This window comes from Mustela lutreola, chromosome X (assembly GCF_030435805.1).
Source record: "Mustela lutreola isolate mMusLut2 chromosome X, mMusLut2.pri, whole genome shotgun sequence".
Taxonomy (NCBI): Eukaryota; Metazoa; Chordata; class Mammalia; order Carnivora; family Mustelidae; genus Mustela; species Mustela lutreola.
Window position 1 is genome coordinate 3,027,631 of NC_081308.1, and position 144,179 is coordinate 3,171,809.

General features: G+C 41.3%; 3 long non-coding RNA genes across 6 annotated transcripts; all 3 read right to left on the minus strand.

The window, feature by feature from the left end:
* Positions 1 to 2,203: 2,203 nt before the first annotated feature.
* On the minus strand, positions 2,204 to 92,809 carry LOC131821417 (uncharacterized). Of its 4 annotated transcripts, XR_009349898.1 has the most exons (5): positions 92,708 to 92,803; positions 90,678 to 90,876; positions 27,278 to 29,979; positions 8,597 to 8,678; positions 2,204 to 3,865 (listed from the first exon to the last, which is right to left on the minus strand). It is a non-coding gene; the product is annotated as an uncharacterized LOC131821417 (long non-coding RNA). The 4 variants fall into 4 exon arrangements; XR_009349899.1 differs by lacking the exon at positions 2,204 to 3,865 and having other exon boundaries at positions 6,822 to 8,678; positions 90,678 to 90,800; positions 92,708 to 92,809; XR_009349897.1 differs by lacking the exon at positions 2,204 to 3,865 and having other exon boundaries at positions 6,822 to 8,678.
* Positions 92,810 to 93,698: 889 nt separating this feature from the next.
* Positions 93,699 to 114,620, minus strand: LOC131821794 (uncharacterized). The gene is made up of 3 exons (XR_009349981.1): positions 114,548 to 114,620; positions 94,775 to 95,727; positions 93,699 to 94,660 (listed from the first exon to the last, which is right to left on the minus strand). It is a non-coding gene; the product is annotated as an uncharacterized LOC131821794 (long non-coding RNA).
* LOC131821795 (uncharacterized) lies at positions 99,105 to 114,517 on the minus strand. Its single transcript, XR_009349982.1, has 3 exons — positions 114,322 to 114,517; positions 101,009 to 101,143; positions 99,105 to 99,776 (listed from the first exon to the last, which is right to left on the minus strand). It is a non-coding gene; the product is annotated as an uncharacterized LOC131821795 (long non-coding RNA).
* Positions 114,621 to 144,179: the final 29,559 nt, after the last annotated feature.

The following is a 144,179-nucleotide window of genomic DNA, read 5'->3' on the forward strand; positions in this document are numbered from 1 at the left end:
TCCACGAGTTAATGGTTTTCTAACAGTTAGTTTGGGCGTTGCGGCTCCTTTCACACGTTTACCCCACCGGCCTACCACCTGCCTTGGGCAACTACCAATCTGTTCTCTGTTTCCTTGAGCTCGTTTGTTTTTGTTTGGTTTTGTTTTAAATTCCATATATAAGCAAGATCATATGGTATTTGTTTTTCTGTGTCTAACTTACTTGAGTTCGCCTAAAATCTTCGTGTTCTATCCGTATTTGTCCAAAATGGCAAGATTTCATTCTTACAGCTGAACAGTAAAGTGTATACATATACCACATGGTCATTACCCATTTAACCACCAATGGACTGTAGGGTTATTTCTGTATCTTTGCTATCATAAATAATGCTACAATGTACATGGTGGGCACATATCTTTTCAAATTAGCGTTTCTCCTTAATACAAAGAAGTGTGAATTGCTGGAACATAGGGTAGTTCTATTTTTACCTTTATGAGGATCCTCTGCACTATTTTCCATGGTGGCTGCAACCATGTACACTTCCAGCAAGACGGTTCTACATCCTCACCAATGCTTGGTATTTCTTCCCTTTTTGATACTACATATAATGTGGGATCACTGATTTCGGTTTGCATTTCTCTGGCGGGGAGTGATGTCGAGCATTTTCATGTGTCTTGTGGGCAATGATATGTCTTCTATGTCCATTTTTTTATTTCTATCTTTTATTATTTTAATAAACATATAATGTACTTTTAGCTGCAACAGTACAGGTTTGTGAATCACCAGGTTTACACACTTCACAGCACTCACCATAGCACATGCCCTCCCCAATGTCCATAATCCCACCACCCTCTCCCTAACCCCCTCCTCCCGGCAACCCTCAGTTTGTTTTGTGAGATTAAGAGTCTCTTATGGTTTGTCTCCCTCCCAATCTCATCTCGTTTCATTTATTCTCTTCCTACCCCTGAAACCCCCCATGTTGCTTCTCCACTTCCTCATATCAGGGAGATCCCATGATAATAGTCTTTCTCCGATTGACTTATTTTGCTCAGCATAATACCCTCTAGTTTCATCCACATTATCGCAAATGGCAAGATTTCATTTTTTTGATGGCTGCATAGTATTCCATTGTGTATATATACCACATCTTCTTGATCCATTCATCTGTGGATGGACATCTAGGTTCTTTCCATAGTGTGGCTATATTTTTTAACTGGACTGATTTTTGCTACTGACTTGTAATGGTTCCTTACGTATTTCAGATATTAACCCCTTGTCTGTACACAATTTGCAAATATTTTCTCACCTTCAGTAAGTTGCCTTTATTTTTTTTATTTTATAATTTTTTTAAAGATTTTATTTATTTATTTGAAAGAGAGACCGTGAGAGAGAGCATGAGCGAGGAGAAGGTCAGAGAGAGAAGCAGACTCCCCGTGGACCTGGGAGCCCAATGCGGGACTCGATCCCGGGACTCTGGGATCATGACCTGAGCCGAATGCAGTCGTCCAACCAACTGAGCCACCCAGGCGTCCCTTTCATTTTTTTTTTTTTTTGATGGTTTTCTTTGCTGTCCAAAAGCGTTTTAGTTCCATGTAGTCCCATGTATTTTTGTCTTTTGGACCCTTTGCTTTTCAGTCATATCTAAAATAATCATAACTAAGACTGATGTCAATGAGTCTACCACCAATATTTTCTTCTAGGAGTTTTATGGCTTCAAACATTATATTTAAGTCTTTAATCTGTTTTAATTTTTGTGTATGGCATAAGATAGTAATAGTCTGGTTTCATTCTTCTGCCTCAGTTCTCCTGGTACCATTGACTGAAGAAATTGCCCTTTCCCAAGTATATTCTTGCTTTTCTTATAAATCGATTGACCATGTGTGTAAAGCTTCATTTCTGGGCTCTCTATTCCATGCTATTGATCTACCTGTCTGTTTTTTATGCAAATATCCTACAGGTGTGATTACTATGGATTTTAAGTATAGTTTCTAATCAGGGAGTATGATACCTCTAATTTTAGTCTTTATTCCTCAAGACTGCTTTGGCTATTTGAGATCTTTTGTTATTCCACACAAATTTTTTTTTAAATTTTTATTAAATTGATTTATTTCTTTTCAGAAAAACAGTATTCATTATTTTTTCACCACACCCAGGGCTCCATGCAATCCGTGCCCTCTATAATACCCACCACCTGGTACCCCAACCTCCTGCCCCCCTGCCACTTCAAACCCCTTAGATTGTTTTTCAGAGTCCACAGTCTCTCATGGTTCACCTCCCCTTCCAATTTCCTCCAACTCCCGTCTCATCTCCATCTCCCCATGTCCTCCATAATATTTGTTATGCTCCACAAATAAGTGAAACCATATGATGATTGACTGTCTCTGCTTGACTGATTTCACTCAGCATAATCTCTTCCAGTCCTATCCATGTTGATACAAAAGTTGGGTATTCATCCTTTCTGATGGAGGCATCATACTCCATAGTGTATATGGACCACATCTTTCTTATCCATTCGTCCATTGAAGGGCATCTTGGTTCTTTCCACAGTTTGGCGACTGCGGCGATTGCTGCTATAAACACTGGGGTACAGATGGTTCTTCTTTTCACGACATCTGGATCTTTGGGGTAAATCCCCAGGAGTGCAATTGCAGGGTCATAGGGAAGCTCTATTTTTAATTTCTTGAGGAATCTCCACACTGTTCTCCAAAGAGGCTGCACCAACTTGCATTCCCACCAACAGTGTAAGAGGGTTCCCCTTTCTCCACACCTTCTCCAACACATACTATTGGCTCTATATCTGTTAAAAAAAAAAAAAAGTCATTGGAATTCGATTGGGATTGCATTAAGCCTATAGATTGCCGGCGGTAGTATGGACACTTAATATTAATGAGCACCGAGTATCTTTCCATTTGCTTGTGTCATCTCCAATGTCTTTCATTGATATCTGACAGTTTTCAGTGTATAGGTCTCTTGCCACCTTGGTTAAATTTATTACTCAGTATTTCGTTTTTGCTGCAGTTGTGAACAGTGTTCTTAATTCCTTTTTCTGATGGTTCACTGTTAGTGTATAGAGACGAAACAGATTGTTTATACTCTTAACTCTCGTGCATTCTTTGATAGTTTTAATATTTTGGTTGAGTCTTTGGGGTTTTCTCTATCTAATGTCATGGCATGTGCAAACAGTAATGATTTTCTTTTTTCCTTTACAATATAGATGACTATTTCTTTTTCTTGCCTAATTGCAATAATATCCTAATTGGATAAGGATTCATGATACAATGATTAGAAGTGGTGAGAGCAGATTCCTTTTCTTGCTTCTGATCTTAAAAGAAACACTCTATTTTTCACATTGAGTATGATATTAGCTACTGGGTTTTCATAGATGGCCTTTATGATGTTGAGACATAACCCCTCTAGACCAATTTGACTGAGATTTTTTTTAAAATCATAAATGGATATTGAATCTTGTCAAATGCTTTTTCTGCCTCTACTGGATAATCCTATGATTTTATTGATTTTGTTAATGTGATGTATCATGTTGACTGACTTGCAGATTTTGGAATAAATCCCACTTGGTTATGATGTAGGATTCTTCTCAAGTATCCATAAATTCAGTTTTGTAATATTTTGTTGAACATTTCTGCGTCCATCTATGTCACAGATCTTGGCCTGTAGTTTTGTTTGTGGAGATGGTTATGGTTATTGGGTCAGTGAGGGAGTAGCTGATCCTTTTAAATGTAGAGAGGAGGACATGGAGGAGACCGTGATCTCACTCCACCCAGGCAGCAAGGGTAGAGCGGGATACGGATGTCTGTATTCCAGCTTCCCCACCATTCTGCACCACACTGCCACTTCAATGGACAGTAAATCCAGGAACAGCTTTTCCTAGATGGAAAAATGAAGAGTGTCATCACAGAGTTTGGTTTTAGCAAATAAAGGTGAGAAAACAGACATGGCCAAATTCACTCTTTTGCCTAGACCCAACCTATTTCCCATTCAGGGGGTCACTCCAAAAATGTCCCCATCAGTGATCATGTTTTCTCTATACCTTAGACACTGCTTTCTTATCTTTGGTTTCCATAATTACATTCCATATTTACGTCTCTCTTTTCTCCACAGTAAGTTGACATCTGTAATCTCCAACATAATACTATAAAACCCACTAGTAAGGGTCTTGCCCATGTTGGTTCACTGTTTTTTTCCCCACTTTATATTTTTTGGTAAGCGATCATAATTGACATAATTCTTACATATATATTTGACATAATGAAAAGAGTACTGGTTTTGTTTTTTGTTTTTGTTTTTTGTCTTGTTGTTTTTTGGATAAATGTTGATGCTATTTCTAGGTTAGGCAAAAAGCATCCTCCATGAAATAGAAAATCTATTTAAAAATCAGTGCTCATTGCTTATATTTTCCTTACATCTTTTTCATTATGAAAAGGTCCCTGACCATCCTTTCCCTGAGATAACATTTCATACTTATTTTGTATTATCTCCTTAAAATCAGTCCCTGAGTTTGGTATATGAATTGGCAGTACTGTGCTGAGACAAACCTGTCAAGAAATGGACAGATGTCTCTCATGTTATTTCCATCTCTGGGCTATACAAAAATACAATATAATGGGGTGCCTAAGTGGCTCAGTAGGTTAAGCCTCTGCCTTCGGCTCAGGTCATGATCTCAGGGTCCTGGGATCGAGCCCTGCATCAGGCTCTCTGGCTCAGTGGGGAGCCTGCTTCCCTGCCTCTCTCTCTGCCCGACTCTCTGCCTACTTGTGAGCTCTCTGTGTCAAATAAAGTCTTAAAAAAAAAGTAGAAAGTCTTAAAAAATAGTCATATATATATAATATAAATATAATATATATACATATATATATAAAATAAATCTTCAGTAGTAGGCCCAACGTTTGTATCATAATATCCTTTACTAGAAGCAATTTTGATGTAATGTGAAAAATGACCACTGTTTCATAATTGTACAGATTTTTTACTCATGCATTTTTTTTCCTGAGAATATGAGGATATAGCAACAGGGAATTTGAATACTTAAATCACCTGAATGTCTCAAGGGAATCCATTTTTCTCCACTACATACACATATGCACTGGTACCAATGGTCTTTGCCAAGAATGTCCATAGCCATTTCTCCCATCTCACAAACCCATCTTAGAAAGTGGCCCTAAGATGCCTCCCAGAGAGAAGAGATCCCTATGACCGCCTCTCTTGAATCCGGACAAAGTTGTGAAAAGAGAAGTGAGAGTCTCTATCCATGCTGGGGCTGGATGTGAGAAGGTTATGCAATGCCCCCTGGCTTTCGTGGGTGGTTTGCTCTTGGAACCCAGCCAGCAGGCAGTGAGGAAGTACAAGGAGCTACATGGATGCCATTTATACCCATTCCATCCAAAAGCCCAGAGAGGTCCCAGAGGACTGCTGGCCTTCATCCACAGGCAGAGGAGTGAGCAAACATTGAGCTCATTCTAGCCCTGGCCATCGAGTGACCCCCCAACCCTGTGTAAATCCCCACTGGAGCCCCCAACCATTGTGAATGAAGACAAGCCACACCCAGTGAACCCTTTCAGAATTCCTGACCCACAGAATCCATTAACATAACACAAGGATTGCTGTTTTCCAAGATTACATTAAAAGGGACTTGCGACACAGCAGTGGATAGACACCCAGAGTACACACACAGAGATCAAGGCTAAATTCAACTAAAGCCAAGGTTCAATAAGGTATCTAATGTATTAGTAATTATTTGCAAAACTATTTTAATAACATTGTCAAAAATACTTTTCTTGGTTTAGGGAGAGAGAGGGAAAGACAGCATGTATGTGCAGGGAGAGGGGCAGAGAGGAAGAGAGAGAAACGGGAAGAGAATCTGCAACACAGAGCCTAGCTCAGACCTCAGTCTCAGGACCCTGAGATCATGACCTGAGCCAAAACCAAGAGCTGGAAGCTTTACTAGCTGAGCTACAGAGGCGCCGGTTAATGCATGTGTTTTTATAGACACCATGTGAATCAACATTCCTAGACACCATTTATGTTTACGGTGTCAACTGAGCCAATTCACAGTTTGTAAAAAGAGGAGATTTTTTAAAACGATGTAAGTGATTAGAATTTATGTCATTCAAATTGTGTAGGTGGTACTCCAAGTGGCGTTCCTCACAGTTATAAAGCTTTTCCTCCTGTGGTGTGAATGCAACGTATAATACTGAGCAACTGACTTTGGAACAAGCCTGGCTTCTTCAGAAATGACATATTCCAGCAAGGAACTTTTCAAGCATAAAAGACATTTTTTACGGACAACCAGGAGAGAAATGAGAGAGTATGTACTATGTCAGAGCAGCATTCAACTACGCTAAATGAGACTTTTCAGTGACTGGTTCCCTCATTTTTGCAAATCTTTACTATTTCTTTCAATCCAGCTGAGTGTGTACTGGAATATCTACGTTTAATTAGAAAACGAACAATGTAAATCATTGTCAATTTGCTTTTGGTTCCAATACCCAGTTTGGGGGAAAACAAAACAAAACAAAACAAAAAAAGTAAATTGAGGTAGATGACAGGAACATTTGCTCCTTGGTCTTAAACAAAGAAGCCTAATTTTCCACAAATGAGGAAAATCAGAAAGATCAGTAAACCCATGTACATTCTGATCCACTGAAATGAAAACTTAAAACAATGAAATGGAACTTCACAGCCACTGGCTTGGCAAACATTTCAACATCTACTGTATTGCATTGTTGAAACCGGAACTACTCCACTATGTTTTGAGAAGCAATTTTGCATTTTCAAAGATTTTTTATTTATTTTATTTGACAGACAGAGATTACAAGTAGGCAGAGAGGTAGGCAGAGAGAGAGGAGGAAGCAGGCTCCCTGCTGAGCAGAGAGCCCGATTCGGGACTCGATCCCAGGACCCTGAGATCATGACCTGAGCTGAAGGCAGCGGCTTAACCCACTGAGCCACCCAGGCGCCCCAATTTTGCATTTTCAAAAGTAGAAAACCTCTTGTCACAGTACTCAGCAACACTCTTAAGCATAAAAGCAGGAGGTTCAGTCCTGTGTTTTTTGGGCAAACTGAGTTAGATCTCAAGTCTTCTGCTGGCTAGCCATGGAAACCAAAAACTCCACTCTTGGGCCTTAGACTAAAATTGATAAATCGGGGAGACTGTACTTTTGTTGGACATCTGAGTGTTGTTCTTACAAAAAGCATGGAGCTAAGTGCCTGAAAGAAATGCTTTCATAAAGGGGCACCGGGGTGGCTCAGGTCATGGTCCTAGGGTCCTGGAATCTAGCTGGAACTGGTTTCCATTATGAGCAGGGAGTGTTTCTCTGTCTCCCTTGGTCCCTCTCCCCTGCTCTTGCACAAGCTTTCTCATATAAATAAAGCCATAATAATTGCTTTCATATGGACACAAAAAGGAACTGACAATGTGTTCTTTTCCATAACATTAAAAACCCGGAAAAGGACTTTGATCCGTAGGCATACTCCACTGTTTGAAAGAAGTGGCTGGATCGACGCATAACAAAAACAAGAACGTAGCAATTTGCAAAAACACACAGACGTTAACATACTTCCAATGTGAATGTTAAACCTATTCACTACATACCGTCTAGTGATAATAGAAAACTGTGCATTAGAGGTTCCATGAGGATTTTCTCTACTTATTTACATATTTTATTAAAACGGCTCATTCCTGTGGATCTTTATCACAAACGTAAAATAATGGAAACACACTTGTGCCATTACAAATTATTATTCTTTTTTGCTATAGTTGACACTCTGGGTTACATTCAGGTATACGACATAGTGATTCAATTTGTCTGTGTGTTGTGCTAATGCTCATTCCAGTTGTAGCTACCATCTGTGACCATATGACTATATGACCCTATTATAATACTCTTAACTGTGCCTCCCATCCCATGATCTATTCTATAACTGAAGGCCCATGCCCCCTACTCTCCTTCCCCATTTTACCCATCTCCTCCCTCTCTCCCTTCTAGCAACCACCAGTTCTATTTATGGGACTATTACTGGTGGTTTTTTTTTTGTTTTTTGTTTTTTTATTTGTATTTAGGATTCCATGTGTAAGTGAAATCATATTACGTTTGTCTTTGTCTCTCTGATTTATTTCACTTGGCATAAATACCCTGTAGATCCTGGCTGGGTAATAGCCCATTCTGTCTGTATACACACACACACACACACACACACACACACACACACACGCAACATATCTATCCAGTCACCATCCTTAGACACCTGGGCTGCTTCCGAATCCTAGCTGCTGTCAACACTGCTGCTGTAAACACAGGGGTGCATATATCTCTTCACACATTAGGGTTCTTATTTTCTTTGGGTAAACACCCAGGAGCGGAATTGCTGGATCCACTGGGAATTCTCTGAACTTTCTGAGGAACCTCCATGCTGTTTTCCAGAGTGGCTGCACCAGCTCCCCATTCTCACCAACAGTGCACGAGGGTTCCCCTTTCTCTGCATCCTCGCCAACACCTGTTGTTTTCTGTGTCGCTGATTTTAGCCATTCTGACAGGTGGGAGGTGATAACACGCTGTGGTTTTGCTTTGCATTTCCCTGATGATGAGGGATGCTGAGTACCTTTTCATGTGTCTGTTGGCCATCTAGGTGTCTTCTTTGGAGAAATGTCTATTTCTTAAAAATCACTGGAAAAACATCACCTCTGTAGATAGACAGAGTTGGACAGCATTGAGCAAACTTCAATTTCATCAATAATAATCTGACTATATAATATATATACAATAATCTGAAATGTATGAATATACAATAATATAAAAAGCATGTTTGATCTTTTAAAAATTATGAGTATACATAACTTAAAAAAAAAAAAAAAACAGTGACCGTGCATATCTTTTAAACATTTTCCAAATTAAAATCTATTCTCTAGCCTATCGACCTATTTCCATTGTATCCTGTTTGGTTTCCACAACATTCAATTGCAAAAGGAAGTATTTTCACTTAAACAAGCACCTTAAAGAAAGAAGGTGTCTTTGGGACAAATGTAGAAGTTATATATCAATTAGTCACTTCAAAAGTAACCTATTACATTTCCTTTTAAAACTGCAAATCCATAAAACGTGTCTTATGCTGCTGGTGGTTTAGAAATTACCAAGACAAGACTGCCTCGATGTCGACACCCTATTCAGAATGCCACACCCATCCTCTGGAATTCTAAACTAGACATGAGTTTTGTGGCTTGAAAATTTTAAATACAGAGATGACATATAAACATGAAAACAGTATTAAGACTGTGCCACAACTCATTATGCCGAACACAATTATGTACAAATACAAAGATATAATTTACAAATGGTTGCATGCATACTTAACGTATATACTCACATATGTGTGCTGTTAAGTTTTAAATGTACATTTGAAAATCATAGGTCCGTTAGAACTTATTTTTGTATTTTTATTGAGCTTAATAATGTCACAATATTTGCATGGAAAAAAATCATGGGGGGGAATTGGAAAAAGGAAATCTGCCCAAGACAGCCACATCTAGCCAACACAAGTGTATTAAGAGTTTATTGATGGGCTCTCTTGGCAATGTCAATGTCTCTTTTTAAGATTTTACTTATTTATTTGACCAACAGCCAGGGACAGAGTAAGAGAAAGCACAAGCAAGGGGAAGATCAGAGGGAGAAGGAGAAGGAAGCTTTCTGCTGAGCAAGGAACCCAGTGTGGGACTTGATCCCAGGACCCTGAAATTATGCCCTGAGCTGAAGGCAGACAATTAACCAACAGAGCCACCCAGGCACCCCAATTTCAATGTCTTATAGAAACATTCCAGCAAGTGTTGGAATGTTTTTTTCTGCTACATGCTTCCCAATTGTTGGAATGGGCCACCCTTAAATCTCCTTGCAGAGGACACAGCTTGTCTTTTAGTAAGTTGCCCCAATGAGCCTTTCTTGGAAAAAGAGATGTATTGCTTAGAAAAATTCATGCCATAACAGGAAAGAGCTCACAGAGAGATTTTTGGTTCAACTGGAAATTTCCTTGTAGAACCAGAAACCTTTAGGGAAAAAAAAAAAATAATTGTCAGGTATTGTCAGAAGAAATGTTCTGTAATCCTGTGGGGAAGTCAGAATGTAATTCTTCCATTGACATGTCCATCAGGGCTGAACTCCTAAAGACAAGGAAAAAAAAAAAATCTGATGCCCCATATGGATGGAGTTCTACACATCCATGTGTTTTATGCTTGCCTGTAGCAAGAGGAAAACTCTGAACTTGGCACGGAGATTTATGGTCCAGAATCGTCTCCCTGCATCAAGTATTCATGGAACACTGCACTATCTCTGTTGAACAAAAGCAACAAGACGAGGAAATGCCCCGATTCTGTAGTTGGAGGGCATGAAACATTCATGCCACTGGCAAGAACACTGGGTGGCTTTCTCAGGTCTATTTTAAGGATCGCAATTGTTGGAGAGAGTAACTCATAGCTATTGGAAACAGAAGTGCTACCTCACTAGAGCCTTGGTGGTTTCCCTGGCCCCTGACCCATGGGCAGCCTGAAGACAGACAGAGGGGTCCACATTGCAGCTACCAGAGTCCGTCTCCATCTAACTGCCCACTCCTGAAAATACGGGTGTGAATGACGTCTACAGTTACTATCAAACCTTCTGCAAATGCTCTGTGTCTGCTGAGCAAGGAGCCCCATGTGGGACTCGATGCCAGGACCCCAGGATCATGACCTGAGCCGAAGGCAGACGCTTCCCCGACTGAGCGACCCGGGCGTCCCTCGATCACAGATTCTTTATCTTAGCCTATCCAGGAACTTACTGAGACCACATCCTGCCCGTCATCTGTTGTTACAAATAAAGTTTTATTGAAACACAACCACACTCATTCATTTTTGTATTCTGTGGGGCTGTTTTTTGTGGCACAACAACTCCTGGCCAAAGATCTTTGTAACTCACAGGGCTGAAAATATTTAATATTTGACACTTTCCAAGAAAGGGGGGGGGGTGCCTTTCCTTCTGCATCATCATTTTTGAGTAAGTAGATGTTGGCCACAAGAGGTCACACAAGTATGGAGAAATTATTATCTTGAATGGTCATTTGGATTTCTTTTGATCAAATCTGGCTCCAACAGAAAACATGGTCAGTCTGGACTGCTAGGGAACCCCTTCGTTATAACACACTTACCCTGTTTTTATTTTGATCCTCACCCAAATCCACACATGTAGGGTCCAGACAACTACTGTGCTCATTCTTAGGGCACCACAAGTCATAGATGCTAATGCAAGACGTAGCAAGGAACTTGCCAGAAATGCATGTAGCATAGAGCTCCTCTGATCATGGGCACAGTTCATTCCCCCTTAGGACTACTGTTACAAAAAAACTGGTTCAAAATTTGAATTTTCCAGTGTTTTTAAGACAAACACAGCAGAACATTCAAGTGTGAGGACCTTTCCAAGAAAGACACCTGTATACCCCATGACAAGAGGCCTAATGTAAGAAATGGAACAATGGAACAATGGAACAATGGAACAATGACAACAATTTCTTCTTCTTTTGTTTTGTTGTTTCCTCATTCCAGTTATAGTTATATTATTTTATATATATATTACAGTTATATTATTTTCATTCCAGTTATAGTTATATAGTTATATTATTAACTCATTCCAGCTATAGTTATATTATTTTCAGGTGTATAAGTATCCCCTTATCCGCTGTTAACCATCATTTCTCTATATTTAAGATTCTGGTTTTCTCTCTTCTTTGTTTATTTGTTTCTTAAATGCACATATAAGTGAAATCATAAGGTATTTGTCTTTCTCTGACTTATTTCACGTAGCATTAATGCCCTGCGGGACTATCCCTGTTGTTGCAAAGAGCAAGATTTCATTTTTCATGGCTGAGTAATTTTCCACGGCAAATTTTTTTTTTTTTTAAGTATCGATGGGATTCGGTTTGCTAATATTCTGCTGAAATTTTTGCATTCATGTTCGAAAAGATATGTTGCATTAATGTTCCTAAAAGATAGTTATCATTTTCTATAGTCTTTATCTGGTTTTAGTATCGGGATAATGCTGGCTTCAGAAAATAAATTTGGAAGCTTTCCTTTCTTTTCTAGTGTTTGGAATAGTTTGAGAAGAATAGGCATTAACTCTTTACATCTTTGGTAGAATTTAACTGTGAAGTTATCTAGTCCTGGACTTCTGTTCATTAAAACTTTTAAATTATTGATTATATCTTATTGCTAATAATGGTCTATATAAATTTTCTGTTTTTCCTGATTTGATTTTGGATGCTTATGTTTCTAGGAATCTATTATTTTCTTCTAGGTTGTCCCATTTGTTGTCTGATGAATTTTTCATAATCTCTTATAATTCCCTGTTTCTATGGTTTTGGTTGTTATGTTTCCTCTCCCATTTCTGATTTTGAGTCCTCTTTCTTTTTCTCCTTTTTTTGATGAGTCTGGCTAACGTTTTATCGATTTTGGATTTGTTCTCTTTTTCTGGCAGATTATGTTTTTCATTTGAGATTTTTCTTCTTGAAGTAGACCTGAATTGCTATAGTCTTCCCTTTAAGAACAACTTTTGCTGTATCACCAAGATTTTGGAGTGTTTTATTTCCATTTTCATTTGTCTCCATATAGTTCCCGATTTCCTCTTTGACTTGTTGGTTGACCCATTTACTGTTTGTTATTTAACCTCCAAGTATTTATGTGGTCTCCAGATTTTTTTCCTTAGAATTTCTACTTTCATATTGTTGTGATTAGAAAAAAAGATGCATGAAATGATTTCAGTCCTTTTTGAATTTTCTGAGAATTGTATCGTGGCCCGACATGATCTGTTCTGTAGAATAGTCCATGTGCACTGGAAAGGGGTATGTAGTCACTGCTTGGGGATGGAGTTTTCTAAATATATGTTACGTCCATCTGGTCTAGAATGCCATTCAACCAACTGTTTCCTTGTTCATTTTCTGTCTAGATGATCTATCCACTGATTACGTGGGGGTATTATAGTATTATTGTATTCTTTATGTCTGTTTCTTTAGGTCCATTTTCTCTGATAGAGATGTTGCTACCCTAGCTTTCTTTTCGCTCCTGTTTGCAAAACTGTTTCTCCATATCTTCGCTTTCAATCTGCAGGTGTCGTCACGTCTGAAATGAGCGTCTTGTCGGCAACACATAGAGAGGTCTTGCTTTTTTATCTGTTCTGTCACCTGTGTTTTGATTGAAGGATTTGGTCCATTTACATTGAAAGTAATTATTGATAGTTGTGTATGGACTAGTTTTCAAAAGTTGGGGTTGTTTCTGCAGTGCGTCTCTAGTCTCTGGTGGTTTTATGGCTTTCTTTAGTGCCGTGCTTAAATTCCTTTGTCTTTATTTTTTGTGTATCTATTATAGGGTTTTGATTTGTGGTTTTATTACATTGATATATAATAAACTATGCAGGTAACAGTCTATACTAAGTTGAGGCATCTATTCATCAACTAAATTGAATCTATTCTAAAAGGATACATTTTTACTATCCCCCACATGCTTTGTGTATCTATCATACTTTATAGCATTTGACTTTTGCAAATACCCTGGCTATGAATTATTTTTATAGATAAAAATTTTGTGCTTTAACCACTACGCTGGTGATAAAACTACTTTTGTTTGTACTTATCGCTGTGCAGTTTTTACGTTTCCTAATTTTCTTACAGCTGATTATGGCGTTTTCTTTCCACTCAAAGAATTCCCTTGAATGTTTTTTGTAAGGCTGATTCACTGAGAGTGAACTGCTTTTTAACTTCTGATTGTCCAGGAAGCTATTTTCCTCTTGTATTCTGAATGATAGCCTTGCTGGGTAATGTTCTTAGTTGCAGGGTTGTTTTCTGTTTTGTTTTGTTTTTATTTTTGTTTTTGTTTTCTTTTCAGCATTTTGAATATATCATGCCCTGTCTGGCCTGCAATGTTTCTGCTAAAGAATCAGCTGAAAGCCTTATGGGGTTTCCCTTGTATATAACTGATTTTTTTTTTCTTGCTGCTTTTAAAAGTTTCTTTATCATTATGTTTTGCCATTTTAATTACTATGTATCTTGATGTGGACAAATTGGGTTGATTTTGTTGGAGGCTGTCTGTGCCTCCTGTGTCTGGATGTCTATTTTCTTTCCCAGAACTGGGAACGTTACTTGAAGAACTATGTCTTCAAATAAACTTTCTTCCTCCTTTTCTGTCTTCTTCTGGGATCATGCCCAAGTTATTACACCTGATGGTGTCACTGAGTTCCTTTACTTATTCTCTGTTTTTATTTTTTCCTTTTGTTATTTAAAGTGGTGTTTTCCAGTCGTCTTCTAAGTAGCTGTGTCATTATTCTGCTTCCTTTAATCTACTGGTTCCCTCTTATGTGCTTTTAATTTCATTACTGAGTTTTTCATCTGTGATCAGTTCTTTGCAGTTTTCTCTTTGTTGAAGGTTTCACTGAGATTGTCCATTCTTTTCTCAAGTCCAATAACTACTTTATGACCCTTACTTTGAATTCTTTTTCACGCACGTTGCTTTTGCTGATCTCTGTTTCATTCAGCTCTTTTGCTGTGGTTTTGCTCTTTTCTTTCATGTGGACATGGTTCTCTGCCCATTTTGTCTCTGCACTTCTTTCTATGTGTTAGGAATGTCAGCTCCATTTCCTCTTCTTGAAAATAGTGGCCTTAAGGAGAAGAGGCTCTGTGGTGCCCTGCAGTACAATGTCCCCTGTTTGCCAGAACCAGGTAGTCTAGGAGCTTCTCCTATGTAGGTTGTGTGCACCCTCCTGCTGTGCCTGAGATGCATTTCCATCAGTCCACTTGGCTGCAATGGCCCTCTTTGTCTTTTGGGGGCAGGGTTTGGTCCCTGTGCTGTGGCTGAGGCCACCCTGGACTTGAGTTGGTCAGACCACCTGCCCGCCCTCTGTCCTTCTGCCAGAACTACAGGGCATTCTCCCTGCATTGTCTGGAGAGGTTTTCATTGGTGTGTGGTACCTTCAGTCAGATTCCATATGTGTCTTCAGTCCTTCTGCTGGGGTTGTAGTGACCTGGAACTACAGGAACTATCTCCTTGTGCTGCCCTCTGTGGGGTTTCTATTGTGTGTAGAGCCAGCAGTCCCATCAAGTATCTGCAATCAGCCTACTGCTGGGGTGAAACTGGTGTGTGTGCTTAACTTCCCTTCTACCCAGAGCAGGAGTCACTTTTCAGTGGGGCAAGCCCCTGTCAGAGCTGCTTGTAGAAAGAAATAAGTCAGGCCCAACTTTGGAGAGACTCCAGCCTAGTTAGGTAGGGTCTCCTGGGGCAGATCTGCAGGAGAATACAGGGGTGAGTTCATGGTGGTAGCAAAATAGGCACCGGTCCCTGGTTACTACTGTGGCTGTTTGCAGGATGAGACCTGATGGGAGCCAATTTGGAAGGCCTTCTGCTGAATGGAGCACCTTGGATGGATTGGATTCCCAGAACAGTAAGGGTGCGGTGCTCAGTGTTAGCAAGCTGGGTGGACAGTGGGCTGGTTTATACAGGTGTCTGTGTGTTTGCCTGAGGGTCTGGGCATGGGAGAATAGCACCTACCAGCTCTTTTGTTCCTAGAGAAGTCTCTTAAAGGTTCCCTGCCCCTCAAGCATACATTCTGAGATGAGCAAATCAATCTCCTTCCGTTATACACAGGCAATTTTCAGACTCTTTCTGCGTTGTATCTCTGGTGGGGTTGTTTGTTCCGCTGTCTCTTTAAGGGCAGGGACTCTCCTTTTGCCCTCCTGGTTCTCCCCGAAGCAAGCCCGCTGATTTTTTTTTAAGTACCCAGAGTTAAGCCCCGCTAATTGTAACAGCATGAATTTAAGTCCCACTGGCTCTCAAAGCCAGATGTCTGGAGACTCCTATTCCCAGTGCTGGTCGTCTAGGACTAGGGTGCTTAGTGTGTGGTCTACCTCTCTCCCTTCTCTGTGCTTTTGGTATCCCTCCTATTTGTGGTTTCTCTTACTAGAAATCTGGTTTTGACAGACTACCTGCCCCCTCCTACGATTTTCAGTGTGACCTCGTCTCTACAATTAACTGTGGAGAACCTGCTCTACCAGAGTTTGGGGTGTTTTCTAATTATTCTCACTGATGTGGCTATCATCTGTGTATATCTGTGCGATGAGGTCAAATGAGGATCTTCCTCTTCCTCTTTCTAGGCTTCCCCACTGAATTATTTCAGCCAAATTATTTTCCATAATGAGGGGATACCACTGTCCTGAATTGAGAGCTAGGTTTTCCAGTCTTCCAGTGTTAAGAAACGTTGTGTTACGTGTCTTTTGATTTTGAAACGTATATGAAAGAACCAGATTTTATATGTCCTCTTCTGGGTTTTCTAACATTGCATTTTCAGAGATTCACCCAGGATGATTTATACACATGGAGTTTTATTCTTCTTCTTTGCTGTCTCTTTTGTTAGTATGACCCACTGTACAACCATTCTACTTCAGCACATTTTTTTCTGCATGGAAGTGCTGTTGAACACACATGGTTATGTGAGTTTTAGGTGTCCATCATATTGAGTCAAGTGTATATATTCTGTGCTCAACCACAAGTGTAGCTACCATCTAAAGTTGCACCCTTCATCTCCATAACTTACTCACTCCCTAACTGGAAGCCTGTGCCTCCCAGTCCTCTTCCCCCATTTTACCCAATTCCCATTCCCCTCCACTCTGGCAACCACCAGTTCTTTGAATTCATGCATTTGTTTTTCTCTTTTGTTCATTTATTTGTAAAGTCCCACAAATAAGTGAAATCATCTGCATGTCTTCTTTGGGAAAATGTCTGACTTATTTCACGTAGCATAATACCTTCCAGGTCCATCCGTGTCATCACAAACGGCAAGATCTCATCATCTTTGTGGCTGAGCGATACTACATCAACACACACACACCACCCGCCATCTTGTTTCTGTATGGTGGCTATTATAAATCAAGCTGCAGTAAACATAGGTGTGCCTATATCTTTTCAAATAAGTGTTTTTGTTTTCTTTGAGGAAAATACCCAGTGGTGGAATTACTGGACCATATAGTATTTCTATTTTTTTTTTTTTACAGTGGCCACCACATTTTACATTCCCACCAACAGTACAATATTGTTGTTGTGTGTGTGTGTGCTTTTTTTTTTTTCCCATATTCCCGCCAAATTTCTTTACAAAGCAATCATTCTGACGTTTGAGGTGGTATCTCATGGTGGTTTTGATTTGTATTTTCCTGATGACTATAATGTTGAGAATCTTTTCAAGGGTCTGTTGGCCAGCCATCTGGAGGTCATCTTTGGAAAAAAATTCCTATTCAAGCCTTGTGCCCATTTTTAATTAGGTTACTTGTTTTATTTTTGTGGCATTAAGAGTTTATTAATATATTTTAGATATTAAGCCCTTACCAAAAACATCATTTGAAAAGTATCTTCTCCCATTACCTAGGTTGCTTTTTCATTTTGCTGATGGTCTCCTTTTACTGTGCAGAAGTTTTTATTTTGGTGGAGTCCCCATAGTTTATTATCGCTTTTGTTTTCCTTGCCTGAGGAAACTTATCTAGAATAATGTTTCTAATGCTGATGTCAAAAAGATTACTGCCTTTGTTTTGTTCTACAATTTGTATGGTTTCAGGTCTCACATTTGGGCCTTTAACCCATTTTGAGTTTATTTTGTATATGGTGTAAGAGAGTGGTCTGGGTTCATTCTTCTGCATGTTGCTGTCCAGTTATCCCAACACCATTTGTTGAAGAGACTGTCTTTTCCCCATCATATACTCTTGCCTCCTTTGTTATAGATTAATTGACCATAAAGGTATGGGTTTATTTCTGGGCTTGCTATTCTGTTACATTGATCTCTGTGTCTGTTTTTGGACAGTCCCGTACTGTTTTGAGGACTGCACCATTGACATACGTCTTGAAGTCTGGGACAGTGATATCTCTAGCTTCGTTCCTCTTTCTCAAGATTTCTTTGGCTCATATTTTCAGAATTTGTTCATTTATTTGTAAAGTCCCAGAAATGAATGAATTTGTCCTAATTCTCTAACAAATTCTACTGGTATTTGGATAGAGATCACACTGAATCTGTACATTGCTTTGTGCAATATTTTAACAATATTCTTCCAATCCATGAGCACAATATACCTTTCCCTTGGTGTCATCTTCAATTTCTTTCATCTGTGTTTCATAATTTTCAGAGTACAGGACTTTTACCTCTTTGGGTGACTTTATCCCTAGGTATGTTATTTTTCATGGTGCAGTTGTAAATGGGGCTGTTTTCTTATTTTCTCTTTCTCTACTTCATCATTAATATATAGAAATGTAACTGATTCCTATATATCAATATTATTTCCTGCAACTTTACTGAATTCATTTCTTCTTGTTTTTTGTTTTTTGGTTTTTTTTTTTTTTTTTTTTTTTTTTTTTTTTTTTTTTTTGGTGGAGTCCTTATGATTTGTTTTGTTTTGTTTTTTCCCTATAGTGTCATGTCCTCTGCAAACAGTGACAGTCTTACTGCTTCCTTACAGGAAGAGATCCCTGAAATGTAAATGTTGCTTTTTGTTTTGTTTTGTTTTGTTTTTATATTTTTGATGTTCATTGAAGTTCCTTACTAAGCTCCTCCACTCTTCTCTCCATTTGGGTGAACACAGCATGATCCTGACTTTAAACTCTAAACTCTCTACCACATTGCTAATCTGTTTCATTTCGTCCATCTTCTGAGGTTTTGTCTTGTCCTTTCATTCGGACCATATTCCTCTGTCTCCTCATTTTGCTTGCTTTGGTTTCTGTAAATTAGTTCGAAAAGCTACTTCTCATAAGCTTGAAGAAATGCTCTTGTGTATGTTCATCCTGTTAGACCCAGAGTGTCTGGTGACTTTTGCCGGCTGGAGCTGGCATGCACCAAGGGTCCTGTGGAGCTCTGTGCTAGAGCGACCTTGGTGGGGACATATGGAGCTAGCATAGCTGCAGGGCAATCCTAAGGCTGTCCATGCAGAGGCTGTCCTGGCAGGAAAACTCAAGCTTAAGTCGGTAGGAGTTCAGGATCCTGGGGCTCCCCACACAGAGGGCATCCTGGCAGGACGACTAAAATTGAAGTGGGCATAGGCTGGAGCAGTCCTAGGGCTCTCCACAAGAGGATTTCCTGATAGGACAGCTAAAGCCAAAGGGAATACAAGACAGGGTGCCCCTGGTCTCTCTGTGCAGAGGGCTTCTGAGCAGGTCAGCTAAAGAGGGTGCAAGCTGGGAATGCAAGGGGCCCTGTGCAGGAGATGCCCTGGTAGGGCAGATGAGGCTAAGGCAGGTGTGGGGACAGGGGGTGCATCTTGGAATACTCCACACAGGAGGTGCCCTGGTAGGGCCACTGGAGCCAAAGTTGTGCAGGTGTGGAGTGTTCTATGGTACTCTATAACCATGTCACCTTGGTGAGACAGCTGAAGCTGTAGTGAGCGCTGACTTGGGGAGTCTGGTGTGCACTGTCCTGTGGTCCACCCGGTGGGATTGCAGGAGCTACCGCAGAGCAGGGGCCTGAGCTCACCGAGGTGGCAGGCTCCATATGGTTGTCGGGAACCTATTCTTGTCTAGATGGGGGTGGGGAACCTAATCTGTGCTGTTTGCCAACCTCTCCAACATGGAAAGAGTCCCAGCAGTTGTCCCACTGTTGATAAAAGACTCAGGCCTAGAACCTTGCCAAACGGGTTGTTTGTCTGCAGCATGGCTTTTTTTCTGGGCCCCAGATGAATCTGCTCATGGTCCCACCATCCTGTCCCTCCACACTCCAGTTCACAGTTCACAACACTGGAGTGGGGGTTCCCTTCCTTACCGTGTGTCTGTCTCCCTTGCCATTCTTTGTGATCTTTTATCTGCAGAAGTTGTTCAGACAGCTCTCAGGTCTTTAGGGGAAACTTCTCAATAAATAGGTATAGACTTGATGTGTCCATGAGGAGGTGAGGTCAGGGTCTTCCTACATCACCACCGTGCACCAGAACTCTCTGTTCCACTTTAGTTAGATGCATGTGTGTTCCAGGATTCTGCTCTTAGAAAAGCTGCTATGAAGTCCCCTGTACCTGCCTCACGGTCTCCATACACTTGACCTAGCTGTGCCATATGCATTCAAGCAGAACTGTTGGTTCCTGAGTAATTCTTACCCTGGATTTTCTGCAGTAATGCCAACCTGTATTGTCAAAGCGTGATGATAGTTCATAATCGAACCAGATGTGGACAGAGTTTACAGGGACTCAGAGCCTGATCTTCACTCACTATTTTAAGTACATGGTTTTGGCCAATTTTATGGGTAAGACAAGATATCTCTTTAAATTGTTAATTAAATTTCTATTTTATATTTTATGCTTGAACTGAAAAACCCTTCATGTTTGACTTCTAAATAATTATCTCTGAACTACCCCATTTATAATTTTGCCCATTTATATACTATGCTGTATGCAAATATGTGTGCATTATGTTTTTATAGTCGCTGGTTAAAGAGATGGAAAATTCTCCTAATTAGTTGCTTCATTTAACTGTCTTTAGAACTGAAAGGACAGAACTTTTAGTTGAAAGTTTTGTGTTTTTTTTAAGTTTTGTCTTAGTTTTTGATGCATTTCATTACCCTGTCTCAAATGTCCCAAAGTTTTGCTATTTGGCCTTAAGTTCTGAAGGTTCCAAGTGTAATGTGCACACAGTCTGTTTAAGCATAAATGTGAATTTTATTGAGCCAGTGGCCTTTTTGGGAGAGAGCTGGCATCCTTATGTATAGTCCTATAGATACAATGACAAGGAAATAGCTTTGATGTTGCCACTATACGTGACATGCTTGTCCACATGTTCTAAAGGATTATTACCATTTCACAGAAGGAAACGGATGTTTATAAATTGATATTGTATCTGCGGGTTTGACCAGCTATCTGTAGACTCCTGTCGGTTTCCTGTGTAGGATCACATCACTCATATGTCAACTTTCCCTCTATTCAATTCGTAAAACGTATCTTTCCTTTTCTTTTTTTTTTTTTTTTTAATTATTTATTTATTTGACAGAGATCACAAGTAGGCAGAGAGGTAGGCAGAGAGGAAGGGAAGCCGGCTCCCTGCTGAGCAGAGAGCCCGATGTGGGGCTCGATCCCAGGACCCTGAGGATCAGGACCTGAGCCGAAGGCAGAGGCTTTAACACACTGAGCCACCCAGGCACCCCCGTATCTTTCCTTTTCTAACCAGCAGAATATAGAGCAGAGGCAATGAGAGAAGGAATCGGGATATTTTCCTTTCCGAAGTATCATAGGTATATTATTTACTGTAGGTTTTCCCATTATTCTTTTTCCTTATTAAGAAAGCCCCTTGGTTTCCTGGGAGGATCTGTTCATGAACATTTTAGGATTTTACTGATTTTTGGGTTTTTTTGGCCATTTGCTGATAAAAGCATCCATTCAGATGACCATTTATTAATGTGGGAGAATTAGATAAAATATAAAATATTCTAGCATTTGAGGATATTATGCTTTCCTACAGTGAATCCCGATGGATCATGATGCGTATCTTACGCTGACGACCTTTGTGTATGTTAATTGTACGTCTATGCTCATAAGTGAGACTGGTCTGGCATAAACTATTTGGCCACACTCTTTTCTGAGAGATCCTGAACTTCACCGTCTCTCAACCCAGCACTGCAGCACACAGCTGGGGCAGATATTACATATTTCTCAGCTGGTGTCAGAATAAATCATTTCTAAGGTTTCTCCTTAGGTTTCTGCGACTCCCAATACATTTTTTAAAATCGGTGTACTCGGCTTTACTATTGTCATCATGACTGATTTTGTACATGTTGCAAACATAATCTATTTTGAGACCAAATCTTTAACAGTGTGGGTTGGTTCATTTTAATTATACTTCAAAGAACCCTTTACAATACTTAAGGAATTGCTATGTAGGGAGACCGTTGACTAGTGTTCAGCTAACCTTGTAAGATCTTCTATGAAAAAAAATGAAGTTATTGGTACTTTGGTTTACCTTTATTTCAGTGATGACCTCTTGAAGATGTAACAGGTGTTGTTCGAATCATTACAGTCAGACCCAGGGATGGGTCAATCCATGAAGGTGAAAATTCATTCATCTTTTCGTGATTAGGGCAGTTTTAGGCACAGAATATGGAATATAGACTCCATAAAATCTTCTTGAACTGAATTCAACAGAAAACTTTTTTGTGTGTGATTTGATTTGTGTGTGATTTGAATTCTGGGCATTTTCCAATTATGGAGGCCACATGATTGTGGGTTATGACTTATACCCCAGATAGTTAATACTCTTACTTCCATTAGCCAGGAGAATATGCAAAGGTTAATAAACACCTCTGTGCAACAGCTTTATAATGGAGACAGAAGGGATATTTCAGTCTCAAAATACTCCTCTCTTTTGCTCTCTCCATACGCCCATTTTTTTGTCCCGTGGCAGGGTATAGCTCTTCTCATTCAGAAGGTTCGGCGACCAATGTAATTCTTATAACTCACCGCTCGCACAGAGTAAACCATGTCATTTAATTGAAGAAACGACTAATACTGATGAGAAATGCACTGAGATGTAGAGAAGAAAACATTAAAATCTAGCTCTAAATTATAGAATGAACGACGACACATTTTTCATCATCCATGCCAACGTGACAAAAATGTTGCATACTCAACTTAAAGGTCACGTGACATAACTCAGAAGCTGTGTCAAGCTTCCACTGATGTACGAAGGCCGTATACATACACAGATGTCCCAGTGATGTTTACGTGTATCTGTAAGTTGATTTGCCTCATGTAATTTGATGATTCTGGTTCACTTTCTAGTCACGACAGCAATTCGTTTCTTTATGTCAAATGGTTAAGTGGTTTGAGACGTGCTTTTGTTTTCAACTGCTAAGCTACTTTCCATGTTAAAACAAACCTAAAACAGTAACCTTATGAAACAGCCCAATATGGGATCCCTGCGTGGCTCAGTTGGCTAAGCGTCTGCCTTGGGTTCAGGTCAGGATCCTGGAATTCCAGGAATGAGCCACACATCGGGCTTCCTGCTCATTGGGGACCCTACTTATTACCCTTCCTCTACCTCTTTGCCTGCTCGTGGTCTCACAATTTCTCAAATGTACAAATAAAAAAAAAATCTAAAAAAAATAAAATACCTCAATACAAACCACGTGGTATCCCTCTCCAGTCATTAATGTCACCGCTAAGGTTTTTACACTTCAACATGACGGGGTCTCTGCTTCCTCAATCATTAAGTGGATGAAATTACCAGAGTCGTTTTTGACATTACAAAAAGCGTAAATGCTCTTTGTAAAGAGATAGGCATTATGGATTTCACTTTGGATAAATCAAGCAGTTTACTACTTAAGCCACATGAAGTTGAGAAGATGAATAAAGATTGAGACAAGTGCTTCCAATAGCAGTGAATCTGTGCAATTCTTAGAAGTTTAGAACAGACCGCAGTCAATCCTGGAGCAAACCAGGTTCCCTTATCCAAGGATGTTTATGATAGAGTACTGTAAGTGTATTGTCTCAACATCTATCCCTATCTTTCTTTTCTTTTCTTTTTTCTTTTTCTTTTTTTTTTTTTTTTAAGATTTTATTTATTTGAGAGAGAGTGGAGGAGGGAGCAGCAGATTCCCTGCTGACCAGGCATCCCAGTACGGGTTTTGATCCGGGGATGCCAGAGCTGAAGGCAGATACTTAACCGACTGAGCTGCCCACGTCCTCTTAGGCTGTAGCTTGTATTCTGTGACTTACTCATTCCATAACTGGAAGCCTGTATTACTCACCTCCTGCCCCCCAAATGCCTTCCCTCTGGCAATCATCAGGCCTCTGTATTTACCGGTCTAGCTCTGCCTTTTGCTTCTACAATTGTATTGGTTTTTGGTTTCCATGAAATTCTAGGGTATCTTTCTCATTTCCCTTAGCATTGTACTATCTAGACACATGGAGGTTAGAGCAAAAAGCAAGATCTCTCTCTCTCTTTTTTTAATGCTTGAGTAATGTTCCATAATGAGTGTGCATGTATCCGTCTTCTTTATCCATTCATCTATGGATGAACACTTGGATTGTTTCCATAGTTTGGTGATTGTAAATATTTGTAATCAACACAGAGGTGACTGTATCTTCTGAAATTGGTGCTTTTGTCTTTGTTGCAAAAGTACCCAATAGTGGAATCACATAGGTCATATGATATTTTCATTTTTAAACAGATTTTTTTTTTTTTAAGATTTATTTACTTGACAGACAGAAATCACAAGGAGGCAGAGAAGCAGGCAGAGAGAGAGGAGGAAGCAGGCTCCCTGATGAGCTGAGAGTCTGATGCAGGGCTCGATCCCAGGACCCTGAGATCATGACCTGAGCCAAAGGCAGAGGATTTAACCCACTGAGCCACCCAGGCATCCCGATATTTTCATTTTTAATTATTTGAGGGAACGCTATACTGTTTTCCAGAATGGCTGCACCAGCTGGCATTCCCACCAACACTGTAAGAGGGTTCCCCTTTCTCCACATCCTCACCAACATCTCTTGTTTCTTGTATTGGTGATTTTAGCCATTCTGGTGGCTGTGATATAATCTCTCTTTGTGGTTTTCATTTGCATTTCCCTGATGATAAGACATGTTTAGCATCTTTTCAGATAGGCCATTTGTATATTTTATTTGGAGAAATAGCTGTTCAAGTCTTCTGCTCATTTATAATTGGATCTTCTTTAGTATTGTATGAACATATGTATTTTGAATATTCACCACTTATCAGGTATATCATTCATAAATATCTTCTCCCATTCAGTAGCTTGACTTTTTGGTTTGTTGGTGGTTTCTTTAGTTGTGCAAAAGCTTTTTATTTTGGTTTAGTCCCAAGAGTTTATTTTTCCTTTGTTTGCCTTGTCTAAGAGACACATCTAGAAAACGTAGCTACAGCCAATTTCAGACACCTCACTGCCTGTGCTCTTTTAGGATGTTTATGATTTTAGGTCCCACATTGAGGTCCTTAATCCATTTTGAGTTTGTGTATGGTATAAGAAAGTGGCCCAGTTTTATTCTTTTGCATATTGTGGGCCAGTTTTCCCAGCAGCATTTGCTGACGAAACTTTTCTCCAATGCATATTCTTGCCTCCTTTGTCACAGATCGCTGGATCGTATAACCATGGGTTTATATCTGGTTTATATTCATTGGTTTATAGGTCAATTTCTCTTCCAGTACCATATTGTTTTGATTATTATGGCCTTCTAGTGTATCCTGAAATCTAGTAGCGGCACACACACAGCTTTGTTTTTTCTCAAAATCACTTTGGTTATTTGGGGTCTTTTGTGATTTCATACAAATTTTATAATTACTCGACTTCTGTGAAAAATGCTGTTGGTTTTGATAGGGAAGGCACTGAATCTAGATTGCTTTGGGTAGTACGGACATTTTAGTCTTTGCAATCCATGAACATGGAACGTTTTCCACATGTGTCATCTTCAATTTCGTTCATCGATGTCTTATACTTTTCAAGTATAAGGTCTTTTCATCTCCTTGATTTATTTCTAAGCATTTTATTCTTGAACAATTATAAATTTCACTTTGCTTAAATCATAAATTTCTCTGTACTTCATTGTTACTATATAGAAACACAATCAATTTTTATATATTTATTGTAATAGCTTTTTGGTGGAGTATCTAGAATTCTCTGTGAATAGTATGTTATCTGTGAATAGTGACGTATCACTTCTTTACTGATTTGGAATTCCTTGACTGCCTGCTGTGCTAGGACTGCCAGTACTATATTAAATAAAAGTGGTAAAAGTGGACATCCTTGTCTTGTTCTTGATCTTAAAGGAAAAAAACCTCTGATTTCCACCACTGAGTACACGATATTACCTTTGGATCTGTCACATGGCCTTTATGATGTTGAGTATGTTCCCTCTAAGCCATTTGGTTTTTCTCATGAACAAATGCTGAATTTTGTCAAATGCTTCTTGGATCTATTGAGAAAATAATACGACTTTTATCCTTCATTTTGGTTATTGAATCATCTTGCAACCCCAGAATACATCCCACTTGATTGTGGTGAATGCTTCTGTTAATGTATTGAATGTGGCTTGCTAGCATTTTGTTGAAGATTTTTGCATCTATGTTCATCGGGGATATTGGCCTGGGGTTTTTTGTTCTGTTTTGTGGCATTTGCTCGTTTGTTTGTTTTCTTTCATCGCAGTGTCCTTGTCTAGTTTTGCTATCAGGGTACCCTTGTAGACGTAGAATGTGTCTGAGAATTTTCCTTCTCCTTCTTTAGACTTCACGTGTGAACCCATGAGGTCCTGGATTTTTGTTTGGGAGTTTTCTGATTACTGATATATTGATATATGTTCAAATTTTCTATATTTTCCAGATTGTTTCAGAAGACTATGTTTCTAGGAATGTATCCATTTCTTCTAGTCACTTCAACATACACAGGTAAATTTTCTAGACCCCCCACAAAAAACCCTATATACCGAGTGTTCACACAGAAATAAGAATACACAACACTCTTGCACTATTAAACATCAGTTAGATTTCATCACAAGCTGTTTCATCTGATTCTCAATCTATTTTTTTTTAAGACAGTAAATGTTCAATAGCTAGAATTATATAAAAAGCTAGACACTCCTGGAAGGTGACAGAAAACACTTAGCTCTACCAACTGTATTATCGCCACAGTTTACATCTCAAAGATATACATGGACAATAAATGAGTCTAAAAGTTTACAGAATATAGGGAAATAGAAGTGTTTCAAAAGGAGTGAGGAACAACTCTTAAAATGTTAGATTAAGTGTGTGAAGACAGATCACATGGGACTTTGGGGAGGTAAATATGAGATTAAGAGATGTAAATAAAAACCAAAATAGAAATGATGAATCAGAGAAGGAACAGAAAATAATAATAAAATACATGATCTACAACTGGGTATTCTCTAGAAAACAAATTTCCACAGTTCATTACAAGGTAAATGAAGATCCTCCTGAACCTAGGCAACAATGCTGTTCCCTGCATGGCAATCAGTTTTGAGAGGAAGGCTCTGGATTTTTCCATCATGGGAGAGAAACCCAAGTTTCTGGAACACCCGTTTCGTCTGTACAATAGGTGGGGCTGGCTTTCTGCCTTCTCACTGAGGGCAGAAAGAGGTTATGCTTGCAAATAAAAGACTCGCAGAAGATTTAAGATTACCCTAAAGCAAAATTATTAGGAAAATGCCAAGCAATGTTTTGGATGTAAGTGCAAATTTCAATGATGTGCTGTTGAGAAAAGAAATCCCCAAACAGCTCTTGAGTGAAGAGATGATCCAAGAGACTGTGCTTACGTAGGCTCTGCCAGGATCGTCCTATTGCATCCCTGTCCCTCTTCCAGTTGGTGGTGCCGGTCTCTGGGTTCCGTTCCTGGACACAGAGTAAGATGCACCCTGTCTTCACAAGGCAGTCACCTGCAAAGTACCCAGGGACGCTTTGGTCCATGACTTTGTCGTTACCAGGCTCAAAAGGCTTGAAGACACCAATGACACAGGCACAGACCTCTTTGAATAAATGGATGGGGGGAACTCAATGGTAAAACATTATAGAAAGGAATGAAGTGGACCCTCAAAGTATTTCAGATCCATCCATCTTTGACTCAATTTTGTTGAACCAAGACCAGTAACAATGTGTATATATCCCTGCATGTACAGAGGCGTATAGAGCTTATCTGTATTTACATAGCATACTTTTTCTATGTACACACATGCATCTGAGATGTAGGACACCCAGCGAGTTAGCATTTTCAGGTGACAGGGAAGGGGCAGAACTTCAAGGCCTTTTTCCTACAAGGACCCTCCACAACTTCCTACTACACCTCTTTAAACAAAACTTTGTAACACGGCTGTAAGTCAGGGAAGACTGAGTGTTTGCAGTAGTTTCTTTCAGAAAGGACGTGAAAATGGCTGAAAACTACATTTTGGACAGCCCTTCTACAGTGCCTGCCAAACATACTAGTTCAGCTTATATAATTTTATTTGCATGGTTTCATCCAATACAGTCTCAAGCATTATTATTGGTTGCAATTTTTTTTTTTTTTTTGTACAGAAATGCAGCCCTATGGTTTACTGGAAGTTTCAGAACATAAATTCCACAGAGGAAGAATAAAGTATTGCCTTTTTCAGCCCAAGTCTAGGCTACACATTACAGGACAATTTTCAGTAATTTTACTCATTTTCTGAAAGAAGCCTGAGACAGACTACCACATGCCTTGGTTATCCATCCGTTATTTTATGGTATAAAGATTATTTTCCTTTAAAGACAAAATTATTGTAATTCTGAGACATGATAGAAAAACTCAGATAAAACCTATTTTCACGAGCAAGGAAAATCAAAACATATAGCCTAAATAATTCATTTTTCTAAAGTAGTTTGATATTTTAGATCAATAAAATTACACCAACATTTTGATACATGAAAGCTGAAAATACACTGTGAATTTAATGCATTGTTTCAAAAACCCCATACTTAGAGAATTGTGTTTTGGCCATTTTTCCCCACATACTAAGCGATTGCTTTCGCGTACATCCCGGCCGTGTCAACGACTGCCTGTGTATATTTTCCACAACCATCTTCAGACCTCAACTGCCAAGATTTAAGTGCATTGAGAATCACAGGAACAATGATTCCTACTCCCCTGTATTTGAAGGAGATTTTCTACCCTCCCTAATTTATTGGTGGAGAATTATACAAATGACAGAATTATGGAAGAAAATAAAAGAGCTCCATGGACACATTGTACTAGGGGATCACATTAATTTATCTTTGGTGATGATGCTGGTCAACAAGAATTGATGAAGTTTCACATCTTGTTTGGAAAAGAGGGGGCCAGAAACGGGTGACCACAACTGTCCTTGCAAACATTTCGGTCCTATTTGTCCCACCTATGCATGTGGTTTGGCGACTTAGCAGACCCTCCTTGAGCAACTGTGGTCTTGACATTTAGATGACTTTGTCCTTAGGATTCCCGCAAAGTGCCGATGGAAAGAGGAAATGAGAATGGAGAAGTGGTCTTCAAGTCAAGTTGTCTTGCTCCTGTTATTTTAATGGGATTTAAGAGCAACAAAGCGCTATGTGTGTTTACCCTACCCAACAAAACTTTAAAATCCGCATCCCTCAAATGACTGACCTCAAAATGCTGTAAAACTTCTAGCCAGCTCTAGAAAGGAACACTGGTGCCTTTTACCTGAATTTCCTTGTTATCCCAGAAAGTGATTAACATCCTTCATGGGACTTAATACTCAGATTCCCTCTTTTCTACGTGGCAGAAACTATTGTCTCAAATGATTATCTGAAATGTTTTCCCCAGTCATCGATGGAAACAAAATGCTTGTTAAACTTGGGTATGAAGTCTTTGTCCTTCCCAAAGCCATGACTCTGGTCCATCATCATTCCAAGCTAGCATACCTCCCCTCTTTAACTGCCCAGCCCTAAGAATGGGCTGTTATTAATAGGAAGCCTCCTTTGATCTATGTGTAGGATCCACCACCATTGCTTCCCATACCTCCCCATGCCCAGTTTACTCCTCTGTGTAAAAGAAAAATTCCTTCCTACCCAACCTCTGAGATGCATATAGACGTCAGGGGGAGAAAGGCTGTTGCAGTAGGTAGAACATGAACCCTATCTCAACGGTCCTCTTCCGTTTCAATCATCTCCCATGAAATAGTTCATGTCCTTCTCCACTATGGCTCCCCCATACCAACTCTTGGCTTGTCTCTTTCATTCCTCTACCATCCTGAGGACACACAACTTGTAAGAAGACCAGTAGCATCACAATATACTAGTTAGAGCTCTGTGCCACTGTTTCAGCTACGTTATAATTCTCCGCTGATAACCGACCCATCTTCTTTGGTTTAAGATGGACTTAGAGTGACCTGGTTGGCCCTTCTGCCTGAACCAGGAAAGCAAGAAAGCAACAGAATACATCAAAGCCTGCATTTCAAGACCTACCCAGACAATCCGAAGACACAGACAACCTCTCAGCATTGGGTATAACCTGCAAGAAGAGAACATTGTTAAAAAGAAAACCTCATGATCAGAAAACAGTAAACATGAAGTTTTTCAAGCTCAAAAGAAACGGAAGAAGTTACTTAAAGATAAGAAGGAAGAGAAGCAAAGGGAGATTCACAGTTAACTTATGAGAGGACACGCAAAAAAGTAAACAATGCTTGAAACTCTCAGGAAAGAAAACTAATTTTTCCCAGGTACAGATCCATTGTTTTCCAAGAAAAAATAAAGCTGAACCAACAGTAACCATTTTTATATACAAATAAAATTGTTACCTTATATATGAATTATATTGATATGTTTACTGTTAAGATTATATATTTGGGCATAAATGGAATATATATTTTATAATTTATAAATATGTCTTTATATGTATTTATATATATTATAATGTATGTATAATTTATAAATATGTATTTACAAATACCTGTAAAGCTTCAATACAAGATAAACTATAAACCCAAGTGTATATACATTACATGTATTACCATATAATGTAAGTATATATACATACATCTTTGGGGCAGTTGGGGGGCTCAGTCAGTTCAGAATCTGAGTTGAGTCATGATCTCAGGGTTCTAGGGACCGAGACCCATGTTAGGCTCTCTGCTCAGTGCAGCGTTTGCTTCTCCATCTGACCCCCCCACCCCGCTTCCACATTCTCTCTCTCAAATAAACCTCTTAGAGATGGGAGAGCATCATGGCCACCATCTCTCCAAAAATCATCTAAGCAAAACAGAGAGAAAATAGCAGGAAAAGTAACTTGTGAAAAATACTGTAACCAACCAACAGAAAAAGCCCAGATAATTTGCAACTGATGAAAATGTGCTTTAAAGAGGCAGTGAGCTTTGAATTCACGGACATAACAAAATTTAAACAAAGTGCACATAATGCACCTTTACATAATTTGGGGGTGTAAGTGGAGAAAGTGGGAGAGGTTTTAAAGTTACTAATTTCTATTTTTTTTTTAAACTGATGTAGAACAGGGTCTGGTGTCAAAAAAAAATACCAACTCATTCAGCATAAAGTCATGTCTGGAAATGTTATTGATATGACAGCGCATTATAATCGCATCTCAAAGACAGGTCCTCAGAGTTTGAGTAGCTGGTCTTCTGACTTGGAAAGGGTAGTTTTCAGTCACCTTCCCTAGTTTTCCTTTCTGAAACATTTTTTGAAACATATTTCAAACATACTTAACCTTCTATTTTTGAAACATATTTAACCACGTGACCCAAACCCTTAAAAAAAAATAAAGAAAAAATTGCATATACTCTCACCACCGCTCACCCACCAGGAGCGTCTCAAATAAAGCTGGAAAATTAGGAAAAGATGGTCATATTTAGAGTAACCCAAGACCACATCAAAATTTGATACCTTCTCAACCAACCAACTTATAGACGCAAAACATCTTAAGCCCCACCAGCGCCGATAATTAAAGGGCAAAGCCTTTGTGAAAATAGAAACAAAATTACAACAAAGTGGCAAGTGCAGGCAAATTTGAATCCAAGAGAAATACCATTGAGTGGAAACTGTCAAGTACAAAACCCTCAGAGCAACAGAAACGCCAAAGGGTAGAGATCCAACTTCCCTGGGCATCCGTGAACGTTCCCTCATTTCTTTAATGGGCTGATGGGACCCTGAGTCGTAGAACACACAGTGTCTCTCCTCCTGGGACACAGCAGTTTCCTGAGCCCTTTATTTCTGCTGGTAGGTTTTACCAGTGGGGCTCCTGTCTTGCTTTCAGGTTGGTACTCCCCATCAGGACTCCTGACACCAAAGGCAGACCTTGCACAAGTATGCTTGGTGAACAGCACATGGCATTAATGAGAGTTTGGAGGTCGGGCTGTAAGAGCTGGGAGCCGACTCCAGAAAGAGGTTTCCGAGACATGAACATTAAGGTGTGAAGTAAATACAAGATTCCTGTGGATTCTGAACTGGAGGAGGGAACAAAGATCCTTTTCTCTGTGCCTGACACCAATACCCAGAATCAGGAGGAACCAGGGGTCCTGGGACAATCAAGACTCTGGGAGTTGCAAAGACGGATGTTGCTACGAATTTGGGAAATAACTCAGATGCATACAATGCATCAAAATGACTACTGATGGGAGTTTACTTGGGAACACAGCACTGCATTTTCCTTCTTCCCAGATTGTCCGATTACACCTTTTTACAATTATCGTGTGTATACCAGCATTGAAATAAAGATGTTAGTGCTTTGAATAGGTGCATCGTCTATATCATTGTGTGCCTATCAGCCTACGATGTGCACAGAAGCCACAGTAAAATTGTTGGGAACGTAATACACACTGTGAAGCTGTTCAGGAATTAGCAGGTTGTAACCTTCTCTCTCAGAATTTTTTTTTTTTCTTTTTAAAATCAAAGTAACAGTACTTGGAAGTAGTGACTTCTGAGCATGATAAATGCTGTTTTCAGGAGAGGCCAAAAACATGAGGGAATCCAAAGACAACGGTTCAGCAGGTATGGCCCTCATGGAGGTACAAAGGCTACATTCTATATATTCTTCAGTGTGAATTCTCGGGAGAAAGGGCACAAACTCTTCATTTTTATTACCTATCATCATGGCATCTGTGGCCTGAGACAGAAACACTGATTAAGATGAGTTTGATAATCAGAAAAAGACCATTATCATATGATCTCTCTGATATGAGGCATTGGAGAGGCCGGGCAGGGGGATCGTGGGGGAAAGGGAGGGGAAAAATGAAACAAAATGGAATCGAGAAGGAGACAAACCATAAGAGATTCTTAATCTCGGGAAACAGACTGAGGGTTGCTGGGGGTTGGGGATAGGGATAGGGTGGCTTGGGGGGTGGACACTGGGAAGGGTATGTGCTATCATGAGGGCTGTGACGTGCGTAAACCTGATGATTTACAGACCTGTACCCCTGGGGCAACTAATACATTATATGTTAATATTAAAAAAAAAAAAAAAACAACTTTGAAAACAAGTTCCAGGAAGAGATCTATAGCATAGCAACAATAGTGAATACTGTACATTTGTAAGTTGCTAAATCTTAACAGTTCCCATCCCAAGAGGGAAAAAAAAAATTAACTCTGCATGATAATGGATGTTAACCAAGCTTAATCTGCCCACTTTGCAAGATGTGCCAGTGCTGAACTGTGTTGAGCACCTGCAAACTAATGCTATGTGTCTACTAGGCTTCCACAGAAATAAATAAATGAAACATGACTCTGGCTATGCATCAGTACGGTCTTGCTAAACAGAGAACTGGAAGGGCTCAGGGAGACGGGGGTACCTTCTCAGGGAGAGGTGTCCCAACACCTTCTCACCTGCTCAGGGAGAGGCTGAGCACACAAGTCATTAAGCACAGGAGTGTATGTGATGCTCACAACTGTAGACATGAACCCATGATCTCTTTTCTACACAAGAGCAGGGAGTCCTGACAATCTTTTGGAAACCTTCTCCGATGAGGTCTGATAAAATGGCAGGACTGAACCTGTGTGTAAAGCAGAATGATTTTCATTCCTGACCCCCACCCCAAATGTCCACACCCTAATCACTGGAAACTGGGAATACCTAACGTTAGGTGACAGAATGAATTGGGAAGAGGTGATTACATTCAGGGTCTTGGGATGAGAAGACTATCTTGGATCATCCAGAGGGACCTAGTGTAATCCCAGGAATCCTTCATTGTAGAAGAGTGAGACCAAAGAGTCAAGCCATGCATATGAGTTTGTGGAAAACACCTGAGCAGCCATGGTTGCCTTCACAAAGGGGTTCATGTGCCAAGGGACACTTTGCATTGACTCCAATGACAGTGTGTCAGATTTCTGACCACCAGACATTTAACAAAGTGAGTCTGGGTGGTTTGAGGGCCTTGTGTTTGTGGTACAGGCATACCTTGGGAGATTGTGTGGGTCATTTCCAGACCACCATGATAAGGCAAATATTACAGTAAGGCCAGTGCCTGGGGGGCTCAGTGGGTTAAGCATCTACCTTCAGCTCAGATCATGATCTCAGGGTCCTGGGATCGAGTCCCACCATCAGTCTCCCTGCCTAGCAGGGTGTCTGCTTCTCCCTCTGCCACTTCCCCTACTCATCATCACTCACTGTCCCTCTCTCTGTCAAATAAATAAAATATTTTTTAAAATACTGCAATAAGGCCAAATTTCCCAATGCATATAAAATCTTTGTTTATGCTATATGTAGTATATTAAGTGTGTGATAGCTCTGTCTAAAAAAAATACCATTACCTGAGTTTTCAGTGAATGCTCATAACAGATCACCAAAACAAAACTATGAGAAAGTCTAAAGAACTGTGAGAATTACCAAAAGGTGACCCAAAGACAGGAAATAAACACATCCTGTTGGGAAAAAATGGCACCAAACCTTGACATGGGGTTGTTACAAAAGTTTGTAGCAAAAAATAAAATAAAAAGGAAGAAAAGAAAAGAAAAGAAAAGAAAAGAAAAGAAAAAAGAAGGAAAAGAAACAAAGTATATGTATCTGTGAAGTACCATAAGGCAAAGCACAATAAGATAAAGTATGCCTGTTTTGTTACAGCAGCCATCAGAAACTAATACAACTAAAGACATCCACATCCCATGCAATTAGACAGACAGGCTGGTGCCTCCAACAGAGTTTGGTCAAAAAGAGGCCAGAGTGTGGAATCTAACCCTGTGTCTGTGCGTAGGCAGACAACGCCTGGCCTTTCTGTGTAGCAGAAAGAAGAGCCTCCTGACAGCACAGACAGCAGAGCAATCCCCATGTCAACTATAACCTGGAGTCCACAGAAGTCTGTAATGTCCAGAGGAAGGCTCCTTCCACACTGGGAGTGATGATGAAGGATTCTGAAATCCTTCAGGGCTGAGGGAGAGCAGGAACACATCAGTTGCTGAGAGCTAAGTTACGTGCAAGGAGAGTTTGCCACTCCACCCTTGTAAATCCAGGGGATTTCACCATGAACTAAGTGACAAGATAACCATGAAGCCACTGACCTGATGAAAGAAGTGGCAGATATCCATACCACACGGTGCTGTTCAGTGACAAATGACGGAGTCATCAAGTCATGTGAAGACATGAAGACCATGAAACCATAGACCTGACCAGAAGAAACAGTGGACATCTGTATCATGGGGTACTGTTCAGTGATAAATGAGGGAGTCATCAAGCCCCAAGAAGACATGGAGACCATGAAACCACTGTCCTGAACAAAAGACACAGAAGTCATCCATTCCATGGAGTACTGTTCAGTGATTAATGAGGGGTCATCAAGCCCTAAGAAGACATGGAGACCATGAAGCCATTGACCTCAACCAAAAGAAATGGTGGACCTCCATACCACTGGGTACTGTTTAGTGAAAAATGAGGGAGTCATCAAGTCACGTGAAGACAGAGGGATCAAGAAGCTATTGACCTGACTAGAAGAAATGGTGGACATCCATACCATGGGGTGCTGTTCAGTGATTAAGCGAGGGAGTCATCAAGTCATGTGAAGACATGGAGACCATGAAGCCATTGACCTGACCAGAAGAAACAGCGGACATCTGTACCATGGGGTATTGTTCAGTGATAAATGAGGCCCATCAAGCTCCAAAAAGACATGGAGACCATGAAGCCATTGACCTTGACCAAAAGAAATGGCGGACATCCATACTACAGGGTGCTGTTCAGGGATAAGCGAGGGAGTCATCAAGTCATGTGAAGACATGAAGACCATGAAACCATTGACCTGACCAGAAGAAATGGCTGATATCTGTACCATGGGGTACTGTTCAATGATAAATGAGGGAGTCCTCAAGTCATGTGAAGACATGGAGACCAAGAATCCACTGACATGACCAAAAGACATGGTGAACATCTGTACCACGGGGCACTGTTCAATGATAAATGAGGGAGTCACCAAGCCTCAAGAAGACACAGAGGAACCTTCACTGCACATTTCTCAGTGGAAGAATGCCGTCTGAAAACACTATGTCCTGTATGACTCCACCTATAGGACATTCCGGAATGAGAACTGCAGATAGCTAACTAGGCTTAAGGGGAGGGGAGCTCTGAATAGGTAGCCCACAGGGGACACATGTAGAGTTGTGTACACATTCTGTGTGACCCCGTAATGGTAGATCAGGACCCTGGGTGTTCACGGAAAATCACAGCACGTCCTAGCACAAGGACCGGATGGAAGACATGCAAATTCAAACCACACTAGGGATGAGGGAATCCTGTGGTGAAACACACAGAGTGACAGGAAAACGTGAGAATAAGCACGTGCTGATGGGTGAGACCTCCTCCGTGAGGGGAGTGTGTGTGGGGGCCGGTACTGACCTTACACTACACATGGTAATGCATCTGTGAGACTAGACACCAAGGAGTGGTGCCTAAGCTCCATGGTCCACTGGACAACATGCTTCCCATAGGTTGTAGGCAGATACGCACAGGATGCATCGGTTATGTACACACATAGCTGACGGTTGGTCAAGGGCCAGTTTTGGTCACTGCTGGAGTGGAAGAAGTGGGAGAAGCCAGGTGGGATGCTGGAAAGATCCCAGCAGTAATGGCTTCCAGCTGGAGACAGCAGCGGGAGCTCCCACATCAGGACATACAGAAATATGGACACACGGATGCACACACATGAGTTGGGACACACACTGACTTGCTCCCTCAGCTGAGGGGACTCTAGAGAAATAACACTCTGCCCAGAGCTTGGTTTCCATGCCACCCTGTCCAATAAAAGGACAACCAAGGCTCCTGGGAGAAATGGCAGGTTTTAGGACCGGGACAGCAAGTGTATAGGAATAGTCTGTACTGGCAGGGAGGGTCAGCCCTGCAGGACCAGTGCACACACGTGTGTGCACACACAATGACGGTGCGTACCAGCACTCGGGAAAGCAATGTGGACATCCTCGGTGCAGGCAGGCACATGTCCTTACCCCGAAATTACATGTCATAAATGTAATGGCTAGACCCATTTCCATGTTCATGCTAGGAAGACACTTGGGGACGGTCATCCTCGCACTGCTTTTAGGAAAAAATACTGCAAAAGAAATCCATGTTTTTATGAAGGATGGGGCAGACAGTTGCTACAAGTGTCGTGAAATGTTTTACAACAGATGAGAACGTTGAACCAGGTCCAAGTGTACCCTGTCACTGAGCGAAAAAGTGAAACGGAAGATGACGGTCAATAGAATTCTACCGTTATAGGGGAATGTGTGCTCACTCAGTAGATACAAATGCATAGGGGCACCTGGGAGCTCCGACGTTAAGCATCTGCCTTTGGCTCAGGTCATGATCCTGGGGTCCTAGGATCGAGTCCTAGGGGTCTCTCTGCCCAGCGGGGACTCTGCCTCTCTGTCTCTCTTAGCTCCTTCTCTCACTCATGCTCTGTCTCAAATAAAGGAAATCCTTAAAAATAATAATAAATCATAATGCACACATATATAGAGGTTCAGCTGGTTGAGCATCCGACTCTTGGTTTCAACTCAGGTCAGGATCTCAGGGTCCTAGGACTGAGCCGTGCACAGAACCTGCCTGAGAGTCTCTCCCTTCCCCTCTACCTCGGTCCCGTGCTCACTCGCTCTCTCAATACGTAAATCTAAAGAAAACGCACACATAACTATGTAGCAACTGCTAGTAAATGGTTACCTCTGGGAAGTGGGGGAAACAGTTTGTTGGTTTCTACTTTGTTTCTTAAATGCTTTGGAAAATGTATAACAATGTGTCTCATCACCAAGCTATTCCTCGGGGGTCGGGGGGCATTTTTAGATTTTAAAATTTTACGTGGTTAAGATATCTTCCAGATTAAATGTTTTGGTGAACAGAAAGGGAACTGGACCCAGGGTCGGGAGTGGCGATACGTACAGTGTTGGAGGAGCAGGTGCATGTGTGCGTGAAGTTCTCTCAAGGACGTAGGCAAAGTAGCCGAGGTTGGGTTTATTCTGCTGCTGGAGGTAGTGATTTGTAAATGCTCATTTTTTTTGGTTTTTGTTTTTGCTTTTTAAATTTTATTTATTTGACAGAGATCACAAGTAGGCAGAGAGGCAGACAGAGAGAGAGGGAAGCAGGCTCCCCGCAGAGCAGAGAGCCCAATGTGGGTCTCTATCCCAGGACCCTGGGACCATGACCTGAGCCGAAGGCAGAGGTTTTAACCCACTGAGCCACCCAGGCGCCCCTGTAAATGCTCATTTAAGAGAAGGGACGAGGGAGTGAAAACGCACGCACAGAACGTCAGGGGACAGGATCAATGCAGATAACCATGATGGTAAGAAATTCAAGAAAATGCCTCCAAACACTTCAAAAGAATCATGAAAAGTTGGTACCTGATGCTCGGGTTTACCGAGCATCCTGGAAGTCTCGGCACGCTTGCTACAGGAACGCCCACTAAATCATCCAATTTTTTTTTTTTTTTTTTTTGGTTTGTTTTTAATCGTGTAATAGTCTGCTTTTTTTTTCAGTTAAAGATTTTCTGTAAGAGTTTATGGGAACATCTAGAAGACATTACAGGAAAGTTTAATCAGGTGTTTTAAGCTGAATAGCACAGAAGATAGTTGTATTAATAAAAAATACTATATTGTGACTGAGGGTAGAGGAGGTGAGGCGGTTGGGCAGCCAGCAGTCATCTTATGTCACACAATCGTGTTTCCTCTGTTGTTCTAAGACAGTATTTTGCATTTTCCATGTCCCTCCGAAGAATGTCACTTCAAAGTTATCTGGCTGACTCCCACTTTTTCTATGTCACACATACAATAAATATCATTAACCCAAGACAAAAATCTCAGATGAGATTAGCCGTCGTGAACTTGACGAAAGTAACCTATTACCACTTCGATATTTATCAATTAAATTGACTCATTCATCGCCCCCCTCCCCATACACCGGTAGAAGCGAACGGTTTCAACAGACAAAACGATCTCTTTTGCCGCTATTTTTAAATGCTCCTGCTTGGGACCTGGGAGTGTTTCAAAGCATAAACTTCCACTAAATAGCATAGCTCTCCGCCCCTGCACAAACTTCATTCAGGATAGCTCGTCTTATGCTGCTAATGTGGTTTGTTTGTTTGCTTGTTTGTTTTACAAGCTGACGGTTTGTGGCTAACACTGCATCAAATCAGCGTATGGGCTCACTTTTTTTTATATATTTTATTTATTTATTTGAGAGACAGAGATCACAAGTAGGCAGAGAGAGAGGAGGAAGCAGGTTCTCCCCTCCGAGCAGAGAGCCCGACGCAGGACTGGATCCCAGAACCCTGGGATCATGACCTGAGCTGAAGGCAGAGGCTTAACCCACTAAGCCACCCAGGTGACCTGGCCCCATTTTTCTAATACCAACTGCTCACTTTGGGTCTCTGCATCATATCTGGGAATTCTCACAATATTTCACAGTTTTTCACTATTGTATTTGTGGTGGTCCTGTGGGATCACTGGCTAAAAAGCCCAGATGATGGTTAGCATTTTTTTTTTTTTTTTTTAAGCAATAAGACATTTTTTTCATTAAGTTAGATCCCGTGTATTTTTTGGAGACATAATGCTACTGCACCTTTCACGGACTACGTAACTTGGGGAAACCAAAACACTGCTCTGACGGGCTCTGCTGTCAAGTCTGCTGCATTGTGGAGGTCTGGATCGGAGCCCGTACAGTCTCCGAGACATGCATGGCTGCATAAAGGATGCTGGAAATGCATGCGGATCACAATTACGACACCCTGTGGGGTTGCCAAAACCACCCTCTGGAACGGACCTATTAAAGGAAGAGCGGCATCTTGTCTTCACAAATGGGAAATGCCTCTAGAAAAATCCTTTTTCCTGGATTTCCTGCACATTTCACTGTGACGCAGAAAATCACTAAAATCAGTACTCATGTCTAAATGTAGAAACTCCCAAAGCCTCAGTTTCTTTGTCTGTGAAATGGGTAACAAGGACACCCAGTCCATTGGGTGGACGTGGGACATGCATTAGAGCACCTACAGGATGCCCTGAATTCAGTAAGAGGCCAAGAGGTGGGCGTCCATGCTTTCAGGACCAGTAATAATTTGGGTCTTCGTGAGATTTTTTTTTTTTTCCCGATAGCTGTATTTCCTATTTCTCTGTTTGCAGAGGTATTTCTGCCGTCATCGAGGGTCAGAACCACTGGGGAGTCGGTTTCTCCACCTGTGGTCAACAGAGAGCGGCAGACAGGGAAGCAGGCTTGGAGTGGACCATGGTTTGGGAAGACGTGGCAGAGTATCTATGTCTCTGTCCTTCGCCAGGCTTAAGGATATGCTACACGTACCCTTTATATTAAACATCATAAATTCTATTATGGATTAACTGCCATGAAAACGTTTAATAAAACCAACGCATGAGAAAGGCCTAATGGCGTCTGGGAAAACACAAGGAAGCAGCTGATACGGAATGAGTAGGCCGTGTCTTTGGCTGCCTGAACGTGGCTCATCAACCAGTTGGAAAATTTTCAAAGGCTGCAAGAAAATTATTTGACCTCCCCTGAGGGTGCGACTCGCCTCTGAATGCCCTTATCAATTATTTCAACCAAATTAAATCCAGGAAGCTGGCTACGTGATACTCTGTTAGAAACGTGTGGGCTTACAGTTCTGGGCTGGAACTTTGGTATTTCTGCTCTGATGCAAGTTAGAGTCTCGACCATCTATTTATGTGTCCAAATGGGGCCTTTTCGTCAGGGAAAAATGTGTCTGCAAGACCCCCGGGACAAAACTGGTTCCATTACCTCGGCAAGTCTCGGAAATCTACTGTGAGGCCAGGAACCATCATACAACAGGGCAATGCAGTTGGAATGCGCAAAAAGGAATAAGTTACTGTCTTAAAACAAGAGGTTAAAAGGAGATGCATGGGGTTGAGCTAACTTGTTTCTCCATATACATCCCTCATGGAGTTACTGTATCTCTTCAGTCTGATTATCATTCTTTGTTGCAGACTCGGGGCTCATCTAGCTCCTTGTCTCGAATTGCGTTTCATTGATGTCATCCCTACGTACGAAGACGTCTTCCCCCGGGCATATTCTCTGAGTCCGTTTCTCACACGTCCTGCACCATGAAGGTAGAAATCCTGAAATCAAGCACACCCATACAACGTTGGTCTGCAGACCTAATCTAGCGAAATAGAAAAGCTTCGCACCCGTGCATACTGCTTAAATCAAGACGTCGCCTGCAGACGATGGTCCACATTTCCTCCTAACGCATGGAAACGGAGTTGAACGCGGCCAATCGTGACATGCGAATTCAACTATTCTCAGATAACGAGAAAATGGATGGTCAGGAGAAGCTGAATGCGGAGGTCTTGGGTAACCATTTCCTATTTATTCCACTGGGTCTAACATCATGTTTCTCGTCTTCTGAGAAAGTGGAGAAATGTGCAGCTTGAAACGTAAATTAGAAGATGCATCGATGGTAAACTGTGAGTCTGGGAAAATCCTCGCTCTGTTCACACACACACACAAATGTCATATATGGACGGATGCATGGAACATGTGACCCAGACTCCTTTTTCCTTTTTGGTGGTCATCATACCACGCACAGAATCCATCTCTCTGATTTGCGTCACCATAAACACTTGACCTCAAATTAGAGATCCTGTTTTCAAAGCCATTCAAGTGATTTATACAATGATATCTGGAGGGTGTGGACGCTTGGGGGCCAACTGATAAACGTGACTTTGAGGAGCCTCGGAGTGCTTTCCACGGGTGGCTGCCCGCGGCGTTTGGGTGAAGCTGGTCCCGGCTGGTGGGAATTCATGTCTCTGCTATGTTTCTCAAGGAGAGTACTCCTCCCCGGGTTCATCCTACAAAGGCCGATTCTGTGTTCTGTGGACGAGCACATCCAACGTGTCTGAGCTTGTGTTCAGGGCAGTGTTCAGTTTACTTGAGAAATCAGGGGATACGTACAGGATCCCATCTGCTTATGGGATGCCACATTCCATAGAGTATGGGATTTGGTCTTTCCCTTCTCTGTGTCTATAAAAAGGGATTCTACATGTTCAATGCACTCTCCAATTTGCCTCTTTGCCCAGATAATTGTCCTTTGCTTTGTGGTATCTATTCGATATTTAAAAGTAAACTGGATGGTTTCTGACCCACAAGAATAAAACGGTGTCGACGTCATCTACTAAAGGTTTGTGGATCCTATGGTAAAAAAGCAAAAAGAATGGGACGTGTGCCATGGAAGGAAATCGGGCAATTGCCTCACGCCAACCGAATGTGCGGGAGCTACCCTGTCGCAGGGACATGGGGAGGTCCTGAGACCAACATCTGAAGACATTATTGGGGAAAATCTCGGGGTGCTCGGTAGACTTTCCAGCTGTGAGATCATGTCGTACAGTTCATGCAATGAATTCAAACTGGGGGTCGTTTGCTCGTGTTGGTCTGGGTTTGGTCGAATGTGTGTCCAGGCCACTGTTCATGCGACTCTCGCGAACACGTGGGGCCTGAATTGTCACCGTCCATGTGTTTTTTAGGCGGTGTGGCAACCCAGAACCCCAGACGGGAGCTCCCCACCATGTGCACTTGCATCCCCGAAACACTGTACAGGACCCCTGACCGGACCCATCTCCCTCCTCTCGACTTTTGACCTTCTTGTACGACGCAACCAGAGCCTGGCGTCTTCGCGTCACTGCTCGCTCTCTCTTGAGAGCTTGTGTTCCTCCACAGCTGTGGACAATATCCGCCGGGGACCAGGACGGGAACACAGAGCCTCAAAGAACTTGCATCGCAGAGCTGAACTGGGAATGCTACAGGCCTCGGTCTAGGGCTCCTTGGGCCATCCTTGTCCGGTGTCACAAGCCTTCCAGAGGGATGCATCATTCTCTTTCCTCCGGAATCGTGTTGAACCCTATGGTTGCATTTCCCAGACCCCCCTCAGGCAGTCCGTCTCCTTATTCACCACGGCACCTCCTGCTTCATCGTGGTGACGGCCAATTCTGGATTCCCACACATGGACCCTGCACTTGCCGGACATTGTACGGCCCCTGATTTCTCTCACTCCCCCCAATTCCCTGCATGTTGTGATTTCAAACACGCACCCACGGTGCACCAGGTCAGAAACTCGCTCCCCAAGCACCACCATCCGTCACTCCCTTCCCCGGCACGTCCCATCCACTGAACCCACCAAATGTTCACGGAAACGCACCTTCCTTTCCCTGTTTCCCCACATAAACCCCGTGTCATGCTCACGTCCTGAAGTCCTGGTGTCTGTCTCCTTTTCTTGGACGGAGCTTGGGAAATGCAGCAGTCGAATACACCCGGCTCTACCTGCCCCTTCCCCGCCTCAGGCTCCCCTAAAACGTAAGTAACTCCATCCACGGCTCACACTTCCCGTGTTGTGCTGGCAGATTCCAAGGGCGGCCCCCAGGCACTCCTAGGAGGCATCTCCAGGCTATCAAGCACCGTTTACCTGGGCTGAATAGAGATTTTTGCAATTTCCTCTGCTGCATCGCAGCTTCTCCCTGGTCGGCTGATGTGTTTGCGTGCCAGCAAGGAGACGGAGGCCCCCATAGGATTCCCCCTGCGTGCCTGCCCAGTTCTGCATTCTCACACTGCGCCTTGTGTCCTGTGCATGCGGATGGCGGACAGACACCGCCTTCTTTCCACAGTCCTCCACGCCGTGCCAGGGCTCCCTTGCTTTTGGCTTTCTCAACGACACAAGCACTGCACGGACCCCCCAAGGGCATCCTTCCCATTCACCAAAACATTGGCCATTTTCCCACCTGCAGAAGAAATCCCCTAAACTTCAGGGCCCTTTCTTCTAGCTCCCGTGTGCGGCAAAATTGCCCTGAAAGACATTCCCCGTCACCGTGGCCCTGTCTTTCACTAGCTCGCGGTGTCTGAAAGATTCCCCAGGCAGGGTCCTGCGGGTCTCACCCTCAGAGCTTAATCTCCTAAAGGTCACTAGTTGCCTCGTGGAGCCAAATCCATGTTCCTTTCTCAGCGTCTGCCTGCAAACACGTCGCTTCTTTTGTAACTGGGCCTTGAGGACAACGGCCCCTTTGCCACGTCGTGGAGGCTGCTGGTGACGCGTTTCCTGGCTTTGCAGGCCAGCGGCTGTTTTTCACACCCTGTACTGCTTGTGTGTCTCCTCCCTGACCTCTGAGCCTCCCCAGGTTCCATGACCCTGGCTCGGGGCACCTGAGCCTTCTGCAGGCCCTCATTGCTCTGGTGACAGCAGACAGCCCCAGGCCACGGTTTACAACTGCTCCATTCAGGCCTGTTCTCCCCAACTCCGGGGGGGTGGGGGGGGGAAAGTGCTCTGCAGCATTTTTCATTGCTTCCCAGTGGAAATACGTTCTCACTTCTCTGTCCCGTCATTCTTGGATCCATGAGCTCGTGCCGGTTCTGCTTCTCAGTTTCAAACGTGTCAGCTGTCCTAGCGGTGTCCGTGTGTGTCTCCCGACAAGCGAACGTGGCATGATTTTGGTCCTTTGGAAGGGACTGAAACGTGTCTACAGCCCAGCACATGGTCTCTCCTCGGGTGAGGGCTTCCTGGGTCCGTCTAGAGGATGTGTTTGCTGAAACCGCAGGGATAAAGCCTCCCAAGGGACCGTGAGGCTGGTTGGACGGTGGTGTTTCAGGAGCTTACTTGGTGTCGCAAACACAGAACAGGCAGGAAAGGAGCCAAGTCCTTGAGGAGGCTGGTCCTCTGTGGTGGAAGGGCCCGTGCCCCAGCAGGACAGGTGGCCGAGGTTCCCCACCCAGCACGATGTAGCTGTTATCAGCTCACGGGGTGGGGGATTGCTGGGGCCGGTCGAGAGACAGGGTGCACACCTTAGCTGGCGGCGATGGGCATAAGCTATATCTGTAATGAGATTGCACAACCTCTCAGTCGTGTGCATCTGACATGACATTTCCCTGTTGGAATTTCCCAACACAGACTCAGAAGTCAGGCCCGCTGGACCTTCAAAGTCTTCCCATCGTCAGCTGCGACAGACGTACGCTGTCGTGCTTCTTCTCCTCCATTTCCATGCAGCCCGTGTCTCCAGCCCGTGGTACTCCTATCCCCCAAGCTAAGAGGCCATTGTGACAGATGTCCTGTCTCTTGGAACGTCCACCCTTGGGGGCAACTGGTCTACCTAGATGGCTCAGATGAGGTATTACCCAAAACGCCAACGTCTTTATGGTCATTTTTCTAAAGATTTTATTTATTTATTGGACAGAGATCACAAGTAGGCAGAGAGGCAGGCAGAGAGAGAGGAGGAAAGCAGGCTCCCCGCTGAGCAGAGAGCCCGATGCGGGGCTCGATCCCAGGACCCTGGGATCATGACCTGAGCCGAAGGCAGAGGCTTAAGCCACTGAACCACCCAGGCGCCCCTGGTCATTTTTCTAAATCTATCTTTTCAAGCTTCCCCATTCATGGATGGTGTTGTCAAATAATGGTGCATTTTTCTTTTAATCACCTGTAATCACATGTAATACTCACCTGTAATACTCACATTATCATGATGTTTCTCCCATCCCTGTAACTTTAATAAGGTTTAAGCTCCAGAGGGCAGAGACTAGTATTTCTTGCAGCCATAAATCCTAGCACGGCATAATGACCAGTGAAGCGTGCTTTTACTGGACACATTTGGAGAACCGCATGTATACGGAATATTGTTCGTTAGAGACCGCCTCAAGAATGGTGCCTGCTTCCATTTTATACATATTTTTTATATTATACATATATATGTATAATATGTATATTATACACATATTATATGTTTATATATACATGTATATGCATACAAATTTATATTATACTTATACATATATTACACATGCATGTATAATATAAATATTACACATACTTATTGAGCATCTACAACGCATCTGCTGCCTCTCCCATTGTCTCTGGCCATGACACAACCCCAAGAAAGATAAAACAAGTGACGGGAATAGGGGGGAACACAAAGACGGCCGGTCCTGTTCAAAGGGGGGTCAGAGGTTATCACTGCAACCACCTGTTAACCTGAGCTGACTGGCAGCTCTGAGGGCCACTTTGCCAGCTTAAATCCACGCATCACGTCCTCTTATGCACATGTGCAAGCCATATCCGTGAATATACAGGCACAGCTATCCGTCACACGTTATCATAGCCACTCGGACAGCTACTGCAGAAACAGAGCGGCTCTAGGAAGGACGCCGTAGTGGTTTAGAGCCAGGAGAGTAGGAGTGAGATCAGAATGCAGTTGCATGGGAAGAGGAATGAGTCTGTCCCCCCCAGGGGAAGCAGCTCACCCTGGAGAGGGGCCTCCGATTCTTTCCCCACACCTGGGATTTCATCGCCAACAGAGCCGACCGCCCTACGCCCCACAAGCTTGCATTTCCACCACTGCTGAACATCTGGGATGATTCGTGTCTAAGGCACGCTCATTTACGTGGAAACAATTTGGGATATTAAACACCAGCACCTACGAGTGTTTGTGTAAGGAGCTGAGAGATAAGAAATTATGCGCCACGTGTGTGCTGTGAGTCTGTGTGCTCTTCTGCGGCGAGGAACGACAATATGTATTTACCCGAATCCCTAGCCTGACACGCCATCTTCTTTAAGCACCGGGAGCTGATTTGCATTGACAGCTCTGTCTACGTCTCCATTATTCAGGAGACGGTATGCGGACGCCGGGGCCGGGAGGATTCTGCATCCAGCCAGAATCCATTATTTCCTGAACGCTATTACTCTATGTCTCAGAGTTATGATACAGTGTAGCAAGCCTTCGGGACACAGAAGTTTTATTGTTTTAAATAATGCAACTGTAACCACCTTTCAGGAGGTCTCTGTCCGGAAGGCTTGTGACACCGTCTGTGAGGGTAGGAGACTTGGCAAAGCAAAGAAACATCCACTGATTTGTAATAAAAGGCAGACAAAATTCACCAAGATTCTGACTTTGTTTGCCCTTAAGGAGACAGAAATGCACACGTGCACACACAGGGCCACAAGGGGGAAAAAATTATTGGCAAATCCAAAGATCAGTGTTAGATTATAATCGAGGTCTGAAATGTTTTGACAAGCAGGTAAGTATTGAGAAAACAGATGCAAATACAAACCTCTAGGATGCAAATGATTATAGAGATGGGAATTTGTAGAACACGCAGAAGTATTGTGCGCCAACCAGTAAGCCCTAACACAGACCAATAAAATCACAGAACTATGGAATCTGACAACACGGAAGTAAACTCAGAAACTAAGAACAGAAGTCAGCGACAAACATGTCCCGCGATCACAAAACACGGTTCTAAACAACTCGGGTGTTTAAATGAAAAATGTCATGGGAATTAGAAAATATGCAGAATTCAAAAACAAACATAGCCACCTAGGAAGTCAGGTGAGTAAAGCAGAATTTGAAGGGAGGAATAGGAGAGAGGAAGATCAGGAAGAGTCAGAAAACACATGTTAAACGCAAAGACAGGAGAAACAAGGAAAAAAGAAGTGAATACAGCAAAGAAAATAAGAGCGTGGTTGGCCACGGAATGGCAGAGAAAATCGATATAGTAAATAAAGTCTAGAACACAGGCTAATGAGACAAGTCCGATCGTGGAAAACACACTGCGGAGACTGATGCAGGACGCAGGAGGTATACTCAGTAGCATATCGAAACAGGTCGTATCTCAGAGCAGAGACAATCCTAACCGAATAAAAGGAAAAATTGTATCTCACATAGAATGGGTCTTTAGCTAACAGCCGAACACATGCAAAAGGATAGTTTAGCCGCTGAAGTCTATTCATCCATGATCTCCAATCATCAGCTAAGATGTATAAGGTGGTCTGGCTGGGGACAGTGGGGGAAGGCCGAGCTGAGACAGAGCAGCCCAAAGCTGACAAGAGTTGAAGGTAGGGCATGAGGATGCTGGGGGTCTTTATACTACTCTCTCCCCTTTTGCGATTGCTAAAAAAATTCCATTTTCCAGGGACGCCTGGGTGACTCGGTCGGTTAAGCATCTAATGCTTGGTGTTGGCTCATGTCATGATCTGAGGGTGCTGGGACGGAGTCTGACACCACACTCCCTGCTCTCTGTGCAGTCTGCTTCTGCTTCTCCCCTCTCCCTCTGACCATCTCTCTGCTCCTACACTCTAAAATAAAATTAAAAAAACAAAATTATGTGCCCAAAAGATACCAGTCCCTCACCAGTTTATGGGAACATTTTATCAAACACTACGAGGAGGATTCCTTTAACTTTGCAAATGATAACTTCTAAACATTGTGCATGAATCAAAAGCACTCAGGAAAAAACAAAAAAAAAAGATAAGCCTGCCTCCATTCAATATCATATTTGAGGACATCCCTCTCCTGCAAAATGACAGGGAAAAAAAAAAAAAAAAAACTATAAAGATGTGCCCTGTGAGAACTCATAAATAAATTCAGTAAAGTTGCAGATACAAAGTTACCATACAGCAGTCTGTTACATTTCTAGATGCTAATAACAAGGTAGCAGAAAGAGAAATTAAGAAAACCATTCTATTTACAATTCCACACACACACACCCAAAAAAATGAAATACCTAGAAATAAATTCAACCAAGCAGGTGAAACACCTGTGCTCTGAGACTCCAAGACATTGATGAGATTAAAGTCGAACAAGGCAATGGAAAGCTAGTCCAAGCTCATGGTTCGGAAGCATCCGTACTGTTGAAATTCCGTACTATTGAGAGCAATCTACAGATTCAGGACAAAATCCCTATCAAAATACCAGGAGCAGTTCTCACAGAACTGGAAAAAAATAATCATAGAATTTTTTTCATGGAACCACAAAAGACCAGGAGGCGCCAAGGTAATTCTGAAAAAGATCAAAGCTGCAGGGATCATGATCTCAGATTTGAAGATATATGACAAAGCTTTCCTTCATAGAGCAACCAAATAATGCAGACTCTTTTCTCTTCATCAATGCTGGGAAATTAGCAAACAAACCGTTCAGGCAAGTATTGCATTAGCCTCGGAAAGAAAAGGGCAGCTCTTTTGCAGATTTTTTAGGTTGTCTGCATTCTGGACTCTGAGACAGTTTCCCTTCTGCATGCAATGACCTGTTGCTGTGTTTCCTCGAACTGGTATCTGTGTTTTTGTGTTTTACTTTTTCAAGATTTTATTTATTTATTTGACAGAGAGAGAGAGATCACAAGTAGGCAGAGAGGCAGGCAGAGAGAGAGGAGGAAGCAGGCTCCCTGCCAAGCAGAGAGCCCGATGTGGGGCTCGATCCCAGGACATGTGATCAGGACCTGAGCCGAAGGCAGAGGCTTTAACCCACTGAGCCACCCAGATGCCCCTGTGTTTTTTGTGTTTTCAAGGACGTCGTTGATAAGAGGTCTGATAGTACTATCCTCCAGTAATGCTATGCAGCTCCCCAAAATCTTATTTAAAATAGTTTGTTTTTACCGCTTTGTGCTTTTTTCGCTCTAGATGGTTCCCATACACTGTCTTGACCATCACTCTGTTACGTTTTAGGCTCATTGTGTCTTTGTTGTTGTAGTAACTGCACTGTGGTTCCTGGACTGTAAACATGATGCAAGCAACTGTATCAAGTCATTAGCAACAGTATCAAGTCATTAGCAACTGTATCAAGTCATTAGTGTTGACAGCTGGAAGGAGAGAAAAGAGCCAGAGATGGGAGCCCCGGGAAATCCTTGTTTTTTACTGTAATAATTTATCAATCTTTTAAAAAGATTTTATTTATTCATCTGAGAGAGGGAGTGCAAGCAGGACAGGGAGACGGAGAGAGACAGTCTCCAGCAGACTACACAGGGAGCTTGAGGTGGGGCTCGATCCCACGACCCTGAGATCATGACCTGAGCTGAAGACACTCGACTGACTGAGCCAGCCAGACACCCCAATAATTTACCGGCTTTAACTGAATTCCAAGTTAGCCCAGCCCAGGAGGCCGCAGGGATGTGAATGCACCAAACCCAGTTTCCCACTGTTAATCCTCCAAATACACAGACGCTTATGCCCAGGACAGCAGGGGTTTCATATTGTCATGTTCACCCCTGACGTTACAAAATTATTTGATAAAAGACAACTGATTATGGTTCGATAGTCATCACTGTAGCCAGTTCCACAAGAAAAATCCTAGAGCTCACAGAAGAAAAGAGGAGGCAGAAAATCACTTTACAGTCTACCCCATGGGAAGGAGGTGATGAACCCATACACGTGTTGAATTTCACTAGTTAAAAGTACTGAGAAGCAAGACGGTCCACAGCCATGATTCTCAGAAAGGTGAACTGAGGTCATCAAGGCGTCGGCAGTGTGCAACGGGTGACAGCAGACTTGCTACCAGCAGACTATGCCTCTAAGATACGAGTGTTGCAAATAGTTCTGGAGGAGGCTGTTGATGCCCACCATTGAAATGAGGACTCTGGAGAGAAAAAGCCCGCCTCAGGCAGTGTGCTAGTGGTGTTCACCACCGTTATTTAGTTCATGGTGTTCCCAAACATTGGATCTCCAGTCCTTTTAGGAATAAGGGGTAGGCCTTTTTTTTTTTTTTTTTTTTTTTTTTTTTTTTTTTTTTTTTTTTTTTTAATGAGTGAAGTCTGAGCTGGTCTGGCCTGATTTTTGCAGGGGAGGGGTATCTGTTGACTTCTGAGTGTAACACCATTCATGGAATCCAGGCTTCCTTCTGGACAGCAAAGAGCCCACAGGTACAGAGGACATGCGGGAAGGGCATAGATGTTCCTCCCGTTTCTCTCTGCCTTCTGTCTGTCCCTGAGAAATGCAATGGGCCGCCAGGAGAACCAGGACCCCCCAGGGACATCTACACACCCAGAGGAAACATGGCAGGATTCCCAGCCTCAGGAAAATGCTGTCCTTTTGTACAGACATGTCTTTTTTTTTTTTTTTAAAGGAAACTAAAAAGTGATGCCCTGTGTTGCAGTAAGGCACAACACTGTTTCCTAAAGGAAACAAAAGAAACCTACCTAAAATGCCTAGGGATGGCCTAAGCACTAGACCAAGTGCCAGAAATCCATAGATAGGTTAATTCTCCAAGGTCAAGTGAGGCACACAAGGTAGGAATTCAACTGCACGTTAGCAAAGAATGACCCTCAAAGTATCCGATACGATTACTGGAAACTTGGGGGTGTCCTTAGTATTGTGATGCAAACCATGTCTCTTAACTAATTTATTCCAGCGGGGAGGAAGGAAAGGAACACACACACACACACACACACACACACACACACACAGCAGTACATTGAGTTAACTCAGGACGTTGCAACTCAGTTTTGTAGAAAAATGTCTAATTTTAAACTGCACTGAACATTTTTTGCCATGAAATTAACCAGTCCATTATTTCGTCAGACTGAGCCATCAAGCTAGGTAAGCCAGATGGTCATGTCGACAGTAGGACATATTTTCAACAAAGGACAATTGTTGGAATAGGATCATGGACCTGTCAGTTGCATGGACACATGCACTAGACCCCAGTGCCCGAGGATTGCTGCTTCAATGCACATCGGTCTCATACGCCAACACCCTTCCTTGCTCTCCAGCGAATCTTACAAATCACCCACCTTCCCTGTCTTGCTTGCTGGTTCAGAGAAAAGCATCAGCACAAATATAAAGCCACACGTAAGTCCTTTTATTTGGTTACTGTTACACCCCTACAACTTCTGTGATCACTGGGCTCTTGGGTGGCTGCCACTGCTCCAGTCAGAGGACACGTCCCCAACCATGCATCTGCTCAGCTCCTTGGCTCCAGGACCTCTCTGCCTGCAGCACATGGAGGCCCCTTGGGTACCATTTCTGAGATACCGCCTTGTTTTCGGGAGGGGAGCATTCATGTTCAACTAAAGAGAGCTTGTATTTCTCAGTGATTTCTAAATATTTATTTTCTATGTTCTATTTTCCTTCAACAGGCTCTGTTTTGCTTTATCTGTTTGATGTTTGGATTATGTTTTTCTTTTCCTGTTTTGTCTGCTGTATCGCAGATTATCTGGTATCTGATTTGTTTGTTTTGTAGAATGTGCCTTAATGGAAGTCTGGATGTACACAGTATTTGTCTTCCTTCTCCTGAAGATCCCAAGGGCCTCCCCGCATAAATGCTGACATTTCCTTTCCGATTTGTAAGCAGGCACGGCTGGTTTATTATATATATTCAGCTACATCTTATTTTACTTCCATTTCCATAAGACACGGTTACTTTCATTTAATAAAGTCAATGTTTGTTCAGAGTTCGCTGGGCATTTTACCACTTTCAATATTCTTCACTTTTCCTTGTGTGTCAGACCTTGAATCGGAGATGGGGCTCCTTCCAATGGAGTCTTTGCCGCTGTGATTAAAATATCGTCAAAAACCACTCTGCAACCTGGTTGCGGTCATGACGGTAAGTTCTCAGGTTATATGGTTTGACTTAAAGCCTCTTGCTTGGATGCCTTGTGTTGAAGGATATTTGCACAGATTCACAAGAGGAGGCTTGGGACGTTGCTCAGCAATCTAATGTCACACGAACTCCTCTGCGTCATTTTACTCTTTTTTTGCATTGTGTTTTTTTTTTTTTCCTTTTTCTTCTATCTTTTTCGTCTTTCTACACATCTTTTCTTGGCCTTGGTATTCTGAACTGATCATCACTGGATTCTCCATTCTGAGTCTGTTTGGGCTCCTCGTGCTTGCTGTTGGCTTTTAAAGCACAGATGTGTAGCTCTCATCCATCCGGCAAAATCCTGAGGCACTGCCCTTTGAAGGGTAGCACCATCCGCCTCCCTGTTTTTCTCAGCTGTCGTCCTACGGTCCTAGGTAAGTACAGGGTAGCTCTTTTCAGTGTGTCCCTCATATTTCATAAGCTCCCATTGTGACAAGTTTCCACAGCTCTGTCATACCGAATGGGTAACATTCAAAGAGTACTTGCACGTCATCATTCCTCCGGGTATATGGAGCACAATTATATCAGGTTTCCCATAGGATTTCTAGGCAAAATTCCATTTTTGGAATATTTGCTGTTTGGATAGTTTGGATAGTTTGGATCTTATTTTAGTGACTTTTCGATCACATCTGCATAGTCTTTATGGATTGGACCTTCAATTCAGATGAGAGTTCATTTGTCTGAGTTCTTTGAAATGTGTGTTCAAGGTGGATCACCGACACCAGCTAGCATGCCAGGAATTAGAGGATAGTAACAGTGGGACTCAGCTATTTTAACCTAAATTGGGGCACATACTCAAATAAGGTAAATAGAATGTGGGAGAACGGAGTTCCTGTTTACCCTTCGAGTGATATAAAATCATTTCCCCCCAAAGCTTAATCCTATTGGCTTTCCATCACACAGACTATAAAATCCAAGTCCCTTGTATTTGCATACCATGCCTGATGGGCTAAGTCTGCTCAATTTAAACTCTACATTTTCTCTGCCAGCACGCTGTTCTTTGCACCCTCTCTGGTTTTTCTTTGGTTCCTGGGACACCCTAAGGATGCTTACCTATGCCCAACTGATGGATGGATTGCTTTCTCCCTGCACACGGGGGCCCCTTGGCGTCCAGACTAAATGTCCCATTTCAGTATGACCTTCTCTTACCATCTGGCATGTGCAGTCTCATTCTCTTATTTTCCTGGATGGCACCTGCTACCAGCTGACTCTTTTAGGTGGCATCTCTGCTCATTCTGAATCATCTGTTGCCATCAGAATTAAGCCACCAGAAGAGACCCACGTGGAGGAAATCCCCCTGTCCACGTAGCTTGGAGGAGTCTGTGGCCAGCTCACAGCAGCCACTGTGCAAATACTTCTGTGATGAATAAATGGTGCATTCCCAGAGTGGGAGGTCCAACGTGAAATTACTGACTTGTACCTACGTTCTCTGGACAACACAGAGACCAGTCATCTCTGCGGATTCCATCCAGCTCTTAAACAAGAGGGTGTATGATTTGCTTCGACTAGGAACAGAGCCCTTCCTGAAATGCATCTGCATTTGTATTCTGCTCACGCGTCCTCTGCTTCTACTGACTCTGGGTGAAAGTAAATAAAGACAGATATGTTGGCAGAAGAGAGAAAGATGCATTTGCAGAAAAGAAGAACTCTAGAGGGTCAATTCTTCCCCATTAGGCACTCAATGATTGTGAGCGGGCTGGATTCGCCCAGAGTCTAACAGAGTGCTGTACGGAAAGAATCTGGGGCTGGGGGCCAGATTACCGTCACGGTAGTTTCTGGTCTGTTTTGATCCACTTAAGAAAAGCATTCCAGAAAAGAAACAAACACACACATCAATAATTGAGTACCCTTTTAGGTGAGTTCCAGCACAGTGGGTTTTAAAACTGGAAACTTCAAAATGCACCCATTTGAAATGGCTGAGCTAAATCCTTGCAAGGGATGGGGATTCGTATGTGGTGTGAACATCTACAGCTTATTTAAAAAATTAAACGGTGCTCCATTTTCAGGGGCAAATGTGCCAGCTTGCAAGTATGTTTAATGTAAAAGCACACAGATAAAAATACAAGGAAAAGGAAAATTTAAAAGCAGCAAATGCTTTTCCGCGCAGTGTCTTTATGCATATGAAATTATATAGACATATATTTAACATATAATTTACATACTTCCAGAGAAAGGCACACACACACACAAGAGAAAGACAAAACACCACCCAGAGACAATACAGTTCTTTCTGTTCATCAGAAAAAAACAAACACATTAGATAGACCATTTGTGCTTTTTTTTTTTTTTTTTTTTTTAACAAAAAAAAAGATAAAAATTCCTCAAGGAAAATGAAGAAAACTGGGTGGAAATTAGGTTCGTGTCAGAACAAGGGATCAAATTAGTAGATACAGGATATGTGAATCTTGACTGGTTTTGCTCTAATAAAATTAGAGATTAGAACTACATACAAATCATTTCATTCCTGTGTCTGGTAGGACTTATACTATACGGTATATCCTTGGAATTAAGTATAGATTCCCTGGTTAATAATAGCCATGATTTGGGGTCCTTGGGTGGCTCCTTCCGTGATGCGTCTCCCTTTGGCTCAGTTCATGGTCTCAGGGTCTTGGGATCGAGCCCCACATTGGGCTCCCTGCTCAGCACACAGTCTGCTTCTCCCTCCCCAACTGTCTGCAGATCCCCCTGCTTGTGTTCTCTTTCACTCACTCTTTCAAATAAATATCTTAAAAATTAAAAAAAAAAATAAAAATAATAGCTATGACTTGTGTAGGTTAAATAATGAACTGCAGTGTGCCCATTTTATAAAATCGACCGACTATCTGTCATGGATGGTCTGTAAGTGACCGGCCCCTGTATAAGTGTTTTGAGTGAATGTCTTTTGAAAGAGCACTGTCCGGTGTATTTGCTGTCCAGTTTCCAGATGTTCTGAGAAGGTCTTCCCCCTCTTGGTGATGTGTATTCATTGCTAATGCTGTAAGCATACAATGTAACTGAGCAAGGGCACAGGGGTTCTCTTGTGCTCTGTTCCTCAGACGCTGGTGCTTCTGTTGGCTACCATCTGGATTGTCCTGTGGACCTACCACCCAATCTCTTCCAAGGGAGCTCATGGAGAGCTTCCCACTATAAACATCATCTTTTCTGAACTTCCTACAACATGCACCACCTCTAACCCGTTTCTTCTAACACCACGGAGCGTTAGGCACCATGGTGTTCGCCTCCTGTCATGTCTCCTACCACTATTCTTTCAGATTTGGTGTCATCTATGCTCCCTTTCTTCGTCTCAGCAGCCCATGCTGGAATTCAGCCCCTTGTTGTTTTATGTTCTGTTACCAGCTCCACATTTCCCTGGAAAAATTCACTCCTAGGGCTTTCATGGGCATTTCTGTGCTGAAAGTCAGACAAACCTGGGTCTTTCATGAGGTTTTCTTCATTAAACTTGAATCCATGGACCCAGTGCCCAGCAGACGTCCTTTGTTACCTGGATAACTCAAAGCCAGTTCCACATCCTGCCATGAATCCACACTTTGCTTCTCTTCCTCCATGGGTCTTGGGTGAGCTTCACTGAGTCTACAACTCAATGACCAAGAAGAAAACATAGCATTGCCTCCTCGGGAAGTCAGGGAACCCACCAATCCTGTAGAGTCTCCTGGCAGCTTTTTCATGAGTCACTCTCAGTCCTCCATCAGCACACACCCCTTAGTTCAGACCAACACTATTGTTCCTGAAGACCACCTTCAGACTTTGTCATGGAAGCTCACCACAGAGAAGTCAACATGATGAACTGTTGAAGAATCTCCTGTGCTGTCCAGTGTCCCCAAGAAAAAACCCATAGGATTTAACACAGGCTTTGTGTGACTCTACCCTTTCCCAACCGCCATACCTCAGACATGGGTGTTTGTTTCCTATTCACTGCCATGACAATTTACCACAAGCTTAGAGGCTTAGGACAACATTTATTGTCTCACAGGGATGCAGTTCAGAAATTCAGCTCTTGTCTCACTGGGCTCACATCAAGGAGTCAGCAGAACCTTACTCCTTCACAGGGACATGGAAAGTAAATCTGTTTTCTTGCCTACTGAGGTGCCTAGAAACCATCCCCATTCTTCAGCTCATATCCCTGCCCTCCACCTTCAAAGGCAGCCATGGCCGACCATGTTTTTCTCACATGGCATCACAAAGACTCTTTTCCTTCTGTCTTCCTCCGTTAAAGATGCTTGGAGATTACAGGGCACCCCTGTCCCTAAAAAGCCAGGGTGATCTTTCCATCCCAAGGTCAGCAGATTGGCCATCCTAATTCCAACTGCAACGTAGTTTCCCATTGTTCTGTAACATAACACATGACTGCTTCGACAGATTAAGATTGGAGCCACGTTTGTGTGCCACACCTCAGGGTCTTCATTCCAATAAACAACGACCTAACAACTGACCACTACCCTCCACCTCAGGAAGGCTCCCATCTGTTTTCTTTCACACGTCACACACCTTGCAATTATCTTTTGAATTCTGGTTCATTCTGGGAATCCCACTCAAGAGATCAACTCTTGAATCTCCCTCCTCTGACTGACCAGTTCTCTCTGGCCATACTTAAGAGCTCTCTCGTGATCCCAGATAGGGAAATCCTTAGGAATGTTTCTGATAATGGTCCCAAGGCTTCTGTTAGCACCTAAATAATTTTCCTTCTTTACAGGTCTGATAAGATCCACAGACTACTTATCTCTAGATAAGATGGTAGCATATGTGCATAAGGGAAAACACGCAATGCCTGTGAATCTCACGTGGAAAACATGTTTGTTTTTACTACACAGTGGGTGAAAACCTGCCCCTCAATGTCCCAAAGAAAGTAAGACAATTATAAGTGGATACAAGCATGGACCCACTAGGACTTCCCAGAGGAAAGTGTTATAATGCTTAAGAACACCTCATTCCTAGTATATTAAATTATACTGGTATAATTAATATACTAAATTAATATAGTAGTTTAATATAATATATTAAATTGACATATATAAAGGGATGCCCTTTTTTTGTCTACCATCATGGTGTACCATGGTCTGGGTTCCAGAATGACTTGAAAATGTAAGTTGCCCTTCTTTAAATAAAATGCCAGGAACAAAGCTCACCCATGATGGTTAGTGGTGAAGGACCTACACTCTGGAAACTATAAAATGTTGATGAAACAAACTGAAGGCACTGCAAACAAAATGAAAGGCAGCCCATACTCATGGACCTGAAAAATAGGTTAAAACATCTATATTCACCAAAGCACTCTACATATTTAATGTATTCCCTTATCAAAATACTAGTAGCATTTTCCACAGAACTCGAACAAATCATCCTAAAATTTGTATGGAACCAAAGAAGATCCCAAATAGCCAACACAATCTTGAAAGAGAACAAAGCTGGAGGTATCACAATCCCAAATTCAAGATACACTACACAAAGCTGTAGCTATCAAAATAGTAAGGCAGTGGCACAAAATACATGTGTAGGTTCAAGGAACAGAATGCAGAATCCAGAAATCAACCCATGCTTATCTGGTCAATTAATCATTGACAAAGGAGGCAAGTATATCATCTCTTCAACAAATGGTGGTGGAAAAATCAGAGAGCCACATGCAGAAGAACGAAACTGGATTACCTACTTACATCCTACACAAAAGATAAATTTAAAATGGATGAGAGACCTAAATGTGAGACCTGAAATCATAAAAATCCTAAAAGATAGCACAGGCAGTTATTTCTTTGACATCAGTCCTAGCAAACAAAAGCCAAAGTAAACTATTGGGGCTAAGTTAAAACAAAACAAAATAAAACAAAACAAACAAACAAAAGGCTTCTGATGGCAAAAGAAACCATGAACAAAATGGAAAGAAGATATTTGTGAATAATATATTACACAAGGGATTAAGATCCAAAACATATATAGAACTCAGACAAGTCAGCACCAAAAAAATCCCCAAATAATCCAATTAAAAGTGGGCACAGGGCCTGAATAGACATTGTTCCAAAGAAGACGTCCGGATGGACAACAGACACTTGACAAGATGCTTAACATTAGCCAGTAGAAAGGAACAATCCAATCAAAACCACAATGAGGTATAACTATACACCAGTCAGAACAGCTAGAACCGAAAAGTAATAGCAAATGTTGGTGAGGATATAGAGAAAGAAGAGCCCTTATGAGCCCTCATGCACTGTTTGAGGAAATGCAAAATGGTGCAGCCAGTATGGAAAATAAGATGGAGGTTCCTCAAAAAACTAAAAATAGAAGTCTCATGTGATCCAATAATTCCAGTACTAGGTATTTGGCTAAGGAAAACTGAAAGCACCAATTTGAAAAGACATATGCACCCTCTATGTTTATGGCAGCATTATTTATAAAAATCAAGATATGGAGGTAGCTCAGGTATCCAACCACAGATGACTGGATAAAGAAAAACAGGTATGTATAGACAAAGGAATATTACTCAGCCACAAAAAAGAATAATTTTTCGCCGATTGCAACAATACGGATGGAACCAGACAGGATCATGTTAGGTGAAACACGTCAGACAGAGAAGGACAAATACCATATGACTGCACTTAGACGTGGATTCCAAAAAGAAACACAAAAACCAAAAAGCAGAAACAAACGCGTAAGTACGGAGAACGGATGGCTGCCGGGTTCCGGGGGGGATGGGAGATGGGGAGAATACTGAAGGGGAGTGGGACATGTGGGCTTCCGAGGATGGCATGAGTAAGTCCCGGGGACAGAGGCACAGCACAGGGAATGTTGTGAATGGTATCGTAGTAGTGTTGGGTGGGGACTGATGGTAGCTATAGGTGTGGTCAGCACACACAGAAGTTGACTCACTCTGTTGTACCCCTGAATGCAATATTACGTGTAAACTATACTTCAAGAGAACGAGAAATTTACCTAAACACACCCTTCTTTAGACATGAATGGAAAAGTGTGCCTAGGTCTGCTGGATATTGGAGATGTACCTCCTGGGCTAACTGGTGTGCTGTTTCAAGCTGGATGCTTGAAATAAAATAAAATAACAATAAATAAAATAAAAATAAAATAGATACAAATAAAAGTAAGTCTGGGAGAACAGGAAAAGTCTCTATTTGGGCAGATACTAAAGCAAACGTTTAGTTGACGAAGATTCATATTCATGTATTTTCAGAATGGTCTCTTAAACATTTGTGGCTTGGGTCAGTGTTTGATGATCTGTTGCACCTCCCAAAACTGCAGTTTCTGCTTTGCAGTAGGCACAGAAATATCCACTGAAAGAAGGAAGAGAGACTGAAAAGAAATAGATACATCCAACCTAATGAGAAAAGAAGGCATTTGACCCAGTCCTATTAGGGTGACACCTGGAAAATGGATTTTGAAAATGCATTGTTTTAAAACACAGAGCGATTGGATTAACACGGTTGTTCTCAACCGGGGGCCATGTTGCTCCTGTGTCCAGTTCATTTGGCAATGTCTGGGGATCGTTTTTCATTGTCACTTCTGGGGGACTAGGGAGGGCTACTGGCATCTGCAGAGCAGAGACCAGCGATCCTGGTCAACGTCCAACCGTGCGTGCAGGATGGTTTCCATCACAATGAATTACCCGGTTCCAAGTGTCAGTAGGATCAAGACTGGCAAAGCCTGGATTAATGATAAATTTTTCATGAACCCTGAAAGGTTTTTTTCTGGTGATTTACAGCTTAAAATACAAGTTTGAGGTATCATTTGGCTTCATCCAAACACTGTGAGGCGCTTTGTTACATTGTAGCTGTTTTCATTCACACTTTGGTACAGTGTAGCCATTTTCATTTGGGCTTTGTTACATTGTAGCTGTTTTCATTCGCACTTTGTTGCACTGTAACTGTTTTCATTTAGGGAAGTGTCAGAGTATTTAGTGACTAGGAATAAATGTATCCCACTGTGAGTGGATCTTTTTTTTTTATTGTTGTGGTTAATTTAATAAAATATCAATAAGACATAATACTGAGTTTCTATGCATAAAGGAATAGTTTCCAGTAATGAATGTCCTACGTGTTTCATGAATCAGTTATGAGTGTGTGAAAAGTCTTACCTAGACCACAAATGTAAAAATCTGGAGGCTGTCTCTTACGAGGTTGATTTTTAAATATTTTCATGTGTCTCTCCTTCCTACATTCGGCCTGATGAAAATCATTCTGAAAAAGGACCAGATTGTATGAGACACGTGACGATGTCAGAGGCAATCCCCATCTTGGCTACACAGACCTGTACTTGTTTCAAAATCAGCAAATGAGAGAGAACCTTCAGGACCCCATGGAAATGCGGATGAAGTTGCTTCTCTCTGTCCTCCACGCCTATGTCATTTCCTTTGCTCTGTCAATGTCACCACACCACTTTCTGCTGACATGACTGGCGGCGGTGGAGGGTTTCACTTCTGCCGACTTATTTTCATTTCCTTTGGTTTGGCGTGTCGAACTGTGTCCAGGCAGCTGTGAAAGGCGACAGTCTCTGTCCCCCAAAATCCCCTCGTCAGACAGATGTGACCGTCTGGCTTCTCTCTTTTCCTTGGAGCGACACCAAGGAAGAATTTACCCCGGATATTTGATAAGCAACCAATATAATAGGGAGATTTTTTTTTTCCTTGAACAAATAATGTTCCTATATCTTGATACATCTAACTTGATTTGATTGAGACAATAACTATTATTGGTCTTTTTTTTTTTTTTTTATGTCCTACTTTTCTGGGGTTTGTTTGTTTGTTTAAGTGAGAGAACCCATGGGGCACCTGGGTGGCTCTGTCAGTTAAGCCTCTGTCTTTGGCTCTGGTCATGGTCCCAGGGTCCTGGGATCGAGCCCCACATCGGGCTCCCTGCTCAGTGTGGAGCCTGCTTCCTCCTCTCCCTCTGCCCCTCCTTTCTACTCCTGCTTTCTCTTTGGCTCTTTCTCAAATAAATAAATAAAATATATTTTTTAAAAATGTATTTTAAAATATATTTTAAATATATATATTTAAGTTATATATAAATATATTTTAAATACATATATTTAATTCATATATATATAAATACATTTTAATAGATTTTAAACTATATTTTTAAAAAATCATGACACATATGCAGAGATTTGGGTGTATAGCATTGACGGTCAACACAGAGGAATTCAAACAAGCTGTCGATTCGAGGAAGGCTGCCACTGATTTTCCTTGTTTGGGTATCGTTGAAATTTAGGCCAATTGTGTCTTTGATTCTTTGAATTGTTTTGTTGTTTTACTTGCAAGGAAAATACCAAAAAGAAACGGCTCCAAATCATTTCATCAATGAGTAAAAAGAGACTCTTGGAAGCAGTACACAGATACGTTCCTCAAACTTGGCTCAGATGATAGCCGAACAGAATTCACGTTTATGATGACTAAGGGGAGGGTGCTGGTAACCTGTATTTAGGTTTTTACATTAAAATGAGCACACTGGAAAGTACGGAGTCTTTCTGATTTTCTTTAATCTCTTTATATCTCTATATATCTCTATATAAAGAAAACGGGGGAGCGTTTTGTAACATCGTGAACACACACGTTCACGAGTAAATAATTAGGCAAGCTTTGTACCATGGCTTGGGGTAAAAGAAGACATGAAAAAATGAGTAAGAAGACTTCTGACTCACAGTCCTGAGGAGGGCAACCATGCCCCCCTAAAATGACCAACCCGTGGTTCCTGTCTCCAAAAGTGTACCTCGCTTGGTGCTTTAGAAGAGCGAGTACGCTGACCCCTGGGAAGGCATCATGAAGGAAGAGACGTTACAGGCCAGACCACATGGGGCCAAGTCCAGATTAACTTTAGGGTCAAGAGGAGGAAGGAATGCTTCCGGAAAAGGAGCGGCTTGTGTGCAGGGTTGTGGCATTGTGAAGTCAGCTTGTATAATCAGGGAACGATCAGAAGTACATTTTGTAATGAAAATGCAAAACCTACATTTACAAGGGTACACGCACTCATGGCATAAAAGGTTTTTTTTTTTTTTTTTTTTTTTTTTTTTGCAAATATCGGTGCTTAAAGTTTTCTCTCCTGGAGACAAACTCTAAAGTGCGGTCTTAGCATCAATTTAAGGTAATTGGAACAAAACCAATTACAGGGAGCTTAGTGCCGCTTTACAAATTTATGTCCTCGGGCATTACTGGATTTTGTGCAGTGCAGTCAGGTTATTTACTAGGAGAGTAAATATGATTAGATGCTGGAAAATCCTCAAATAAAAATTATGACACATATGCCTGCTACGAAATATTAAGGAAAAACAACTTATTTGTTTGGGATCTCTCTCTCTCTCTCTCTCTCCTCTCTCTGTCATGTTATGAATTAGTTATAAAATCAGTGCCTTTGCTTTTAAAGTTTCTGAATAACGTAAGGAAGAAAAAAAAAACACAAGAGATTATCTTTGCAACAAAACAGTGACAAATCACATCAAACAGGGATGTTTCTCCATAAATACAAAGTGTAAGCCAGCAGGCTCTGCAAAGGAGAGAAAGGAATATGGAAAAATAAATAAATAAATAAAGGGAACATATTGCTTCATTAACTGTGCAGGGAATGGCTCTACCTGAAGTTAGAACCGTTTCAACTCCGAGCATTATTAATCCAAGGACTGGTCTAAAAAGGACTTCTTTAATGATCTAACAACAAATACAGGTCCATCCATGTAGACTTAAATGCCCTTGATCAAGATAAAATATTAGAGGGGCCAAAAACAAAGGAAGGATTGTTCCTTCAAGGATCTTTTAATGCAGGACTGTATCTAAAAATAGGTGTTTCAGGCACCTGAGTGGCTCAGTTAGGTAAACACCTGCTTTCAGCTCAGGTCATGATCCCAGAGTCCTGGGATCAAGCCCGATGTCGGGCTCTCTGCTCCATGGGGAGTCTGCTTCTCCCTCTGCCTCTGTCCCTGCTCACTTACTCTAATAAAAAATAAAAACAAAAAAAAAACTTTTTAAAAAATAAAAATTAAATTAATTTCATGGGAAGTGTCATTGCTCTATTTGACACCAAATTCTTGTCATTCATTATGCTAACAGACCTAATTGACTGCATGAGCAGTGCCTTTGGTTTTTTGGGGCTTTTGTTTCACGGACGTCACATAAGAATGTTGAATGTTTTTAATTCCGTCCCTGACTTAAACCTCTGGTATGAATCATAAAGGAACTGACTTGCTCACGGATACTGTCACAGATTTCATTTCAAATCCAAAAGTGTGCCTAAATGTATTGCAGAAGACGGCATAGATATTAAAAAGAATGCAAACAAAAAGTAGGCATTAATGAAACGTTTGGCTAAACATCCCAAATTATGGATTAAAATTTGAAAATATCCATTGCTTGACTTATTTCGCTTAGCATGATACGCTCTAGTTCCATCCATGCTGTCACAAATGGCAAGATTTCATTTCTTTTGATGGCTGCATAGTATTCCATTGTGTATATATACCACATCTTCTTGATCCATTCATCTGTGGATGGACATCTAGGTTCTTTCCATAGTTTGGCTATTGTGGACATTGCAGCTATAAACATTCGGGTGCACGTGCCCCTTTGGATTACTACGTTTGTATCTTTAGGGTAAATACCCAATAGTGCAATTGCTGGGTCATCACAGAACTGTACCCCTGGGGATAAAAATATATGTTTATAAAAAAAAATTTGAAAATATCCAAAGGCAGAATATTGTATCTAATACATACTGTATGTATTTAGATCTAGATACAATATGTCGATCGGGTCAGCTTCTTAAAAAATCCCTGCATTTTCCTGCAATAAGAAAAAATGTATTTCTAGCTTGAGTCAAGAATCCGGTGTGTGAATTCCCAACACTTTAAGGAGCCCATATTTATTTTAACACCACTGATAGCTCGTATTGGCGTACATCAGAGTATCAGGAAAACTCGCTACGCGCACGGCAAGCCATCCGAGCCGGGGAGAGCCCTTTTAATAAGACATGATGCATCTGGAAAAGCATCCAGATTCTTTCACATGGCTTTGCCCATCGGCCTGGAAATCATCTCAACACAGCGGTTACGTCTCTGAAGGAGACGGCTTTCCAAGCAAGTCTGTACATAGGCCACCCCAGATAAGCACCTTCTGCCCATTCAACTTTTGACTTTCTTATTTGCAGGGTTTGAGATGGAAATTCTCACCGAGACAGCAAACGGGGAGTCAGTCCCCCTCGACAGATCAAATGCCATTGCAAAGAGCCGTATGTCTCTGGCACAGATCTAGGACACGTGGGGGCTGAAATGCTCCAAGGGTTTATGGCACTTCCACCGCCGTCCCGATGGGAGCTACGACAAATGCAGAACAGGGGACGATGAATATGTAGAATGAGCCACAGACAGCCTCCTTCTCACAGGTGCTCTCTGTTCTGTCTCTCTGAAAGTCACACTTTGGCTTTACTTCAGTGTCTCATGGTCAAGTCAGCAGCCCTGAGGCCGTGGGACAGGCTCTTCCTTGAAGACACATTCTTGATTCACTTCCTTAGAGCTCTGCATCCAAAGCTCCCCACCGGGAACGGCCCTTCACTTTGAGGTTGTGGGTGATCTCTATCATGGTAACACGTCTGGGGAAAATACGACCATGTCCTATTACTTTTTGTCTCACTTTGGGCCAATAGTCCAATTTTCCATCACCCTGAAGAATTCGGAGCCCTCTGCCAACTTCCCACTGGGTCTCGGGCTGACTATTTTTTTAACTTGGTTTTGTCTTAGGGTGAACTGGTGTTAGAGGGGCTGATGGTCTGGTGAAAAGTCACTCTGGAAACCTGTGTTGGATTTACTCCTGGCAAGGAACGTACAAAACTCAAAATGATCCAAGTCAGAATCATCCCGTATCTAAGTGTAACTCTTCAAAGATATGGATACTGTGGACGCTGATGGGACAGAACAACCTGGCCAAGAATCTGGACATTGTACCCTGCTCCTGGGCGTGCATCTTGTCTACCTGACCATCATCATAGCCTGACCAAAGAGTCAGTCTTGATATCTGGGTATCAGGACCCCCGAGCACACTCGTTACTCACAACAGACAAGTCATCCTGTTTTTACGGGACGCAACGAGCCATGATTCACTTCTATCAGTCGTGTAGGGAAACACTCACCCATCTTGGAGACTGAGTGTCATGCCCTATGAACACGGTCACCATCTGAACAGGGAAGTTGCCACTTGCTCAATCCTTGCCCTCACTCTGTCCCCCGTCATTCTCCCTGCTAGCTGGACATCTTCTTCCACCCCCCCCCCCAAAAAAAAATCACCTTTTTGCAGCAAAGCCGTCTCAAGAATTCTTTCTCAGCCACTGGCGTCGAACCCTGTTCTTTCCTGCAGGAATCCCACAGAGGAAACGATTGGCAGCAGGTACGGAGATCACGGGGAGTAAGTTCCAAAGCTGTGACTCCTTGAGGGGGGGGGTGAGTGGCTTCCTTTTACTTAGGGTTCGGAGAGTATGTGCAGAAATGAGAGCTTTGTCCTCAGTGTAAAGGCGGGCAGGTCTGCTTAGAACACCGGCCTGTGAGTGCACGCCGAGTCACGTGCTCCTCTCAGAGCAGAGACGTGGACGTTATAACGAAGCAGGAGGAGCCACGGACAAGGGTCAGGGCTATGCGCGTTCTCTGAGGCCCTGTGTGTACTGCACAGGGTCTGGGGATCACGTCTCTTGCGTAAGGAATGCGGGCCCTCGCTTGTTATCGAAACAGCACTGGGAGTATCTCCCCTGATTTATGGTCTGTCTGGTGGTTAAGCCATTCCGGGGCTTGGAACAGACTACGTGTTTTTGTCTTCCCTTTGTTCCCTAAAAATCCTTTAAGGACGGAGGTTTTAGCATTTCTTTGTCACTGTGACACCTGCTAGGAAGTTCTGCAAAAGTGTGCCATCGGGGCAGAGCTCTGGCAAAACAGTCAGGCGCCTGCGATGACTTCGCTTTCTGGGGACCCCGAACTCTTTCCGCTTTTAATTTCCTCTGGATTTCACCCCATGCACCTTCCCCTCCGCTCGTTCTGCTTTGTATATTTTCTATTTTCGTAAACCACAGTTCTAAGTTGGACCACGTCCTGATTTCTCCTAGTGCATGAGCCAGCCCGGGACTGGTCTGAGGGAACCCCTGACACGAACCTCTTTGAAAAGAAATATCAATTTCCAGGAAGGAAAACCTGTCCCGAATAGGCTCCTATATATTCAAGGACTTACACTTCCAAAGCCTGATTCCCCCTCTGCCCCCTTAACTCAAGTTCTAAGTCAACTTTACCCAGAAAGTCCTCATGATAGGCTGAAGAATATGTTTTCTGTAGAGTTCAATATCTGTTTGGGTGGTTTTGTGGGTTTTTTAAATATTTGTTTGTTTTGTTTTTAGTGTGATATCTGTTTTATATGTGCATGAAATGATGTCTCTTTCCTAACCGATGGACATACTTTCTAGATATAGCCCTTAGAGCAAATGCATTATTTTCTACAAAGCCTTAATGTCTTTACAGGTTTTCTTCAAATGATTGATCTTCCATGACCAAAAGACATGTGCTAAAGTCCAAAAATGGATTTTCTCACATCTCCTTACTCATTTTGGCCATTGTTGTGTCCTATCCACGCAGGTGGTCCACCGTGAGACGGTCTAATGCACAGACTGACAGAGGCAGAATTTTGTAAGAAGAGACGTGCTCACACCCAGGGGTGGCCCACAGTTCTGGGCTTCCCAGTGCGGCTGCCACGTTCCACAGCCCTTTGCTCCTACAAACCTTGCAGGGGGAACAAGATTCCTAGAAATGCTGAGCTCTTAGGTTTGCAAAGAGGCCCTCATCATTCCCATATAGGGAAGATGCCAGCGATCCTAGCCACCTGTCCTACAATCTGTTGGTTAGAATCAGGACAGTGGGTTTCAGCACTGGAGAGGGGATTCCATAGGCATGACTTTCGGGAGGCGAGAATCCTAGAGGCGGGTAAGGGGGTGAGGTAATGAGCGTTCTGAATGCAGGACGGGTGGCTCTTATCATTACTGCTTAGCTGGCGAGGCATATAAATCAAGGAATCACGACGGGTATTTTACAGAAGAAATGACGGTTACCGTAGTCATGCAAAAAACGCGAGAAACGAGTACTAAAAATGCATGTTGGACAACCGTTAAAATTCAACTTCACTGACCCTCATCACTGTATCGGGGGACAGGACCCACGACATCTCCGGCTCCTGTCTTGGATAAAAACTAGAGGCACAGCCCTCCCCTGCGATGATCTTGTTGCTTTATCCCCCCCCCCCACACACACACACCAAAATTAATGAGATTTCTTTCACTCATCTCCTGTTTGCATCTGAGAAATCATCAGCCCATTCCAAGGAAAATTGTACCCCCTGAAACACTCTCTAGGCTCCAGATTCTCAATGTTTAGAAGATGCATCTTGGTGTTATTTTATGCTTTGAGAATTGAAATAAAAACAGCACTGTTCCAATCTATGTCACAAAAACAAAAATTAAAAAAAACACACAAAATTGTAAAGTATTGATTAACAGAATAGATCAAATCTGAAATAGGTTTTAATGAGTCAAAAAAAATTCAAACAACCCATTTGAAAGCTAATTATGGTGCCGAAAGCCTCCTTCAAGCTCCTTTCATTAAATCCATGTTTTGCTTTATGATGGAAAAATAAAGGGCCCTTGAGGCTTTCTTTGTAAAGTAATTATTTCTAAAGGGAAAAACTTCAACAACACTGCAGTGACATGATTTGAATATCACACGCACACTCCCGGCCTGTTTTTCTTTCCCTTTGACATTTTTATAATATAATATGAAAGAAAAATGGATTTATCAGAATAGTGGAAATAATTAGATTCAGATTATCAAGAGAAATCTGTGGATGACAGTCCTTTTGGACCTGTCAGAAGTGGTAAGAGCCCCCTCTCCCCAGTGATCATCAGGATATGTGTGTAAAAAGTTGGTCTTTCCGTGGCGGGATGTGTGATGTCAGCCTGACCAAGACGGTGACACTTAATGTATTGCCCCACATTCTTTATGGGTGAGACAGAAAGAGAAGGAAGGTATTTTTAGGGTTTGGAGAATTTGGGATCTGACCAACAATCTTTCCTAAATATGTGATAATCCCACATAAACCAGAGTTCTGTGGGTAATAGGAAATTGACCTGTTACCTTTTGTTGTTCAATGGGTAACCGTTCTAGGATACGACAGGTGTTGGCCATGATCAACATTTCCCATGATGATCTCTAAATTCGATGTTCTACTCCGTCTGTCTGCAAAGAACTCGTTCTGTCCAAAGATTTCACTCGCAAGTTATACCCTCTCTCTCTAAGGCAGTCCTGAACCTAATCCTAACTAGCCAGACTGAGGTGCCCAGAAACTCTGCTCCCCCATCCAACTGGGAATGCAGCTACGAGTGATCTATTTCCTTGAGTCAGCATGGGCAAGAACATGGAGATGTCCCAAGGGCAGAGGTGTGTGGGGATGGTCAAACATAGGCACGGCGTATTCCTGCTTTGAATGCACTGTGGTCTAGACAGCAGATGTAAATGTACAGGCTCAGATGCTCAACACACTTTGTTAAGCAGGAAGGCAAGCTGCGAGGTAGGAAACACAGTGGGAAGACATCAGAGTGGGATTACAGAGATGAGATAGAAGGACTTTTGTTTTTCTTGCTTAAATTTGTTATAAGTAGACAGAAGGAGGGACTTTATTTTTCTTGGGTAAGTTAGTTCTATGCAAGACACTGTTTGGTTTTGGTTTTAAATACAGAAGGATGCTGGGAAGCTGGTTTACAGTGTGGAATGGTATATGGTGTTTTTGAGTAGCCAATGGGTTGCATGCAACAATGAACAGGTTGACTGTGAGTGAATTACAAAGTCAGGATTACAAAAGTGAGCAGGAATCTACACGCTTCTTCTACACAGCATGACTACCACCGACAAAGGATCCAGACTCTCCAAGTACATGATGTGGCCATGAAGCAAATCAGAAACACATTCATCTTGTGATACCCTGGACCATCACAGCTTGAGTGAGAAAACATCATCACGAGAGAGCCACACGGAGACGGAAATGTCTGACAAAGTTTCAAAGGAAGACACACAACAATTCTCCAGCATGCAATAATACTCTTCTAACAAACTGAAGAAAAAAGAAAACCTGAGCCAAAAAGTCAGTAGATATAAAAAAAAAAAAAAAGTAAATTATAGAAACGTAAAATACAATGCCTGAAATAAATGAAGGTATGAGGCTTTGCGAAGACTTTGCCAGACTCACAAAAGTCAAAACATTCGTCATCACCACCCTTGCCAAGTTAAGAAAAGAGAAAGGGCATGCTTGGAGCAGACGGTATACTAAGGAATTCTCAACTACACAAAGGAATGAAGAGCCGCGAAACTCACAACTGGGGGGAACTCAAAACATTTTCCTCACCACTCCAATGTCCTTCGGTGATAATAGACACATCTGAAAGCACGGAGAACAGCGTATTGTGGGATTTGTCACATGCAGAAGTAAAACTTACAGCAGCAATCAAAACAGCGCAGAAATGCGAGATACCATTGTCATCTCTTTGAGGACACGGGAATGGTACGGTACCACCTCAAAAATGTAGGTTTCTTTTCTTTCTTTCTTTCTTTTTCTTTTTTTTTCTTCTTCTTTTTTTTTTTTTTTTTTTTTTTTTTTTTTTTTTTTTTTTTTTTTTTTTAGATTTCATTTAGTTGAGAGAGAGAAAAAATGAGAGCATGAACAGAGTGAGAGGCAGAGGGAGACCAGACTCACCGCTGGGCAAGGAGTCCCTGGGATCATGACCTGAGCCAAAGGCACCCCAAAAAAGTAGGTTTGAATTCAACCATGTGAATAATCACATTAAGTGCGAGTGGCCAAAATACCCAACAAAAAAGGCAGATATTAACTGCCTGGGTGGCTCAATTCATTAAGCATCTGCCTTTGGGATCAAGTCGTACATTATGGGCTCCCTGCTCCATGGGTAGCCTGCTTCTCCCTCTGTCTCCCTCTTGTCTCTCATGAAAAAATAAATAAAATCTTTTTTAAAAGGCAGATACAGGATTTAAAAAAAAAGCATGACTCAATTATATGCTTCCTTAAAAAACATGTGACATATAAAAGCTCAAATAGACTAACAGAAAGAAAAAGGATAACCCTGATTACATTAATCAAAAGAAATACATAATAGATAAATTAGTATCAAAGTAAGTTTTAGAGCAAAGAATATTAGCAGGGACAGAGAGGGTCATTTCATAGTGACATAAGGGTCCTTTCCTCAACTGGATATAACAATCCTCAAAATCTATAAACTCACACAGTGTCACAACCCATGACAGGTCCAAAGAAGGACCTGAACAGATTTTAAGGAGAATAGACGAATCCATAGGTATAATGGGGATTTTACTATTCCTCTATCAATAACTGACAGAAGTAGACAGAAGATCAGGAAAGATTTAAAGAAAACAAAATGGCAGGAGGCACACAACGCACCCCCTGAGACCTGGTGTGTCTTCAGAGAGAGGCTGACCCACAGTAGCAGATACTATATTTCATTCTCAAGAACATCTACCAAGGGAGGTCATAACCATATCCTGAGCCCTAAGTACCCAAGTTGTAAGTAGGGTGTTGTCTGACCATATAGAAGAATTCTGAAATCATGAACAGAAACCTATCTGGAAAAATCCAAAAGCATTTGAGAACAATATCCCAAACAGCCTGTGGGTCAAAGAAATGAGATCAAAAGAGTAGTATTCATTGGGAATGGAGTGCCAGCAGGATCACGGCTTAGGCTAATGGAAGAGATTGATCAATAGCACTTATCAACGGAAATTATATGGCACCACATCCCCGTATTAGAAAGCAAAAAACCAATGACCTCAGCTTCCAACTTAGAAAGAAGAAATAGAGGAGAAGCGACATATGTTGGAGAGGATGTGGAGAAAGGGGAATCCTCTTGAACTGTTGGTGGGAATGCAAGCTGGTGCAGTCACTGCAGGAAACAATGTGGAGGTTCCTCAAAAAGTTAGAAACACAACTACCCTATGATGCAGTCATTGTATTTACCCAAAGACTATGAAAACACCAGTTTGAAAGGATCCCTAGGTACCCCTGAGTCTACAGCAACCTTACCAACCATAGCCAAATTATGGGAGTAGCCCAAGTGTCTGTTGAGAGATGAATGAATGAATGAAGAAGGTATGTGGCGTGTGTGTGTGTATAAATTCATGAAATACATATGTGTGTGTATGCATACACACCATGCGATATTATTCAGCCATAAAAAAGAATGAAGTCTTACCATTTGTAATCAACATGGTTGGAGCTAGAAAGTATAAGACTAAGTTAAGTAAGTCAGAGAAAGACAAATATCATGTGATTCTACTCATACACAGATTTCAAGAAGCGAAATAAAAAGAGAGAGAGGCAGACCAAGAAAGACTTTTTTTTTTTTTTTTTTTTTTTTTTTTTTAGTAGTAGGCTCCATGCCCAGTGTGGAGCCCAGTGTAGGGCTTGAACTCATGACCAGGTATCAACACCTGAGCTGAGATCAAGAGTTGTATGCTTAACTGACTGAGCCACCCAGGTGTCCCCAGACTCTTCACTCTAGGGAGCCAACTGATGGTCACCAGAGGGCATATGGAGAGATGGGCTGAACGGTTAACGGGGAGGAAAGAGGGCACTTGTGATGAGCACTGGGTGACGGATGAGAGTGGTGAACCACTATATTGCACGCCTGAGTCCTACGTAACACTGCATGTTCATTACACTGGAATCAAAGTTTTAACAACTTAATAAGAAATAAAAAAAGAAAGTAAACCAAGGAAAGAAAGAATAAAGACCAAAGTAGAATTCAATAAAATAAAAACAAATCCAATAGAGAGAAATCAAACCCCCAGCTGGTTCTCAGAGGATAATTAATAACATTGCTAAACATCTAATAATATTACTAAAAACATTAAGACAATAGAGATTACTCATAGAGTGATGATATCCCTAAAAATACTACAGATACTTAAAGAATAATAAAAGAATACTAAAAAAAAAAGTTGTGAACCACTTTATGTCCTTATCTGAGAAAATTCAGTCTTTCACCACGAAATATGGTGTTAAGTATGGGTCCGTAGACATGGTCTGCCACGTTGAAATAGCACACATCCACATATCGTTGACGTAGAAATGGTACTGGATTCCTTTGGTTATTATTTTTAAATAATTCTGCATTTATGAAAAGGGGTATTTTTCTGTGGCTCCTTCTTTAGCTGAGCGGTGTGTTGGTCTCTCTTCAAGGTCAGGGTATGTCCAATCGCATTGAATAGATCATAAACATTCCCTCCTCTCTCAGTTCCTGAAACAACGTGTGTAGAATTAGTATTTTTTTAATCTTTTAAATGACTAGAACAGTTCGCCCAGTGAAGCCACTGAACCTGTTGATTTCTTGGCAGAAAGGCTTTTAAACACAAAATCAATTTATCCAATAAGTATGTGGCTATTACCGTAGCCCGAGTGAACTTTGCGGCTTTCGGGAAATGTGTACATTTAATCTACAGTACAGAATCTTTTCTCTTATACTTGTTTTTAATTTTACTTATCAACCTTTTAATGCCTGCAGATCTGAAGGGATCATACCTCTTTCATTTCAGGTATTGGTAAAATGATTGGAGTTGGGCTAACAGTTTGGTTAAAGGTTTAATATAGGTATCGCTGTCCTCAAATAGCTATCTTTGGTTTCACTAATATGATATGTTCTATGGTTTAATCTTTTTCTGGATCATGGCTTCTGATTTATTACCATTCAACTTCTCCTACTTATGCTTGGTTGATTCTTCTAGATTCTTCAAGTGGAGAATGAAGACATCGACATAAGGTATGATTACCTTAGTAGTAAGTCTCTCCAGTATAAATATTCCTAAAAATAGTTGAGGTGCAACCTACATCTTTTTGTCATAGTGGAACTAAAAATTTATTTTCTAGCTTAACTGAGGTATCATAAGTAGATAAAACTGGGCATGATGAACGTATAGACTGTGATGAGTTTGGACATGAATTGGTACCTATGTTACCAACCTATGTTGTTGGTAACAGTCGTGTTACCACCGACAGTCTAGGTCACAAACATACCCACCACCTTCTGATACATCATGCTTATTTTTTTTTTTTTTATTAAACAATGCTTCAATTTCTCTTCAATTTCCTTACTGATACTCGTATCATTGAGAAGCCCACTGCTTACTTTCCAAATACTTGGAATATTCAGATACGGTCATCCATCGCTCATTTAATTCGATTGTCACCACAGAACATTTAGGATCTAAACCATTTTAAATCTACTGAGACTTGACTGCTGACCCATATAGCCTGTATCTGCATCAACGTCCAGTGTGCACATAAAAAGAATGTAAGAGTCTGATGTCGAATGTTCCATAAATGTCAAAAGTGTTCTTCTGGTCTTCATTCTTATGGATTTCCTGTGTCCTTGATTCTTTAAAAAAGGAAGAGATATTTTGAACGGACTACAATTATGAACGTGTTAATTCTTGCTTTCAGATTATTTTTGGCTTTGTGTATTTCAGAGCGGTGCATGATGTCCTGAGCCCTTAGGATGGTTCTGTTCTCTCCAAGTTAGCAACATGCCCGACTTAACCAATGGTCTCTACCTCGTTCATCAGTCCTTGCTCCAGATCCAGCTCATTCTGCCGTAAATCAGGACACTCTAGCCGTCGGTCAGTTGGTATTTCTAGTACATCCCTTCCCCTGTGGATTATTTTAACCTCACTATATTTTTTAAGTGTTTTTTGTAGGCAGCTTAGCGTTGAACCGGAGGCATTAGGTCATTTCTATTTGATGACTGATGTGCAGGTTTTAAATGTCAACTTTTCTCCATCGTGTATGTTTTCTCTGTCTCAACTGTTGTTATCTTTTCATTTTCTCCCTTCTTTCAGATCTTTTCTCTCTTCATTATCGGTTAACTTTTTCTTTCTTCAGAATTCTGCTTAGTGTTCATGTTATACTTATATTAGTTATCCCAGCCCCGTGGTGTGTGTTCCTACACCCTGCCTCAAGGAAGAACCTTATGCTCTATTTTCCACCTCTGTGCACATCCCTTTACACTAACGCTATCACAGGCATCACTTCCAGCATGCATCACTCCTGCGAGCAGATCCAGATTCCCAGTACGCAGAACTGTGCTGCTGCTGGTGGGAAGGCTTCTCCATTCTTACTCTGTCGGTCTAGTACTAATGGCTTCTTCAACCGGGGCGTCCGAACAAGTCTGTATTTCCATTCGATTTTCAAAGGTGTGTTCACTCTGTGAAGAATTTTAGGATGAATGGGATGTTCAGTTCTTGAAAGATGGTCCTCAGCTGTGTCCTGGCTTGCACTGTTTCTCATGAGAAAGACACGGTCAGTCTTATGTCTGCTCCTCCGTAAGTGAGGGGGGTTTCCAGCAGCTCTTCCTGAAAGCATCTGGATTACTACCTTATGGTTGTTGGATGATAACGCATCTTGCTTTAATTTCTCTCAGGTTTCTCCCACGCCATACTCATTGCACTATCTTTTTTTTAAAAAAAACAGATGTACAGTCTTCATTAAATTTGGGGAACAAATGGCATGATTTATGGATTTCCCCCAGGAAATCCAGTGAGAAGCACATCATTCCGTTTGATATTGTGCCAACGTCCAGCGGATCCCTGTTTCCTTTTGCACCAGCCATCATAATCTGGATATTTCGTTTTGCATACTCTTTAAAATTTTGTTTTTCTTCTGTAATATCCATCTGCTGTTTATTCCTTCTGATAGTACCCTTATCTGAGAGACAGCATCTTTTGGCTCTAGAAGATTAATTTTGTTTTCACGTTTTTCTTGATCTTCTCTCTGAGGTTGGCACCGTAAGTTGAAGGGGTATATTTGTACAGAACAGTTTAATACCCCGTCTCAGAATTCTATCATCTATGTAACTTCTTGGTGCACTTCTCTTTACTGAAGTTTTCTTACTCTCCATGGGTCACATGTTTGCATTCTTTTGCAGGTCAATAAGATCTCCTTAGAGACCAGTCTCTGCAAGCGTCCCTTTTTTCGGGTCAGACTGTGTTTGTATATACTCTTGAGCTTTGCTCTGGAATACTCTTATGAAAATTGGAAAAAAAAAATTTTTTTTTCAAGTCTTGCTTTTAAGCGTTGTTGGGAGGAAGTGGAAACGTTAGTCTGAGACCAGACAACAAAAACAGTATTCTTTTGCGTATGCTCTACTCTTCTCTCTGATTTTGAATGTGTTAAAATACATACAGCATAACATTTACTGGGCTCACAATTGTTGAGTGTAGAGTTGAGAGGTACGAAGTGCATACTATGCCCACCCCTCCTGATCTTGCTGTCTTTACTCATATACTTTCTAATATACCAACTAATCTGGGTATCATATCTACCATGTATTGCCTGCATCAGGTCACAGAAAGTCACAATCTGCGACAGTGAGAAATCTGAGCTAGACTCAAGCTGGCTTGTGTTTATCTAGAGTCTGGGAGTGTTTCATAATCGTTTTGTGAACTGGTCCTTTCGTTCAATACTTCAAAACCACAATAATGAGCATTCCACTTGTTTCTTCTTTTAAATACCACTGTTTAATGGTAAGACCTTCCTGAGAGCTGAGAACCACACTTGGGTAACTTATGTGACCATCTCCCCTGATCAGTGGAGGGACTGAAATTTTGTGTAAAAGATACTTATCTTTTGGGGCACCTGGGTGGCTCAGTAGGTTAAGCCTCTGCCTTCAGCTCAGGTCATAAGCCCAGGATCCTGGGATCAAGTCCGGCATTGGGCTCTCTGCTCAGCAGGGAGTCTGCTTCCTCCTCTCTCTCTGCCTGCCTCTCTGCCTACTTGTGATCTCTGTCAAATAAATAAATAGAATCTTAAAAAAAAAAGATTTATCTTTCTACCAACGTGCAGCTTCTATTTTTTCTCCATGTATCTATCTTTAAAGTGACATGCATATATATGCTTTATGTTATTTGAAAATTCGATAGTAATTGAATGAATTGGTGAGAATAACTTCACATAGCCTAAAGGAAAGATGCAATAATTGCTTCACAATAACAAAGCTGTAAATGTCACTCGTTCTATTTCCAGACAAGAGATGAAATGGAATCAAAGAAAAAAAAAATGCACGTATACATATATGAATATAGATAACAGCTCATTTTCTCCAAACAAAAAACAAAAGCTGTGTTTCCTTCCTGATTATTAAGATGATTTTGTTACCATGGCACTAGAATATATAGGGCAAATATCCATGTAATTTTAAAACAGTAATGTATTTCAATCAGAGGAATATTTTAACGAACGTGTTTTTCCCAAATAGAATGAAAATCTCTACCTGCAGGAAAAATATTGACCAGCATCAATATTTTTGTTAAATATTAGTTTTGAGTTGTTGCTTTTTTTTTTTTTTTCACTTTTTTTTCTTAAGTAGGCTCCATGTGAAGCCCAACATGGGCCTTGAACCAATGAGATCACGACCTGGATGGAAGCCAATAGTAGGGCAGTCAACCGACTGAGCACCCCAGGCACACCTGGTAGACAGTAGTTTTGACTAAAATAATTTCATCACCTTATATGAAACCACAGTTTCAGATTTAACAGGAGATAATTTCCAATACTTTTGTTTTTTTATCATTGAGAACAACATTTTAGTTTATACTCTGTCAAGGTCAATAAAACACATCAACCCAATAAAATAAAACTCCTTTGAAAAGTTAACCAAAATGGATATATTTTTGCAGATGGTAGTTTGAGTACATTTCCAATGAAAAGCAAAAGAGGAACATGTATCAGAACCACTCAGAGTTCTAAAGACGTGGTTTGATTAATGCTAGCTTATGTCTTTCTTCCCCCAATAGAAGAATATGTACACAAGCCATGTCCCTGAGAATCCCATACATTTCATCTGTATTCTGTTCACCAACGCTTCAGGATCTGCTTCCAAAATCTAAAGCCTGTCAAGAAGGTTATGATTGTAGAAAATGGAAAATATTTTCAAAAACGTTCCAAACATGTTACGAAGCACGTGTGGGTTCGGGTAACATATAACTTGATCAAAATATGCAATGAAGAGAACCACCTTCCTGGTGCATGCTTCAGCATGGATATAATAAATAGATTTTAAGAATCCACAAAAAGGGGTGCCTGGGTGGCTCAGTGGGTTGAGCCTCTGCCTTCAGCTCAGGTTGGGATCTTAGGGTCCTGGGATCGAGCCCCACATCGGGTTCTCTGCTCAGCAGGGAGCCTGCTTCCCTTTCCTCTCTCTGTCTGCCTCTCTGCCTACTTGTGATCTGTCAAATAAATAAATACAATCTTTAAAAAAACAAAACAAACAAACAAACAAACAAAAAACAAAGAATCCATGGGGAGGGGGCAAAAAAACAAACCAAACCAAACCAAAACAAAAACAAAAAGGAATCATCTTAAACTATAGCTAAAAAAATACATTTGCTGAAGACCAAAATAAACAGGAAAGGGTAAACTAATTTTGATTTTACTTGAAGTGAACTGCAGGCTGTCAACAGTAGTCACTTCCATACACCTGCTATCCTTAGGCGCAAATGAAATGTTGCATGGACTTAAAACTAACGACTCGAGCAAACTTTGAGCAAACTATTCTAGGAGATGTCCTTCAGCCCTGGCAGTGACAGTAGTCCTGCAGCAGATGGCTTGATCCCAACCAAGGCTCGTGGAAACTCAAAAATAAAGCAGCATTTAGGACAGAGCTTGGCAAAGGCTGAGCTACAGTACAAACTTTATCCACCTTTCTGCATTTCACAATTGAGGTAATTCAGGCAAAGTAGAAATGGACACTTTTCAGGGCAATTTGGGTAACATTCATTTCTATCAACTGGGTTTATAGGTTTTTCCAAGTTGTACGAAAATCATGTGAACCAAACTGTCATTGAATGATCAATCAGTGTCTTTTCAAGGAGAACCCAGTGACTTTAAAGAACTTGGTGTGGGACGCCTGGGTGGCTCAGTTAGTTAAGCAGCCGCCTTCGGCTCAGGTCATGATCCCAGCGTCCTGGGATCGAGTCCCACATCGGGCTCCTTGCTCCGCGGGGAGCCTGCTTCTCCCTCTGACTCTGCCTTCCACTCTGTCTGCCTGTGCTCGCTCTCGCTCTCTCTCTGACAAATAAATAAATAAAATCTTTAAAAAAAAAAAAAAAAAGAACTTGGTGTGATTCTGAAAAAGGCATCCCATGGTCTGAGCAGAGACTCTTCGAGGGCATGGCACAGAGATAAGCAAGGTAAAAGAAGATTTCAACAGGCACTCCTTTGAAAACAACCACCTCAACAGATGAGCAACCCTGCCCTCCAGCTATCATTCACATGATCTGGGACCCACCGGTATTTCCTAGCAGGATGTGACTAAGCAGAATCACAGGTCTGCAGAGCAAAGGCTAGGACAAGTCTTAGAGCTCCTGTGAATGAATGACAAAGTCCCCAGACCCTGCCATTATAATGGTACCCAGGCTCAAGGGGCATCACCCGGGATGAGACAGAGAAGAAAGAACAGTACCAGTTAGAGACGTGAATTTGGAAGAGTAGCAGGGCAGGCAAGTACTTCCGAGATGCACAGAGGGTGATGCCACAGACCAGAGGAGCTCAACATGGCACCCAAAGAACCATCTCTCCCTAGATCTAGGAGTCCAATGATGTCCCTCTTCCACATCTTAGGGAGAGAAGCAGAGGAAGAAGGCTGAGAGTCAAGATTTCTGTTTTTTTTGTTTTGTTTTGTTGTTGTTGTTCTTTTTAAAGATTTATTTATTTGAGCTAGAGACCAGGGAAGCGGTGAGGGGCAGACAGAGAAGAATAGGGAGAGAAGTAGATTCCCCACTGAGCATGGAGCTTAATCTCATGACCCTGAGATTATGATCTGAGCCGAAATCAAAAGTCAGATGCTACTGAGCCACCCAGATGCCCCAAGAGTCAAGATTTCTGAGAAATTCTTTCCAATAATGGATTCGAATTATGTCCTTAGACCAAGATTTTAAACCACGTCAAAGACGTGATTGATTTTATTTTCCCTAATAACACACAGGCCGGGACTTGAAGGAAGGGCAGATTTGTTTCGAACTAAATAAATTCCATTTTCTCTACCGATCCAAGTGATAGTGTAAATGAAATCTGAGATTCTACTGTATAGGAGACATAGAATGTATCAAGGCATTCATGAGAAGCAGTGCTGGGATGGCATGGAGGGAACTGGGACTGTATCTTTACTCAAGTGTGACCAGCCTTGGTTAATGAGAAAGGTCACCTCTTCTGAATAAAGCCACGGCATTTGAATTCTCCCTCCAAGCCCAGCTTCAAATGTATGAGAAGTTTATAGAACAACGAACTTCATCTCACAGAACCTTCAGCCCCAGAAGGGATTCATTTGTTAAAGGATCCGCCCTGGACAGAGCAGACTAATTAGACTGTTGTTGCTGACACTGATGAAGCACCTGGTGTGGGCACTGAGGAAGCTGACCACTAGAAATAGGAGCAGCATCTAAATAACAGAAGGGGAATCGATTCGATTTACTATAGCACCAAGAACCGTAAGATACTTCGGATAAAACCTAACCAAAGAGGTAAAGGATCTATACTCGAGGAACTACAGAACACTCATGAAAGAAATTGAAGAAGACACAAAAAGATGGAAGACCATTCCACACTCATAGATCGGAAAAATAAATGTTGTTAAAATGCCTATAATGCCTCGAGCCATCTGTACTTTCAATGCCATTCTGATCAAAATTCCACCGGCATTTTTCAAAGAGCTGGAGCAAACAGTCCTAAAATTTGTATGGAACTAGAAGAGACCTCGAATTAGTAAGGAAATGTTGAAAAAGAAAAACAAAACTGGAGGCATCATGTTGCCTGATTTCAAGCTTTACTACAAAGCTGTGATCACCAAGACAGCATGGTACTGGCTTAAACACTGACACGTAGTCCAGTGGAACAGAGTGGAGAGCCCAGACATGGACCCTGAACTCTAGGGTTACATAATCTTCAAAAAAGAAGGAAAAAATATACAGTGGAAAAAAGTCTCTTCAATAAATGGTGCTGGGAAAACTGGGCAGCTATATGTAGAAGAATGAAACTCGACCATTCTCTTACACCGTATACAAAGATAAGCTCAAAATGGATAAAAGACCTCAACGTAAGACAGGAATCCATCAGAATCCTAGAGGAGAACATAGGCAGTAACCTCTTCGACATCGGCCACAGCAACTTCTTTCAAAGTCTTCTTTCTTGTCTCCAAAGGCAAAGGGAACAAAAGCGAAAATGAACATTTGGGACTTCATCAAGATCAAAAGCTTCTGCACAGCAAACGAAATAGTCAGCAAAACAAAGAGGCAACCCACGGAATGGGAGAAGATATTTGCAAATGACGGTACAGACAAAGGGCTGATATCCAAGATCTATAAAGAACTCCTGAAACTCAACACCCAAAGAAACAGACAATCACATCAAAAAATGGGCAGAAGATATGAACAGACACCTCTCCAAAGAAGACATACACATGGCTATCAGACACATGAAAAAATGTTCATCATCACTAGCCATCAGGAAGATTCAAATGAAAACCACATTGAGATATCATCTTACACCAGTTAGAATGGCCAAAATTAGCAAGACAGGAAACAACATGTGTTGGAGAGGATGTGGAGAAAGGGGAACCCTCTTCCACTGTTGGTGGGAATGCAAGGTGGTGCAGCCACTTTGGGGAACAGTGTGGAGATTCCTCAAGAAATTAAAAATAGAACTTCCCTATGATCCTGCCATTACACTACTGGGTATCTACCCCAAAGATACAGATGTAGTGAAAAGAAGGGCCATCTGTACCCCAATGTTTCTAGCAGCAATGGCCACGGTCGCCAAACTGTGGAAAGAACCAAGATGCCCTTCAACGGACGAATGGATCAGGAAGATGTGGTCCATATACACTATGGAGTATGATGCCTCCATCAGAAAGGATGAATACCCAACTTTTGTAGCAACATGGACGGGACTGGAAGAGATGATGCTGACTGAAATAAGTCAAGCAGAGAGTCAATTATCATATGGTTTCAAACAATCTGAGGATTTTGGAGGGGAGGGAGTGGGGGGTTGGAAGGGCCTGGTGGTGGGTATTAAGGAGGGCGTGTACTGCATGGAGCACTGGGTGTGGTACATAAACAATGAATTCTGGAACACTGAAAAGAAATGAAATGAAAAAAAAAAATAAGAGAGAGAGATTGGGAGTCTGGCTACTTCAACTACGATGTCATGGTCAACCCAGAGGAATCAGATCTAGCTACAGACAGATCAGAGGCGTGAAGACTTCTGGACCTCTTCCTCTCCTGGAAGCCTGAACCCTGTGTTTAGGGGGACACATGTAATTTCATACTTAGAGAACATGCAGGGTGTGGACATGTGTGACGGTAACTTGAAGGACAGGGAAAAACCCATCACAAGTTCAAGAATCATTTTAGTCCAAGACAGAGAGTTGTAAATGTCAGGAAACAGGTACCGCTAACCTGAATGACTGTGGGTTTTACTGACAGGAAGAGAAGATGTCAAAGATCTTTATGCTGGAGGAGAACAGCTTTGTGTTCCGGCTACTGGTTTTCCTCCCAATTTTTTTTTTTTTTTTTTGATGCTCGCTGTGCCTGTAACTGTGTGCGAGAGTCTGTCTGCTTCTCTTAATTGAATGTCTGAGTCTCTTCATTTATTGAGATAAAAGTACCAACAGTGAAATGCAGAGGGTAAGTGTGTGGTTTAATATTCTGATCATCCCATGATTCTAGCACTTTATACCAGAGGTTGACTCTGTCCATCACTGGGAAGAATGTTCATGCTCTTTCCACGATGGAAAATCATCATTCTGTTTTGTATCACCACGCTTTCTCCGGCTCGCTGTTCAGCACATAAATGTGCACTTCTTCCATGCTGGTTGGTTTCTTTGAACCCCACATCTGTAGGAGTGACCCGTCCTGTTCATACGTAGGGGAGTCCCTGATGTTTCTTTTTCTACTACGCAGAATCCCACTGTGTGAATACACCGCCCGTTGCTTATCTGTTCTCCTGGTAAGTTTTCTTGAGTTTATTTAATTGCTCTCGTGCATCTAAGTTGATTCCAGAGCTTTGTGTCTTTATTCAGGGAACAGAATTAGAGATAAACACCGATGGTTTCTCTCTATGAAACCTACTGTGTATTTCAGGACAAAACATAGCTGGTAATGAGGTCTTACTCTTTTTGTCTATTACTAGATTGGATTTCTAAAGCTGGCACTTGACTCAAGGAAGTTCTCCATAGGAACATCCTCCTCTGATTATGTAAAGAGAAGGACCCTTTTTATTATAAACACCAGAGTGCAGGTTAAACATAGTTTTAAAACAACAGAAAAGAAAAAGCATATGAGACAGGTATTAAACACAAAGCATGTGATTTAATTATTAACCTGGTCGTCCTCCCAATGGGAGTTAGTCTAACTGTCTCTATCCCAGGCACTTTCTATCTTCTAGGTAGAAGTTCTTCAGGGCTAGCAGAGGACACAAAGAGCAGGAACCTTCTCTTAAAGCCTGGATCCATGATGCCTTTTAGAGTGTACAGCTCTACGCCTTCAATACCACTCCCTGGGATTCCTTTCCCCACCACGGACAAGTCTGTTCCATCATGGAGGTCAATGCCGCCATTTTGGTTGGCCATTCCACAGTTATCTCTAAGCACAAGCTGAGGATACACTGAGAGTCTATCCCCAGCGCAAGCACCCAGACGTGGGCTTATGAGGTTTACAGTTTACTTTTCCACTTGAAAATTTTGTCTGAATACATTTTCTGTGGCTCCGTGCCATCTCAAACCATACTGGGTTTGCTTCTCCACCACGCCCCATTTTTGGAAACCCTTTTGGAAAGCTCTCGGCAGGCCTGACGTACAGGCCACCCACTGCTTTACATCCACCAGTAAATCACGGACCTGGGAAGAATCTGTTAATTCTGTCATTCTTTATATTTATCGAGAATACTGCCCAGCATGCTTCTCACACACATGGTGACTCTTACATGGTGAGAGGAAGAACCGTCAGGTTCTGTTGAACGTGAAAATGTTCATTTTGGCCATATTAGGGCAAGAATTCAACAGGTCATGAACACGTAGTCTTCCTACCTGTGTCTCCTTGCGTGTCACATGCCAACAGAATGACCCCTGAAGCAAGTCAACTACTATGATTCTGCCGAGCAGATCTGAGAAGAGAGACTCCAAGAATATGGAATCCAGCTCTAGGGGTAACTAGGTCATACATTGTGTGTGTAGAAGGAAACACACTTCCAAAGTCAAGAGAGAAGACAAAGGTGAGCTTTGGTAGGACGCACAGTGTTGTTGGTATCCCATCTTCTATGTTGGGTGCACTATTTTATTTTGTGGGACTTCAATGTTGTACAGAGTGGAGGTGGGTGACAGAGCCTGACCGTAAGGAAGCCCAGGCTGGTGGCTCTCTTCAGCACGTCCAGCATGCCAATCAAACGAATGCCTGCAAGTTTCCCAACTCTGCAGCCTTGGGGCACCTGCAGGGCTCGGCCAGTGGAGCGTCCAACTCTTGGTTTCAGCTCAGGTCCTGATCTCAGGGTGGTGAGATCGAACGCCGTGTTGGGGCCCGTGCTCAGCGCAGAGTGTGCCGGAGACTGTGTCTCCCTCTCCCTCTGGCCCTCCTGGTCATGTGCTATCTCTAAAACAAGTGAAAAAATCTTAATTCGTAAAATCTTAATTCATAAAATCTAATTAATTTATTAAAGCGTAGAGCCTTTAATAGTATTCCTTATCAGTAAAGGCTGTGAAGGTCACGTTCAGAACATGGGTTCATGCTGTACAAACACATTTACTTCTTAATTTATTCACGCACAGTGGGGGAGGGAGAAGTAGGCTCCACGGCGAGCGAGGACCTCAACGTGGGCCTCGATCCCAGGACCCTGGGATCCTGACTGGGTCAGATGCTTCCCCCACGGAACCCCGAGGTGTCGCCATATATATGCATTTTAAACAGCAATACTCTTCCTAAAGTCCCTAAAGTCACAATGGCTCATCGCGTTAAAAACCTCCAGGGTCACCAGTAACGACCGACGGTATTTCAGGATTCATTCACTGGGCTCTAGGTCTCTGTCGTGTTTCAAGACAGTCATTGTCTTCACTCTTTTTCTTTATGGGGAAGCAAAAAAACTGGAAACTACATGCAGACGCTTCAACTGGCTCCAAGAGAATCAACAAATGTGAATTAAGAGGAGAAAGACATTGTAGGGAACCGTTCAGTTGGCACAGAGGGCAGTTCCCGTCTCCTGCAACAACACTGGACAGGACAGGTCTCATGCGGCGAGCCACTCTGTGCAACACGGGAACGGGAACGGGAACGGGAATCATAGGAGGAAGGAGGAGGAACGACCTCGGGAGGAGGAGGAGGTACGGAGTTCTGGTTCTAGGTTCAAGTCAGGAGGAATGTCAAGAGCCTGGAATCGATTCGGCCGGCTCTCAGCTCTCACGGGAAATGGGTGTCTTATAGTCAGGGAGGAGAGAGGCCAGGACGTCCGAATCCAATGGCAGCGGTCACAGCGTCCAGCCCTTAAAGTTCACGTGTGTCATGACATGCACGGGAGTGAGAAACACGGCACTGAGGAAAGGTCCGGCACAATCCCGACTCGGGGCTCCCAACTCCAGCGGCAGAAGGAACGAGCTTGCATCCCCTCAATGTCCCACATCCCTGCGTTTCCGAATGCCCCGCACCCAGTGCAACCGGGGTCCCGGACAGTAGGCATCGTCCTGCCATGCTTTAGAATGGACAAGTGTTTGCAGATTTTGGGATTCTCAGACCATCCTGCCATCCGGCGGGGGGGACGCTTCTCAGACTGTGCTGATAAAGAAGTCAGATGAAACAGAACACAACGGGCACCCCCCCAACCCTAAAAACACAACAAACACATAAAGGATCCGAAAGGAAGCAGTCCATGGTCAGGATTCAGTAAAAACACCAGCAGAAAAGCCTTTGAGGCGACCTTTAAGCTCCCATCTTCTTAATGTTCATTGACAGCAGTAATTCGAGACATCAACGATGTACCCGAAAATATTTTCTAATGATGTATTTTTTTTTTTTTTAACACGTCATTTCAGAAAGATGGAAACAAAGACCATTTTCAAGTTGAGACAACGTTCCGACGCCCAGGATGGAAAATCCGACGACTGCAACCTGTCAAGGTCGTCGGAAGAAAGGAGACGGGTCAGCAACAAGATGTTAATGTCATAATACGGACGTGTTTAAAAATGTGTATAGAAGTTTGCATTAAAAAAAAAAAAAAAAAAGGCATCTGCAGCCCCGCGTAGGGCTCCCAGCTCAGCAGCGAGCCCGCTTCCTGGCTTTCTCTCTGCCCCTTCCCCCTGATCATGCTCTCTCGCTCCCTCTCTCTCAAACAAATAAAATCTTTTAAGCAAAAAACATTTCCGAGAATGAGTCCGCGACCTCGCGAATTCAAGACAGAGACTGCACCCGCGATGTAGAAAAGGTTAATAATCAAACAAAAGCTTTGTCCTCGGGAATGCAAATGCGCAGCCAAAGGCTCCACAAACAAAACAGAATGATCCACTATTGTTGTTTTGTTTTTTTCCCTTTAGATTTTTTTTTTTTTAATTTATTCAGCACAGAGAGCACAGGAGCAGGGGGTGCAGAAGGCAGAAGGCAGAGGGAGAGGGAGAAGTAGGCGTCTCACTGCAGGACTCGACCCCAGGACCTTGGAGTCATGACCTGAGCTGAAGGCTGAGGCTTAACCCACTGAGCCACCCAGGCGCCCCTGCATTTTTTTTTTTTTTAAGCACGAAATGCAAATATAAATTGCCGATACGGAGCCAAAATCCATGAAATCGAAGTGCTCCCATTTTTAGCTTCGTCCGTAGGCAAAGATTCAGTTTTCCGCTGCAGTGTTTTGTACAAGTTCTTACCTTCTCTGTGTCCATTTTGTACTCGTGGGGAGGAGCAGGTTAATGAGGCCATGTTTAGGGCAATAATAATAAGTAAATTTGGAATAAAACCTGCTCATCTAGGGGCTTCTGGGGGGGCTCAGTTGGTGAAGCGTGTGCCTTTGGCCCAGGTCATGATCTCAGGGTCCCGAGATCGAGTCCACAGTGCCCCGTCCAGCGGGCTTCTGGCTCAGCGGAGAACCTGCTTCTCCCTCTCCTGCTGTCCCTCCCCGTGACTTATGCATTTTTTCTGTCAAATAAATAAATAAAATCAAAACCAAAAAAGTTAACCTCATTCTTTGTGTGCCGTCGTATTCAAGAACCTGGAACTCGGTACGGATTTGTTCACAACGTAAATGCAAGTAGGGGGCAAATATTTTTTTAAGATCTTATAAGCACTTTCCAGGCCCCTGATGTCTTGGCCGCGATCTCGGGACTGGACTGTTGGACACATATTGGTATTAGTATTGGTATTAGCCTAGCGACCCAGTTTTATTTTGTTAGAATGGCCGAATCCTCACAGCGTGAAGGTTTCCATACCTGCAACAGATTGAAAATGCGTAATTTCACAAAGAAACGGTTCCGTTCCAGAGTGGAACGGAACGGTGTCGTGAAAAAGAAATCAGAATGGAAAGGTCTAGGATGATTGTTAATTTGCGTGTCTCTGTCACACACCTTGCATCGTTCATACAAATAACGATCGGTCCTTCGCAATATATCATGGTGAGTATACGTCGGCAAGCATGAGACTTTAGTCATATTTATGGAGAAAGAGCTCCACATCAAACCTTGCTCCCTCCCGAGTTTCAAACAGGAGCCCATCCTGCACAGAGCGTGCAAAAAAAAGGAAAAAATCTGGAAAATCATGCACTCTGCGGAAAAACCCAGAAAGAGGTTTCAGAAGAAATAATTCACTGCTTTGAAAATAAGCACGTTTCATGGGGTTTGGGCGGGTTCTGCTGAAATTCTTTCCTGACCCTCACCCCTACCCAGAAATTTCAGGGAAGTAAGGAAATGATATCATAAGATCTCGGGAGTTATGGGGTTTGCATCAGGCACGCCTGTTGTGCAGATGATTTATCAGAATTTAACACAGAGAGAGAAGCCTATCTCTGGGATTTCATTCGCCGGCATTGCCTCCAAGGAAATTCGCTTTTTCCGATGACTTACCCTAAGACAGGGTCTGCTCCCACGTTCTGAAACACTGGCCTGTGTTATGTAACCATTTTTGGTTTTCTCTACGATTTGTAGATACTTCTCCTTGGACTCCCACAGAAGATGGTCTTTCTCTGGCCACCTCTCAAAGCTCCCTGTTCTTCATAGACGCTAAGGGGTCGGTCCTCAGTCCGGTCATACTCAAAACCCAACCTCTCCGGAAAGGGGCGTTCCGTCATTTCAAGTCTCACCCAGACACTGGGGCCTTTTCTTTGTAGGAACCGCACAACCACACACCACGGAACGCTCTCCTTGAACCGAGTCTTGCATATCGCAAGGATTTGCATCTTGTAGAGCGAGACCGCTGGAAGTTGGGTCTCACAATTTCTCTCTTCTTCATAAGAGTTTCTACCGCACTGATGTTTGTTTTTTTATATGTGACCGGTTGCACTGGTTTTGTCCCCTTTTTGCTCTTTGAAAGCATTTCTCTGGTTTATTTCAATATGTTTTTCTTCTGAGTCGTGTCTCCTAACCCGTTTTTCCTCTTCGGGACTCTCCTCCTTTTGATCATCTTTATGTCGAGAGTCTCATGGTCCTGATTCATTTCTTTATTTTTTCTCCCTTTTTCCTCCTTTAATTTTATTTGCTTTGCTAACACATTGAGTGTCTTGGGGCTCACTCAGAAGTCTATGCACTTTGCACCTTCGATTCACTGAGGGGAAAAAGGAAACACCACCCTCCTTATAAAGAGTGAAGAAATTAGATTTTCATCACGTGAAACTCCCATTTTAAATGCTTTTCACATTATTATTTGCATAATGGTATTTCTCTTTGGAGATAAATAAATTCCTTACTGTAAAGACATGATTATCAAGATCTGGTTTTTGTGGACTTTTATCCTTTTACAATCTTGATGTTTACTGACTGTGATATTAGCGCATTACTGCAATAAAAAAATATAGTGAAGTTAAGGTTAGTGTTTTATTTAAATTTATTAATAATTACCTATTATATTAATATTATTAATTAATAATTTAAAGGGAAATCAGTCCAAATTATTTGGGTTCTCAGGAAAAAAACTAAGGAACAATTTGCATAAATGAGAAGGTTACAGGAATATTTGACCTTAGGAACAGATGAAGGCCAAGAACCATTTATAAAACAGACTTACTAAATACCTGATTTTCACAAGAAGGATCTGGATTAAAAATATTACACCAAATATATTTTCTCTGTAACACCTACCCAATATTTTAAAATGTAAAGAAAATGTTGATGTCCAATTTTGAGTTGATTCTTATCAACTATGAAGCCAGTATATGAAATAAACTCTTACGTAAACTGTATTTCTATGTGACTTGTGGGTTCAGTCCAAGAAACAAACAGCCTGGGGCGCCTGGGTGGTTCAGTGGGTTAAAGCCTCTGCCTTCGGCTCAGGTCATGATCTCAGGGTCCTGGGATCGAGTCCCGCATCGGGCTCTCTGCTCAGTGGGAACCTGCTTCCTCCTCTCTCTCTCTCTGCCTGCCTCTCTGCCTACTTGTGATCTCTCTCTGTCAAATAAATAAATAAAATCTTTAAAAAATAATAAAAATAAAATAAAAATAAAAAAAAAGAAACAGACACCCTACACACAAATACGTCACATATGGAAAGAAGCAAAAACCTTAAAGGATAAGTAGTACCAGCTTTTCCCTAGCCACCGGAATTTCTCTTGTTCAATATATAAACCTAACGAAAGTTTTAAGAAAACCTAATTCATTAACGATTTTCAAAATGATTCTAAATACAGCATTTCCCCCCAAATATTTCAGAGTAATGAGTAGAACTCCCTTTTGCCCAATTCCAACAAAACCGAGGGGGACTCCCTGGGAGAAAGCAGCAGGTCTGCGTTAAAAACAGATGCACTGCGGGGGGACCCCGGGGGGCTCAGGTATACAAACACTTTTGACTTCGGCTCCTCTCATGATCTCAGGGTCGTGAGACCGAGCCCCACGTTGGGTTCTGGACTCAAAGGGCAGTTTGCTCCGGATTTTCTGTCTTTCTCTCTCTGTGTCACCCAGTACCCAACCCACAGGTCATGTACCTTTGTAAAATAAAGAAGTATTAGGAACACAGATGCATTGGTATCTCTGATTACTGCTGATCAACTAAAGAAAGGACACACTATTTGGCACCACCTGAGGTCCCTTTAGGGGGAAGCTGCCAGGTCACTCTCTTCTGCCCAACGGCATTGTTCACGAAAGCACGGGTTTTCGGGGGTTTATATAAAGGGCTTCAACGGACTTGGCTGTGGGGAGTCGGTAGACGCTGGTTGAACCCACGGTCAGCGTCCCCCACGTCCAGAACCATTCAGCTCATTTCTAAAGACTCTGGTTTCTCTCCTCTCCTTTGCACGGCGTTACTTCAAGATCTCTGGCGCGACCTTCCCTGACCAGAATGTAACTGTTTACATCACTCGCTGTTTGTCAAACACTATTCCCTGAACGCTAGTCGGCTGGTTTTCTTTCTGGGGATGGCTCCCCACAGGGTCACGGCTTCATGAGGACGGAGAGCACGAAGGACGGAGACCATCCTTGGTGCAGGAATCCCAACTTGCAGAGGCCACAACGAGGAACCACGAGGCGTGAACCTCAGCACACCCGTCCGCACACACAAACACCGGCCGGTGTGGCCACCAGCACAGAACTCGGTCACTCCTTCCCATATTCCTAAACAGCAAGAACCGCCCAGATCCTCAAGGCAAATGAAAGCGCAGCAGATGCATATAAAGTCTACTTTATCCGCTCCCTTGAGAAGCCACTTAATCCTACTGCGGAAACACGGCTAACAAACCAAAGCCATTTCTTACTACCACCACGCCTACCACCGTAGAGACGCCGGTTGGAATCACACGCAGAAACACACGTGGTCGAGAATCAGGTTCGCAGCCCAGAGCCAACACAGTCCGCCGTTGGAGCATGAAGACAGACAAGGAGCCAGAGAAGGGGACCACACGGTCAAGGAAAGTCAACGCTTCCCTGTGTCCTTGCCGTGAAAAGCAGCCACGACCAATCCACACCCACACCCCCTCCTTCTCGCTTCCTCTGCCCGGCTCTCCCCGGCATTTTCCAGGTGCCCCCTCTTTCACACCGTCCTCATGAGCCCACAACTGTGCTTTCGGGTCAGAAACCATTTGAAAGGATGGGGTAGGCTCTCATCCTGCCCAGGATCAAGGTTCCCTGTGCACGCAGGGTGTGATATGGTGGCATTTCGAACACTTACCCCGGGCACCGTGTCGCTGCTGTTGTGCCGTCGGACATCATAATAGTCCCATGACTTCGACACTCGTGACCTCAGCCTGGACCGCGTGCCAGGGCTCCGGGGTCAAACGGGCCACGGTCCCACCTGTACGGGAAGAGAAAACGTGGTGTGTCTGGTGGAAATCACGGTCTGGTGGGACCGGTGAGGCGTTCAGGACGTCCTGTGGAAGGAGGAGGGAGAGATCTGGTGGTGAGGACGGCATCGGTGGGAATAAATAGGCTACTTTGGGGTTGTTTGTCATAGTTTCAGACAAAGGAATGCTACTGGGACAATATGGGAGTCGTGCATCTTGGGATAAGGAGAGAGAATCGGACGGTATTTGGATGGTCGACCCAACCGTGATGAGCACAGAAGTGCAGAAACTTTTTGTTTGTTTGTTTGCTTTTGTTTTTGTTTTTGCTTTTTAATTTGGCAGAGAGCACAAGCAGGGGGAGCAGCAGGCAGACCCACAGGGAGGAGGAAACTCGTCCCAACACGGGACTCATCCGAGGACCCTAGATCACGACCCGCGCCGGAGTCAGATGCTTCTGCAATGGAGCCCCACCCCCCACCCCCAAGCTGCCCCATGGACCATGAACTCCTGTTTTGACTCAGGGAACGTGGAGGGTAACAGGGCCACCCTGTGGGACGCGGAAGCTTAGAAAGGACCAGGTTGGGGCTGGATACGTTTTATTCTGCAAGTCTGTTCGAGGGCCACCTAAGACAGGGGATGATTGAATTCCGTGTCTTAGGGATCGTGCTGCTTGTCCCCTATCCTGTTCCTGCCTTAAGGTAGCATCTTGGGAGTTTTAGGGAAAGTAGCATTACGGTAAGGATTTCCTCGACTACCACGGGACGTTGTCATTGGTCAGTCCCTTAGAAGATGCAAGAGTTGAGGGACAACTGGGTGGCTTGGTCAGTAAAGCCTCTGTCTTTGGCTCGGTCCTGATTCCAGAGTCCTGGGATCGAGTGCCACGTCCAGCTCACCGCCCAGCGGGAAGTCTGCTTCTGCTTCTCCTTCTGGCCCTGCCCAACATTTGTGAGCTATCTGTCCAATAAATAAATGTTTAAAAAAAAAAAAAAAAGAAATGGGAGAATTGTGTCCTTCCTCATTTGGCTTTGGGGCTTAGGTCCGTCCCGGAGCGCCCCTGCGGTGGGAGTTTCTTTGCGTCCTGATTTTTACGCTTAGGGGTCTCAGAAACGACGTTAAGGAAGGTAAACGGGGCTCTCCTCCTCCAAGTCACTCTCGGTCTTTGAAACACGGAACTGTCCCAGCCTTCGAGAGAAATGTATAGCCTTTTTTGGAGTGTGAATGATTTTTTTCAATCATGTTTTCTTAACTCCGCAGATAAGAATAAAGAAGCCCTTTTCAAGTTAAATCCTAAAGCTCATCTGTTACGGCACGTAATCGCACGAAATTAAAATGTTCTCTTCCTTTATTTTTATTTTTTATTTGGAACTAGCCAGGCTTTTTTGAATTATTCTCCACATCAACTATTTTAGGATCGCATTGACTGCCTCTCCGGCCCGGCCATCCTGGCTGCAGGCAGACATCAAGTTTTGCTCCGGGCCTTTCGCAGGGAACCTTCTCCCTTTGTCACATTTTTCCTGGGAAACATGAGCAAATGAAACTTTAGTGCTCGGTGATTAAGGTGACCTTAACGATGATCACAGCATAAAACTTCCCACCTGACTCGGTGGAGTTCAGAGTTCACCTTCACCAACCCTGAAATTGCATGCCTGCACCCGAAATCATTCTTTTTTTTTTTTTTTTTTTTTGCAAAAATTAAAAAAAAAAAAGATAAAATATTGGGTGCCTGGGTGGCTCAGTGGGTTAAGCTTCTGCCTTCAGCTCAGGTCTTGAGCTCAGGGTCCTGGGATCCAGTCCCACACGGGGCTCTCTGCTCAGCGGTTAGCATGCTTTCCCCCTCCCCAGCTTACTTGTGATCTGTCAAGTAAATAAATAAAATCTAAAATATATATATATAGAAAGAGCACTCGCTGCCTTTTACCTTCTAGCATGGAGGAGCACAGAGGCAGCATTGCAGCCTTCGGGTACCTCGCTTTCGTGAAGCAGCAGCACATAGGGTACTATTTAGGAGGCGACCCCAGGGCTCATCTCTGCAGCAAATGTGCCCTTTGGGGAGCAGCAGTCATAAAGCAAAGGGTGCACTGCGGGACTGGACGCTCAGGGCAAGGGTGAGGGGAGGCTGTCCTTCACAGAGCTGCCCGCAGGTATAGGTGGTGCAGCTCAGCAGGACGGGCAAGCTGGGGCGCAGGGTTCTCAGATGCCCCGAGGTCAGCAGAGCATGCATGGAGGCTGTTCCCGCAGGGGAAGGTTCTAGAAGCAGGGCTAAAGGTGCGGGTTCACCCCTGGCCGCTGCAGGTCCCGACGGCTGCAGCCCGGGCTTCTCGCAGGGGCAGGTGGTGCCTCCCAGCAGCAGAGGCGAGCTGGGGCGCAGGCTTCTGAGGGGTCCCCAGGCTGGCAGAACTGAGCAGCCGCGTGCATGGACTCTGTTCCCGCGCGGGAAGATTCCAGAAGCAGGGGTGAAGGTGTGGGTTCACCCCTGGCCACTGCAGGTCCCAGCGGCTGCAACCAGGAGTCCTCGTCCGGGGGCCTTGGGCTGGCTACGAGCTGGTCCTGCAGCCCGGGTTCCGGGAAGGCTCCAGGGCGGCGGCCCCAAAGCGCTCACACCTGCACCTGCCCTGCAGGTGTGGCCGGCCTTGCCTCTGCGCAGGGCCTGTCCCCGGCTGGGCTGCTGTACAGGGCTGCGTGTGTCCCCGGGGCCTCGGGAGTCCATCAGGAAGCGCACTGGCTTCGCAGGGGCTGCCCGACCGAGCTGCGGCCTCCAACACAGCGCGGAGAGCGCGGCGGAGCTGCGCACCTGGACGCCAGTCGGTCTTATGCCCTGGGGATGATGCTCCTTTAGTGGTTCAACCTGTCCATCACCTTCCTTAAAGGGCCAGCTGCACGATTTTTTTCCCCTCCAGGCATTTACTGTATTTTTTTTTTTTTTTGCCTTCCAAGATTTTACTTAAATGTGATTTTGTTAACACAGAGTGTAGGTAGAATTATTTTTTTTTGTATTTAAATTCACTTCCTTGCATTTTTTTTCCTTCCAATATTTGACTTATATGTAATTTTGTTAACACAGAATGTAGTATGAGTTTCAAAGGTAAATCTTTTTAAATTTAAATTCACTTCCCTGCATTTTATTTTTTTTACTTCCAAGATTTTCCTTATGCGTAATTTTGTCAACACAGAGTGTACAATGAGTTTCAAAGGTAGAATTTTTTTAAATTTAAATTCACTTCCCTGCATTTTCTGTTTTTTTCCTCCAAAATTTTACTTAAATGTAATTTTGTCAACACAGAGTGTACTATGAGTTTCAGAGGTAGAATTATTTGTTTTTTTGTATTTAAATTCACTTCCCTGCATTTTTTTCCTTCCAAGATTTGACTTATATGTAATTTTGTTAACACAGAGTGTAGTATGAGTTTCAAAGGTAAATCTTTTTAAATTTAAATTCACTTCCCTAAATTTTACTTTTTTTTCCTTCCAAGATTTTTCTTATACGTAATTTTGTCAACACAGAGTGTACAATGAGTTTCAAAGGTAGAATTTTTTTTTAATTTAAATTCACTTCCATGCATTTTGTTTATTTTTTTTTCCTTCCAAGATTTTACTTAAATGTGATTTTGTTAACACAGAGTGTAGGTAGAATTATTTTTTTTTTGTATTTAAATTCACTTCCCTGCATTTTTTTCCTTCCAAGATTTGACTTATATGTAATTTTGTTAACACAGAATGTAGTATGAGTTTCAAAGGTAAATCTTTTTAAATTTAAATTCACTTCCCTAAATTTTACTTTTTTTTCCTTCCAAGATTTTTCTTATACGTAATTTTGTCAACACAGAGTGTACAATGAGTTTCAAAGGTAGAATTTTTTTTTAATTTAAATTCACTTCCCTGCATTTTCTGTTTTTTTCCTCCAAAATTTTACTTAAATGTAATTTTGTCAACACAGAGTGTACTATGAGTTTCAGAGGTAGATTTTTTTTTTTTAATTTAAATTCACTTCCATGCATTTTGTTTATTTTTTTTTTTCCTTCCAAGATGTCACTTAAATGTAATTTTAACACAAGTGTAGTATGACTTTCAGAGGTAATTTTTTTTTTTTAATTTAAATTCAGTTCACCAGCAGACATTATTAGCTGATGCATTACTTGCCTGTGACACCCAGGGCTCACTCTGGGCCGTGCCCTCCTGAACGTCCATCCCCCAGTTACCCCCCTCCCACGACCCACCTCCCCTCGGGCAACCCTCCGTTTCCCAGACTTGACAGTCTCTTATGGTTTGTCTCCATCTCTCCTTTCCTCTTGATTCGTTCTTCCTTTCCTCCATATTCATCCGTTTTGTTTCTTAACTTCCATGTATAAGTGAAATCATATGTTTATCTTCCTCTGCCTTCTTTCCCTTAACACCAGACCCTCTCTTTCCAGCTACCTCCTTGCAAATGGTGAGGTTCATCCTTTTTGACGGTTGAGTAATATTCCATTGTATAGATGAACTGCATCTTCTTTATCCATTCCTCTGTTGATGGACATCTAGGTTCTTCCCATCATTTGGCTATTGTGGATGTTGCTCCTATAAACATTCAGGTACACTGGCCCCTTTGGATCAGCTCATCAGTATCGTTAGGGTACATACCCAGTAGTACCATTGCTGGGTCATCGGGTAGCTCTATTTTTAACGTTTTTTAGGAATCTCCACACTGATTTCCAGAGTGGTTGCATTCCCACCAACAGCGTAGGAGGGTTCCCCTTTCTCCGCATCCCGGCCAACTTTCGTCTTCTGCATTTTGTACCAATATTGAAGCTGCAGATCGCTGGAAATACTAAATGGTAAATGGTGCTCATGGAACACATCCATGACGATTCGTTGGTATTCTGTATCTCGGACTTGTAGGGCTGAGCCTCTCAAGATGGAAATCAGCAGCCCCGCGATCACACGGAGCAGGTGTGTTGCAATCTATTAAGAAGGAGAATGAACACACAAGCAGTTAGAAGGTGCTAATTACTATAAAAAAAGTAGTAGATATGTTGTCATAGGGACAGAAATAAAGGAAGGTAACATTCGCTTGGGCTCATGTGGGAATGTTTACCAGAAGAGGTGATGAAGAACGGCCTGATTCTCAGCGACGGGGATGACTCCATCAGTGGGAAATTGCAAAAAGAACCTTCCAGGCACTGACGGCATCTGCTACAAATTCACAGCTGTGCTAGGTGGTAAGAGCAAGACATCAGGAGGCATTATCTTTTTTTTTTTTTAGGCGCTGATAAGGAAGCACTTTATGTGCTAATAATTACAAAAGTGTTCCTTCATCAACAGAGAAACGTGGTCCATTTTCCACAAGGCTCGGAGCATGTGTGTGGCAAGCTCTAGCAGATTGGGACCAGTTGGTCCATAAAGGTAGACACAGGCATTGGCTGACGCTAAGTTTTTGTCGAGGCAAGGGTTAACAGAAGAGTAATATGACATTAGAATAAAGATGAGCTCCTCTGTATAAGGACACATCAGTGTAAGACGGCCTGGATGCCAGGGTCTTGAAGGTTAATGCCAGGAGAAACCGAAAGGTTTGAGACTGTCGGCTGTGTCGGTGTACGTGAACAGTGACGAGAAATCAGGACCAGGGAACACTAAAATTCCGAGTGGAGGTAAAAAAAACCCCAAAGGTGAAGCTTCAACATGAAAGGGAAAAGACCCCCTATTTGGAGTGAATGCGCATTCTCAAAGAGAAATAACGTTGCCCACCGTCTCCCATCTAACAAGTAGAGTTTGGAAGGGAAGGGATTTTTGTTTTCTTATTAGACACTGCAGGATCCCACATTAATTTAACACTCTTCGAAGGTGTTCAATTAACATCTGTTGGAAGAATGTGAAGTCGAACAAGACATTTGGCAGGCAAATGTGACAATATCGTACCATCATTTTTTGAGCACCTACTAATTTATAGACGCACTGTGCCAAAATAACAAAAGACCCTACTTTTGAAGATTCTACTTTCTATGCATTTGGGTGGGTGCCAGGAAGATGTCAGTTGGTAGTGGTTAAGAAGGTGGGGGTGGGGGAGGAAGAAAAAGAAACAAAAAGTAGAAATTAAAATTGCTGATATAAAATAATTTGGTATATACACTGAGAAAAGCATCATTGAAGCTAGGTGGGTGTATAATTTCTATATGACATAGATCATCCTTATGGTGTGTAATGTATATATTATGTATTAAATAACATACGGAGAAGTGCTATCTACCTATAAATCATAGATACGTCAATACCTTTATATTATGAAAGGTAGTAGTGAAAAATATAGGATAATATATATATTATGTATTAGATAGCATATAGAGAAATTATATCTACCTATTAATCACAGATAGGTCAATGCCTTTATATTATGAAAGGTAGTCATGAAAAATATAGGAAAACGTATATATTATGTATTAAATAACATACGGAGAAGTGATACCTACCTATTAATCACAGATAGGTCAGCACATTTATATTACAGTAGGTAGTAGTGAAAAATATAGGATAATGTATATATTATGTATTCAATAACATACAGAGAAATTATATCTACCTATTAATCACAGATAGGTCAGAAAATTTGTATTACAAAAGGTAGTAGTGAAAAATATAGGATAATGTATATATTATGTATTCAATAACATACAGAGAAGTGATATCACAGATAATCATATAATCAGATAATCATATAATCAGATAATCACAGATAGGTCAATACTTTTACATTATGAAAGGTAGTAGTGAGAAATATAGGATAATGTATATATTATGAATTAAATAACATATGGAGAAGTGATATCTACCTATTAATCCCAGATAGGTCAATACCTTTATATTTTGAAAGGTAGTAATGAAAAATACAGGATAATGTAGATATTATGTATTCAATAACATATGGAGAAGTGATACCTAGCTATTAATCACAGATAGGTCAGCACATTTATATTACAGTAGGTAGTAGTGAAAAATATAGGATAATGTATATATTATGTATTAAATAACATACAGAGACATGATATCTACCTATTATTCACAGATATGTCAGCACATTTATATTACAGTAGGTAGTAGTGAAAAATATAGGATATTGTATATATTATGTATTCAATAACATACAGAGAAGTGATATCACAGATAATCATATAATCAGATAGTCATATTATCAGATAATCACAGATAGGTCAATACTTTTATATTATGAAAGGTAGTAGTGAGAAATATAGGATAATGTATATATTATGAATTAAATAACATATGGAGAAGTGATATCTACCTATTAATCCCAGATAGGTCAATACCTTTATATTTTGAAAGGTAGTAATGAAAAATACAGGATAATGTAGATATTATGTATTCAATAACATATGGAGAAGTGATACCTAGCTATTAATCACAGATAGGTCAGCACATTTATATTACAGTAGGTAGTAGTGAAAAATATAGGATAATGTATATATTATGTATTCAATAACATACAGAGAAATTATATCTACCTATTAATCACAGATAGGTCTGAAAATTTGTATTACAAAAGGTAGTAGTGAAAAATATAGGATAATGTATATATTATGTATTAGATAACATATAGAGAAATTATATCTACCTATTAATCATAGATAGGTCAATACCTTTATATTATGAAAGGTAGTAATGAAAAATACAGGATAATGTATATATTATGTATTAAATAACATACAGACAAGTGATACCTACCTATTAATCACAGATAGGTCAGCACATTTATATTACAAAATGTAGTAGTGAGAAATATAGGATAATGTATATATTATGAATTAAATAACATATGGAGAAGTGATATCTACCTATTAATCCCAGATAGGTTAATCCCTTTATATTATGAAAGATAGTAGTGAGAAATATAGGATAATGTATATATTTTGTATTAAATAACATATGGAGAAATTATATCTACCTATTAATCACAGATATGTCAGCACATTTATATTACGAAAGGTAGTAGCAGTGAAAAATACAGGAAAATCAATATAGAGATGAGCGAGGGTTTTCATTTGTTAGGTTCTGAAACTAGCATATTCAGCTTTTGTGGAAGTGTGCTCAGCGATACTGAATCCTGATTGGATTCCGCAATAGCCGATAGCCAATACTGACTGCTCAAGGACCTTTTGGCCGTTGGTTTTTTGATTATTTGCAGCGACTCGATTTCAGCCGAAAAAACAATTTTTGAGATAGTTAAAAAAAAAAAAAAAGAATATTTTGCAGAGACAAGCCCTATTACGTTTATCCAGTGTCCATGCATTAATTTTGTTTCATTTGTGGACACGAGGGTGTCATCAGGAAGGAGTTTTTTATGACAGTGGAGAAAGGCTGCACACGAGGACAAACATTCATGCACAACGAAGCCATTTGGATCACCAAAGAGAGAGAGGTCTAACTCATCTTTGGAGCAAGGTGAAAGCTGGAAGTATGATTTCCACCAAAGCTTTTACATTTATTTTCCCGTTTTCAGGAATCCCTGAGGACGGGTTTGCCGAGCCTCGCTTCGTGACCTCGACGGGTTCTCCTCTCTGAGAATCAAGCTATTTAAGCTTGAAAGAATCCCAGCCAATTGCAACTGCTTTGTGGTCGGTGACTTTAAAGTTTACCAAAGGAGGGTCTGTGTAAAAGGCTTTTTGTTAACTTGCGTCAACTCTAGAGACTCGAAAGCTAATAACTCTATTTTAGTTCCTGAAGTCATCCTGTAGGCCAATGAAAGGAGTTGGCTTGACTTCAAAGAATTTCCTTTTCTTCACTTTTTTTTTTCTTAGAGATTCAAATATCTGGTCCACACTGAATGCTCCTATCACTTTCCGATGATGTATTAGTTCCTTTAGAATTTGATCTTTTGTATTGTCCACACCTCCATCGTGCAGCGTGTGATCTCTTGTCGGAAAACAGAATGGGCCTTCCTCAAAAAAATTAAGACCAGAACTACCGTTCGACCCAGGAGTTCTAATTCCAGGTGTTTGACCCTGAAAATTGAAAAACAAACAGAAAGGAAACGTTAAATGCACCATCACTCCTCTTGGTGCAGGAAAGAACCTGGAAATGTTTAGTTATATTATTGGTGTGATGATAACACAACTACACAACACACCAAGATAAGCTCCGACATCACCGCTGGGAAAGTTTCTCTTTCCGTTTCCTTGATACCATCGACCTGGAGGGCTTCCTAAGTTCAGGGTATAAAGCATGACGACTTGACTTAATTTGTGGGGAGATGATTATCACACTAAGTTAGCATCCATCATCCCACAGAGATAGAAGAAGAAAAACAGTTTTTGGTCCTTGTGATGAGAGTCTCTTCCTTGTTGGTTAAAAAAAAAAAAAAAAAAGAACTCGCAAGTGAGAAAAAGTGTATGTGAGAGCTTGTCGGCAAATATATGATCATGAGGCCTCAAATTCTCTCCTAGCAGGAGCATTCAAACATTCCAACATTTCACGTTGTAGAAATTTCGGGGCATGAAATCAAAAATAAAATATGGAATTTGGTTAAATGGTCATAAACATGATCATTAGACACATATTCTACAGCCTAAGGCCAACCATTAAACTATTTTTTTTGTCTTTTAGACTTTTTTTTTTTTTAAAGGAAAATCCTTCACAAAACTATTCTAAGAGTATATTAAACAAGTATACTGAGAAAATACACTGAAAAAAATCCTAAGTCATTAAGATGTTAAGAGGCAGAGATGTATACATTCCTTTCTGGCCTTCTACAAGGACTATATTCTACAAGGACTATATTCTACAAGGACTATATTTTGCGGGCATGAAGGCGTTTGATTTTTCTATCAACATAAAAGGGGGAAGTCAGTAGACTTTCCTATGTTTTTGTACGTTTTCTTGTTTCTTTCATCATCAGTTAACCTCAAATATTTTAGGATTCCTAGGTTGTTCATAGTGATATTATGTGCTTCTCTGTGACCAACTTTTTCCTAAACGGATTCACCCAGTGGTAAATGTTGACTTTTCTGTCCTTTCTGCTAAACTGTAAATCCATTTGAGTGTGTGTGTGTGTGTGTGTGTGTGTCTGTGTGTGTTGAATAAAGAGACAAAAAGTTGTTAGAAACCCATGAGGATGTTTATGGCTCAAAAGAGGAATGCAAAATCTCCTTTTCTTGATTGAATCCGATTAGCTCTGGGATTCACAATGTACCGTGTCATTGCTCAGTTTTCCAATAGAAAAGTAAGTTTAACATACTTGTATTTATTCACGTCCAAATGCAAATGAATTCAAGACACACTCGAGTCCAACGAATTGGATATAATCAATTGATAAGTGCTGATTCTTATGGTGGAGGAGTTGATTTGGTCTCTTTTCCAACAGAGACAGAGACTGAAAAAAAATAAAATAGGCAGGTGATTGACTCCGTATCAAGGAGGGAAAAATCTGTAGTTGTTGGACATTCAGAGAATTCCAAGTCGAAGTGGTAAGAGTGAGCTGAAGCCAACAGACTCACGTAAGGAATGGACATCATTAACAGGTGGGCGCTGTAGACCTCACCATCACGTAGGGAGGGAGTTCAAGCCTCACGTCCAAGAGCATGGAGAAATTGAAAAGCTATTCTTTATTATCATTACTATTATTTTGCATTGTCTTGAGTTACAAGGCGCTTTCCTGTTGACCAACCATACAAGGAGGGAGAAATGGTAAATGACTTCCGTTTGGAAGTATCTGAGAAAGTGTCTGAGAAATAGGGTGGTGAGGGTTCCAGAGACCTGAGGTGTTCTCTCCTCATCTGGCACACACTCCGAGTATAAACGGTTCACCAGTGGCAGCTAGAACAAGCATTGTTTGACGGCCTGAGAGTCTGAGCACAGCCATGGGTGATTTCCGTGTAGATGGAGGACAAAAGCAACAGGAGAGCGTGTCTTGGAGCAGGTGTCTGGTTTAAAAAAAGCCTCATTTTGGAGTCCTGATAGGCTGAACGATGCCAAAAAGTGAACAGTTGAGTCTTGGCACTGTGTGAAAACCAGCTTCCACTCTGTCTATAGAATGCAATTAGGTCAAGAAAATAATAAGCCGTCTTCGAAGGAAGCGACCATCATCCGTTATTTCATTTTTCCATTTCATGTCTCCAAAGAGCCTCTTGTGTCTCAACATTATTTTAACATGGCCAGCGTTTTTTCCAAGAGAACCAGACAGAAGGGGAAACCATCACAAAGGGCTTAAAGCCAAGATGCACAGAGAGAGACCCAAGAAACCGAACGGTAGCAAAATGCAGCTATCGTGTGTATCAGGATAGGAGTTGTAAATGACGGTGATCCATAGATTCAAAAATTGGGATGGTTAGGAGTATCAACAAGGCCATGGAGAGCGTAACAGGTTGGGTAGAAATTCTGGGATTGAAAACAAAACTAAGGAATGGAGAGGTGATTAGCGATTCTAGAAGACAGAATTATTACTGGGAAGAAGCCTCCGGAGACACATCAGAAGAAGAAGGGGAAAAGGCGACGATTATATATTTATGATGTAGGGAAAAGAGTCAAGGGAAGAATCCAACTGGAAAAGATGGTCTCTGAGAATCTGTCCGCACTGAGATGACATTAAACACACATTCAAGAAACCCTACGATCCCGGGGTGGTGGAGGAGTTCAATATGCACAAAAACACATAATAAAACATGGGTTAACGGGAAAGACAAGATAAAGGTGCCATAGGCAGGAAACGATGTTATCTTTAAAAGGAAATAAGAAGACATGAATTTTTCCGTCAGATTGTGAATTTTTTGACTCCATGAGAGGCAGGGGAAAAAAATGGAGAAATAGATGTGGGTCATGAGTCTATGACAAAGTTTGGAGCCCAGATTGCAAGGAAAGCAAGCTGATTTGGTCCATCAGAGGATATTGGGCAGCCCTACAGAAAAACACAAGGAAATAATAAATAATTAATAAATTAAAAAATAAATAGAATAGCTACCTCAAACCACAGGGATAAAAGAGTCCACGTCAGAATTCCATGTACATATGAAATCTAACACTGTATTATTGTGGAAGATTTTGCGGAATGTTGTTTTCTGCAACAGAGGTTCGATGAAGATTGATCAAAGGAACACACACAAAAAGGCTTCAGGGATTTGCTGTTCTTGCAAGTGTGGGGTTCCATCAGGGAAATACAAGTCAAAACCACCATGAGACACCACCTCACACCAGTCAGAATGGCTAAAATCAACAAGTCAGGAAATGACAGATGCCGGCGAGGATGCGGAGAAAGGGGAACCCTCCTACACTGTTGGTGGGAATGCAAGCTGGTGCAACCTCTCTGGAAAACAGCATGGAAGTTCCTCAAAAAGTCGAAAATAGAACTGCCCTATGACCCAGCAATTGCACTACTGGGTATTTACCCTAAAGATACAAACGTAGTGATCCGAAGGGGCCATGCACCCGAATGTTTATAGCAGCAATGTCCACAATAGCCAAACTATGGAAAGAACCTAGATGTCCATCAACAGATGAATGGATCAAGAAGATGTGGTCTATATACACAATGGAATACTATGCAGCCATCAAAAGAAATGAAATCTTGCCATTTGCGACAACATGGATAGAACTAGAGCGGATCATGCTTAGCGAAATAAGTCAAGCAGAGAAAGACAACTATCATATGATCTCCCTGATATGAGGAAGTGGAGATGCATCATGGGGGCTTAAGTGGGTAGGAGAAGAATCAATGAGACAAGATGGGATTGGGAGGGAGACAAACCATAAGTGACTCTTAATCTCACAAAACAAACTGAGGGTTGCTGGGGGGAGGTGGTTTGGGAGAAGGGGGTGGGATTATGGACATTGGGGAGGGCATGTGCTTTGGTGAGTGCTGTGAAGTGTGTAAACCTGGTGATTCACAGACCTGTACCCCTGGGGATAAAAATACATTATATGTTTATTAAAAAATAAAAAAAAAGCATGGGGTTCCAGTCAGTCCAGATGAACACATTCTAGAGATCCACTATATAAAATTACTCGCAGTTAAAAATACTACACTCTATATCTAAAATTTTATAAATCAGGTAGATCTCATGTTACACATTTTTCCCCCCCTTTGGCCACAAATGTTTAAAAAAAGCTTTACAGAAAAGGAAGAGTGGCAAATTGAATTATTCCTTATAACATTTGTAATGTTTGGTTTTCAATCCTTTCTGTAAAATAATAGAAACACAAGGTCCTTAAATCTAGATTATATTTATGAGAACATCAAATATTAGATATTTTCAGCAGAGGGTTCATAGCCAGTATTTAAGAGAATGTATTATTTTACATCAATTATTGAAGGACTATTTGATAAAAAGAAATAAATAAAAATAAGTAGGTGGTTCACGAGGGAGGGTCTCGGCACGCCAGCTGGGAGTCATCTGTGTGTTGGATGTGATAGTCGTGCTCCGACCCAATCTAGCAGGGTGTCCGAAATGAAAAAAACTGACCATCTCAAGGACAGGCCATGGTAAAAAGGCAGAATCGGTAAACCCCTCCTGTCCCATTGGAATAACCATTTTAGAAAACATGTCAGCAGTGCCAAAAGTTGGAAAAATGAGCGTATCCTCGGACCCTGAATGTCTGCTCTCACATCGATAGAGTTATCGATGTTGACGCACACATGGATATGTGCCCTGAAATATCACAATTTTAACTTATGTTTTACATGTAACTACGTACCCAAACACACATATACACACAAACGTATTGAGAAGATTGAAAATACAAAGGTTTATTTATTCATTTTAGGGAAAGAGCACAAGCACGGGGAGGGGCAGAGGTAGAGGGAGAGACTCTCAAGCAGATTCCTGACCATGAGGTACAGACACATGATCCCAAGATTATGACCTGAGCTGTAACCAAGAGCCAGATGCTTAACTGACTGAGCCACCCACGTGCCTTGGAAAGGTGTATTTTTTATAAAGAAATATATTTCTGGGACACCTGGGTGGCCCAGTGGGTGAAAAGCCTCTGCCTTTGGCTCAGGTCATGATCTCAGGGTCCTGGGATCGAGCCCCACATCAGGCTCTCTGCTCAGCGGGGAGCCTGCTTCCCCCTCTCTCACTGCCTGCCTCTCTGCCTACTTGTGATCTCTCTCTGTCAAAAAAACAAATAAAATCCTTAAAAAAAAACATATTTCAGTAAAAATAACCACCAGATTAGACACTAAAAAATTAGCAAAGTCCCAAGAAATAATGCCTTGCAGAAAGATCATCTGACTACCGTACCATTGACCGAGAGCACAATAATGGTAAAAACCAACAAATTCAAACACGTTGTCTCCGAAGAGAAACGACTGGGAAATACAAAACAGCTACAATGTAACTCTGAGTGCACAATATACACCAATTTAGATCAAGTGGTGATTAGAAGGAAAACACAGAAATCTATGAGCCGCAGCCAAGAAAGGGTAATCGTAATTTAACACAAGTGGAGATCAGCACGTCCGCTTCCTCAATCACCGCATTTAATAAAGGTATCCTGACCTTACCTGTGGTCCCTGGAAATATGTCGCCTCGGTTTCCTAAAGGACACCTACGTGAGACAATAGAGGAATCTCATCTTCCAAAACTTATATTTAATCGTTAGAAAATTAAGGCTGCACGTCTCCCTGGAAATGGACAGCCTTAGACATTCATCAAACAGTCGGAGAAGTATGTACATACACCAACTTATGGCCCCATTATATTTGCCAAGATAATAACTATCAGGTTCTCATGGTCACTTCTGGATTAAGCATTTGGCCATCTGCCCCCACCCCCAAAGAGGGGAACTGCTCAGTAATCAAGTTGCCACTAATTGTGCTCAAGGTACAAGAAAATGGCGTCTTTCTACTTAGCAACATTCTGCTATGAGGTTGAAGGGATATTGAGTTTTGTGTAGAATGTTCACCTTAGCAAGCGGCCGTTATGTAAAAGTCTCTTTGCTACGTCTCTTTTCTGTGTCCATCCCTTTCACTCTAAACAGAAATCAGCAACAAACAGAAGGCAGGCATTTAAACCGTTTTGTTGGCTCCGAGATGACTCTCCAGGGGTCCGTCCAGAAGAGCCCACAACGAGATGACGCAGACCGTGCATTTGAGAGATCATTTCAATAAAAGGGCTCTAGGAAGCATCTAGGTTTGCAACATGAACTTGTAGGTTAAACCACCTGTCACCATTCTTCGCACATTTCGTCCACCAGGATTGAGATCGCCCTCTGATAAGAGAGTACGGGGACCAGCACCAGATGCTGGTGAGGACAACAGCGAGGACAACTGGCCCTCATTGCTGCAAAACGGTGCCACCACGTGAGAAGATGGTGTGCCAGTTTCTTACAAAACTAAAACTACTCTTACAGGAGGAAATCCAGCAGGTGTTGCCCCATGATATCTACCCAACGGAGTTGGAAACTTAGGTCCACTTAAAAACCCATGCACAGACGTGCCCAGCAGCTTGGTTCATAATTGGCCAAACTGGGAGGCAACCATGATGTTCTTCAGCTGACTAGGTACCTGCACAGTGACCTGTTCAGACAATGCAACAGTATTAGCACCAAAAAGAAACGGGCTGTCGGGCCATGAGAACACATGGAGGAACCCATACAGACATAGACTGAGTGAAAGAACTTGAGGTGGAAAGACGATTGTAAGTCAGAGGATGGCAACTGCATGACATTCTGGAAGGGACCAACCTGGGGAGACAGTAAAGAGATCAGGGGTCACCCAGGGTCGGGGAGAGTAGGGCAGCGATGGACAGGCAGAGTGCAGACGATTTTTCACACAGAACTATTCTGCATAGGGACACCTGGGTGGCTCAGTGGGTTTAGCCTCTGCCTTCACCTCAGGTCATGATCTCAGGGTCCTGGGATTGAGCCCTGCATCTGGCTTGTTCAGCGGAGAGTCTGCTTCTCCCTCTCCCTGTCTCTGAACCTCCCCCTGCTCATGCTTTCTCTCTCCCTTTCCCAAATAAATCAATAAATTCTTTAAAAAAAAAGAAAAAAAAAAGAGGAACTATTCTGCATGATGCTGTAATGGTAGATACAAGCCATCATCTATCTGTCCAGATCCATTGCACGTACACCATCACGTGAGCTCTGATGCAACCTGGGGCCTGTGGGGGATTATATGTTGATGTCCGTTCATGAAATGAAAGAAACGTACCATCCGGTGGGGGGTGCCTTGTGGAGACGGGGGGAATATGGAAAATCTTAGAACCTTCTTCTCAATTTTGCTATGAATCTAAAACTACTCCAAAATAATAAAGTCTGTTAATAAAATAGAAGGAGGAGGAGGAGAAAGAAAGAAACATCAAGGCTAAGTACCATCCTTCCTCATGCCTGGGAGAAAATGAATAAATCTGAGGAGTTCAACGGTGCGTTGAGGGTACCAGGATGCAGTTTTGGGGGGTGTCAGCTGTGATTCCTCCCCCCCCCCAACCCAGAGATCAGTGGTCTTGTTCTGAGGCTCTGCACCTGTTCCATGCTAGGTCTGCTCTTCCCAAAAGGATGCATTCCCACCTTGCTGTATGTCTGGGTTCTGGGGCTGACCTTTCCACCGATGTCAAGGTGTTATATGTCTTTGCATGTAGAGGGGCAGCCGTGTGGGGAGCTCCCCGAGCTCCAACATGCACATGGGCTTCCAAGACTGTGTGCCCAGGACTTTGGGGCCCTTGCAACAAACAGCAGCTGTCCTGCACATGCATACCACCCGGGGCACACTGGCCTTCCTCTCGGCCAAGGTAGCTCTGCCTTCTATGCCTGGTCTCTGTCCTCACCACCATGATTGGGGTCCTTGATTTCTGAGCTCTGGCTGCAAAGTGCATGCAACCTTGGCTATTTTTCCCGCAGGCGCTCATTCCACGTCACCCGCGGAAAACACGGCAGAGACACTCGTGATGAAATCCGTGCGACTGTCACACGAACGTGCTGACAACAGTTTCTGCTACTCCTCGACGTACATTTACTTCGCTTCATGTAAAACCAGGAGATGCATGTGCGTCCGTCGTACGGGTCTGTGTCCCTCCACTTTTCTAGCGAACGTATTTTAATAGATGAGGGAGGTTCCTTTATCAAGTTAAGCGCTCAGGTAGTAGCCACAATCCCACCAGCAAAAAACTCTCCAATTCAGGGCCTTCTGTTTTATTGTAAATGCGGCAACTTTCCCCTAGGCTGATGGGCCCCCAGAGTTACACAGAAGATTGTAAAACATGACAACTTCCTCCTGTCTCCCATCGCTACGGGAAGACGGATTAATCATGAAACGATGAACGCAATTCTTGCTTTTATGTGTGAATCCTGGGGAGGTACCGTTGACATTCGTTGTGTCTGTCATTTACGGTTCCTTTGCAAGCTCAGCCTCTGGTGAGAAGGACTTTATTCTTGGTGTGAGACAGGAACCGCCCAATGCGGTTTGGGTTAGGAAGCAAAAACCAACATTTCCACAGTTTAGTCAATTTTAATCCAACAAAATACGTGTCTTTCCTACACTCTCTTTTCCAAGTCGACCATAGAGTGAAGGATTAACACGGGCGGCTTCGTTTTAATCATTTCTCGACTTTCCCAAGCGTTTTCTTACCAGAAGCCTGAGGGTGTTTTTACTTCTGTGATGCTCCCATGAAGAAGAAACAAAGTTGGTCAATGTATCCCGCCCGTGTCTGTGGTTGCATGAGGATACTGTGTATCTCAATCGTGGTTTCACGCCCTGTTTCCAGTAAAGGAAGAACACGACCCCGTCTTGGAGGGCTGAGTCTCACGGACAGAGACTAAATGCAATTTTCCAAACAATGGCCACCGTCTGAAGGAGAAAATTGACTTGCTTTCCGCTGTCATAATCTTGTTGTTTCTTGGCTCTGTCTCCGCTTCCCCATGCTTGCCTTCATCGGGATGTTTAGGCCGACCTTGGAGCTCCTCGACGATCTTTTCACCTACACACCGAGGTAGAGAAATCCATCGCTGGGAGTTGCAAATCACCATGATCTCATGTCCTAGGAGATGATGATGGTCTCCTCCAGGGCAGGTAGCATCTTGCATCTGTCTCAATTTTCCACGGGGTTAGCTCAGTATCTGACACCTGGTATATACCCGATAGATGTGTAGTAAGTAAAATAGCCCATTTGATCAATTAAAGCAACCACAGGAGGGGGAAAAAAATGTAGAAAAGGAAATAGAAGATAATTTATATGGAAATGGGACCACGGATCCTTTTGGTTGCCTTTATTGCTTTTAATATTCGAACATCATTAGGATTGCTACAGGAAATTGTTCAATATGTTCCACTGCGTTCTTCTAGCTTCCTTCTGGGATGCGCTGTGGATTCTGAGGCTGATACGAAAAAAGTTCAATTGTTGAGAATTTAGGGGACGACCGTTGTTAGCACGATTGCCAAATGCATGATTTGTCTTTTGTGACATGAGCAATTGCGTCTTCATTGTTGTTATTTTGTTATTTTTTTAAAACGTGTTAAATAAATTAATCTATCCACGAGTGACGTCTCAGGGAGAGAGAACATTAAAACAGAACTACGCCTATCCTTCCAGAATCTATGTTTAAAGGCGCTGTATATAGATTTGAGACAGCCAGAAATACTGGATTTTTGGAAAATAAATTTGGGGCTGGACTATTACACAAAATTCCCCAGAGAGTTCTCTGAATGCATTTCCAGCTTCTGAAATCCAGTCTACGTACGTGTAAAAAGTGTGCTTAAAGACTGAGCCAAGTTCTGTGTGTTTAGTGATATTATAGACCGGAATGACCTAGCGTTTGGGGACGTGTGTTTTTAACTGTGGAGACAGGGGTTTGCCAAAACATGTATTGTGAATTCTTCCGCCCAGGAGAGCATCTTGAACATCGTTTTTCATAGATGGCCTTTAGCGTGCAATGTTCCATGAATCGTGCGCTTGCGTTAACATTCCTATTACATTGTTAATTGCTATTCACACTCACACACGTCCCGTGAAAGAAGGAAAATTAGATATTCTTTGGATGTCCCTTGTTATGGTTCTCAGGTAACGTCCAGGATTGGAGAGCTACCGTCTGGTGATTATTAATGCACATTCTACCTCTTGCTATTTTTACCAGTAATTATCCTTTGACACTCAGGGCTACCTGGAAAATCTAGAAAGAACCAAGGACACGTGATCCCGTTCCCCTAGGATGACTTCTGACCATAAAAGACCACTCAACATGGACCCTTTGACCATGTTGACCTACTATCTCCAAGTAACATTTTTAAGAACCAAGAAGTATTTCACAAAACAATCATGTGTGAAAACAAATGGGTTTGACCTTGTTTCTGTCGTGTGAATGGCCTGTAGTGGCCACGTGAGGACCGTGTCATGCATACTTTCAGCTGGGGTCGATGTTAGCTAGAAGGATGGAACTCACGTCAACATGTGTTTGAAGTGGCGCGGCAACAGATTGAGATGCAAATCTTTCTATTTCAATGTCCCGTTAGGTCCGATCCTTGTGCCCTATCATTAATTGGTCATTAAGTTTCCAGGTTTATTATTATTATTATTTTAAGATTTTACTTATTTATCTGACAGAGAGAGATCACAAGTAGGCAGAGAGGCAGGCAGAAAGAGAGGAGGAAGCAGGCTCCCTGCTGAGCAGAGAGCCCAATGCGGAGATCGATCCCAGGACCCTGAGACCATGACCCAAGCCAAAGGCAGAGGCTTGAACCCACTGAGCCACCCAGTTGCCCCGAGCTCCCAGGTTTCTTGTTGATGGTTTTGCATGGGATTCAAACAATTATCTAGGATCACTTTGAAAATCTTAATAAAATCCTGGTTTTGGGGGGCAAGGCTTGAAATTGATTTATAAAATGATGTCGATATTTAGACATCTGTCCATTCTACAGAAGCCAATTGATAGAAACAGCTGAATGGATGGTCTGGGAGAGATGTTATAAAGATATAAAATTAATTAGAGTAAGTAAAATTCTATCTGTAAGTAGCCAGTGCACAGGGGAATTCTCACACGCACCAGGAAGGCCCCATAATGGGCAAAAGTGCATTTTTTCATTCACACTCCCAATAACATCACGTACATACAATCACAATTCCAAATCAACGTCCATAAGAGAAATCTGTCTAAAAAAGTCGGGATTACTAGACTTATTGTTCATATTTTAAGTAAATTCAAAATATTTATTGAATTGTTCTGTTCCAATTTCAAAATTTGAGTAATCCAGTGAGCAAATGCTGCTACATTTATTCACTCAAAACGTGAATAAGAACAGGGTGGTTATTGGGGACACCTGGGTGGCTCAGTGGGTTAAAGCCTCTGCCTTTGGCTCAGGTCACCATCCCAGGGTCCTAGGATCGAGCCCCACATCCGGTTCTCTGCTCAGCGGGGAGCCTGCTTCCTCCTCTCTCTGCCTGCCTCTCTGCCTACTTGTCATCTCTGTCAAATAAATAAATGAATAAATAGATAGATAAATAAATAAAAGAACAGAGTGGTTATTGAATCAAATTACAATGCTCACTAAATATTTCAAATAATGCTATTTGTAAGCTTCACGTTTCAGAATTCAAAAAATATTGAGAATAAAAACCGATACTCATATTATTTGAGTTCCAAATCATACTGCTGTACTTATTAATTTATATTCTGATTCTAATTTCCATTCTGTATTAATAGATCTATAAAAAAGTTAATGTATTTATTAGCTTCCATTGCAGATGGCACCTGTGGTCATTGAAGTTGCAATTCAAATTCTGAAATATAAATTACATTTTTACCAAATGCCAGAACAATGATTAGTTCTAATTTCAAATAACGCTGGTGTAATTATTCGTTGATATTTCAAATAAAATTGTAAAATCTAATAAGTGCGATAACATATACCGTCGTACTCTGCTTAAATTCAAAATAGCACTGATGTATAGCTGTGTTCAAATTCTAGTTCCGTATCACATTTTCTCAAGATCTGTAACAATCACTAGCATGCATATTAGTTTTTAGTTATCTAAAATCAAATTTTAAAATCTAAACAGAACGGAAAATCAGTGCTGGCACATTTAATACTTGGAACTTCTTTTCTTTTCTTTTTAATTTTTTTAAAATTTCTTTTCTTTTTTTTAAGGTTTTTTTTTTAAGATTTTATTTATTTATTTGACAGACAGAGATCACAAGCAGGCAGAGAGGCAGGCAGAGAGAGGGGGAAACAGGCTCCCTGCTGAGCAGAGAGCCCGATGCGGGACTCGATTCCAGGACCCTGAGATCATGACCTGAGCCGAAGGCAGAGGCTTTAACCCACTGAGCCATCCAGGCGCCCCAATACTTGGAATTTCAAATATGTTGCTGGAATGATGAGTCAACATTATTACTCATCTACGGATCAAAGAACCGTGGTAGCCACCAATGACCTTGTGCTAAAATTCCCAGAAGCACCCATGCATTTAAGAGTTTATGTTGAAATTTCAATTCTAGGGCACCTGCGGGGGCTCAGTGAGTTAAGCATCTGCCTTCACCTCAGGTCATGATGCCAGGGTCCTGGGATCGAGCCTCACATCGGGCTCTCTGAGAGCTTTTCTGCTTTTCCGTCTCACTCTGCCCCTCCCCACTGCTCATTCATTCTCTCTTTCTCTCTCAAATAGTTCACTTTTAAATTCCAGCTCCAACACCTAAGCATCTGCAGTACAAGTGCTAGTAGAGTGACTCATCTTAATTTCAAATCATACATGCGTACACATTCCAATTTCCATTCCAAAGGACGAGCTCACTTACTGGGTCCAGTTCTGAGTCAGCCTGATTTCTGTATTAACTCCTACCTCAATCCAATCCAATTCCAAAATCCAAATAAAACTGGTAACAAGCTTGAACACACGTACGACGTCAAAGTTCAAATACCACGGATGTACATATTAGATCATGTATAGACATGCAGGTAACTTTGGAAACAAGCTCGTTCGAGGTTCAAATTTTCATGAACCCTGCTGGGTTAATAGTTCATATTTTACTTGGATTATCCAAATTTCTCGGATTCCCAGCAATGGCCTAATTATTGGTTCAAGCTGTGAATAACAGTGGTTTCCTTATGATTTCAAGTTTCGATTTACTATCCAAAATCCAAATCATAGTAATAATGAGCCCTGGTAAATGTCTCTGTTCTAATTTCAGATAACAGGAGTATTATTACATTCCAATTAAAATTCCCAAAAAAATTAAAAAATAAAAAGGAAAATGATGACAGGCACTGGTGAACTTAATAATTAATATTTAAAAGAACGCTGGTGTAGTGCACAGTATATCTTCTAATTTCTAGTTCGATATTCAGTTAGAATTCCAAATTCCAGAAATCTACTGATACACTTTGCTGTTTAAATTCTTCCTAATGCCGGTGTCAATGCAGATTCACTGTAAAATCCCCAACTGAGGAATCCAAAAAATAAAAGCACAAAATATAATTCCCCAAACCCAAATAATCCCCGTAACAAGGACAGGTACACCTTCCTCCCACTACCAAATAATGCCGCTGTAATGATCAGCTCAAATTTCATTTAAAATTCCGGTATATGAATTTCTCTAGTAATAAGAATAATTCCACTTGTTCAAATTCCAAACAGCACATGCATATATTATATATATATACACATTTATACATTTATATAAAATGTATATAGTGAAACGTCAGATAACATTAGTTAACGTGTTAGATCAAATTCAAAATAACAGCGGCATACTAATTTTGATAAAAACATACTAGTGCATTGATTAGCTAAAAGGAAAAGTGACTGTGCTCGATGTATTCAAATTCTAACTCGACTTTCCCAAATGAAAAAACACAGAAACACTGGTGCACATATAAGCAGAAATTTCAAATGACCTCCTGTTCTTACTAGTTCTAACTCCAATAACAATTTTAAAATGCAAATAAATTTAACAACCAGCAGGACCTGATCCTAGTAGTCCTTTAAATCCCAATTACCCATCGTATACATCTACTTGGAATTTAAACTCATATGCTAAAGTCAAAACCCCTGAAATGTGTTGTTATTCACATTAATTACAAGGGACACTGGTGTATTTAGTAGCTCAATTATAATGTAAATTTCAACTGCCAAAGAACACCCTGGAATTTTTCAATGGAAATTTCCAGTGGACGTTTCAAAATGCAAATAGCACCCCTAATAAGTACTGAGACACTTATTAGCTCTAAGAGCAAACAACAGTGATTAATTATTAGCTCCAATTTCATTTCAGATTTGATAATCCAAATGAATCGGAGAACATATCCGTGTGCCCTTGCTGGCTCAAATTGAAATAACACTGGTATACTTACCGATCTAAATTCAATTTGGATAAAAAGCAAATACGCCTTTCTAAATAACACTAGTAGACTCGTTACCTGAATTCCAAATTAAAATTCAAAAATTTAAGACCGTAAGCAGGATTGTTATGTATATCAATTCCAATTCCAAATAACACTGGTTTACTTATTAACTCATATTTCAGATAAAATTCCAACATTCAAATATCTCCAGTAATAAGCACAGATGCACTTATTCCAATTCCAAATAACTCTGATGCTCTTATTCAAATTTTCAAATAACAATCACTTACCTACAAATTCTAACCCCAAACAACGCTGCTTTACTCACAAATTCAAATTGTAATTCAACTTCTAAAATCCACATAACTATGATTACAAATCCTGGTACACTTACGACTTAACATTCTCTATACAATCGTTCTTTTTATTTGTTCAAAATTCAAAAATGAAATACCTCCTCAAACAAGTCCTGATAACACAAATTGTTCAAATTGCAAATTACAGCAGTGTACTTACCCATGCAAATGAAAATACACTTTCATATTTCCAAGTACCACCATGTGCTTCTTTGATTAATTCCTCTCCGCCCTGAAAAGAAAAAAAAAAAAAAAAAAAAAAACCACAAATGAACTTAGTTGCAAGTTCAGCTCAAACAGAAACTTGCTCCTAAGCTCAAACAGAAACAAACTCACGTGCATTTAGCTCAAACGGAAATAACGCTCGTGTACTTACTTGTTTAAAATCAAAAATTGAAATATCTCCTTGAAAGCATTGGTCTTAATAGTCTCACTGGCATACACTCTTGTTAATATACGCATTTACGTTTGAAAATATATACAAACCCATTAAAAGATACAGTTGTTTGCATGTGTATACACAAAACAACAATGTTTTTATTTCAATATCCTCACAAATTTCATTGTCTAGACAACTCTGAAATTGAACATGAGTACACTTACTACTTTAGATGCCAAATCTACTGACTATAAAAAAATTTAAAAACCCGAAAATGTGCACTTATTGATACACTGTGGTATTATTGTATTAATTGTTGTATTAATAATTGTACTTACCAATTTGTACTCTGTTAAATTCCAAACTCTTAATGACTCCGATGGTAAAATTTGAAGAGAAGTCTGCATCCAAATTTTACACAGAATTTTTGTGGTATTATTTTTTCCTTCATTTTTGTTCCTAAAATGTGTTTAATGTTGCCTGATTCAAGGGTATCCTGATTTCCTAGCAACAGAAAAAAAGGGGAAAACAACTAAAAATATGAGTGACTCATTGCAATAAGTTTTTCCTCTAATCTTTGTTTTTGATGAAAAAAGTCTTCTGTGTCAATTATGCTAAAGAAAAAAGTGTTGTGTTTTACCTTATAGAAATCAAACAGTATTGCCTTTATGCAGTTTTTATTATTGCCCAGGAATAAGTAGCAAATATTGCATTAAAATATTAATAAAGCTTTACTATTCATAACCAAATAAATATGATCATTAACATTCAACATATTAACTAAATATATTAAATTAAATACTAATCATGCAGTAAAATTATAGGGAAGAGTGTTTGCAAACACACATAAGGGAAAGATAACATCAATGCTAAAATACAACGTTCAAAAGTGTTGAACGATGTGTACACATATATTAAATGAGAACAGGGAGTGACTGAATGCATTCGTGAGGAAACCAGTAGAACAATAAATTTGCTTCAGGGAGCATTTTGGGACAAGGTGTCTGTAGTAGACCTTCAGGAAAGTAATGCTACAGTAAGTTTGCTAAATTTGCCACAAAATTGGGGAGGGTAGCATGAGGCAGTTACAAAGTTTCATCTTTTTGTAACATTAGTTTCATCCTTTGTAACATTAGTTTCATCTTTTGTACTTCCAAAATAAATAGGCATCCATGGCAGGTGAAAATTATGTAATATAACCTACCGGTGTCCTCTGTGATGATGTAGGATGCTTTGGGGCTTGCTTCCGGAGTCACAAACCCGATTATAGCCTGCAGGTAGGAACCCAGGACTCAGGTGAATTCTTTAGTGCCGTAGCATGACTTTCAAAGGACACCCTGGGACCTTCTCCCCTCCTGGTTTCCATTTTTGAACATGGACATCCTGCTAATCTCCATCACCCAGGATCTCATTCGGACTCCATCGGAATGACAGACCACTATTTACGCCATGTTCATCATTACTTCGATATTTTTCTTAATAACCAGCGCATACTGCATATTCTTAAACAAAAATGGTGACCTTGTGAAACACAGGCGGGATTATTCTGGGGGGTGGTTGGAGGGTCAGGGATAGTTGGGGTATTAGGGTGTAAGGTAGAAATATTCTTTCTTTTAATGTGATTCTCTTTTCCAGTTTGCTGCTCCAAAGTTGGATGAGCTCAGGCAGGGATGCAAAGTCTCCCAGAGCCCCCGATTTCTTTCTTTCTTTCTTTCTTTTTTTTTTTTAAGATTTTATTTATTTATTTGACAGACAAAGATCACAAGCATGCAGAGAGGCAGGCAGAGAGAGAGAGGAAGGGAAGCAGGCTCTCTGATGCGGGGCTTGATCCCAGGATCCTGGAATCATGACCCGAACTGAAGACAGAGGTTTTAACCCACTGAGCCACCCAGGCACCCCGAGCTCCCGAATTCTTAACTCGTTTATGGAATAACCGTAACACCCAACCTCCTAAAGTTGTGATGATTAAACAAACATATACTCAAGAATTCAGTAAATGACATCGCAGGAAATGAAACCTACCACATTGCTAACAAAAACACTGTGTGTACATATTACTGTGTTTCCATATCTTTTATTTCCTATGACAATAGGCGTTTTCTTAAAAAAAAAAAATAAACATTCTTTTGCAATCACTAAATTCTTCACCTGAAACTCATATTGGACTGTAGGTTAACTAGCTGGAATTTAAATAAAAACTTGGGGAGGAAAATGTTCTTTTGCACTGCTTTATTACCATAAAGAATGATACCTCTTCGATGGAAACAACATAAATATAGCTACTATGTATAATTCTTTAATAATTAAAGGTGATTTAATTATTAAATAATGGCGTCAAAATGATGGATACAACACAATGCATATTTATGTTTTAAAGTATTATTAAGCTAATAAATTTTGGGAAATGTATATCTTAAGGATAAAATAATGTTTTGAGTGCTTACCGCAAAGCAACAAAAAACGAGGAGTCTGGCAGCAAGAGTTCTATTTGTGCTAAGAGGAAGTATAAAACACCAAAAATGTATGTGAAAAGATGAGGATTAACTGTCAGCTGTGTATTTTATGACATAGCAAATCATCGTCGAAGTTCCTATTTCCACCACGTAGAGCAATGAAAGGTAAATTTTCCCCTTTAACTTTGTCGAATTCATTATCATACTTTGCAAAACACCTTAGAGTTGCTGTCATCCCACAGAATATATTTTAACTCATTCAACCGTCACGGAAAACCCACGTCTCACCCTTTACTCCTAATTCAAGGTCAAAGGGCTCTTGTGATTGTTAATCCTGACATCATTTTTCTATGACATTCGATACACTGTGTTCCCTTCCTGAATCAATTAGCTGGCATCCCTTTGTTTCAATGGGCAGAAGGGAGAAACATTGTTGCAAGGAAGGAATCCCTGCTGGTATGGCATGTTGGAGCGCAGGATGCAACCCTGTTCCGCATAGTCTCTCTCCCACCCAATAGGCTTGTGGGACCACCTGAGCCTACGTTCGATGTTTCGATCACAGAATCCCACCAGAAGGCAGATCCCACTTTAGATGATCTTATCACACAGGTGCTCTTATCACAAAATAATATCGCATAATGATAAATTGGGCAGGAGAAAACGTTTGTGAGTGTTGGGAATATTTAAGGCATACATTGTGCTGATGGTTTCATGGGGATACACTTACCACCTAACCCATCCATTGGTAGACACCGTGTAGACCATCTTGTATGTCGTTCATAGCTCAATAAAGTCATTTCAAAAATACCTAAAAAAAAAAAAAAAAAAAAAAAGAGAGATGCTGGGTGTTCAGTCAATGAAGCATGTGCCTTCAGCTCAGGTCATGATCTCAGAGTCCTGGGCTCAAACCCTGTGTCGGGCTCTCTGCTCAGCAGGGAACATACCTTTTCCTGTGTCAAATAAATAAAGAAAATCTTTTAAAAAATACTAAAATGTAAAACAGATGTGTGTTAAGGAAAAAACCTCTTGGTAATTTCTGCTATTTTGCCTTAATTACTTAATTCTCTAAGCCTTCTTACAATTACCTTAAAATGTGTATTGGTAAAAAATATACAGTATACATAAAGAAAAAAAATCTCCAGTAAAGTAGGAAAAAGTAACATTCTATTTGGGTAACGTACATACGACCCTTGCATGCCTACACAAAATATGCACAGGTTTTATTTGTATTTGGGATGTTCTACCAAGAAAAGTTTACCCAAATATAATTGTAAGATTAAAATGTCTGTAAAGATTTTAAAATTCAGGTGGATTTGAAATATGAATGATATTTCTTCCAAGTCAGCTCACGAGTTAGTCTTTCAAGTGGTTGCTTTGGGCTAACCTTTCAAATCAATTTTAAAAAGTAAAGCAAATCTTATGTTTGGCACTTCTTGGATAAATAAGAAAAAATGAAAAATTATTAATAAAATTGAGAAGTTTTGGCATCTCACCTCAAACTCAAATCACTGATCCTTGAAAAAACAGCAGAAACTAGAGGATACTTTTATTTCCCTATATTTATAACATGTTTGAAAAGTTCCCAAGGGCTTCCTTTTAATTCTGTAATAACACAGGCTCGTGTTTTATGTAATTACTTAGAGTTAATTCATTTATATTTATAAGCAAATGTAACTAATATAAAATTAAAGTACAACTAATGACATTATTCACCTCGCTTGATAAAAGTAGTTGACCTGCAGATTCATGAAATGATCTACCGGGAGTATTTGTGAATGAGCCCTTGTACAAATTTCATTTTCCTAAGACATAGGACAAGGATTTCAAGTGGATCCATAATATGAATGATTTCTTTATAGGATGCCTGGGCACCTTACCCCTTCTTGTTTTTTTTTTTTTTTTTTTTTTGGGGGGGGGGCATTGTCACTCACTGGATTATGAGAGTCAAGAGAGGCCATCAATCACACTATAGTATTTTGCTTTTTTCCTAGGAATTGGACAATGCATGTAACTTGGTAGAACCTCTATATATGTTCTCTTAAAATGCCTGTGCTGGCTTCTTATACCCAAGAGGCAGTCAGGTTTAGGATATACTCTTCCAAAAAAATAAAAAAAGAGAGAGAGAGAGAGAAACAGATTTTTGTACATGTATTCAAAGCCAAATGGTAATGGTTATGCATATTTTATTGCTTGATAAAAATCCATATTACGCATTTAAATATAAAAGCCCTCTTTGTCTTTATTTGACCTTTGGATCACGGGTGTTCTGCAACCCAGGATTCAGAGATTAGAGATTTTTATTGCTGTATGGCTCCCTCACACAGCAGAATTCCCTTGAGTGGTATGTAGATTAAAAGTCAGGTTCTTGGTAGCCAAGTACCCATGTCTCCATCTGTATCATAATCTTTGGCTTTCTTACTGTAAGAGCTATAAAAAAAAATCCAATTCGTTCATTTTATCGATGCTTCTGTCATTTGCCTATGTCTATTACCTCGGTATATATCTGTTGACTCTCTGCCCATCAATTGTCAATCATTTTGCTGGATACTTGTTTGGCTTTGGGGAAAAAAAAAAATGTATGCCCCAAATCATCCACCCACATGAGCAAGTTGGGGCTGGAAGATGAGTAGGGTCATTCTCACTGTGAAATCATCCCAATTACATGATGGTTTTGGACCTGAGGGTCAGGTCTCCATATTCTCAGTCATTCTATGTTCTTTTGCTTCAACTTTTGTGCCCAGTATGGTTGTTGGGTGTTTATTGTGCACCTGTTTTGTGCGATCTCACAAAGACTTGCTAGACAGACAGCAGCCCACATCTCAAGTATCTATCTGGCTCCTCCCTCATCCTTCTACGTTCCCCTACTAGTTGAGGCCCTCAACAAACACATTGACGTGGTGCACATACCCTTTTACCAGAAAGATGCACACTTCAATTATACCTATCACTATCACCCATTCTATGTACCAAGTCTTCGCTCCCGAAATTTTTTTTTCCCCCGAAATGGTTTTGCTGCCAAAGAACAGATGCCAAGGAAGATTAACGTTTGAGACTGCTTGTTCCACTTTCTTTGGAAGCCACTCTTTCTCTAACTCGGCACTCAGAGTCTAACTGCCCACCACGTTAGAATGACTTCACAGAACATCCCAAACCGTTAAAATGAGCATTAAATTCTTTATAAGTCCTCACTTTCCTTTACGTAGCACAGAGCTGTCTAGAGGAAAAACAGAGCAAGGTCTAATAATAAGTCTATATGATTTAGGGGAAAATAATCCAAGTTTTTCATATCGTATTCATTAAACATATGTAAAAATACCAGCTTGCTCTCTTAAGAGCGTGCAACCTGAGACATGGGACGTCTTCATGTAGTCAGGTAAGCTTTGATGCCTTATAAGTTCATGCCAGTTGGGAGGCGCCTGGGTGTTCAGTTAAGCATCTGCCTCTTGGTTTTGGCTCAGGTCATGATCTCAGGGTTGCAGAATGGAGCCCTTATTTGGGCTCTAAGCTCAATGGGAGTCTTGTTGAGATCCTCTCCCCAACCCTCTTCCAGTCCCTCCTTACTGCTCATAGGCTTTCTCTCTACAATAAATAAATACATCTGGAAAATCAATCAATCCATCCCAGTCAGTACAAACCCTCTTGAAACTAACAACGTTGTCTGGGAGCTACCAGGTGGCCATTCAAAGCCCAGGAATTAGGGTCCATACAGTAAGCACCATTTGGAGGTTTGGGGATGGGTAACATTTTCGCTGGCCAGCTCATAATTCAGGTCAGAGGGAGGCCATTTATATAAAACCTGTAAGGAAAGCACAGCAGAGAGCGCACAGACACCAGAGCAGAAATGCCTGCTTGTCTTTGTCCATTTCCGACACCCCATTCCTTTCCTGAGAAGAAGAACAGGACATGTCACAGAACTCCGCTAATTTGTATGATTGCTTCCAGCACCTGGATTCATGTCTGACTTTCAAAAGCTCCGTTAGCAAAATAAGGAGAACTGGATTTGGTATGAAATTGTCAAGAATTGCTCACAAAACTTTCGAAACTCTTGCTGTTGTGAATGCGGCATGTTTTATGAAATATTCCTTCAGACAGATAATTCCACACATGGCCTCTTATTTTGACTCCGTGTCCCTGCCACAAAAAAAGGTAAAAATAAAAGCACTCTCCTGTCTTTAAAATATTGAAAATGCACTGTCTTGGTTTGTGAAGGAAACAAAATGATGACTTTCTTGTACTGAAAAATGTAAGGCACTTGGAGATACTTTGAGGACAGCAAACACAATCGAGATCCATTCATTTGGAGGGATAATAGCTAGCTTCTGTTCCAAATATACAGCTCATACCAGCACCATCAAATAATGAAGGGCTTCTTTTTCATAACGCTGCTATGTATTTATTCCGCACATGGGTGATGAGGAAGGGCTTTGGAGGGAGAAACAAAATGTGTGTGTCAGCACACACCCACACCCACACATTCTGTTTTACGTCCCACAGAAGGAAAGATTATAGCTTGAATGAGAGATGAAATCAGAAAGGCTAAGGCATTTTTCTGTGGGTCCCAGACCATGTAAAGGCATTTGATTTTTTAAAAAAGATTTTAGTCATTTATTTTAAAGAGAGAGAGAGAGAGAGATGGAGAATGCACAAGAGCAGGGCACGGTAGAGGGGCAGGGAGAGAAAATCTCTAGCAGACTCCCTACTGAGTGTAGAGCTCAATGTGGGGCTTGATCCCACGGCCATAATATCATGACTCTGGGACCATGGCCCTGAGATCATGAACTGACTGAGCTGAAACCAAGAGTTGGACGCTCAACCACCTGAACCTTCTGTAACAAAGGCATCTTGAGGGCAGAAGGAGCAGCATATGGTGTCTACATAAGAATGATGGTTGAAGGAATGAATGAAAGAGGGCAAAAACAGGGTGAAAACCAATGGTCTCCATGACATGGTTTCAGAAGACAGAAGTCAACACGGTTTCATGCAGAACATCAAAGTTAGAAGATATGCCCTGTATTGAGTTTGCAGATATATTTTCCTTGTTCCGTACCCTATATCCCTATATCTTCAGTCTGCATATATGTAGTCCCCTGCTGAGGAAGATCAGTATAAAGCGACACATATTCAGTCTATGCTTTGGAAACACACGTGTCAGGGATTACAGAACTCTCTCTTGACAGCTCAACAAACAACACTCGCTTCTGCTTCAGAATTTCCATTCTGTTCCTACTCTGCACGAAGCACCATTCCCCGTCACATCCTATCACTTGGGGTTCCAACAGGACCCAAGTCACCATAACGAGGAGCCGTAGATGCAGGTGATTTCAGGGCAAACCCAAGTCATGGCGTTGCTTTGTCATCTGGTCATAGGTTTTTTGTCCATGAGGCTACAATCTGGGCATGTGAACAACTTCCTCCAGGACCTGCTTAATCCGAATCTTGTGGTGCATTATTCTGGGCTCCTTTGCTCAGTGGGCTGGAGAACATCTCATGTCTGACACATAGTTCTAGATGCATGATTCCTGGACTGGGATGGGGAGGAGAACCCTTGCTGCTTCCAGGACTTTGTAAAACAAACAATCAATCAAACAAATCAAGCAGCTCTAATTCAAAATGAAAAGATTTTGTAAAGATGGCATAATGTTTCCCTACATAACCCTAGGATTTTACTATCATTGTCTATAAGGGACATTCTATAATGACCTGTTAGATATACTCCAAGCAACACTACGCGTGTTGGATGATAAAGTTTATAGGACAGTGGGGTTTGCAGGTGAATCCAATGGAGATCCCTCATTCCTACAGTCAGAAATGTAAGCCAGCCAGTACATAGACTATACAATGCATTCTGGCCCATTTTTATTTCTAGGCAAAATGGAGAATATGGTGTCTAGTTGTGGGTAACCATACATTTCATAGAAGATTAGACCCTTTTGTGTCATGGAGCTTCCTTCGTAAATCAGATTCTAAGAAAGCAGGGGAAGCTTGATCTCTGTGGGACCACCTTACAGAACTAGGGTCTGCAAGGCTGGACCTGTGGCTTAGCAAAAGCTGGTTGGGCAATTTGGCTTTAACAAGAAAATGGAGGATGTGTACTTTGGGGCAAAGTTACTCTCAAAGTTCTAGTAAAGCAGATTTGGCATTTCAGGGGCTCACTTAGCATTTTCTAGAAGGTCCAACAGATAAAGTGGCAAAAACCTTCCCTTACATAGCAAATTAATCATTCGACCATACAAAAGGCAGCTTCTTTTACAAGTTTTCCATGAGGAAATTTCAAAACGGTGCAAGCTGAAGTTCTACGTTTTGAGAGATCTCTTCTGCATGCATGATTTGGAAATGTAGAGAGTTAGTGTCTTCAGTGCGAAAAAAAAAAAAAAAAATTAAGCGTACAGACCCAGGTCTTAAAATAAATCAGAGCACTGGCTTACATGAAGAAATATAAACATGATAAAAGCAAATGTCTTCTTTTTCTTTTGCTTCCATGACTGTTTGGATTATTATTATTATTTTTTAAGATTTTGTTTTTAAGTCATCTCTACACCCAATATGGGGCTTAAACTCACAATCCCTAGGTCGAGAGTTGCACAGTCCACCAACTGAGCCAGCCAGGTGCCCCTCTATCTAAAGATTTTTATACCAAATCAACTCATTGGAGAGGTATAGATCCAACGCACATCTGGTACGTCTAGCAATAAATAAAGAGGAATACAGTTTGCATGAAACTGAATGTAACGATCTAAGATGACGGTCTCTCATTTGGGATACGTGGGCATGTGTGATAGAAACCTTCCTGCCCCTCGTAAAAATCTCACAGATTGTTGGCATATCAGAACCAGATTGCAAAACTGATTTTTAAATTTGTCATTTTCTACTTGGTCCACACCTAATTTTCACAGTCAGGCAAGGGACATCTCGTCTGGAGACAGGTTTTATTTTCCTTCCATGTTCGATCCTGGCCTCTGACCAAAGGGTCCCTTACAACGACATGAAAATTGGACACTCTCAGGTGAGTTTCTGCTCATGAAGTCGATGGAACAATCAAGGTATCAGTAATTATGTGGGCAGCATATAATTTTACCCATGAATTGAAACTGAAAATTACAGCTTACCAACCAATTAATGAAAATCTAAATTAAAAACAGATGTGGGGAGAGATGCCTTCTAAATTTCAGTCATTATCCAGTTGGTATTATACACCTGCATACGTCATGGCCTTTGACATGGGAACAGAAAACCTTCTTTCAGGAAATTTCAAACGGAGATTTCTGGTGAAATGGATCCTGTAAGCCGCATGATACCACCAAATGAAAATGACCTTGTTTTGCTTGTGGTTCACACAAATCTGTTGGTCACGGGGTTGTCCTGACTGCGACACGTGATGTTAGTGCTATTTTTTTCAAGGAGAGTAAACTCTCATTCTGTAGTCACTTTGGGGAATATTTCATTAAAAATCACACTTAATTCAAATCACGTAAGGTATTTAAACCTTTAAGACAGCAGGTGAGGCGTGTATCAATGAGTTAATACATGTTTTTAGGAACGATTACTTTTTTACTTGTTGGCATGCTGAATTGGCTTTTTGATGACTCTTATTTTTAAAGTTCTTGTTAAAAAAGATTTTATATATTTATTTGACAGAGAGAGATCACAAGTTGATGGGGGGGGGGAACAGGCTCCCCACTGAGCAAAGACCCCCATTGCGGGGCTCAATCCCAGGACCGTGAGATCATGACCCTGAGCCAAAGGCAAATGTTCAACCCACTGAGCCAACCAGGTTCCCTTAAAGTACTTTTTAAATGCTATATTTGTTATAATGGAATAAAGCATTCAATAAAACATGTACATGAGGCAAATATCTAGTCCTTAGATAATTCCGAAAGTCGCTCATAATGAGCAAAGGGTAGCTGTGTAGACAACTCAAGAAATCAGAAGTTGCCTTGCTCTGAAGGACGCTCAACAAGGTTGGATGTATTAATGAAAAAAAAAAAAAGTGACTTTATGAAATAAATAGTAGGGGTTTCACTCCAGGGTAAGTCCGTGTGTGGCAAAGTCTGGGGACATTTTCAGATGTGTCCGCTGGAGAGATGGGTTTGTTATTGGTGGTGAGTGGATTGAGGCCAGGTATGACTATGAAAAGCCTACCCACCACCAAGCAATGATCCAACCCCAACATCAGCGGAGCCAAGATGGGAACAGTTGCCTTAGCACGAAAGACGCCGCCGGTCAGTGCATTGGTCTATCTCAGTGGTTCTCCACTGGCGGTTAAGAAACCACCAGACAGAGATGGGACAGTCCATCCAGAGTGCACGGGAAATTGTACTTTTATTTGTATTTATTTTTTAATTTAAAATTAGTGCATTAACATATAGTGTATTATTAGCTTCAGAGATAGAGTTAGAGTTGCATCTAACGCCCAGTGGTCATTAACTCACATTCCCTCCTTAATGCCCATCACCCAGGGACCCTGTCCCCCCTACCCACCTTCCCTCCAGCATCCCTCAGTTTGATCCCTACAGTTAAGAGTCTCAATGGTTTCTCTCCTTCTCTGATTTCATCTTATTTTATTTTTCCTTCCCTTCCCTTATAACCATCAGTTTTGTTTCTTAAATTCCACATGAGTGAAATCATGGTATTTGTCCTTCTTTGACTGATTTATTTCACTTAACATAATACCCTCTGGCTCAATCCATGTGGCAAATGGACAGGTTTCATTCTTTTTGATGGCCGAGTAATAGTCCATGATCTATATGCCCCATATCTTCTTTATGCATTTGTTCATTAACAGACACCAGCAGTCTTTTAAAAACATAATATCAATGCCCAATTTTTATTTATTTATTTATTTATTTATTTATTTATTGTGAGGCTGACCTTTTCCCAAAGTTACTGTATTCACTCCCCAGGCAGGATGCAAGAAGCACCACACTACTTTTCAGCTTTAACAATACACCACAAGCTAGGCCAGAAGAAATGGATTCTCTCCCTGTTGTAAAGGCTGGAAATCCAAGATGAAGGTCCACACAGGTCCATGTGACCCTCCCCCATGAAGGTGCAAGGGAAGGGTCTGCCCTAGGCTTCTCTCCTAGCTTCTGAGAGTGCCCTGGCTTGTAGCCACAGAAATCCAATCTTCCCATGGTATATGTGAGGGACTCTGCATCCAAATTGTCCCTGTGAATCAGGACACCAGGCAAATTGGATTAGTCTTCACTCATGCCCAGTATGACCTCATTCATCCTTGCTAATGATACCTGCAGTGGCCCTGTATCCAAATGGGGCCACATGCCTGGCTGCATTTTTCCATCACACATAAGGCAACAATTCCATTAATTAACCATCATTACTTTATGCATTAAGAAAAATACTGTTTTCGGAGTAACCATGATATTTTTAAGAGGAGCACAGGTGCCAGTGATATTCCCAAACTTTACAACAAAAATGAGAAACTATGGCAGAGAGATGCCAACCCCTCTGGAAAGACAGATTTGGAACTTTTCCATGCTCATCTATAGTTTCAATACTATCAACCTAAAGTAATCAAATATCTTCATTCCTACTGAATTATACTTTAGTCCTAGAAAAGTGCATGCCTCATAATTTTTTCCTAATTTTTTTTGCTTTTATAGAAAAACTTTTTTTTAAATTTTTATTTATTTTTAAAATTTCTTTTCAGTGTTCCAAAATTCATTGTTTATGCACCACACCCAGTGCTCCATGCAGTTCGTGCCCTCCATAATACCCACCACCTGGTTCCCCCAATCTCCCACCCCCCGCCCCTTCAAAACCCTCAGATTGGTTTTCAGAGTCCATAGTCTCTCATGGTTCACCTCCCCTTCCAATTTCCCCCAACTCCCTTCTCCTCTCCATCTCCCCTTGTCCTCCATGCTATTTCTTATGCTCCACAAATAAGTGAAACCATATGATAATTGACTCTCTCTGCTTGATATTCCTAAACTTTTAAAAATATTTTCAAAAATCCCATAGTTTTCCTAAGAAACAAGTTTAAAAGTTTGACTAACCAAAGGAAAAAGGATAATTTTGTACCTGCATATAGAGGGGAAAAAATGCAAGATGCTTCAGTTTCTTCCCCATGGACTTAAGAGAAAGGTTTCAGTTGACCTGATATAAAATCTTCTCCAGAGACCTAAAAGGAAATTAAATGTACTCTTATGAGTACTGTATTTCTGAAAGACCAAGAAACAAACTAACCACAAAAAAGCAGATGTCCTTTGTTGGATTTGGAAATAAAACAACAGCCACATGGTACAGGGAAACTCATAAAGGGCTGATGAAATTTGGAAAATTTGAGGGAAGAAAAATGTTGAGAAGTGCACTTTTATAGAATAAATTTCAATTTGCCAACTCTTAAAGGGATTTAAAAAAACAGAGTGCAAATATATATTTGGCATTGGCTCCTTTCTGCAAATGTACGTCCATTTCCTTTTTAATAGACTCCTCCAACTGGTCATCACATTTTCACTTAAAAGAGAACTCTTGTCTCGCTACACAGTAAGGGAAGATATGGATGGAAGAATGGATGATATTCAATCTCCAGAAAACAATATATTTTCTCCATCTGTGAATGGTAATATCGTTTCAGTAAGAGTAGAAAACATGCTGGAAAACATGCAAAGTCAAGGAAGGACTTAAAGAAACCTTTTTTTGACCCACACTAAGAGAAAATAAATGACTGTCTTAGATTTCCATTCACTCTGAATTTTTCCCGTGGTCTTTCCATTTTTTTTCTTAATTACACTTTTTATTTTGAAATAATTATAGATTTAAATATAGTTGTAAAAAGAATCCAGAGAGATTCCAGTTGGCCCGTTTGCCCAATTCCCTGCCCACCCCACCCCCTGGTAACATCTTGCAATTTCCCAATCAAGATATTGACATTTGCACTCAAGATACAGAACATTTCCACCACCACATGGATCGCTCATGTTTTTCTTTTATGAACAACCCACTTCCCTCCCACTATTCATCCCTGCTTCTTAACCCCAGGCAGCCACTAATTTGTTCTTTATAGTTGTCTATAATTCTATCAGTTCAATGGAATCACACAAAATGTAACTCTAGGAAACTTTTTTTTTTTTTTTTTAACTCAGCCTAATCCCTTAGGCATCCCATGAGATGGATGTAACACAGTTTGCACTGCACTAAATAACTCTTAAAACATGCTTAAAGAGTTCTAATATAGCATAGTATTTTGATTTTGTATTTTTAATATAGCATAGCATTTTAAATACTATAGCATTGTATTTATTTATATGAAATACATTAGGTGCATGAGTGTCTATACGATATAGTAATTTCTGTATATAATATAGTAATTTGCGAAAGTTACCTCTTTTATATGAAAAGATAAAGAATGGGATCCCTTGCATTTTTCATGGTATAGTAAGTCTAAAAAGTACTTTATACAAAGGGTAACACATTGGATATTTAAAATTATTTCTTGTGTTCAGCAGCAATATAAGTTGTCATGTAGATACTATATATCCTGTTATAAAGCCTTGCTTAAATTATTTCTCTTTAAGTATATTTGAGGAGTCAATCTATAACTTAGTTTTTGTTATAAATACCAGTAGGGAGTTTATATCATGAAAAGGAAGTAGTGATAACATAACAAGGAATAAAACTTCTTAAGGAATAAGAGCTAACAGTTCAGAGTGTCCCTAGATATCTTGATATCACAGGATTTTTAAAAAAAATAGCTTCCTAAATATTATGTGGACTAATCCTCATCACAGATTAGACATAGATATTGTTCATGATTGCTCCATGTTGCAGATGGGAAAAATGAGGCAAACAGAAGGACAGTAACTCACTCAAATCCATAGGAAGTAATAGTCCAGATTGACGCTTGAAATTTGCCGCTCTGCGTCCTGCCATCAAATTAATTAAATTATAATCTTTGTGGGAAAGCGGATTGCTGGTTGGACATCCCCAAAGCATCATCAGATCTCCAGCATTGGTATAAAGAGCTATATAGTCTTGTGCTAGAGAAATTGCTGATTTTGGACCACTTTGTTGGAAATGCAGAATTGGTCGAGACCGATGGAATCCAAACTTGCATTCTAACAGGTTCCCTGGGAGTTCTGGGCCCCTCAGAACTCTCCAGAAACACTATTTTGTGTTACTGTTCTTAAAGATTCATCACATCATTAGCTGACTTCCCTGTCCTTTCCAATAGAAGAGTGTTGTTTCCCTGGAGTACCGGAATTGAATTGCCAGAAACATTGTCTTTCACTGGGATCCCAGCATAAATTTGGGGGAAGTGCTGGAATTGGCTGGGAGGTGCTCCGGGGTTTTGGATAGGAACAGGGAAACATTGATGGGGTGCTAAGGTAGAGGGATTTAATGTGGAGGCCAAGAAAATTAAGGCCATCCCACCACAAGTTTAGCTGATGTGGGAAACAGAGGCAGAAGAAAATCATTAAAATTCCTCACCTACTGACAAGCCCTTGAAACAGACCGAGTGACTCTCCCCTGGGGACTCAACTGCCCTCACTTTGAGGTTTTGCTAAGGATAATCCCAGCCTGACCGATCCCTGACCCCCTACCCCGACAGGTCCGACCTGGATCCTGTAAGTCTACTCTAACAATTCCTTTATCTCTAAACCTCCAAGATAGTGTTGAGAATCATTCCCAAGTATATGGCCCATTGATATACATCTAAAGGGTCTCATGAGAAAATTTTTACTACTGGTAATAAATAACTTTCTCCCAACAATAGCTAGCCCTCAAGGTCCTGGAGACCTCGCTTCCAAAAATTCTTGGAGACTTACATCATCCATAATCCCCTTGTCCTCACCCACCACCAAGTCTACCCCTACTCTGCCTTTAAAAACTTGTTATGGATTCATAACAAGAAAACAGACCCCTGGTTTGGGGTCCAAGTCCATACTCCACTGTGTCGGGTATACTTAATCCCAAGCTTAAGCTTGTCAAATAAACCCTTGTATGATTGCATCGGTGCTTGGTTCCTTGGTGGTCTCTCAGACGCAAAAACTCTGGCATAACAGTAAGAGCATAGGCCTTCCACTGGAGTGGTGTTAGAGACTGAAGTAGGACCCCACTAAAAGTCACATGATGAAGCCCTCACCCCTGGGACATGGAGAGATGGGCTCTTTGAAGACGTGACCAAGGTACAATGGGTTCATGAGGCTGGGCCCTGATCCCATAGGACTGGTCTCCTTATAACCTCCTTTTAAGAAAAGATGAGGCATGCAAAGGAACGACGATGTGGAGACACGGGGAGAAGACGGTATCTACATGCCCAGGAGAGAGGACTCAGAGGACAGCAACCCCGCCCATGCCTGGATCTCAGACTTCCATCCTCCAGGACTGTGAGAGAAGAATGTCTATTGTATAAGCCCCCTTCCCTCTCTCCCCAACTCTACACATTAACAGTAACCCTAGCTGACTAATACATGTCAAAACAAAACAAACAAAAAATAATTTAAAAAAAAAATTTGTTTCAGGGCACCTGGATGGCTCAGTGGGTTAAGCCTCTGCCTTCAGCATGATCTCAGGGTCCTGGGATCGAGCCCCCCATTGGGCTCTCTGCTCAGCGGGGAGCCTGCTTCCTCCTCTCTCTCCGCCTGCTCTCTGCCTACTTCTGATCTTGATCTCTCTCTCTCTCTCTCTAATAAATAAATAAAATTAAAAAAAAACTTTCTTCTCCCAGTTGCTCTTATTTATTCCCCCTTTTTATTTTGTAAAGTAAAAAAGTGTTAGATGACTTTAGAGTTATCGAGGTTCTAATCAAATATATTTACACGTGAGAAATGATGCATCATGATAGAATACTATATATTAGGAGGACAATGTGACAAGCTTAGTAGATACACGTCTGCATGTTTCCAGAAGGGAATAGAAATGACCTCATGACAGTCATACAAATAATGGAAAGTGAATCATTTCAGATTCTAGTTTCTCAACGTAGAACCACATCGCGGGGGTCACTGCCATCTAAAATAACACTCATTAACTGTGCATGAGGCAACCGTGAGCACCTATTTCTAATTTATTTTCCCAGAACACCAGATGCACATAAAATTCTAGGTTCTAGGCCGTGTGTGAGAAAATGATCTAATATACCATTTTAACACTTTAATACTTTCAGGCCATAAACAAGCTGTTTCATGGTTTGCAAACATTACAGCTGATTGCACATTCTTGTTTGAATAAATGACGGGGCATTTGGTGTTACAAAACACAAGAGCAAACTATTACTTGCAGTCTTATTAGGCAAGCCATGTAGAGAAGGGGTTTAGGGGTATTGGTGGTGAGTACGACTTTTATGCTGTGAAACTCTCATCTTTAGATACTTAACTAGAAAGAATTATAACGGTATTTATTCATTAAAATGTTGTCATTTGGCAGAGCTATGGAATCATAACAAGAAAACAGAGCCCACCCTCCTGCAAATTTTCCTTTCATTGTGGAGAAGATTTTAGAATGTTTATTTGGTCTCTATGGGTATTTGTAACTTCTCAAAATCACCTAGAAAAATATATTTTTAGATATATATTTGGATAGATGTCTATATATAGCCAAACAAATCTCCTGGACAGGGAGAATGATTTTATGGAATGTCATGGTTATTCAGTCTCAAAATAATTCTCACAGAGACTCTAAATATTGATGAGTAGTGAGCTTCCTCATGCCACCGGTCTGTTGGGTGTTACAGGCAAATTCTGGGTCTCTGTTTGACGGTCTCTTATGCTGGGATCATTTGGGACATTTCATCTGAAAAAATTTCTCAAACGATGAAGGTAATGAGGTCAAACTTTGCTCTTAAACTTCTTAAGATGGAAACAAGGAGTTCTTCCACTAACCCCAGTTTGTGGGATAAGTAATAATTAAAAATAAATAAATAAATAAAAATAAAAACAAACAAAAACAAAATAAAAACCAAAAAAACCTAGGCTTCAACTCTCCATGCATGCCTTGCGAAATTCAAGATCCTTTCGTGGAGGGATTTCTGTCCAGATGTGGATTCTGATCTGCCTTGTTCCTCTTTTAGGTCAAAGCAAATCTTTGCAAAGGTGCATGTGGGATGGAGAGTTGAAAATGAGAAGTTGGGATGAAAAATGGACATCATCATTAGCCATCAGGGAGATTCAAATCAGAACCACATTGAGATACCACCTTACACCAGTTATAATGGCCAAAATCAACAAGATAAGAAACAACATGTGTTGGAGAGGATGTGGAGAAAGGGGAGCCCTCTTACACTGTTGGTGGGAATGCAAGTTGGTGCAGCCTCTTTGGAGAACAGTGTGGAGATTCCTCAAGAAATTAAAAATAGAGCTTCCCTATGACCCTGCAATTGCACTCCTGGGTATCTACCCCAAAGATACAGATGTAGTGAAAAGAAGGGCCATCTGTACCCCAATGTTCATAGCAGCAATGGCCACGGTCGCCAAACTGTGGAAAGAACCAAGATGCCCTTCAACGGACGAATGGATAAGGATGATGTGGTCCATATACACTATGGAGTGTTATGCCTCCATCAGAAAGGATGAATACCCAACTTTTGTAGCAACATGGACTGGACTGGAAGAGATGATGCTGAGTGAAATATGTCAAGCAGAGAGAGTCAAGTATCACATGGTTTCACTTATTTGTGGAGCATAACAAATAGCATGGAGGACAAGGGGAGATGGACAGGAGAAGGAAGTTGAGGGAAATTGGAAGGGGAGGTGAACCATGAGACTATGGACTCTGAAAAACAATCTGAGGGTTTTGAAGGGGTGGGGGGGTGGGAGGTTGGGGGAACCAGGTGCTGGGTATTAGGGAGGGCACAGGTTGCATGGAGCACTGGGTGTGGTACAAAAACAATGAATACTGTTACACTGAAAATAAAAAAAAAAAAAAAAAAAAAAAGAACAAAAATGAGAAGTTGACAGGGGATAAAGTGTGAGATGAGAATCGTGGAAGGTGAACCATGGTACAATGAGATGTGATATGTTGGGGCAAGTACATGTATCCTATGTTTCATGAGATCCTATAAATGTTCTAAGCTCATGGTTGCCGCTCCAACAAATATTTTTCTTCTCCTTCTTTCCGTCACTGTCATTGACGACTTGTCCTTGAGCAAAGGGGTCAGAGATCCCTTAAGGAGGGCTTTCCATGATGGGAAACCAGTGGTAAGTATTATCAACAATATCATCTGATTCTTAGTTATTATGCAAGCCAAGTCTTGATTGCTTGTGGGAGCCATATTTGGAAGCATACACAAGTATTGACATTACATTATTCTTAGAGTTAATATGCTTTTTAAAAGATGACATTTCCATGTTTCCTTTCCATATACACTAAAGTGTCACATCTGATGGAAAATTGAGAGAGACTTGAATTATAATAGTTGGTCATAGGCATGCAATTCTAATTTATGCCATTGTCAGAAATAATCAGTTCCCTATGGTTATGTTTCTTCTCTCTGCTCTCATCCACACATAATTTGGTTTGTCTTAATTTACTTATTTAAATTCAATCTAAGGAGCACAACGTGAATATCTATTCTGTGCCCTCACCATCACTGCAAAATGCAGGGAAATGTGTACATCTGTTTATAGCATTAAATGAATAATGATCATACCAGTTCAAGTTGCTTAGGATATTTAACCTGAAGCATATTTGGGATGTGTGTTTTGCATATGCAATAGTCGATATGAATACTATTAAACACATCTTGCCCAGCCTTACTCTGTTAGAAAGGTAAAGATCAAAGAATGCAATACATTGTATGAGCGCACCAAAAGTACCAAGTATGCATAAGTAGAGAAGGGTATAAATCCCCCTCCCTGCTTGTGCTCAGGGCCCAGACCTTTGGAGAGCAACCTCTTCTAAGCCTGCTGGTGTTAAGTAAACCGCCAATCCTCCAAAGTCTCCGAGTGCCACTTGTTACTTCTGCCAGGATCCATTCCAGGTTCCGCAACAATATATTTGTTTTCTGGTCATCAGATGCATGCTAGATATTAAATTTTAGATAATGAAAAATTGTATTAATTAAAAATAAATGTAATTTATTCTTTCTTCTTCTTTCTGAGTCACCAACTTTATTAAGATGATATCTACATAGGCACAGATTGGGAAAGGGGTTGGCAGAACCATCATACTGATGAAGCTCTAGAATCTAGGTGAGGTTCGGTGGGCTGAAGTCTGGAGCCGATGACCAAGAAAGAATTCTTGAGACAGCTTTGGTGCAAAATGGTGGTTTATTAAAGCACAGGGACAGGACCCGTTGGGCAGGAAGAGCTGCTGTCCCGGGTTGTGAGGGATGGCAGGTTATGTACCCTGCAGTTGGGGGAAGGTGAGAGGAAGGGAGGTTTCCACGAAGCTTTCATATGCTAAAGACACCAGCTTGATCGATGTTGCCTTTTGGCAAGCCATTCACATTTCTGCTATCAAGCGTCTTTGTTAGTGAGATTTGGGTTAGGAAGAAATTTAACTTTATTTAGGGCTGAGTTATTTGCATCTGGAAATTTGTGCTGTTAATAAGGTAACTTCTTTGTAGATCTCTAGAAAATTTGTAAACCAAGGGAGACTCCTGTCTTGCAGGATTGTGATCTCTGCAAGTTAACTCTTTGTTTCTTATGGCGGTCAGGAGTGCCTGAGGAATCCTACACATATTATGCAGGGGGAGCGGGTGTAGAGGGGGTGCAAGGTGCCAGCTTTTGCTTTGTCCTCAGCCAGCCTCCTGCTCCCTCACCAATACTATTAACATGCTATGATTAGCAAAATAAAATTAAGCTGTACTTTCTCTTTCTATAGATGAATTCAGAATTCTATTTTTCACAAATGCAGTGTTCCAAAGTTAAGATGATGTGAGTTAAAATCAAGTTAGATTGAACACTTATCATCCACCTCGTCAAGATAAGGATGTTAGGGATAGTTTTTAAACGCTAGAGACAAAATAACGCTCATAGTACCCAGTGAAAAACTTTGGGCTTTGACAGCGCACATTGCAAGATCTTCGGTTTCTTATGAAACCCAGAACAGGGCAGGTATGCTTGTTTCAAATCAACAAACCACACTCTCCCACTGGGTCTTGAGCTAAGTGCTTATTCAAGAGTGAAATTCTTTGCATTCTTTCAACACTTGAGGAAGACTCCTTTCCTGTTTCTTGACCTTTCCCAGAAACACTTTTTTTTTTTTTTTTTAAATAGATAGAAGGAATACAAGCAGGAGGAGCAGGAGAGGAAGACTCAGGCTTCCGGCTGAGCAGGGAGCCTGATGTGGGGCTCAATTCCAGGACCCTGAAATCATGACCTGAGCCAAAGACCGATACCTAACAACTGAGCCACCCAGGCACCCCCCCCCCCCCCGAAACATTCTTGCAATACACTTGGTTTCTTCTCTTAGGCACCACTAATCAAACCTTGAAAAGCTAGCTTTTCTAATATGGCGAGCTTGATTTTAATTCCAGAATGTATGGAACACTTTTTTTTTTTTTTCCCTGAATGCTTAGCCAAACAACTTAACTGCTCACCAATTTTTCTCAGCCCATTCATGAATACTGGTAAACATTTAATAAATATTCACTGATTCAGAAAAAAAAAATCCATCTATTAAGCAGGTGTCACACTATGCAAATGTCAAATGTGCAACAGGTAGTCATACTGTAGAAGTCAACACACAAAACCTTTTGGAAATCTTACACGTGTAGGATTACAATAACAGCAGTAGGAAGGACATCAATGTGTAAGTTAGCATTGTAAAGTCAGTCCTGAAATAAAGGATTTCTCACACGAGGGGGCTCTTGAGGAAGGAAGTGGTAGGAAAAAGCTATGGTAGAAGATAGCAGCCTAGGCTGCATTTTGGTAGATCATGATAATGTCAAAAGCAAGAGGCAAGGTGAGGTTAATTTAGGTAAGGTGACCCCAGGGGCTAACTTCATCATTTTTGTAGAACATAAAGGATAAGGATCTATAACACTGGATTATAATGGAAATGGAAGGTTTTGTTCCTTGGGAGCCATGAAGGACATTTTAACCAACCTACGAATCAGAGAAAGAACATTTCGTGTATCTTAGGCAATTATAATAAGTTGAATTAGGTTTTATGGTGATAATAACTAAAAATCATCAAATTCTAAAGGTGAAATCCTGATATATTTCATACATATCATTTCAGTACAGATTTCATTAAATAAGAGATACAGTTTGCATGATCAAGTACTCTTCTTTCCATGTACCCTAATTTTTAGTTTACTTACACAGAGCACGCTGCTTTTCAAACCTGAGTCCTATTCTTGTTTTTATAGGTTTCAGATTCTCTGACAAGAGGGGAGAATAGGTTCAGCCACAAGAAACAGAATATCTTTGTGATAATCTACAGATAAATGAGAATAGGAGGTAGGAGTAGTCCTAGAACAGAGAAAGTGGGTATGAACATGTCCACTATGGCAGAAAAGAATGGGACACTGGTTAGACGTAGACATAAACATCTCAAAGAGACAACAGAATATTTCTTCCAACTTACACTCCCATCTCATAAAAGCAGAAATCATATTAAATATTTGGATGTTGCAAGATTTTTAAGTTCCTTCATGATTATCCTTGACTTGGGAAAATTAGGTTTTCTCCAAACATGTCAGAGAAAGCTGAGTACTGATAATTAAGATGTTTACACTGACTAGATAAGATATAGGACATGAAATGGCATTCATCTGTGTTCTGATTTTTATTTTTGTGTGTGTGGGTTTTTTTTCTTTGTTTAGTTTGTTTTGGTTTCGCTTGCTGTTCCCCTGGGAGACACCACCAAATGAACATGAATTATAGTTTATGGAATTTATATGTGAGAGGCATTTAAATTTAAAATGTTGTCTCTGGAGAGAAGGGGATCTTTCCCAGGGTGGTTGAGTAACTTACAAAAGATCAAAAGTAAAAAAATTTCAATTTCCAACAACATCCCTATTACTTTTACGCAGACAGTTACTTTGAGAGGAAACCATCAACATAATGAGAAGGCAACCTAGTGAATATAAGAAGGTGTTTGCAAATGATATAACCTATAAGAGGTTAATATCCAAAATAGATAGAGAATTTATACAGCTCCATACCTAAAATCTAAATAATCTAATTAAAAATGGGCAGAGGATTGACTTATTTCACTAAGCATGATACCCTCTAGTTTCATCCACGTTGTCACAAATGGCAAGATTTCATTTCTTTTGATGGCTGCATAGTATTCCATTGTGTATATATACCACATCTTCTTATCCATTCATCTGTTGGTGGACATCGAGCTTCTTTCCATAGTTTGGCTATTATGGACATTGCTGCTATAAACATTCGTGTGCACGTGCCCCTTCGGATCACTACGTTTGTATCTTTAGGGTAAATACCCAGTAGTTCAATTGCTGGGTCATAGGGTAGTTCTATTTTCAACATTTTGAGGAACCTCCATGCTGTTTTCCAGAGTGGCTGCACCACTTTGCATTCCCACCAACAGTGTAGGAGGCTCCCCTTTCTCCACATCCTCGCCAGCATCTGTCATTTCCTGACTTGTTGATTTTAGCCGTTCTGACTGGTGTGAGGTGATACAACTATCATATGATCTCCCTGATATGAGGAAGTGGAGATGCAACATGGGGGGTTAAGGGAGTAGCAGAAGAATAAATGAAACAAGATGGGATTGGGAGGGAGACAAACCATAAGTGACTCTTAATCTCACAAAACAAACTGATGGTTGCTGGGGGGAGGGGATTTGGGAGGGGGAGTGGTTTATGGACATTGGGAAGGGCATGTGCTATGGTGAGTGCTGTGAAGTGTGTAAACCTGGTGATTCACAGACCTGTACCCCTGGGGATAAAAATAGTTATATGTTTATTAAAAAATAAATAAATATATAAATAAATAAGCAAACAAACAAACAACAACAACAACAAAAACAAAACTGGGCAGAGGATATGAATAGGTACTTTTTCCAAAGAAGACATCCTGATGGGCAACAGAGACGTGAAAATATGCTCAACATCATTCATCCTCAGGAAAATGCAAATAAAAACCAGAATAAGATATCAGCTCACATCTATCAGAATGGCTAAAATCAGTAACATAAAAAACAGAAAGTGTTGGTAAGGATGTGGAGAAAAAAGCATCTTCATGCACTGTTGGTGGAAATGCAAATGGGTTGTGACCACTGTGGGACATAGTACGGAGGTCTCTCAAAAAATTAAAAATAGAAATACCATGTAGTCCAGTAACTCCTTTGAACGTTTATCCAAAGAAAACTAAAACACGAATTTGAAAAGATATCTGCACTCATGTTCATTGCAATATAACTTAAAATCGCTAAGATATGGAGGTAGCCCAAGTGTTTATGGGTAGATGAATGGATTAGGAAGATATGGGGTGTGTGTGTGTATACACACATAGGTATATATATGTATAAATGTATATGTAAATATATAGACATAAGAATATGGAATATTACTCAGCCATAAAGAAGAATGCAATGTTGCCATCTGTAACAAAACAGATGACCTGTAGGGTATTATGCTAAGGGAAATAAGTCAAAGAAAGACAAATACTGTATGACTTCACTTCTATGTAGAATCTGAACAACAAACAAACAAACAAGAAAGCAGAACTAGACCCTAAACACAGAGATGAAAAAATAGTTTCCAGAGGGGAGGAAGACTGGGGAAGGGGCAAAATGGGTGAAGGGGAACGGGAGATTCAGGTCTCCAGTTATGGAATGAGTAAGTCAAGGGGATGACAGGTACAGCACAGGGAATATCGTCAATCACATTGCAATAGCATTATATCATGACAGTAGCTCCACTTGTGAGCATACCATAATGTACGTAGTCTTGCAGAATTACTATGTTGTACACCTGAAATGGGTGTTTCAGTGGGGGTCAACTTCCATTTGAAAAAAAAAAAAATAATAATGAAAGGAAAGGAAACTAACACATGGTGTATTTTCCAAGTGTCAGACTTATTTATCGTTTTTCCCTCTATCCTCACACGGTTGTCCCTCTGGGCACGTCTGTGTCCTCATCCGTTTTCTTTAATTTTTAAAAAAGGTTTAACTTATTTATTTATTTTAGAGAGCCAGGGGGAGGCAATGGGAGAGAGTAAAGAGAATCTTAAGCAGACTCTGTGCTGACCCTGGAGGGGTTCGATCTCAAAGCCCTCAGATCATGATTTAAGCCAAAATCAAGAGTCTCACACTTAACTGACTGAGCACCCCCAAGCATCCAATCTTACCCCTTTCTCATAAGAACCTCAGTCAGATGGGGTCAGCGTCCATGTGAGTACCTCATTTCACCTTAACCACCTCTTTAAAGACCCAAACTCCATATATGACCACATTCTGAGGCTTCATTGTACAAAGTTCTGGGGGACCCCAATGAGCCCATGACAGAGACCTTGATCTATTTTGCAAATCAGAAGTGAATTTATGACACATAAAAGGATTTTCAAGAACTACACGTGAGAAAAACTAACATGGGATTATTAAATGTGGAGCTGTGTTTAATCCCAAATCCTCATTATTGGGATTAAATGTTTATCTTATATGTTTGGTCATTTAGATGCTTCTTTCATGTCACAAGTTTAGGCAACATCATAAATATAATCAGTGGTTTAAAGGCAAAATAAAATAAGGGATAATGTGTTTAAAGAAAATGAGAAGAAATAGCACTAGCTAAATAAGGTTGCTAAAAAAATACAGTTTTAAAACTGTCTACACCCAGACGGTGTTTATCAAGACTCTCTAAAAAATGGATCTCTTGATAAATACGGATGTTTTAAAACTGTCCATGTCTTCTCACCTGCTTGGACATGCATTTTCTCCTGTGAATAATTTTACCGATTTCTACAATGTAAGTAATGTCTCCGTTCATAGTGCTTTCAGAGAACCTGGATACTCTGCAGATATGTACAAGTTCTCTATAAACAGATAGACGCACCAGATGGAATTGGGCTCTTTAGCACAACAGTAACGACGTAAATAGAACAGTGTCTATCATGAAAGAAGTCTTTCAAAAAACGATTTGTTGATAATATGTGAGTGTTGAGAATAATTTTGAAGTACGAAAATACAGCCTTTTGTGATATCTATTTTTAATTCTACATGGATAGAATTTGATCATACATATTATCCTGTTTTTCAGGATAAGGAATTTTTTAAAAATGCATATTATTCTATACCCTATGTTTTTATGGAAAGAGATAACTTTCAGATCTTCTATGTCAACTGATATAAATCTATCTCATTCTTTTGAATTTCAGTGATACCACTCTGTTCTGATATACTCTCATGTAATTGAGTTTATACGGATGGACAATAGTTTCCAGTTTTCCTGGCAAATGATTGTTTTTTATTTGAAACAATATCATAATATCTTTTTGCCCATGTAATCATCTGTATGCTCAATCCCACAATTGGAACTGCTAGGTGGAGGATATGTGAAACTAAATTATCATGTTTTTCTAAATTTTCTTCAGAAAGGTTTATCAGTGGGGCGCCTGGGTGGCTCAGTGGGTTAACCTTCTGCCTTTAGCTCAGGTCATGATCTCAGGGTCCTGGGATCGAGCCCTGCATCAGGCTCTCTGCTCAACAGGGAGCCTGCTTCCCCCTTTCTCTCTGTCTGCCTGCCTCTCTGCCTACTTGTGATCTCTGTCTGTCAAATAAATAAATAAAATGTTTTAAAAAATAAATAAAATAAAATAAAATATTTTAACTTTATATAAATGTGCTTTTGCTATCTTTACTGATCAATTTTTTCACATGCCTGTATTTCCCAGAATATCTTTCCTATTGCTAGGCATTTTTCTTTTCTTTTCTTTTTCTTTCTTTCTTTTTTTTAATGGCTTTACTACACAGTTGGCCCTTGAACAGTGTGGGGGTTAGGGCATTGATTCTCACCCCCATAGCTGGAAATCTGCTCATGGCTTTTGATTACCCCTAAAATTTTACTAACGATAGCCTACTCTTTACCCGAAGCCTTATAACGTGGTAAAGTTGGTTAACACACACCTTGTATGTCCTATGCAGTCCATACTGTATTCTTAGAAAAAAGGAAAGTGTAGAAAAGAAAAGATGGTTAAGAAAACCATAAGGAAGAGGGTACCTGGGTGGCTCAATCAGTTAAGTGTGTGATTCTTGGTTTCCACTCAGGTCATGATCTCAGGGTCAGGAGACTGAGCCCCTCATCGGGCTCTGTGCTCGGTGTGGAGACTGCTTAAGATTCTCTCTCACCTCTACCCCATTCCTGTTTGTACTCTCTCTCTCTCTCAAATATATAAATGAATCCTTAGAAAGAAATGAAAGAAAGCCATAAGGAAGAGAAAATACATTCACAGGACTGTCTCCTATTTATCTGTATGTAAATGGACCCACACATTCAAATACATGTGGTTCAAGGATCAACTCTATTTTTCTTTTTAGATATCTTTCCAGGCAGCTCACATTTTACTCTTTTATTTGTGTTCCCATTTCTTTGATTGACTTCCTGCCCCCAGAGGACATAGTGTAGTTATTTTGATCTAGTATTTAAATATGATGTTTCTAAAATTCTTTTTCTCCTCCCTCCCCAAGGTGTTTTCTTTATCTGATTTTTGTATTCTTTCTATTCCCGTTCTCTTCGGGGAGAGGGATTGCCTGGATTTTTTGATGGAGCGATGAAGCGTTGGTTTATTGTGCGTATTATGGTTAGCAAAGGTTGAATGAATTCTTGGCTCACTTGGTCTGTTCAACCTTGGCTCACTGAAGCCTAATTTTTGCATTTCTTTTACAACTACACCTGCCCTTGTATGTCGCAGTGGAGTACCAAGGAAAACTGTAAAGCATATGCATAATATGTCAGACATTGGGGGCGCCTGGATGGCTCAGTGAGTTAAGCCTCAGGTCGTGATCTCAGGGTCCTGGGATCGAGCCCCACATCGGGCTCTCTGCTCAGTGGAAAGCTGGCTTCCTCCTCTCTCTCTGCCTGCCTCTCTGTCTACTTCTGATCTGAGTCAAATAAATAAATAAAATCTTGGCAAAAAAAAAAAAAAAAAGAATATGCCAGACATTGATAATCGAGGTCAAGAAGTACCTTGTAGACATTAGGGCTACATGTTCCTACTTCTGGGGATCTTTGTAGGCTACCCAAGAGGTCACAATGTTGTGTCTCCTACTGATCTCTTACATGGCTGGCTCTCCAGAATTTCTAGTGTACCATTCCCAAGGCATCCTACAATCTTCTGTTTCCTGAGTTTAGTTGGTTTTGTTGTGCTTCATGTTACTGTTTTGAGTGACAATAACCCATCATTTCATTATAGATTTCAACGTCTCTGCTTCCCTTGTAGGCTTTGATGTTTTTCCCCCCAGTATTTCTACTCTGTATTCTATCATCTCATTGATCAGGTTGTGATCTTGCACAGATTAGAATTATAGTCTGTCTCTAGCTTTTTTTTTTTTTTTTTTTTGGAAGATACCTCAGAGCTCTCCTGTCAACTAATAAAACTCAGGCTGCTAGATCATGTGATGGCACTAGGAGATGACATTAACCTTACACTTTAAAGCACATGCTCCTTACAATGTCAGGAAAGCTTACTACTCTAGGGTGGGCATTGAATCATCTGCATCTTATAAGATGGGTTGGTCCACTGGTTGGGTATTCAGGAAGGCACATATTACATGGAGCACTGGGTGTTGTACACAAGCAATGAATCTTGGAACATGACATCAAAAAACCAATTGTTGGGTCAGTGGCCTTGGGAATGCAGGAGGAACAATAAAAATGGCCGTCATCTTCCAGGCCACCCTCTTCCTTTTCCCATGACTCTCCCGCCACAAAGATGTATGTCGAGGACACGTCACCATAAGTGAACCAATACCTGTGCAGGAAACAGGAACACCAGGACTCCTCCTATCCTCCAATCACCAAATACCTTACCTTATGTGGCTGTGAACCTATGCCCTGTCTTAACTCAGATAAAAGACCCACTCGAGCCCTCCCACGTGCAACTTCCCCAACTCCCTTCTCTGGAGTCATGGAACCCTGTCCGAGGGCACCTTTCATAAACCTTGCCTTGCGCCTATCTTGCCTTGTGTCGTGTGTATTTTGCCTGTAAAACCTTACACAAGGGGCAGCTGGGTGGCTCAGTGGGTTAAAGCCTCTGCTTTAGGCTCAGGTCATGATCTCAGGGTCTTGGGATTGAGCCTCACATTGGGCTCTCTGCTCAGCGGGGAGCCTGCTTCCTCCTCTTTCTCTCTGCCTACCTCTGTGCCTCCTTGTGCTCTCTGTCTGTCAAATAAATAAATAAAATCTTAAAAACAAAAACAAAAACAAAATACCTTATACTAATGATGTACTGTATGGTGACTAACATAATACATTTTTTTTTTTTAAAGGAAGATAGTAATCCAGAAAAGGAAATAATACTTGATTAAGAAAAAAAAAAGTCCCCCATGGCCTTCTTTCTAGTTAAAGGACCAGGGAAGGAGGAGTAGAGCATGAAAATACTTTCAGAAAATTATCTCTCTATTCCAATCAAACACGGCATGAAAAATGGTGGCTTCACCCGCACCCCATGCTGGCAAAGCCCATGAAGAACCAGCCCCACCGGGCAATGAAAAAGTACTGCCACCCAAATGTATTGTTTTTATGTAATATTTTTGAAATGCCAAAACGATAAGACTACAGAACAGATTTGTGGTTTTCAGGGATTCAGAAGGTGGTTGGGCAGAAGGGGCGTGGGTGTTACTGTCACTGGGCAACAGGAGAGATCCTGGCGTGCTGGACTGCACTGGTATTAATTTTCTGGGTGGGATGCTACAGATTTGCAAATTTTGCAAGATGTTACTATTGGAAGACTGGAGAAAGGGCTTGTGGGATCTCTATCCTTTCTTACAAGCGTGCCTGAATCTCTATTTACTTCAAAAGAAACTGGGTATTGAAAAAGTCCCCCCCCAAAAGGTATAAGCGCCCCTATGTTTATTGCAGCATTATC